We start from the raw sequence: 137,541 nt of genomic DNA, 5'->3' as shown, positions 1-137,541 counted from the left end.
TCCAGTACTTAAGACAGTTACTGGTACATTTTTAAAAACCCAATAAATATTTGATGAATGAATAAATTAATCCATGTAATTACCCTAAAAAGTGCTGACCTACCCTAGCTGGTGTGTCTAGATTGGTTGGAGTATCATGCCGTGAACCAAAAGGTGGCCAGTTTCATTCCAAGTCAGGGCACATACAAGAATCAACCAATGGCCGAAGCCGGTTTGGCTCAGTGGTAGAGCGTCGGGCTGCGGAGTTAAAGGTCCCAGGTTCGATTCCAGTCAAGGGCATGTACATTGGTTGCGGGCACATCCCCAGTAGGGGGTGTGCAAGAAGCAGCTGGTCGATGTTTCTCGTCGACGTTTTTAGCTCTCTATCTCTCTCCCTTCCTCTCTGTAAAAAAAGAAAAAAGAAAAAAAGAATAATCCAATGGTCCTAGCTGGTTTGGTTCAGTGAATAGAGCATTGGCCTGTGAACTGGGGTCCTGGAAAAAGGCACATGCCTGGGTTGTGAGCTCGATCCCCAGTGAGGAGTGTGCAGAAGGCAGCTGATCAATGATTCTCTTTCATCATTGATGTTTCTATTTCTCTCTCTCTCTCCCTTCCTCTCTGAAATCAATAAAAAAAACCCCTATTTTTAAAAAGAATCAACCGCCAAAACCGGTTTGGCTCAGTGGATAGAGCATCAGCCTGTGGACCGAAATGTCCCAGGTTCGATTCCAGTTAAGGGCATGTACCTTGGTTGTGGGCACATCCCCAGTAGGGGGTGTGCAGGAGGCAGCTGATCGGTGTTTATCTCTCATTGATGTTTCTGACTATCTCCCTTCCTCTCTGTAAAAAATTAATAAAATATATATTTTTAAAAAGAATCAACCAATAAATGCATAAAAAAGTGGAACAACAAATTGATCTCAATTTCTCTGAAAAAAAAAATTAAGCTTGGAGCATAGCGGGTGGGAGGGTCTGAGATACATCTCAGAAATTCTTATGATAAAGGAAACAGTTGAGATTTGTATCCAAGCTCCACAGTTCCTTCATCCTTAACTGGCAAACTTCTAGAGAGTAGGAAGGGGTAGTGGTTCCCATGCATTCATCTAGAAACACTAAGACAAAAATCATTTTTCTCAGGGAGCAGGCAAAGCGCTGAGGGAAGAGGCCTGTTACTTACATGACACAAAGCCCTTACGAAGTCCTTCATGAGGTGCCCTAATTCCCTTATTATGTTACAATATTATCGCATTGGGTATAACCAACATTACTGGTGAGTGTTCAGAATCTTACTGTTCAACAGCACAAAATTTTCCATTTCAGTAAGATTTAAAAGGTCAATTTTTCTGTCGTTTGGAATAACAAATGTGAGACTGCTAAAAACATATATAGGAAAAACAGCTTCACGAAGCTCAGAACCAAAAACTAAGGGGTGAGGAAACTCTCTCTTTTATGGGAATTTTTTTTTCTTTCTTTTTTTCTTTTCTTTTTTTCTTTCATTTTTATGGGAATTTTTAATATGATACTGGTGATAGTGTGAGAAAATTTGATTTTTATAGGGATAGAAATTAGACTAAAATTGTTATTACTGAAAGCCAGTGTCACTATCTAATATATACTGTATATTTATTTAAGAGAAGAAAAGTATTACTTTTGTGTAAATTTCTAATCTGTAGTATAAAACAAATTATATAAGTGAAAAAAAATCATGATTTCTCTAAGGTCATTCATTAAGTAAGGGCATGACTGACCCAAATGCCCTCCATCCTAGTCCTAGACTGAAGCCCCTTGAACTCATGATACCCAGTCTCCCAATTCTTGGCGGTCTTTTCTTTGAGGGTGGAGGTCATCCTGAATGAAGGCAGAAAATGGGACAGGATGGTCTTACATTTCTTGCCTTCTGTTTTCCAAGGCTGAGGCCATTTTGTTCAGAGCACGTGACAAAGCAAGATTACATTGTTTTGGATTATTTTTGTTTATATTAAGAACTATTCAAGATATGTTGTTCTTTAAGGTTCTCCTTGTCTTGCAGAGCTGGGAAGCACAGCTGGAAAAGTCCTAAACATGAGGAATGTGCCAGCAGAGGACTGGAGGGGATGAAGGGCAGCCTGTGAGCACAATCCATCTCTAGTACCTGCCTCCAGTGAAGGGCAGGGAGGGCTGGGGTCTGTGTGGGGAGTCACACAGGGGAAGTCTCTCAGGGCAGGTGGGGAGGATGCTCTGGGAGTTAGTAGGAGCCATGCTGACCAGAGGAGCATCATTTAAAACTTTTCTTACAAAAATACTCAAACAGACACAAAGGTAGAGAGCAGAGTTCTGTGAGCCTTCATATACTTACTTCAACAAAGTTGATTTTGTCACTTTGTTCCTTCTACTCCTTTCGTTCTGTCATTTTTTATTTGCCAAAATACTTAAAATTAAATGTCATTCCACTACATACTTTCATATGCATCTCTAGAAAATAAGAACCTTTTTCTTTTTTTTTTTTACATGACCCCCAAAGCCATTTTCACATCTAACAAAATCAGCACTGATTCCTTGGCATCATAAATACCGTCCATCATTAACTGTCCTCAACTGCCTGGCAATGTCTTTTTACATCTGGGTTGTTCAAATCAGGAACCAAATAAGGTCCTCATATTCCATGTGGCATTTGTCTTGTAATGTCACCTCTCCTCTCCTTCCCCCAGTCGACTGGTTGAAGAAACTGGGTCAGATACCCTTTAGAATGTCCTCCATTCTGGATGTGTCTTCTTACTTCCTCATTGTGTCATTTAATTTGTTCTTCTATCCCTAGTATTTCCTGTCAAATGGAGTTTTGATTAAAATCATGTTCAGTGTTTTGTTTGGCAAGAATCCTTCATAGAGAGAGCTGAATACTTCAGGCTGCACTACATCATGGGTGTGTGGTTGTGGCCCTTTTAGTAATGCTAAGATTCACTGAGGGCTCAGGTGGTGACAGCTTGATTTCTCCATTGTAAATTTCTCCATCAACCATCATACTTGGCTTTATCCATTGAAGATTCTTGCTTTAATCAATTATTTCATAAGGGTTACAAATGCTGATTTTTTTTCTGATTCCATATTCCTTCCATATTAGCTGACATTCTTCCATAAATAAGAAGTTTTCACCACCACTTACAGTTATTGGGTTACCCTAAAATACAGTTTATACAGGAAAGGCAGCATAAATGACTAATTCTTTTTCTATTTAATTGCCAATTTTCAGAAAAAGAAGTTGGGAGAAGCATCATTTTTTAAAAATTTCAGCTTAGAGCTGAATAGGGATAGATGGGGCACCTGTGTCTAACCCTCATTCACTTCAGGAGTGTGTGGGGGACAGACAGATACTAGAGAGCTTGGTGTCCTGGCCCTTGCACAGCAATGAGGTGGGCATGTGACTGACTTGGCAGCTGCAGGATAGAGAGAGAGAAAAAAGAAAGAGAGGTAGGAAGTGAAGAAACAGCTAGACACAGAACACAGGAAGAGAGATAAAGACAGAAAAGGAAACAGAAATGAGAGATCACAAGTGAAATGCACCCAGAAGCAGAATAGGACAGAAAAGCAGAGCAATTCAAGGTGGATTGAAAGACCAAGGAAGAAAATAGACATGAAGACAAAGATTGAGACAAGAAAGGAGAAAGAAAGGACATACATGTTAAGTAGATTTAAAATTAAAAGGGTAAATAGAGGGAGGAAGAATTAGAGCACTAGAAAAGTAGGGAAAACACATATCAAGACATATGTTAGGTCGAAACCGATTTGGCTCAGTGGATAGAGCGTTGGTCTGCAGACTGGAAGGTCCCGGGTTCGATTCCGGTCAAAGGCATGTACCTTGGTTTCGGGCACATCCCCAGTAAGGTGTGTGCAAGAGGCAGCTGATCGATGGCTCTTTCTCATCGATGTTTCTAACTCTCTATCCCTCTCTCTTCCTCTCTGTGAAAAATCAATTATATATATATATATATATGAAGACATACCTTAGGTGAAGGCAGAATGACCCAGTGATAGAGAGAAAGAAGGAAGCAGAAATGGAGAGAGCAACATGGAAAGTCAGAAGGAAAGATAAATGAAGGATAAAGAGAGATAAAAGGGGGGGGGGGACCCACAAAGGGTTCCAGAGAAGGAGTCTGAGAAGAGAAGATTGAAATGTGGAGGCTCAAGAACTCTCAGCTTAGGGTCCAATCCCAGGCAGATACCCAGACTCTCACTTCCAGCTTCCTCAGGGTACTTTCTTCAACCTCCCAGTAGGACTCCCCAGGGACAGGGGACTCAGAACTGGCCATGTCCTGATTCAAGGGTTCCCAGCTTCCCTCACCCCATGCCAGAGCGCAGAGATGTTGCAGATGGGATTAATCCTGGAAGATTGAGGTCATGAAGCTGGGCTGGCACTCAGAGATTTGCAAGACAGGATAGAGAGCACCAGATTCCTAAAAGCAAAGGACCATGTATGATGTCATGATATCCAAGGGAAGGGAGGAGCCAAAACCCCTCTGTTCAGCCTCCTCTTCTGGTCCGAGAGCCACTGACCCATCACCTTTGCCTGATCAAGATGACAGGTAAGGGGCCCAGAGGCTCTTGGGTCAGTTAGGGATATGGGTGGAGGTTCAAGGGACAGAAAATGGCCTCTGGCAGAGGGTCCCCTACCACCTCTACAAGAAGAATATCTTATTTATGGGAACTCAGAGGAGCCAAGGAGGGTCCCCAGGGGAGGCTGATGAGTGGGGGGAAATGGCTAACTTGCTTACCTTTATAAGCCTTGGAGGAAGCTCTGAGAGCAGTTTCCATTCCAAACGTTGCAGAAGAAGAGTTTCTGGAACCAGCAGGAACATGCCCAGACACTAACTTCAAAGCAGATGCCTGTTCTCACCCCCAGGACTGAGGGGGAGGCCAGGGGCTCTGAGCAGTGTGCCGCCTTTACCTCCTGGGTGTGGAGTCCAGGAGCCCCCTCTTCCTCCACCCGGAGCTTCTGCCTCCTGCCTGAGGAAGCAGCCACAGAAGGGCTCCAGAAGACTGACAGTCTCTTTAGGGGGCAACAGCCCGCCTCCCATCCCTAGACTATCAGACAGTGCCAGCGAGAGGCGCGTTGTCCCCTGAAGCAGCAGCTGCAGTGGCCCATGGAGCCTGGAGGCCCCCAGGCAGGCCCTCTGCCACAGCCACAGTGCTTACTATAGGCCAAACAGCAGCTGGGACAGGCAGACCGACCCTTGGCACCAGGGTAAATGGGGCAAGGTGAGGGATGGCAGTAGGTCAAGTGAGGATCAGAGCATGGGACACAAGTGCTATAGTGACAAGTTGAGGGAGGACAGGCAGGGCAGGAGCAGGTGCAGGGTGGGCCAGGGAGGCTGGGACAGGAGGGGCAGGGAGCTGCGTCAGAGGGACAGGCAGTGCAGCTGCAGGTGGGAGGAGGACAGGCGGGGCAGGGGCAGGCACAGGCAGAGGGAGGACAGGACAGACAAGGAGAGGCAGCTGGTGGGACATGCCCAGAGGGTGCAGGAGGTTGCTGGTGGGTGGCCTTCTTGTTTCTCGGCCCCAAATGTAGGCCCAGAGAGAAGTCCATTCAGCTGCAGGATCTGCCAGGCTGGGAGTTGAGGGAAGGGGGGCAGGGGTAGAGTAGGAGGGGCAGACTGAGGTGGGGATGGGGGTGGTGGTGGGGGGAGGGGTACAGGATTAAACCTAAGACACTACTGATCCTTGTTGATCCTTCAGGGAGCTCAGACCTCTCCAATCAGCCCTCTTCTTGCAGGCCTGCCCAGCACTGCGCCCCTGCGGAGCTCCTCTCCACTGGAAGCCTCTCTCTGCACCAGACCACAGTGTGCCCTTCAAAGCGGGTGGGCATTTGCATGCCTTCAGTACTTGCTCACACTGTTCCTTCAGCTCGGAGTGCCTTTTCTCTTTTCTCCACCAGGCAAGGTCCTATCGTCTCTGAACTCTTCCTTTTCTTTTAATCAAAAAGTCTCCAGGCCTGACACCTGCTAGGGTAAGGATCCCAGCCCATTACTCTCCAGCCCGAATAGAATAGCTGTTTCAGGATCCCAAACTGTCCCCAGAGGGACTAGGGAAGCAGCAGCAGCAGCAGTAGCAGCAGTGCTCTGAGACTGAGCCAGGGATACTGGTAGGAGCTGGCAGCAGAGGGGGATGCCCGGGCTCTGGGTGTTTCCAGAAGGAGCAAGTCCCAGGTGTGGGTGTGGGGATGCCTGGCTGCCTCTGGGAGACTGACAAGCAGCCTGGAAATACAGCTCAGTTTCCTCTTTCATTGAGCTTCCATAAAAGTGAGGGGTGGCGTTGGATGGATATTAAAACCAAACAGGTAGCGCTGGCTGGTGTGGCTCACTCAGCTGGCGTGTTCTCCAGTACACCAGATGGTGGTGGTTCCATTCCTGGTCAGGGCACATGCCCAGGTTTTGGGCTGAATCCCCATTGGGGTGAAGGGGAGTGCAGAAAGCAGCCGATCAGTGATTCTCTCTTATCATCGAGGTTTCTATCTCTCTCCCCCTCTCCCTTCCTCTCTAAAATCAATAAAAACATATTTAAAATAAATAAACAAATGGCTGTTTTTTAAAAAACCAAATAGGTAAACAAACAAATACATTAGCTTATTTCAGAGCATGCAAATGGTGATGAAAAAAGCAGGGTGGCTGAAACCGGTTTGGCTCAGTGGATAGAGCGTCGGCCTGCGGACTGAAGGGTCCCGGATTCAATTCCGGTCAAGGTCATGTACCTTGGTTGCAGGCATATCCCCAGTGGGGGACGTGCAAGAGGCAGCTGATCGATGAGTCTCTCTCATCGATGTTTCTAGCTTTCTCTCTCTCTCCCTTTCTCTCTGTAAAAAATCAATAAAATATATTTTAAAAAGAAAAAGTAAGAAAGAAAGAAAGAAAAAAGCAGGGTGATGTGATAAAAAGTGACTCAGAGAAGTGGATTCATCAGAAGGGGCAGCTAGACAGCTCCCAAATAGTCAGGTATTACAGCCCTTAAGGGTTTGGAAGAGATAAAATCTGTCAAGCCCTGGCCGACCATGGGAGGGCTGCCTGAGGCTGAATGGAACCCAGGAGAGACACAAGTCTAAGGGGATAAGGGTTGCTGGAGATTGCAATCTAAAACCCGATGGTTAGGGAAAGTGCTACTGAGAAATGACATTTTAGCAAAGACCTAAAAGCGAGGGAGCAAGTCATGGAGATCTCTGGTGCAAGAAAACCCCAGAGAGGGGGACAGCAGGTGCAAAGACCAAAGAGGAGTCATAATGGCAGAGGTAGAGAGCAAGGCAGAGGCCATGGGAGTCATGGTAGGGACCTGGATCTTATTCCAAGAAGAAGGGAAAACCAAAGGGTTTTCGGCAAGAAAGTATTCAGGTCTTCTTGACTCTCTGCCTGCCCCTGGTTAGAATGTTCTGCTTCCTGAGAAACTGGTACAGTCATTCTGGGGGAAAGTTTGGCTTTATCTGATAAAGATGAGATTGCCTCTACATACACTTTGACTTTTAGATTTGTAGCCTCAAAAATCCTTTATTTAAATTTTTATTGATTTCTTAGGGAGGAAGGGAGAGGGAGAGAGAGAAACAGTGATGTGAGGGAGAAATATATTTTTATTGATTTCAGAGAGGAAGGAAGAGGGAGAGAGAAATAGAAACATCCACTATGAGAGAGAATCATGGATCTCCTGCCTCCTGGGGATGGAGCCCACAACCCGGGCATGTGTCCTTGACCAGAATCGAACCTGGGACCCTTCAGTTCGCAGGCCGATGCTCTATCCACTGAGCCAAACTGGCTAGGGCAAGGGAGAAATATTAATTGGTTGCCTCCTGTATGCACCCATGTTGCTAGGAATTGAACAGGCACCCTCTTGCATGTATTTACTGGGAAACATGTACAAAAATATTTTTAGCAATATTATGATAGCCCAAGTCATGCACCAACAATAGAGTAAAAAAATAAATTGTGCTACTATGGAAAACAGTAAAAATTAAAAATAGAATCACCATATGACCCATCCATCCCACTTCTAGGTATTAATCCAAAGAAATCCAAAACATTAATTAGCAAAGATATATGCACTCCTATTTTCATAACCATAGCCAAGATATAAAAGAAACCTATATGTCCATTGATATATTATTGGATAAAAAAAATTGGTACATATACACAATGGAATATTATTGAGTCATAAAAATTTACCATTTGTGACAACATGGATGGACTCAGAGGGTATTATGCTAAGTGAAATAATCAGAAAGAGAAATATAAATACCATATTATTTTGTTTATATGTGGAATATAAAAACAACATAAACAAACAAACAAAACAGAAACAAACTCATAGATACAGAGAACAAACTGAGGGTTGCCAAATGGGAGCGGGGTTGGGAGACTGGATGAAATTAAGGGATTAAGAAGTACAATTTGGTAGTTACAAAGTGGTCATATGGATGTAAAGTACAGCATAGGAAATATAGTCAATAATATTGTGATAACTATGTATGGGGCTAGGTGGTACTAGACTTTTTTTGGGGATTGCTTCCTAAGTTATATAAATGCCTAATCACTGTGTCGTATACATGAAACTAGTATGTTAAATATCAATTATAATTTAAAAATTAAAAATAATAAGTAAATTGTGATATTCACACAACTGAATATTGCCCAATGATGAAAAAGATCAACTTGGGTATATCTCACAAATAAAATAAAAACAAAAAAGTAATATAATATCATTCCATTTATATAAACCTCAAAAATGGGCCAAGTGGAGCTATCGTGTTTACAGATGCACACATAGGTGCTAAAACTATGAAGAAAAACAAGGAAATAATGATCTCAAAAGTCAAGATGGTGGTTACTTCTTAGAGTACAGAAGGAATTATGGAAGGGACACCTGAGATGTAGGAAATACTCTTTCTTGGGTAGCAGTTGAATAGGTATTTATTTTATTCCACTGTTCATAATATATTTATATACTCTTTCAGAAGGAGAAAATAAAAGTACCTCTTCTTTTTCTACTGCACGCCACCTCATTCAAATCATTCATGTTGAAGTTAGACAGTCCTAGTCCCTTTCCAATATTTCCTTTTTAAAATATGTATATTTTTTATTGATTTCAGAGAGGAAGAGAGAGACAGAAACATCAATGATGAGAGAGAATCAATTGCTTCTGCACAGCCCACACCGGGGGTCGAGCCTGCTACCTGGGCATTGAACCATGATCTCCTGGTTCATGGGTCAACAATCAACCACCTAGCCACACTGCTCAGACACCTTTTCTGTATTTCTGGCACCTCTCATTGCCTGATAGCCAGCAGATGCTCGATAACTAGTTGCTGAATGGGATTAAATTGAACTTCCCCAAGTCTCTCATTCCACATAGAGGTGAGCAGCTGCAGAAGAGGAGGAATACTTCCCGCCCTGGCGTGGCTCAGTGGTGAGCACCAACCTATGAACCAGGAAGTCACGGTTTGATTCCCAATCAGGGCACATGCCTGAGCTGTGGGCTTGATCCCCAGTAGGGGGCATGCAGGAGGCAGCTGATCAGTGATCCTCATCATTCATGTTTCTATCTCTCTCTCTTCCTCTCTCTGAAATAAATAAAAACATATTAAAAAAAAAAAAAAAAGAGGAGAAAGCCAGCTGTGTTGAAGAGGATCCCTAAGATCTGGGTTCTCATCATAGCTCTGCCACTTCCTAGTTGTGTGATATTGGGTAAGTCATTTAATCTCTCTGGTTCTCAGCTCCCTCTTCTGTGAAATGAATATGATGTGAAATGGGTATGATAACTGCTAACTCTCTGGACTTCGGCGTGGATTAAGTGAGTATTGCATATGCCTAGCATAATGTCTGGAACATTTAGGTGCTCAGCAAAGGATAGCTTCCCAATGCCCTCCTCCCAGCATCTTTTCTTCAAAGGAGTCCACTAGAAAGGGTCAGCCAAACGTCAAAGATGGTACCAGAGTGTGGCCCACATCCTTGGGCCCCTTGGGATTAAGGTGGAGACGGAGTCTGGTCAAGAGCTAGCAGATAGAGAGAGCTGATTGAAGCTGAACAGATCCCGGGCCGTTGGTGGGAGCTGGCAAGGTTAGTGGGACAGGGTCTGGGAATTTCCATCTAGGGGAAGTCCCAGGTGTAGGTGAAGGGGTGCCAAATTGGCCTCACCCAACACACTGGCCCCAGGGGATGTGGGCACAAGGAGGAAAGTGGGTCAGAGCAAGGCTGGAACTTAACCCCATTGGTCCCATGACCTCTTTACCAGTTATGGAGGAGGCACAGCCCCAGAGAAGCCTGCTCCCTCCTCCTTTTCTTCAGAAAGGAAGTACATGGGAATGTTGGGGTGTGAGCATGAGGCACTGGAAGCCCCCCAATGGAGAGAGGAGAGGTAGCCTTCTAACGCCCAGATGGAGGTTCTGTACAAAACAGACTCTTCAACCCACCCACATGGTGACTGGCAGACACCTGGAGCACTCACCTCACATGCACTCCAGGCAACTGTGGAGGCAGACATGCTCCTCCTCCCAGGGGTAAGACAGGTCAGGGCTGGATGGAGAGGTGGGAGGGTGCATGGGAGAACAGCTCAGATGAGCTTCGGTGAGACTCCAACTGCGCAAACACAGGCATTCTCACCCTGAGGGCTTTGCCAGCAACTCAGGGTCTTGTTTTCTGTGTATAATCTTAGGTCTAAGCCTGTGGATTCCTCTTCCCTATCTGAGCCTCTGCTTCCTTTTCTGAAGGAGGAGATGAAAGAATGGATGGAATCATTCCAGGGCAGGGTGTTCCAGGGTCCTGCTTGGCCATTAAGAGGTGCTTTGGCCATCCCTCGTTTGTAGCATATCTAAAGCGAGGTGGGCAGAGGAATGGAGGGACCCTCTTCTTTCTGGGGGAGCAGGATGGCTGGGAGCCAGGATTCCAGTTCCAGGGCCTTTGCACATACTTTTCTGCCCACGCTCCCTTCTCTTCACTCTACGCCTCACTCTTTCCTAGAAACCTTTCCTAATTTCCTTGGCTGGAGACAAACCCTGCTCCTATCCATTCTCATGTACCTTATGCCTCTCCACACTGGTTATCACTTACAATTTTGCAAATTGTTTGGTTAGTGTCTGACTCCTCCCCCAGACTAGGGGTTTACAGGGGCCTAGTACAGTGCGTGGTATACACTGGATGCTTAATAAAGACTTGTTGAATTCATAAAAAGTGCGAGTTTAGGGAAGAAATTTCTAGAATTGTTTAGGCTAGTTTTAAATTTTTGTGTTTAAAAAAAATCAAAGCTTTATTCTGTGTGGGATCTGGGCAGCACAAAGGCTGGTAAGGGCCATCCACACACAAACTCATTCACCAGGACAGCCAAGAAACTGGCAAGCAGATTAGGCCTGGTACAAGGGGTGGGACTGAGTAAGTGCAGGGGTAACATCACAAATATAGAAATATCAATGATGAGAGAGAATCAACTGCCTCCTGCACAGCCCACACCCAGGATCAAACCTGCAACCCAGGCATGTGCCCTGACCTGGAATCGAACCGTGACCTCCTGGTTCATATGTCAACACTCAACCACCTAGCCACACCGGCCCGACAGTGGCACAGAGCAGGCCTAGGGGAGGAGGTGGGAGAGGAGGGAGGGAAGGGAAAGTAGAAGACGTGTTGTACAAAACATGTTTGCAACACACTCTCCCCGAGTGCCCTGGTCTCCAAGCCCCAGTGGCACTTCCATGCCTTAATGATGTCCTTGGGGGTTGTGAGAGAGCTCCCCCACCCTCCCGCAGACATCTGCTAGCCACCTCTGAGCATGGCATAGGACATCCTCCCAGCTCCATACTGGGCATGGGGAAACTACCTGTTCAGTGTCCTGATGCTGCTAAGGAGGGGGTGAGGGTGAAAATGTGGGCTGGGGCAATAATAGCAAAGGCAGGGCAGGTGGGACAGCTGTCTGGATCCTTTCCCTCTTACCATCTCTCCTTCTGGTTTTTGGGATGAGGGGCAAAGGAAACCCGGTTCTAGGGCCCCCAAGATACCATTTCTCTAAATTGCCAGGGTGACCAAGTAGAGCCACCACAAACAGAACAAAGCCTAGAAGTAGGGATGACCCAAGGGAAAGAGAAATAAGGGGAGCTCTCTCCCCCAGTTTCCAGAGTGGGCTGCCTCTTCCCACTCCTCCTTCCGGAATCCCTGGATAAGAAGACTGGCTCCATTGCAAGAGAGAGGAATCTGAACCCACCACAGTGCCCTTCTTCCTCGTTCCCTAATCCTGTCTAGAGTTTTTGGTTTGACTTCCAAACGCTTACAGCCACCAAACATCCCAGTCTCTGGGTCGTGGGGCGGAACAGGGCGGAGTTGTGGCAATCCCGAGGGGCGGGGTCACCATAGGGCGGGTCTTGTTGGGCATCGCCCCCTGGCTGTGGTCCTTGGCTGGGGACCCAGGAGGCTGTCAGAAGGGTGGAGTCACAGTTACCAAGATGGACAAACACTCAGCAGAGACAAGGACTGGGGCAGACTGACAAACCAGGGCAAAGAGGAGAGTAAGGACATGGAATTCCAGACCTCCTCTCCCTGTCCAGGCTACTCCAAGTATTCAGCTTCCCTGTCCCCATCTGCTGCCCCAATTGCACAGCCTCAGAGCTATTGGGCCTCTAAGAAGCAGAAGTGGAAGTTGAGAGAGGGGAGACCCGCAGGGAGAGCGTCACAGGGTGGCGCCTGGTTCTGTGTCAGGATGCCAAGCCAGGGGCCCAGGAGGGAGTGGTGCCCTTGCCCAAGTTCATGAGGACAGGAGACTCATTCACTGTAAACCAAGTACAGATGTGGCGGGAGGGGGCGGGGGAATCAGGGCCACATTCACAAACCACAGCTGGAACTGCCCTCTTTCCCCCAGCCTCACCTCCTAGGCTGGAGGGGTTAATTCTGCAGCCTGCAGCCTCCTGGCAAGATCCCAGCGCTGGTGGGACCCCAGCCCACCCAGCCAGGGTGCCTAAGTCCCTGACACCCACTCCTCCCCACTGCCAGGAGCTTCTCCCAGGGTAACCAAGCACAGTCAACAGCAGCCAGGCCACCTGGGGACGGGACCCTGGAGGCCCTATTCCCAGACCCTCCCACCTCTGGGGTGAAAGGGAGGGCCTTGTCTGCACCCCCACTGACGTAGCCTGTTCTCCAGAGATAACCACAGTATGCCCCTTCTTGTCCTCTCTTTTTCATCTGCTCCGGGCCTCTCCCGGGAGGAGAAAAGCTGGCCCCGAGGGTGGCAGCGAGGACGGAGCGGAGTAATTCCGGTACGGAAAATGTGACGTGACCAAGAGCCCATGTCCCCAGCCGTGGCCACTCCGGGGTGGTTGTTGGAAAGGTCCTTTGGGTGCATGTCTCCCGACTGGCCCCGCCCCCTGCTACTGTTCTCCTTCTGCACGTTCTCACTCTCACCCTTAGTCCTTGTGGGAGGGCTTGGGGTTCACGCACAGAGACTGGGCTTGAGGTCCCCTCTTTTCTCTCGCTCTGTCTGTCCTCAGGAGAATGGACACGGATCTTCTGGGCTCCCTGCCACTCTTAGAGTTTGGTGGTCATGATGAGGTCAGAATGTCTCCATCAGTCTCCATCAGACACTGACACACACACACACACACACACACACACACACACACACACAGTCAACCATGCTCGTGGCGGTTCTACCAGGCAGGCAGGCAGGCGCTGGTTAAGGCAGACACACACGCCCTCTGCTCGGGCTTTCTCCCTCACACCCAGCCCCAGGCTCCGCCCCCTCCCAGCGCAGTTCCTCCTGCCTTCCTCCCCAGCCTCTCCCTCTCCAGACCCAAGCCTCAAGGTGGGGACTGGCAGCCCCCAGTCCCCGAGCTCACTGAGAGCTGGACGAGAGGGAGGAGGTCTTCGAGTCCGGGGCTCGGCACTGTCCCCCAGTCCCACTCATTCAATCTGTTTGCTCCTGGGTCCAAAGGACCCCTGGGGGAGGAGGGGAGGAGAGAGGGCGCTCTGGCCTGCAGGAGAAGGCGACGCAACGGGCAGAGCCTGGCATCTGCTCCGGCAGGCTCCTGCCCCATCACTCCGCCCTGGGCGCGCGGGGACACAGCGCCCACTGCCTCCCCTGGGGAGGTACCAGAGCCTGAACCACAGCCCGGCCAGAAAGCTCAGCCAGTGCCCCCGGATGGCTGGCAGGCAGGGGAAAGTGCCCGAGAGAGAGGGTGGCATCGTGGGCCCAGGGCACCGATCTCCTCTGCCAGCCTTGCCCGGCCTCCCGGGGATGGCCCTGGAAGTTCCGCAGATGGGAGGGGCAGAGACCCAGGCGTCCGGGCCGCCTCGCCCAGCCCCCTCCCCTCCCGCCCCCTCCGCCCCCCAGCCCCAGGGCACCGCGGAGGGAGCTGGGCAGGGGCAGGCGGCAGGGGAGGGAGGAGCGAGGGCGGGAGGGGGAGGAGGGAGCCAGGCTGGGAGCGGGGGGGTGGGGAGGGAGAAAAAGAAAGAAAATATTTTCCGTGTCCCCGCCTGCAGAGTCAGTGTGCGGTTTGGGAGAAAATGTGTCGGATATTTTGGGGCGGTCACGTGGGCGGGCGGGCTCCGAGAGGCCCCGGGACAGTCCCAGCCTAGAGCCGGTGCCCCCCCACCCCCCACCCCGAATGCCCCCCGCTACTGGGAGCCTCTGACGCCGCGACGCTCCAAACCCGCGACCGACCGCCCGACGCCGCCGCCGGGACCTCGGGGCTCCGCGGCCTCCCTTCCTCCCCTCCCTGCCCTTCCAGGTGAGTCAGCCCCGGGAGCAGGCTCGCCGCCCGGACGCCGGGCTCCTCCGGGGAGGTGGGCCGGGGGCGGGGGCGCCGCGGAGCGCTGCGGGCTCCGTCCCTGCCGGGGCCGGCCAGGCTGTCAGAAGGGCTTGAGGGGGGCGCCCTGCCCCGACCCGGGGGTCAGTCCTGAGGTGGGCAGGGAATGGGTAAGGTTTGAGACAAGCTGCGGCTGGGCTGGGCTTTTGGCCCCTGCACTCGGTGAGTAGCTGGGGAGCCTGGGAGAAGTCTTCAGTCAGCCGGGGCTGCCAGCCTAGTTTTGTGCTCGGAGTGGGAGGGGAGTCAGAGTTCAAGACCACCGCCTGCCCTCCCTGAGGCTTCCCCAGGGAGGCTGAGGGGTGGATTTTGGGTCCAAATGGGTCCAGGCTGCTCCTTCCCCAGCGGAATGGCACTGCTGGGGCATCAGCAGGGCAAGGGAAGGGTGGGTCCCCACAGGAATGGTCCTGGCACTCCGGGCCCGGAGTTTGGAGACTACAAGTGGATGGGGTCTGTGGAGCTTCCCGGAATCAACATTCAGGATTCCCTTTCTCATCTCCGCAGCCGGAGGTGTGGGTCTTGGCTCTGCCAGCTAAGGAGAGGGGCTTCTGGGGCGTCTTCGTGAGGGGAGCCCACAGGGAACAAAGGGAGCACGGGAAGACGGGACGGGACGGGAGTCTGAGTGGGAGCCGCACTGACGCTGCCTCTCTGTCTTCAGCAGTGACAGCCCGGGCCCCTCCACCTGACCCAGCATGTAAGAGGGAATTTCTGCAGGTGGCCAGAGGGTAAGAGTGCGCATGGTCGTATGTGTGTGTGGAGAAACGGGGGAGCCTGGAGGGAGGCTACAGGGCGAAAAGCGGAGATGACCGTGCCCCTTCAGGGCCCGTATCCAGGCGGCTGCAATCCCAGTCCTCCAGTCCGAGGCTCCAGCCTTCACTGTCACTGCTCAGATGCTGAGCTGGGGTTGAGGACCACAGTCAGTGTCCCGATCCTTAAGGCAAGAAGAGGGAGGACAGGGGAGGGGGCAGAGGGTGGGGTGCTTGGAGCTTGGGTACCCCAATCAGGCACGCTCACATACAGATACACAGACACACACACACACACACACACACACACACACACACACACACACAGTAGCTTACAGCTTGGTAGGCAGCTCAGGGCACACCCCCCCACCAGGCACACCCCCACCCCTGGCTCAGAAAGCCACCTAACTGGCACCTCCAGTTCCCCCCTCTGCCCCACCCTGTCCATGCCCTCCGTGCCCACACACATTCCACTGGCATTGCCTGCCTGCCTCCTGGGCACTGCCCCTCCCTCGGGCCAGTGAGGTGGAGGGAGGGCACCTGGGGATGAGAGGTGGAGACTCAAGGGTCTGGACTCCCCCAAGGGTGGCACAAAGCCAGGGAAACCCAGCCCACTGCTGCCTCCCGGGGAGCAGGCGGGGGGGGGGGGGGGGGCAGGCTAGAGCAGAGGATGCCTGGGTTCTCCGCCCAGCAGGCTGGGGATGGGGTCATGGAAAAAGGTGGTCGTGTTTATACAGAGGGGAGGGGGGCAGCGGGTGGAGAGCAGCCGACAAGAGCAGCTTTGTTCCAGGCTCTGGAGCTGGTAGGGCAGCAGGGAGACGCTCCCCCCCCCTCCATCCGGCAGCCCCCTTCATCCATGCCCTCCCCTCAGCTCCACCTCAGCTCTAAGAGAGGCAGCTTTGTACCGGCCCCTCTCCCCAGGCAGCCCCACCTCTGTCTGAGGTGGCACTTGGGGAGGAGAGAAGCTGTCTCCCCCTTCCCCAGGTCCCCCGAAGAACCAAGCATCTGGGGCCCTCGCTGAGGATTTCCTTTTACTCATTGGACCACCTTCTTCCATTCCTTGGTCCCTTACTCCACCCCGGACTTAAGACCCTCCCCTGCCCTTCCCAGCCATGGCACAGAAACCAAGACTCAGAAATGGGATGCTTCACTCTCCCCTTCTTGTCTCCGCTCAACCCTCACGTCCCTTCTAGGAGGCAAAATGGAGGGAAGGTCAGGTAGAGCCGGGCTGTCCTTCACTCCTCATAGCTTCATTCCTCAGTAAGGACCAGGAGTCAGAGGCATCTCCGGATGCCCCGCCCCTTCACTCACACACACACACACACACACACACACACACACAGGCCTCCAGCCCCACCCTCAGGTCTCTGTTTACCATCTATAGGGAGAAGCAGACCGGGAGGCCTGGAGCACAGAGTGTGTCCATGTCCCCAAAGTCAGTCTGAGTGAAGAAGATGGGGGGGGGGGGGAAGGGGGGGCTCTAGTAGCTTCTCACCCTTGGCATTAGAGAGGTTAATCCACCTGGAATGTGGCCCAGCCTGTTGAGCTATGGCCCAGGGGCCTCAGGGCCCCCCCCCCCCCCCCAGACTCCTGGTTCTACCTGGGCTCAACCAGGGATGAGGATTTCTGGGAATAGGGGAAGGAAGAAGAGAGGGGCCCTGGGGGCCCAGAGCTGGGCCTTGGAGAGCCTGGGAAGATACTGGGCTGAAGAGACCGAAACTGCTGGGGACATGGGCGGTGCCCCGTGAGGGGCAGGCGCTGCTTCAAGCTCTGGGACTGAGTGAAGGGTGGTGGTGTTGGGGTCTGAGTTCCTGTTACCTTCATGACAATTTGAAGGCTGAGGGAGATGAGAGATAGGAAACAAAGAAAAAAAAGAATGTAAGAAAGAAAAGATAGTGACCTTAGGAGAAAAGAGATGCCGAAATATTCACCACCTACCTCTGGGCCTGCCTGCCCTGTGGTTTCTGTGTTTCACTTTCTCTTGGTCCTTCCCCACCTTCCTCCCCTCAGTCCATTATGGGGCTGGCTGGTCGAGGAGGTCCCTTTCCTTCCTCAGCACCTAGCTCCCTAGAGAGGTGGGCTGTTTGGTTGGCCCTGGAAAAGCCAGCCTGTCCCTTGTCAGAGGATCAGGAGAGGCACTACCTGCCTGGCCTCAGGATTCCCATTTCTTCTCTCCCTTCTCCTACCTCCTGTGGTCTCAGGTTTAAAATCTCAGGGAAGGGGCTGAAACCCGTTTGGCTCAGTGGTAGAGCATCGGTCTGCGGACTGAAAGGTCCCAGGTTTGATTCCGGTCAAGGGCATGTACCTTGGTTGTGGGCACATCCCCGGGAGGAGGTGTGCAAGAGGCAGCTGGTCGATGTTTCTCTCTCATCGACAAAAAATAAAATAAAATAAAAATCAATAAAATATATATTTAAAAAAAACACACACAAAAAACCTTCTTTTAAAAAAAAATCTCAGGGAAGGGTGCAGGCTACATCTGAGGAGGAGAGGATGCAGGCAAGGCTTTCTGGATGCAGAGGGCTCAGAGAAGAGGGAGAAAAGGAGATGGAGAAGCAAAATAAGCTGAGAACCAGGAAAGGAGCTCTCTGGCGTCATACCTGGCCCTCAGTGGGGCTTCTCTCAGCATCTGTGGATTTGAAGGAGAGGGTGCAAGAACGGTTAGGGAGTGGAGGATAATTGGAGACAGAAAGAACTGGGTGGGGAAACTGGAAGAGGGAGTATTGAGGAAGATAGGGAAGAAAACACTGATTAAAAGAGAGCTATGAAGGAAAAGAAGTTGCAAAGAAAAATAACATGAGACACATATAGCATTTAGTATATGTGCTATATTATGCTAAACACTTTACATATATTACATTGTTTAATCCTCACAACCTTATGAAATGGGCCCTGTTTTTATTCCCAATCGACAAATGAGGAAACTGAGGTATATATAGAGAGTAAAGTGACGCATCCAAGGTCCGCAGCTCAAGCTAGCAAGCCGTGGGGGTCAATTCCAGGCTGCCTGGCTCCAGGGGGTACAGGGCCCCAAAGTCACAATAGAGTTGTTTTCTTTCTCCAGGATGGTAGAGAGTGAGTCTTGGCTGTACCACTTACAGCCATGTGAACTTAAGCCAGCCACCTAACCTCAGTTTTCTCATCTGTGAAATGGGAATCATAGGGTTGATGTGAGGGTTCAATTAAGTGTCTCGTCCAATTGTGGTGCTTAATGGTCACTTCTCAGCCTAGGAGTCTTCTCAGCCCGGAGCCCTAAGACTCTCTCACTCACCTTGGAAACTCAATTTATCCTTTCCAGCAGAGTTTCTCTGAGCCTTCCTAAGCATCTGCCCTGCCTCCTCCCTGGGACCTGAGCCAGGACAGTACAGAACCTAGCAGAACAGAGGGGAGAGACTTCAACTGAGAGGGACGTGGGCTTGGAACATCAGAGCGATCATTCTCTCAGCCCTCCTTTTCTTCTCTTTCTCCCTAGGACTCTCGGAGACCCAGCGGCAGGCCAGGAAGGGCGGCACGGAGCCTCCCCGGCCATTCCGGCAGTGGGCATGGGCGGGGGCTGTGGCTGACGACCTCCCCCGCCCGCTGCAGACCCCAGGGGACTCAGCCTCCCACATTGCCGCCGCCATGGCCACCAATAAGGAACGACTCTTTGCCGCTGGCGCCCTGGGGCCTGGATCTGGCTACCCTGGGGCTGGTTTCCCCTTTGCCTTCCCAGGGGCGCTCAGGGGGTCTCCACCTTTTGAGATGCTGAGCCCTAGCTTCCGGGGCCTGGGCCAGCCTGACCTCCCCAAGGAGATGGCCTCTCTGTGTGAGTCTCATGGTACCGGGGACGAGGGAACTTGGGAACAGAAGGACGTTTGGAGGGTGGGTGATACAGAAAACTGGCATCCGAATTAGGAAGGCAGGCAGGGATAGGGGTTTGATCTAATGGGATAGCTGACGGGGGTGGCTCTGAGGGGGTTTGGGTATGGAACAAATGGAAGTGTTTGCAAATGGGAGTCCTTCTGCCCGAACAGTATGGGAAAGTAGCAGGCCTAAATTTTTTTTTTTTTTTTGGGGGGGTCTAACATTACATCCTGAGAGAATCAACTAGCAGGGGAGAACAACAGCCAAGGGGGTTTCTGCTAAAGTTTGAAGCTACTACCAGCATGTCATGGGGGAGGTGAGGAGCCAGGCTGGGAAATAGAGGAGTCTGGGATGGTAGTCATCTGACCCTGTGATCAAGAGATGGAATTGTTCTGAATCAGGGAAGGCTGCAAAAAGAGGAATGGACTCTGGTGCCAAATGCCCGAAGATGTGTGGGGTCAGGGAACCCTCCTGTTGGTCCTGGAAAGGGTAGACATCATCACGAACCAGGTGCTTCTTCCCCAGAAGCAATCCAGGGTGGTGGGGGTGCTCCAGAAGCACGTGGGTTCTGGACTCCTCCCCCTCTAGGTCTGGCTTAGTGCCCACAGGCTGTGCAGATCCCTGCTTGTCCCTCAGGCTTGCCCTCTTTGGGTTAAGCTTCTGAGTGCTGACAGCTGGAAAGCCTTAGGCCTCTCCTTTTTCCTCTGGAGCCCCCTCCTCCCGCCTAATAGCTGTTCTTCCTGGCCAGGTCATGATAGGAGTGAGTGCCCATAAGCTGCCCAGCTGGGATGCTGAACTTGGTGGGTGAAGGGGTCAGCGTGTGTGCTGCGTAGAGAAGGCCTCACCTGGGAAGGAGAGACAGGGAGAGGAGCAGTTCCAGAGAGACAGAAACAGAGACAAGAGGAAAAGACAAAAAGATAAAGACATCTTTTATAGCTCCGCAAGCTTGGGAAGAGAGAGACAGAGAGAGAGGTGGGAGGGGAGGGGCTGTGCCTTCAGGAGGGGCAATTGGAGGGTTGTGTGTCTGTGTAAAGGGGTGACTAGACAGGGCTGGCAGCTCTACTGGAAAGAGTGTGCTCATCTGGAGAAGGTGTGTGTGTGTGTGTGTGTGTGTGTGTGTGTGTGCGCGCGCGCGCGCACACGCGCGTGAAGACCATATGTAGTTGTGTGTGCACAGCATGTCCCTCAGACTCTGCTCAGATACAGAATTCCAATGTGTGCAACAAAGAGTCAGTGTGAGGAGTGAGGCGGGATTTAATAGGGCTGCTGACGGTGTGTCTGGTGTTTGGTGAGGCCTGCTGGTGGTAAGTCTGCAGTCCGACAGGGGTTATTTGGGTGGCGTGCAGGTGAATAAGAGAGCACAAAGCTCCCCTTTTTGAAAACCTCAGCTGGGCTTCCTCTACCTCATTTACAGCCCATGAATCTGTCCCGGGGCCTGGGGAGGTGGGAAGGAACACCCTTCCCACATGAATGTACTTCTTATAGAGAACCGTATAGCTCAGTCCCTTGGGATTTGATTTTCCCAGGTTCTGGGAGAGGCAGCTAAAGCAGCAGGAATAAGGAGGGAGAGGAGAAATAGGTTGGCAGTGGGGAGAGTGCTGAGAGTCATAGCCAGTCCCCAGTGAAGTTCTCCTTATGGCCCTGTGGCCTGGATACATTGAGATCAAGGTCAAGGTTCAAAGTGAGGTCAAGGTAGGGGAAAGAGTCACGTTGGGCTCTATCCCCAAAGGCTGCCCCAAGGAGGGGGACTGAAAGGAGAAATCCAAGGGAGGAGCCAGAAGCAGGGCAGGTATCTGGGGAGGGTGTGGCTGGCAGCAGGGGACAGGCCTGGGCAGAGAGACAGCGGTGGGGTGGGGAGGAGGTGAAAGTTTGGGTTCAGACAACTTGCCTGGGAGTGGAGCAGGCAGCACGGAGAGTAAATGAGAGGGTGGCAGAGGTGAGGAGATTCTGGAATCTGGGAGATCTCCCACAGTGGGAGATCAGCCGAAGTGTGAAAGAGTGTGGTCTGTCGTTTCTCTGACCCTTCGTCCGTCCGTCCATCCGTCTATCCGTCCATCTGTCCCTTTTTGGCTGGGGCCATCGAATGGAGAGGGATTAGAGGCCAAAGCCTGATGCCAAAGTTACACTCATGTGCGCTGGTGTCTTTCTCCTCGCTCTCTGCCTGTTAGTCTATGGGAGGGAGGGTCGTCCATGGAGGAGTCTGGGACTCCTCCCTGGGGCTCCTAGATCCTATGCTGAGTCCCTAACGCCTGACAGGCATCTTGTTGATAGGGGGAGTCTTGTTCCACCTCTTGGGGTTCTCCAGAGGCCTGAGTGGGTGAGGCAGCACCTTAGAACCCTGTGGTGCAGGAGGAGAGAGGGACGGGAAGGGGAGCGTGTGCTGCCAAGGCAAGCACAGGCCTGTGTGCACGGGAACGCAGAGGCCGGTGTGCTTGCTCACAGATGTGCACGAAACCCTGCTGCCTGTGTCCCCACCGGCGTGCTGCACGTTAGCTTGAGCGAGACTGCAGGGAACAGAGTGTGACAGGAAGGAAGGGGAGCTGTGCCTTCTCCCTCCTCTTGAGGTGACGCCTGTGGTTCTGAAGGCCCAGCCCTGTCTGTCCTTTGAATTTGGTGACAATATCCCTGGGGCAAGGGGCTTGCTGTACCACAGTAAGTTAGATGGAGAAACGGAGGGCAGGTTGACACAGGAAGAAATGGAGTTCTACTTCAAATAAACTGAAAAAGAGACTCCCAGACCTAAGCAAGATGAGAGAGAACCACGCAGGCCAGAAGGCACAGACAGAGAGAGAACCCAGACGCTGGGAGTGGCGAGGAGAAAAAGCAGGCGGGTAAGGGTGGCAAGCAGGAGGCAGGGAGGCCTCCTCCAGGAAAAAAACCCCCGACCGCCTCCTTCCCCTCCCCTCCCAGTCTCCTGCTCAGGCCCGGGCTCCAGCTCCAGCTCCAGGCCGACACAAACGGGGCTTTGATTGCAACAGGAAACCTCTCTGGCGGGGGGAGCTGGGCAAGCCGCTGCTGGGGCCTCGGCTGCACCCCCCTCTCCTGGCCCCCTCCCCAGGCCCAGCCCCCATCCTGCCAGCGCTCCTCACATCCCCGCTCTGGGCTGCGTCCCTCCTTCACACCTCCGTCGCCTTTTAGCTGGGACTCCTAAATTAGGACTTACCCTTGGGGCTGGGACTTCTTTGCTTTGAGATGCCACCCCTTCCGTTCTTTTTGAGGAAAGGTTTTGGAAGAAAAGGCGAATTTAGCACGAGAAGTTTAGAACCGGCTATCTTCAAGCCCCTCCAGAAGGTGGCAGGAGGGGGGGGGGGAAGAGGGGTGTATGAGGAATTAGCGGTCCCTCCCTCCACAGGCCCTTGCTGGCTAAACTCATACTTGCCAGAGTGGTAGAGGCCCTGAGGGGTGACCATGCAAGACTCAAGCGCTGATGGCCTGGTTGGTGGGGGAGGGGTGCCCCCTCTTTGCCTCTGGGGCCTTGCCTTTGTGGGGCTCTAGCTGGGAGGAGTGCCCCACTGTGGTGGTGGGGATCACAGGGGAGGGGGTGAGTCAGGCAGCAGCCCCCCTCATACTCCCACCAGGCTGGTGGAGAACATCTGTTTCCCATGAAATGCTAGAAGGCTAATGGGTCTAATTGCTGCAATAAGGGCTGGGGAGACTTTGGGGAAAAGAGGGGGCACTAGATTCCCCCATGCTCTTACCTTCTCTCCAAGGCCACACTAAGACTATCTAGAATGGGGGGTTGGGGTTGATGGGACGGGTGGGTCTGACACCCTAATGCCTTGGTCCCTCTAAAGAGCCCCTCTCCCTGCCATGCCTGGGAAGCACACACGGATGGGGTGATGATGTGGAGTGGGGTGCATCTGGTGAAGAGCAAGAGGGGCTATTCAGGACTCATGACTTCCTGGAGCCCTCCCCCCACTCCTCCTGTGCCCCACTCTCGCCCTCCTCCCTGTGGCCTGGCCACTTCTGGTTCTAATTACCAACCAGGCAGGCCTGACTTAATTGGGACCTTTCAGATTTTGGAGGGGGAAGGGTGGGTGGGTGGTTGGGTGGGGACTGACAGCCTGGAGTTGGGACTAATCAGAGCTCTTTCCCCTTGTTTTTGAGGTCTTCTTCATTCTGCACTTCATTGTTTTTGTGTTTGCCACTGGCCAGATGCTGGTTCAGAAATCGGTCGCTCCCTTTTTTTAGTTTTCGGTGCGGGGATGGCTGGGTTAGAAATGGGGCATTTGGGGTTGGGGGCTACGTTGGGTTGGAAAGAGCCCTGCAAAGCCTCTTCATCCCTGCTTCAAGCCCCCCAGTCGGCCCTGCCACCTAGCGCTCCCCATCCATCCGCAACCCAGGCCCTCCCCCTTCTGTCCCGCAGCAGCTCGGCCCCTCCTCCGCGCCGTCTCCCCTCGCCTCTCTGGTCCCCCTTCCTGCCCTTTATTCTTACAAACTGGCGCCCCACTCCGGCAGCACCCCAGTGCGACCCCCCACCCCCGCCCCCCCAACCCAGCACAAGAGATTCTTAGAAAAGTGCGCCCCGCCCTGGCCCAGCCGCAGCCGCCAGGCGGGGAAGGGGTCGGGCCAGGCGCCGCTCCCGCTTCCCCGGCGCTCCCGGCGCGCGGCGCTGACAGAGCCGGCCGGGCCGGCTGGCCGGGCGGGCGGGCGCGGGCGGGGCGCGGCGGAGGGGGCGGTTTCCGGGAGTCGCCGCGGCTGGCGCTGTCCCGGGGCCAGGGTTCCCATTCGGCCCGTCCGGGAGAGGGCAAGCTCTTGACGTGGCCAAGTCCCCGCCTCCTCACCCTCTGCTCGGCCGAGCGAGGGCGCTCGGTGCCCGGCGGGGGCCACCGAGGGGACGGGGAGGCGGCCCTGGGAGAGCCGTGGCGCCGAGGGGAGAGGGGGGGCTGTGGCCCATGGCGGGGGTATTGAATGGCTATGACAACAGTTAATGGCCAGACTCGTGCTTCCTGCCAAGAGTGGCACTGGGCATTTTGGGGCCGTTGGCACACGAGAAACTCCGAGGCCGGGGCGGGGGGTGGTGGTACTCAGGAGGGCACTTTGGTCGAGCGCCGCTGGCGCCGTAGGAACAGTTTGGGGTAGCTTCGTGCTCTAACAGTAAAGCTGGGGTCGAGGACGAGGCATGAGAGAGGCAGTGGCGGCGCCTAAGGAGTGTCCTGGCGGGATGGGGTTTCGGGGACTGGGAGGGAAGCACAGCCCGGGCGAGGAGGGGTGGACTCCGGCGGCGCTGGAGGGGGCGGGGGATTCCGCCGCGGCGCAGGCGGCTGCCTGGGCGGGGCGGGGCGGGGCCGGGTCAGGAGGAGGTGAGCGCGCCCGGCCACCCGCCCCGAGGGGGGTTCCCGGAGAGTTCACGGCGGGAGCGCGCTCCGGCCCTCCGACCGGGGGCGGGGAGGACGGGAAGGAAGGAGGCGGCCGCGCGGGCTGAGCCGCAGGAATGCGCTGTTGGGGCGCGAGCGCGCGCGCGCGCAGGCGAGGGCGGAGCCAGGCCTGGGAACCAGGGGGTGGAGGTGGTGCAGGTCCCCGGGCTCCGCGGAATTGCCGGGCGCCGGGGACCTCCATGTTCCCGATTTCCCAGTCACTCTTGACACTCCTGCCTGTATTGACTTCTGTGGAAAAAGGAGTGTTGGGGGAGGGGAAAACGAAAGGAACTGCGTAAGTTTGGTTCCTCCACTCCTTCCCCCCCACCCCACGACCGGGGCACGCGCCTAAATGCAAAGGCGTGCAAAGCCTCCCCGTGTAGAGAACGCTTGCAAGCCAGGTGTGCTTGCTCCGACGTGTGTGCAACCGTGATCTTCTGTACCGGCAGATATGAATGTGCACTATTGCATATTTGCAAAATCGCGGTGCCTGCCAAGATAAACGCGTGCACAGCTGTATGTCTAAGCAAGCGAGGGCGCCGCGGTGCGAGCGTGTTTATTATATGCGTGTGCGCTCCACTCTCAGTTCTGCTCATCTCAGTGCCCGGCCCCCTTCGCTCTCCAAGCCCCACCTCCCACCCCTCCAGGCTCCGCTTTTACAAAAGGTCTCCCCAGTGCTAGCCGCCCGGACGCTCAGAGGGAGCCGGACCGCTGCTCCAGCGGCAGCCTCGGCTTCGCGCCCCGCCCAGTCCCTTTCCCCAGCCGGGGATCCCCCTCCTCCCCGCCCACCCCATACCCCCCATGCAGCCCGGCGCCCTATGCTAGCCCTCCCCCTCCCCCCCTCCAGGAGCTGGGCGCCGCTGGGGGAGGAGGGGGAATCGGCTGCTGCGAGTCCTCGGTGTTCCTATCACCCAGCTTCCCTCCTCCAAGCCGGGTCGCGATGTACGACTGCCTGGAAACGTTCGCCCCGGGTCCGCGACGGCTGTACGGGGCTGTCGGGCCCGGGGCCGGCTTGCTGCGCAGAGCCGCGGGCAGCTCCTGCTTCGCCGGACTCGAGTCTTTTGCCTGGCCGCAGCCCGCCAGCCTGCAATGTAGGTACCCGAGCCCCGGGGGTTGGGGTTGGGGTTTGGGGTGGGGTTCAGGAGAGGGAGCGGCTGACGCTTTCCATGTGTAAAAGGTGGAACCGGGGTGCCAGCGGAGACGCTGAGACAGGGGTGGGTGTGCGGGAGAGAGATGCACTGGCCCTTTAAACGCGGGGGCCCCGGCGGCTCCGTTGGGTGTGTGCTGTGTATTTGAATGTGCGTGGTCCTGGTGGTGGGTGTTCAGCCGGGACCTGTGGCTGATGTCACTCCAGAGTTCCCGGGGACAGGCAGTCCTGTGCCCGCAGGTCCGTGGCTCTGGAGGGCTGTGTCACTCGGGGCCGTGGGTAGCGTTTGTAAAGTCCATGTGGGAAGTTGGGAGGGTTAAAAAAAATGATTTGCAGAGCGTGTGAATCTATCTCCAAAGCGTGCAGCTCCTGGCCTGGGGGTGTGGGTGCGGGAGTCTCCACGCAGCGTCGCCCCCGCCGGCGCTGGCAGGTCCGCGCGGCCCGGTCCGGGGATGTGTGTGGCGTGAGAGCGGGAGGGCGTGTGCCCGGCGTGGCCGCGAGGGCGGCGTTGGAAAGCGCTGTGTGCGAGGGTGCATCCTGTGTGCTCGGCGCAGGGTGGAAGGGGTGGTGCACGCCGCCCGGCGAGGGCAGGCTGGGCTCTGGCGCTCCCCTCCCCCCTTTCAAAAAGACATGTTTGGAAATGTGTATAGGGTTGTATGCAGAGAGATGTGGGTTTTTTTTCTTCCTTTGGCTCCAACACACACAACTTCAGTAGGAAGCTAAAAGTTTAAAGCAAAGTCTGTGTATGGAAGTGGGGGAGTGGGGGCTGGACTGGAGGTGGCAAAGGCCGAAGTGGGGGTGGGGGGGTGGAGTGCGACTCCTGGGTCCCCAAATACCCATTTTCCTTCCCTGTGAAATGGGAGATGCCAGGCCTGGGGCCCTGGAACCCCCTTCCAGAGCGGTAATAAAAAGCTGGGGACTGAGAGGCAGTAAAAATGAAGTCCAGATGAGAGGCGGCTTTGAAGCCTGGGCCCAAGTGCCTGGCGGGGGTGGGGTGTGGGGAGGAGCCGGGAGGGGAGCCTGGAACCCCCTCCCCCAAATGTACCAGGGCCCGGGGCCGCGCTCGGAGCCGGTGCGGGCGCTGGGGGACCGGGCTCGGGGGCGCGCCGGGGAGGGGAGGGGCGGCGGCGGGCGCTGGGGGAGTGCGCCCGCGGGGTCACCGAGCCCCCGCCAGCACGCCTCGCTCCTTGGCACTCCGCGGCGCTGTTTACGAGTTCGCCTTTTTTTTTTTTTTTTTTTTTTTTTTTTTTTGGTCTTTTGGTTTCAGGGCAGAGCTGCTCAGATTTAACAACCGGGAGACTGGAAGAGGGAGGTGGCAAACAGGAGGCTGCACTTTGGGTGGGGAGGGGCAAGCATGAAAAGTGTGGCATTTAAAGGGCGCGGAGAAAGCATGACACTATGGCTTTGCACCAAATCCTCGCGAATCCTTTAGGATGCAGACTTGGGATGTGTTGGGAGGGGTGCTGAGGTGGAGAAAAATCTAGGGAAGGGTTTTTGTGGAGGCTGGGCAGGAGCCCCGGTTTTTTTTTGTTTTTTTTTTCCCCCAGGCCCACGGAGGCCCCTTACATCTGGCTGGCAGTATGTTTTTGCATTTCAATTTGGACCAGTAATGTTGGCCCCTAGGATCTCGGTGGGCTTCGTGCCCGCTCCATACACTTTCAGAGAGAAAGTCATTTAGACCTGGACGTCCTAACCAGGGAAGGAAAGAGGTCCTCGGAGGGGAGGGCGCGTGGTTTGTTTGTGCATGTTTGGCAGCTCCAGGGTCCTGGTGCTGCGTTGGCAGGCCCGGGTGTTTGTCTGGTAGCAGAGCTTCTCCCTCGCAGATGTGGAGCGGGGCCCTGGGAGCTGTGTGTCCGCTTTATGGCTTGTACGCCCACCTCCACCACAGGGTGGCTGGGGCCAGTGTGCCCTAATGCCGCCTGTGCTCTGTGCCAGGGCCCAGTGTGGTGTAGGAGCCCGTTGGTCCGAGGCCGGCGTCAGTGCCCCCTGTGCTGCTGAAGTGTGAGTGTGAGTGTCTCCAAGGAGGGATGTGGCAGATTGTGAGTCCTGGCTTCTCAGCCCTGGGCCTCGCAGCTGGGAGCGTTTACAGCCGGTTATAAAGAGTTTGTTTGAAGCTCCGCTCAGCCTGGCCAGGAATTTCCTCAATTTCAGCAATTTGGGCTTTAAAAGGAGAAAAACCCAGAGCCCACTCCCCCCCTCCCCAGCGGGGGCCCCAGCCTAGCCCCGGAGCTGCATCCCACCCCGATGGTGGGGCTCTGGCGGCTGGGAGGGGATTTGAGCAGAGTGGACACAATTCACTTTCCCGAGCTGCTCGCCCACGTTAGGTTTAGGGGGTGTTCTGTGCCAGAGGGGTGCCGAGAAGGGTTGACAGTGCCACATAGACCGGAAAAGCTGCCCCTGGGTGTCTCCCCGTAGCCCCCACCCTTATAATTGGCTGGCACTGCCCCGTGCCAGTCTGACCACACCCAGGCCCTTTCACAAGAGAGGAAATGAGGCAGCCTCTGCGGGCTGGGAGGGTGTCAGCAGTCAGCACCCCTCCACACAGCGGCCTGCGGCGGCACCGGTACCCACCGAGGACCTCAGAGGGGTCCTGACCGGCATTCCAGCCCAGCCCACATCTCTCAGCCCAGCCTCTCCTGGAGCCTCCCGCCCCCCAATCTGAATAGACTCCAGCCATCCGTTTCCCTCCCCTCCTCTCTCTCCTTTCTCTTTGGATTCTTATGTTAATGGAGTGTCTGTGTGTTGGGGGGCGGAAGGGCTGCCCTCCTGCGGGGTGGGCGGAGCTACCCAGACCAGCATCCTGGGCTTTCCTTTTGCCCCTCGGGGGCCAGGTGGGCTGCATCGGGTTAGAAGAAGGAAGATGTTCATGAGGTGGGTGCATGGGCTACTCCTTAGGGAGGGTCTTAGGATTTCCTGGCCCTCCCGCTTTGGGCAACAAGTCCTACAGGTTGAATAACTTGCAGATTTTTCCAGTCTCTAAATATCAACCACCCCCCCCAAAAAAAAGAAAATAAAAGAAAAAGGCTTACTTAGCAGCCTGCTGAACAGAGGGTGTTCTCCCCACACTCTGGGTGGAATGGGCTGAGACCCCTTTTGTGCTGGGATTGGGTATCGGTAGGGAAGTTTAGGAGTGAAAACATAGGCTCAGAGAGGATCCAGCTATAGCTCCCCTCCCCCATCGGCCCTGTTTACCCAGTGTCACCTGACTTCTTTAGTTTGCTACATTCCCAGCAGCTTCTAGACCTGAGAATCTAAGCAAATACCTCAGTCTCTCCTTCCAGCCTCTGACTCTCAGCCAGGCCTCTCAGAGCTTGTCAGAAGACAGAGCACCCTGGCTCCACACTGTCCACAGGTGGTACACAGGGCAGTGCGGCCTGGGCTGGCCACTTCCCTCTGCTGGCCTCCGCTCCTTCAGGTGTAAACTAAGGTCACTGCACAGCCTCTAACCTACTTCCCTACAACCCGTGTCCCGTTTGCTCCTCGGTCTCAGTGGTTTCTGGTGAGAAAGACATTGGCAATTATAGTGGGTAGTATGAGAGGGGAAAAGCTGAAGGATTATCTACCTTGTACTACTTGAAAGGAAATTAAGCCCTATTCTACCTGCTGAGTATCCTAACAGGTCATTTAGCCAGGTGCTGCTGTGGGTGACGTGATTGCCTATCACCCCCAGAGCTGTGGCCTGGTGAGAGGTAGATTACCTGAGAAGCATCCATTGATGGGACAGGGAGTGACTGAGGAGTTCAGAGCCATGGGCCATAACCCCCCACCTACCCACTTTATAGCCAGGGAAACAGAGGCCCATAGAAGCTAACTTCCAGAATGGCCTTGGCCTGGAATTTAGAGGATTGAACAGTGTTATGTAAGTGTCTGGCTGGCACTGTGGGGGGAGAGGGCCGGGTTGGGGGAGGTGCAGTGATAGTGGTTATTTGGGGTTTCTGGAAGTGTTTACTAGGGGGCTGTACATAGTTGTTGGGACTTGGAATGGGTTTGTGTGCATGAACCCCTGGAGGCCTGAGGGGTTCCCTCCCAATCCTCACATACTACTTCCCCCCCCAGCGGTGGAGACGCAGAGCACTAGCTCTGAGGAGATGGTGCCCAGCTCACCCTCGCCCCCTCCACCTCCTCGGGTCTACAAGCCGTGCTTCGTGTGCAATGACAAGTCCTCTGGCTACCACTATGGGGTCAGCTCTTGTGAAGGCTGCAAGGTGTGTCCGCGGTGGGGGCGTGGGGGGGCACTCATTGGGTGGACACATGACCTGGTGAGATCAGAGACCAGGGACCAGAGCAGAGGGGTGACACACTGTGGGTGAGGGGGCTGCTTTGCGCGGAGGTGGTACACAGAGTGGGTCGGTCAGGCCTGGGGTACCCTACAAGGCCTATGAGAGGCTGGTGCTCCCGGCATCCTGCTTCACATCCCCCACCCCCGACTCCAGGGCTTCTTCCGACGCAGCATCCAGAAGAACATGGTGTACACATGTCACCGCGACAAAAACTGTATCATCAACAAGGTGACCCGGAACCGCTGCCAGTACTGTCGGCTACAGAAGTGCTTTGAAGTGGGCATGTCCAAGGAAGGTAGGCCCCAAGCCCCAAGCCCCAGCCCGGCCTGGGCAGGAGCGCTCCTGACCTAGCCTGTGTTTGCTGCGCTCTTTCTACTTCCCGGACATCTGAGATCAGCTTGCCCTGGGGTGTTGCCTCCTTCCTAGCCAGTTCTGTTTGATTAGCGGCATTCACCCAGGAAAAGCCCTGCCCATCCTCCCCTCTCTGAGCCTAATTAACCCTCGAGTAAACGGGGGCCGTCCTCTCACATTCTCCTGTTACATGGAGGGGTGAGGGGGGTTTGCCAGTCCCCTTCCCTGCTCCTAGGACTGAGCCTGAGGTGGATCTGGGGTGCCCCCCCCTGCGCCATTGTGCTGCCAAGGCTATAAGTGGATATCCTGCCGCCTGCATATCCTGCCCCCCACCTCAGCTCCTGCAGGGTGACAGGAAGGGCAGGATGGAGCTGAATGGCCTGGGGAGGGAGCAGGAGCTGTAAGCCCTGGGTGGGGCTGGGGAGAGCCAGCCTGGAAGTGGGAGCTAATGTGGGAGCCAGGGTACCTGAGGCGCTGACTTAGGGTCCCAGGGTGAATAGATGTTCACGACGAGGATGGAGCACATTAAATTGGGGTGAAAGGGGATATCCAGAGGGAGGTTCTGAGGGCCCTGACCCTCTCCTTGCACCTCTGCCCCCAAGCTGTGCGGAATGACCGGAACAAGAAAAAGAAAGAGGTGAAGGAAGAAAGCTCCCTTGACAGCTATGAGCTGAGCCCCCAGTTGGAAGAGCTCATCACCAAGGTCAGCAAAGCCCATCAGGAGACCTTCCCTTCGCTCTGCCAGCTGGGAAAATACACCACGGTGAGAAGTGGGCAGGCACTGCTGGTTCTGGGGCATGGGCAGGGGTGTGTCATGGTCTGGCGCTGAGAATGCGGAGGGGAGAGCTTGAGGTATTGGCAGAAGGAAAACAGCTTAGCCTGCATCCTCACCTGCCCGCCCTGCAGAACTCCAGCGCAGACCACCGGGTGCAGCTGGACCTGGGGCTGTGGGACAAGTTCAGCGAGCTGGCCACCAAGTGCATCATCAAGATTGTGGAGTTTGCCAAGCGGCTGCCCGGGTTCACAGGGCTCAGCATTGCGGATCAGATCACTCTGCTCAAGGCTGCCTGCCTGGACATCCTGGTAAGCTGTGACCCTGTGGCCTGTCTCCCACCACAGCCGGACCCACACAGGAGACCGAGGAGCTGCTCCACACCAAGATTTTTATTATTTCTCCTTCCTGCATCCAGTCTGGGATTCCCCAAATCTCTATTTTTCTTTTTTCTTTTTAAAATATATTTTATTGATTTTTCACAGAGAGGAAGGGAGAGGGAGAGAGCGCTAGAAACATCGATGAGAGAGAAACATTGACCAACTGCCTCCTGCACACACCCCCACTGGGGATGTGCCTGCAACCAATGTACATGCCCTTGACCGGAATCGAACCCGGGACCCTTCAGTCCGCAGACCGACGCTCTATCCACTGAACCAAACTAATTTTGGCTCTCTATTTTTCTTTTTAATCCTCATGCGAGGATATATTTTTCATTGATTTTCAGAGAGAGTGGGAGGGAGGGAGAGAGAGAACGAACATGGATGTGTGAGAGACACATCAAATTGGGTTGCCTCCCTCACACGCCCTGACTGGGAGGAGATCAAACCTGCAATCCAGGTTCATGTCCTTGACTGGGAATTGAACCATTAACCCTTTGGTTCCTGGGCTGACTACTGAGATCCAGGGATCCCCAGATCTCCTCTCAACACCACCCTTTTTAGCTTAACCCTGTCCCTAAGGCTGACTCTACCCTCCTTTTGACATCTCCCCCCTCCACAAGCTTCAGATCCTACACACCTCCCTGCCTTCCCCCACAGGCCTGATTCAGACTGCCCTCATTTTGGACCTAACCACCCCACTTTCCACGTGTACCTCATTCCCTCTTTGCCCTACGCCCACATGTGCCCATCTCCAGAGATGGCATTAACCCTCCCCTCGCCCACCTCTAGATGCTTCGGATCTGCACAAGGTACACCCCAGAGCAGGACACCATGACCTTCTCTGACGGGCTGACCCTGAACCGGACTCAGATGCACAACGCTGGCTTCGGACCCCTCACTGACCTCGTCTTTGCCTTTGCTGGGCAGCTCCTGCCACTGGAGATGGATGACACAGAGACCGGGCTGCTCAGTGCCATCTGCCTCATCTGCGGAGGTGTGGGGGCGCCCCCTGGTGTTTTTTTTGGGTTCCTTTCCCCCACACCTCACACCTGATCTCCCTGATCTCTCACTAGGCCGGAAACCTTGGTCTGTGCCCTTGGGGTTGTTGTATTTGGTCTCATCCACAGACTTCTTAGATCCAGGGCCAGCTTCCTGAGCTTGGACACTGGACAAAAAGGGCAGAGCTAGGGGAAGCTGGAGAGACCCCAGATACCGGAGCTGAGAGAGGGGTCTGGGCAGGAGTGATTTATCAGAGCAAGCCTCTTACTACAGGGGAGAAGGTAGAGCCTGGAGCAGGGGAGATGGCCTGGATGGGGCTTGGGGATAATAGGCAAAGGGCTGATGGGACAAAATTTGAGGCTTGGAGGCCCATGAGGCATTGCCAGTTGAGGATCAGCCACTTGTTGCTGTCCTCCCCACCTCTTCCCTTCTGCTCTGTGCTTGTCCTCCTAGACCGCATGGACCTGGAGGAACCTGAGAAAGTGGAAAAGCTACAGGAGCCACTGCTGGAAGCCCTGAGGCTCTATGCCCGCCGGCGGCGGCCCAGCCAGCCCTACATGTTCCCAAGGATGCTCATGAAAATCACTGACCTCCGGGGCATCAGCACCAAGGGTTAGTCCCAGTGACCCCCCTCCCTCCCCAGGTCCACCAGGTGGACAACAGAGGCAAGACCGGGGTAGGTGAGAACCAGGGCCTACAGTGGAATGCAGGTCTGCCACATGCTGGCGGGAGAGACTTGGGGCAAATTCCTTTACTCGGTGTGCCTTGTTCTCCTGTTTGTAAACTGGACTCGACGTACGCCTCCCTCATAAGTGACTGTGAGGTCTAAATGAATGAATACACAACGGCCTCCGAACTGGGCTGAATGGGAAAATCCATTCCTCAGTGGCAGTAGCCACGTGGCTGCATGTATTATACTATACTGGATGGAGCAGATGTTCCATCATCACTGTGAGTTCCGTTGGACAGTGCTGGTTTAGAAGGATGCCTGGCAGATATAGTAAGCGTTTGCTAAATAATAAGCCTTATTATATGTTGTTAAAAACAGGTGTAGGAATAACAGGTGGGCTGTGGACGTTGGAGGGTGGGGCTCCTGGGGAATGGGGCTGGAGGTTGGTCACGGTGTGATCTTTGAGGAGACAGCCTAAAAGAACAGGATGAATGGGCAACAGCTTGGCAGAGAAAACAGGCAGAGACTCGGGCCGGAGCACTGAATTAGGGAGAGGGTGAGGGTGAGAGTGCCACCAGAGGGGAGTCAGAGGGTAGCTAAGAAAGGTGGCCGCGAGGGGCATGTGCCATCGTCCCCTGAAACCCTTCGCCCCTCCGTTGCAGGAGCAGAAAGAGCCATCACTCTGAAGATGGAGATCCCAGGGCCGATGCCGCCCCTGATTCGAGAGATGCTGGAGAACCCTGAGATGTTTGAGGACGACTCCTCGCAGACCGGCCCCCACCCCAAGGCCTCTAGCAAGGATGAGGTTGCAGGGGGCCAGGGCAAAGGGGGCCGCAGCCCTCAGCCTGACCAGGGCCCCTGACTTCCCCTGCCACGGGGGTCGGGCCTCCAGGCAGCAGACTGACCATCTCCCAGACACCACCAGTGCCTGGGGGAGGACCTGCTCTGCCTTCTCCCCGCCCCTTCCAATGAGCTCCTTGTTTTTGCCAAAGTTTCCAGGCGGGTACCAAGTTTGTGTTCGTTCCCTTCCTGCTCGAACGGGCTCCCTTTCCCGTCTTGGGAGCCTGCCCTGCTCCCTCCGGGAGAGAGGGCAGGGGGCGAGCCTGGGTTTGGACTCTTAAAATCTCAACACTGCCCTAGGACACCAGGGTCCCATCTCCTCGGGGCAGGGGCAGGGCCCTGCCGTTCCACAGCCCCTTCCTCTGCCCGGTGCTTAGGCCCCTGGGGGCAAACAGGAACACTAGAGACCAAAAGAGGGCGTGGGGGAGGCTGAGCCACCCTCTCGCCCTTACCCTCGCCCTTGGTGCCTAATGCTGCGTAAGTGCACCCGCCGGTGCATGCTGCCCTCTATGCCCCACCCTCGTGCCAGGCCCTGCGTTCCTGTCGGGGTCCAGAGGGTGAAAGCTACAGATGCAGGCCCGTTCTGCACCTCTTTGCTTGGGCCCAGAGTTTACCTTTGTGCCCTCTGTTCTAAGCCCCTCCCCAGTCCTGTCATGTGCCTTGGGCTCTCCCTGCCCCCCATCTCAGCCATGGGGCAGGGACCCTCCTACACTACAGAGGGCCAGGGACCCCTCTGCCCCTAGTGCCTTCCTCCCTGACCCCCCGAGCAGCTTGGCCCAGGGAGAGGGGGGTGGGTGCTGCTTAGCTGATCCCACCCTGCCCCAGAGGAAGCCTCTATTTATTTATTAGCTTTTGTTTACACCCTGGAATCGACCCCTTCCTCTAGGGGTCTTGGGAGGGGGAGCCCAGGACCCCTGAGACTCTTCCCTTCTTCCTCCAATCCCCAGTTTGTATTTAGCTGCCAAATAAGATTCCACTGGCTCCTCTTTTTCCTGGGGGGTCAGGGTGCTGTCCCTTCCCCTCTGTTTACATCTCCCCTCCGCCCCGCTGTATCGCATATTGCTGAGTTTTCTATTTTTGCAAAATAAAGTGATAGAAACTCATGAGCTGTGGCTCCCTTGGGGAGGGGTGGGTGGGGGAAAGGACCAGCTGACCCGAGTGGGTGGGTGAAGAGGGAGAGCTCCTCATCTGCTGGATTTTGCGGCTTTCGCAGGGGAACCAAGGACATAGAAGGTAATGTGCCTGGAAGGGAGGGGAGGGGGAGAAAGGCAGCCTTCAGGGCCCGCCCTGAGTTTCTGGGCCTCTACAACCACCCGGGGGGATTCTTAGATTCTTCCCATTCTGGGAAGGCAGGAATGGGCCTCAAAGGTCTTTACGCCGTCCCCACCCATGGTTATATACTCTGAGTGGCCGGGTGATTATGATCTCTGAATGCACAATAATCTGGCCACTCCGTGTATATCCCATATAATAAAAGGCTAATATGCAAATTGTCCAGGAGTTCGACCAGCAGGCAGACTGGCCAACTGTCCATGTCCCCCCTCTCTTCCCCCCTCCCCCCCGGGCCAGGCTGGCTGGACCCCACCCATGCACGAATTCATGCACCAGGCCTCTAATGTATATATACACATTGTGAGTGGCCAGATTATTATGGATTCAGAGATCATAATAACCTGGCCACTCAGTGTATATGTGTATCTCTGCTCTTCTCTGGGAAGGGGGTTCATTGAAGTTTCATTTGGTTCTCATGAGGGTCTCTGGCCCCAGAAGAACAGACCCAAGGCCTATATCTAAGTTAGTGTTTGTTTATACCAACCCCTCACTCCATGAGCTCTCCCACCCTTTGTGACCACTCTCAAGAGCCACTCTCTATCTCTTCTGACCCCATTCTTCACCCCAGGGCCCCTCTCAGCTTCCATGACCCCACTGCTATCTTCTGCCCTAATCCCTCTCCTTGCCCCTATCTGCCCCACTGCCTTTGGCCTCTGCCTCTGCACCCTGTGCTCCCTCAGCGTCACCTCTCTGCACCCATGGCCCACCTTCTTCCCTGGGAAGGTAGTGCCTTGCCTACCTTGTTCCTGGCTGTCTTCACCAATGACCTGTGTGTGTGGAGGGAGGTTGAGGATGTGGGAACAGGGGAAGAGAGAATGCTGGGGAAAAGCAGAAGAAGAAAGTGAAAGAAGCTCTAGAGAGGAAACCACAGAGCCTGTGGGGGTAGGAGAGGTTGTTGCCATGGTAACCTCTGGCTGTGGGGGAAGGGTAAAAGGTCCCATAGTCTGAGGCCAGTTGAAACCCACCCAAAGAAGGAGCCCCTTCTCCCCAGTTGCTTCTCCCAGCAGCTGCACTCCTACAATCCGTCTGCCGTCTACTGAGCACCTGCTATGAGGTGGGCACTTTGCCAGGTGCTGTGGCTTCAGTGAGTCTTGTCCCAAAGGAGTGCTCCTGATACAGGAGGCAGACCTGTGAACACAGACCTCGCCTCTGTTCCTTCTCAAGGCTCCCTCTGGTCAAGTGTGGGCCGGGGCGAGTATTTCCACAACCCTGTCTTTCTATAGGCTTCATTCTTAAAAACAATTAAAAAAATTGATTTCAGAGAGGAAGGGGGTGGAAGAGAGAAACATCAATAATGAGAATCACTGATCAGCTGCCTTCATGCCCCCCACAGGGGTTTGAGCCAGCAACCCTCAATCAACCAGGAACTGAACCTGGTTCATAGGTGGATGCTCAACCACAGGGCCACACTGGCCAGACCATAGGCTTCATTCTTGCTCTTGCTCCAGCTGCCATTCCTGCTCAGGATGCTTCTCCTAGGAGGCCCTTCCACCCCTTTCCAGGCTCCACTACTGTCTGGGCTCCTTGGCCCAGTTGCATTTTCTGAGCCTGGCCCTGTGCCTCTCTCTCAACTTCCCAGCTGCCTGGGCCTTGAATTTCTCAAAGCCTCTCCACTTTTCACCTCATTACTTCTCATTCATGGATGCTCTCCTCAAGCCCTTAGTATGTGCCAGGTTCTCTTCTAAACAATTGATAGGAATTAATCACATTTCATTCTCAACAACCAACCCTATGAGTTCTACTTGACAAATGAGGAAATAGCTACAGGAAGAGTCAATAACTTACCTGGGGCAGTTTGGCTCCAGAGCTGGTAGAGTCAAGCACCCACTAGGATACAGTGGGCACAGGGTTTTCAAAATGAACCACAGTCACCAATGTCCCCCTCTCTACAGTACTCACTGCCTCCATATTCCTCCTATCACGTTCCTGTACATACAAGGGAGTGAAGAGATCATCAACCCTGGAGGCAATCCCAGCTCAGCCAGTTACTAGCAACGGGACCTTGGACAGTTTTCATTTTTTACCTCTAAGCCTCTACATCTGGGGGGATACTCACACCTATGTCATGAGGCTCCTGTGAGGATCAGGATACACCCAGCCCCTATTAGGTGATCTAACAGATCCCTAGATCATCACCTCTCTTGACCCAGTTCTACCCCATCTGCTCCACTTTCTAGATCAGTCACCCCCACCGCCCCAGAGTCTTCCCCACCCCGGGGCGTGTCACTTCCTCCTCTGCAGCCTCCCCGAGCAGTACACAAAGGCTGCCGCTGCCCTGGAGGAAAGGCTGCCCTCTCGCACCTGTGAGTACCAGGGCACCAGCCCTCCCGCCTCTGGACTAGTCCAAGCCCTACCTGGTTCCCTCATCCCTGGAAGAGGTTCTGACCTGAAGGCTCCCAGGATTCACTGGAACTTGAGCAAGGCTCTGAACTCCTTTCTGCATTCCTAAGATCCCCTGTCTTGTTCCCTCCTCCCTTCCACAAGCCCTCCTTCTCCCTACCTCTCTCTCTGGCATCAGTTTCCCCAGAATGGGGCTGGAGGGAGGAACAGGTGAGGGGATGTGTGAGTGCTACCGTTTGAGTGCCCACTATGTGCCAAGGATTACGTCAGGTAGGTTCTCCCAATAGTACTCCCTGCTGCTTCATGCGCTCATGGTGGGGGGTGAGAGGGTGTAGGGGGTGCTCAGCTCAGGCCCCCTCTGGGCACCTGGCCACAGATCCCACACTCCTGGGCGACTGTGGCCCAGTGGCTCGGTTCTCTTTCCTCCTGGTGACTCCGAGGGGACAGCACAGAGCTCTGCCTGACTTGGGAAGACCAGGATGGATTGGGGCACTGCTGTTTCTCAGCTGCTCAGGGAACAGGAGGGTGTGTACTGGAGTCAGAACTGAGTCCAGGAAAATGAGACAACCATGGAGGGAGAGAAGGGAGACTAAAGAAGACCCCTGCCCCCATGGGAAGAGAAAGGGGGTTAGGTAGGATCCACTGGGGCTGCTTGGGGGGAGGGCACTCATTTCCACACTGATGATGCCTGGTTGGAAGGAAAGCAAGCACCTGTCTCAGTCCCTCTGGTGCGCTGTGTGGCCTTGGGTAAGTCACTTACCACTCTGCGATTCGGGTTTCCACTTGTATAAAGAGGGGGGTGAAGTAGAAGCTTCTACCATCCTATGGTTAGGATCAGAGAGAAAAAGGAGCAAAACCAAAAATCTGTGAAGAAGGGGAGAAGAGAAAAGCAGCGGAAATGTAATAAAATTTTGGAAGAGGAACGGGAGAGTGAGGCAGACCAAGAGAAGTGGCAGATCACCTATCCATAAGGAGGGGAGAACGAGGAGGAGGGGGACTTAGGAGAAGGGGATTGGAGTGGGCTGTCCAGGGAGTCTTTGGACCCTTTAGGGGAGGTGAGTTGGGCTTGAGGTTTCTGGGGTTGTCCTCTCCGGGAACCAGTGTACCATGGAGGCCCCGCCTATGAGAGATGACTCAAAAGTGGGCTTTGTACTGCAGCATCTCCAGTCTACCTGACCACATGCGTGCAGAGCAAGCAAGGCTGAGGTTACACTGGGCTGGCCTCTCTCCGGAGGGTGGAGCCTCTGTTACACAGACATTCTACGCCTGAGGTCACAGGTGGAGAGGAGCAGGCCAGGGTGGTCAATGGTTCAGCACCCCACCCTTCCCCACACTCTGCAGAGCATCAGAATGTGAGTCTAGGTCCAGGCTGAGGAGGAGGCAGAGGCTTCATGGCAAAGAGTTAGCTGGCCTTCCTCAGAGACCACGGGTGGGGATGTAAACTGGCACATTCTTTTTTTTTTTTTTTTTTTTTTAATATATATATTTTATTGATTTTTTACAGAGAGGAAGGGAGAGTGATAAGAGAGCTAGAAACATCAATGACAGGGAAACATCAATCCACTGCCTCTGCACACTCCCCATTGGGGATGTGCCCACAGCCAAGGTACATGCCTTTGCCCGGAATCAAACCTGGGACCTTTCAGTCCGCAGGCAAACGCTCTATCCACTGAGCCAAACCGGTTTCGGCAACTGGCACATTCTTTAAGGCACTTGTGTTGGCAATACTCAGCAATATTACAAATGACACCTATTTATTGACCTTAGAAATTCTCTTCCAGGGATTTATCCCACAAATTCCCTTGCACACATGTGAAATGAACATATATGAATTTTCATTGCAGTACTACTTACAATAGTGAACAATTAGAAGCAATTAAAAAAACCATCATAAGAGACTAACTACAATATGACATCTATGCAATGAAAAAGTATGTGCCTGTAAAAATAAACAAGGAACTTCTTTATTTTCTTGGGTAGCAGGATCTCTAAGAAAAGTAGTTAAAGGAGAGAAAAAAAAAAGTAAGATGCAAAACCGTGTATCCTATCATTTGATTCTACCATTTGTAGAGTCTATATATACAGAATGTCCCCAAGGAATGTACACATACTTTAAGAGCTGGTAGCTGAATTATGAAAATGAAATGTACTTTTTAATAAACATTGCCTTTATAATTAGTCAGTGTGTATACATTTTTGGGGACACCCTACGTATGTTTACATTAGTTTGTATATGCATTAAACAATCTCTAGAAAGATTATAAGCAACAAATGATAATAATAAATGATAGTTATTTATTTAAAGTGGGTGTGGAAGCGGGTGGATAGGGGACAGGACTGGGAGATTTCCCAGTGTCTTATTTAACTTTGATCTTTTTTGTGGTGGTAAAATACAGATAAAACCTATCATTTTAACCAAATACATTTTTAAGTGTATGATTCAGTGGCATTAAGTACATTCACAATGATGTGCAATCATGAACACTATTTACTTCCAGAACTTTTTCTTTACCTCAAAAGAAAACTGTCTATGAAGCAGTCACTCCCCATCCTTCCCTCCTCCCCAACTCCTGGGAACCACTAATCTACTTTTCCTTTTTAAAATATTTGTATTGATTTCGGAGAAGGGAGAGGGAGAAAGAGCTAGAAACATCAATGATGAGAGGGAACCATTGACCAGCTGCCTCCTGCACGCACCCCACTGGAGATTGAGCCCACAACCCGCATGTGCCCCGGCCTGGTTCATAGGTCGATGCTCAGCCATTGAGTATGCCGGCTGGACATACTCAGGCTATTTCACATAAGTGGAATCACACATTACGTGGTCTCTTGTGACTGATTTTATCCACTCGGCATAATGTTTTCTAGGTTCATTAGTGTTGCAGCAGGGTCAGTACTTCATTCCTCTTTATGGCCAAATAATATTTCATTGTAGGGGTATACCTGTTTTGTTTACCTGTTCATTAGTTGATAGATGAACCCCACCCTCTGCCCTTACCCCCCGCCCTGCCACTGTCCTTATCCATCAGTGTACAATTTTTGTCCAGACTCTTCCCGAACCCTCATACCCCTTTCCCCCTGAGAATTGTCAGTCCACTCCCTTTTTATGCCCCATTCTATTATATTCACCAGTTTATTCTGTTCATAAGATTTTTAATTCACTTGATTTTTAGATTCACTTGTTGATAGATATGTACTTGTTGTTCATAATTTTTATCTTTACCCTTTTCTTCTTCTTCCTCTTCTTAAAGAATACTTTTCAGCATTTCTTTTTTTTTTTTTTTTTTTTTTTTTTTTTAAATATATTTTATTAATTTTTTACAGAGAGGAAGAGAGAGGGATAGAGAGTTAGAAACATCGATGAGAGAGAATCATCGATCAGCTGCCTCTTGCACACCCCCTACTGGGAATGTGCCCACAACCAAGGTACATGCCCTTGACCGGAATCGAACCCGGGACCTTTGAGTCCGCAGGCCGACGCTCTATCCACTGAGCCAAACCGGTTTCGGCACTTTTCAGCATTTCATATAATACTGGTTTGGCAGTGATTAAGTTTAGCTTTTTCTTGTCTGTGAAGCTCTTTATCTGACCTTCAATTCTGAATGACAGCTTTGCTGGGTAATCTTGGTTGTAGGTTCTTGCTATACATTACTCTGAATATTTCTTGCTACTCCCCTCTTGCCTGCATAGTTTCTGTTGAGAAATCAGCTGACAGTCATATGGGTAATCCCTTGTAGGTAACTAACTGTTTTTCTCTTGCTGCTTTTAATATTCTCTCTTTATCTTTTGCATTTTAATTATGATGTGTCTTGATGTGGTCCTTTTTGGATTCTTTTTTGTTTGAGGTTCTCTGCACTTCCTGTACTTGTAAGTCTATTTCTTTCACCAGGTGAGGGAAGTTTTTTGTCATTATTTCTTCAAATAGGTTTTCAGTATCTTGCTCTCTCTCTCTTCTTCTGGAAACCCAATAATTCAGATGTTGGTACACTTGAAGTTGTCCCAGAGGCTTCTTACACTATCTTTATATTTTTTAATTCTTTTTTTCCCCCGTTGGGTGTTTTTGTTTGTTTGTTTGTTTGTTTTTGCTTCTTTGTATTTCAAATATTTGACTTGATTCTTGCAATCCTCTAGTCTACTGTTGGATGTCTGTATATTATTTTTTTTTTATTTCAGTCAGTGTATGCTTAATTTCTAGTTGGTCCTTTTTCATATCCTTGAGGATCTTGCTAAATTTATTGGCCTTTTCTAGAAAATTCTTGAAAAAACCTTATTGTGGTTTTGAACTCTATATCCAGTGATTTGCTTTCCTCCACTTCTTTCATTTGTGACCTGTTTATCTCCATATTTTGGCTGCTTCTCTGTGTTGATAGAGTGACTTTGTGTGCTAGGTGTCCTATAGGGCCCAGTGGCTCAGCCTCCCCAGTTACCTGAGGTGGACACTCTTGGTGCACTCCTTGTGGACTGTGTGCACAGTCTTGTTGTAGGTAAGCCTTGATTGCTGTTGGTACACTGGGAGAAATTGACCTCCAGGCCAACTGACTGTGAGATCAGCTGTGTCTACGATGGGATAACTTCTGTGCTGGAGACACTTATGAGGCAAGACTTGCTTCAGTGGGACTTTGGTGCTCACTGAGTCTGCCCCCTGGGTGTGTCCCTTATGGATTTGAGGAGTTGTAATCTAGATGGTCCCACTCTGACCTCTGGGTACACTGGCTCTTGGATTTCCAATGATGTGCTAATTTAATCTCTGCCTGAGGCCACCCAGCAGGAGCTATGGAGAGATGTGCAGATTCCTCTTCTTTGTATGGGTTTTGAAGGTGCCCAGATGAGGCCCAGCTGTGAAGAAATGCAAGCTGATATGGGCCCTTAGGCCTTCTTTTGGGTGTTCTGGGTCTCTATGACTCAGCTGTAGTTTGTTAGGTAAGTTTAGAATTCAAAGGAACAGGCTATTCATATACAAAAGCCTTTGCGCTCTGTTTGGATGAAGCAAAGTTTCAGGGCAGAGCAAACAGCCATGGCTTCCCATCAGCTCTGCCCTAGAGGCCCTGGGTCTCAGTGTCCTGGGTAATCGCTGCAAGCACCACTGAGAGAAAGCCGCCCTCAAGTTTCCCTGTGGCCAGACTTCTCCCAGTTTCTCCCAGTATGAGCCTGTCCTTATGTCAGCACTACACTGACCTAAGGGAAGGGTGAGTCCTCCGACTTTGTTCTTTTTCAAGATTGTCTTGGCTATTCATGCAATTCCATAAGAATTTTAGAATTAGCTTTTCTGTTTATGTAGAAAAAGAAAAAAGAAGGCCAATGGGATTTTTTAAAAACATATATTTTTATTGATTTCAGAGAGGAAGGGAGAGGGAGAGAGAAATATCAAGGATGAGAGAGAATCATTGATTAGCTGTCTCCTACTGGGTATTGAGCCAGCAACCCGGGCATGTGCCATTGCAGGAATGGAACCCAGGACTCTTCAGTCTGCAGGCTGACATTCAATCTACCGAGACAAACTGGCTAGAGATTTTTATTTTTATTTTTTATTTTTATTTTTTAAATATATTTTATTGATTCTGTACAGAGAGGAAGGGAGAGAGACAGAGAGTTAGAAACATCGATGAGAGAGAGTCATCGATCAGCTGCCTCTTGCACACCCCCCACTGGGGATATGCCCGCAACCAAGGTACATGCCCTTGACCGGAATTGAACCCGGGACCCTTAAGTCCCCAAGCCGATGCTCTATCCATTGAGCCAAACCGGTCTCGGCTATTTTTTATTTTTGAAGCATGGTAATGGGTTGCCCATTCAAAATTTTCATTAATATGTTTTTTAAAATCAGAAATTTATCTGGTATTCCCTAGAGGTCATTCTAGAAATTACCCTGCCTTCAGGCTCTCTCTATCTCGCTCTCTCTCTTTTTCTTTCTTTCTTAAATATCTTTATTGAATTGGAGAAGGGAGTTGGAGAGAGAGCTAGAAACATCAATGATGAGAGAGCGTATATTCCCTATTGGGGATTGAGCCCGCTATTGGGGCATGTGCCCTGACTTCTGGTTCATAGGTCTATGTTCAACCACTGAGCCATGCTGGCCAGGCTTTCAGGCTTTTTCTCCACTAGGTTTCCTTTGTGCAAAGCATAGAAATATTTTATCACTCCTTGCCCTTCCTTCCTGTGCTATCCCAGACCTCCAGAAAGTTCTTATGATCTAATCTTTATTCCTCTCGCTACCATGTTCAACAAATACAGCTAACCTTAGTGCCTTACACATATTCCCTCATTTGCTCCAGCTTTATTTCTTATCATTCCACTCCCTGACTCCCCGCCCGCCCCCCTATTTACAGCCTCTTGCACTTGTCCCTTATATAGAATCCAAGATTATAAAAGCTATAAGAGCTATCAGATTATTCAACACCCTCACTTTACAGATGTGGAATGAGGCCCAGAGAGCAAGTCTGACCTGCCACACAGCCAATGAGTGACTGAGGCAGGACCAGAAGCTGGTCTGCTTCCCCCTTTTGGTTCTATTTCCACTATGACTTGGAATTTTGGTGAACAGACCTGTATGTAGACCTTAGTGCCTTTAGGCCAAGTCCCCAAACTAGCCATTTTGCCCACCCTGGCCTCTTTTAAAAAAATATGTTTTATTGATTTTTTACAGAGAGGAAGGGAGAGGGATAGAGAGCTAGAAAAATTGATAAGAGAGAAACATCGACCAGTTGACTCCCTGCACATCCCTCACTGGGGATGCGCCGGCAACCAAGGTACATGTCCTTGACCTGAATCGGACCTGGGACCCTTCAGTCCGCAGGCCGACACTCTATCCACTGAGCCAAACCAGTTTCGGCTATAAATATATTTTTTTTATTGATTTCAGAGAGGGAAGGAGAGAGAGAGAAAATCAGTGATGAGAATCATTGATTGGCTGCCTCTTTCATGCCCCCCTAATGGGTATCTAGCCTGCAACCCGGGCATATGCCCTTGACTAGAATCAACCCTGGGACCCTTCAGTCTGCAGGCTGACATTCTATTCACTGAGCCAAACTGGCTAGGGCCCACCTTGGTCTCTTGAAGTCTGCACACAGGAGAGATGGGTCATGACCTAGTACTTGCTTCTTCTTGCCATTTTGAAGAAACTGCTGAATCCACACAGGGAAGTGAAACTATGAGGGGAGATAAATAGTTGGGGTAGAGCTCTGAGAGTGACAACCACAGGCGAAGTTTAGAGGACTGAGAACTTAGGGTGGTCCTCCCTAATGACTGACATGTCTCCCTTTATATCCAATTTCAGATCATGGTGGCTTTGTCAATGGTTCTTGTTTTCCTGCTGATTCTGAGCACTAGTAAGAGTGAATTGGACGTGAAGATCTCATCCCCAGGGGAGGCCACAGAATGGGGTGATCCTGATCTGTCCCTGCCGGGATCCTGCCAGCCAGCCCCATCCTGCAAGAAGTGCATCCTCTCACATCCAAGCTGTGCATGGTGCAAGCAACTGGTAAAAATGCGCCTGTGGCCTTTGAGCCATGTATAGGTGTATGTGCAGCCTGGATATGTGTGGGCACGTGTGACTTTTCTGGGTGCACTCTGCAGTCCTGTATGTGATTGAGTCTGTGCACATAGGACTTTTGTGTGTGGTTGCGTGTGCATGCATAAACACACATGCAAGATTCCTGTGCATGCAAGTTTATATCTCTATTGTATGTGTGTGTGTATATATGAATAATATATATATACTGAGTGGCCAGATTATTATGATCTCTGAATGCATAATCATCTGGCCACTCACTGTATATCCTATATAATAAAAGGCTAATATGTAAATTGTCACCTTGGTCAGGAGTTCAACCAGCAGGCAGGCCAGCCAACTGCCCATGTCCCCTCCCCCTGGCCAGGCTGGCAGGACCCCATCCATGCATGAATTAATGCACTGGGCCTCTAATACACACACACACACACACACACACACACACACACACACGGAGTGGTCAGATTATTATGCATTCAGAGATCATAACACACACACACACGGACAAGACTTGTGACTATGAATTTGGAGGAAGTATATTCTAATGGGACTCATGCTTGTGTACAGGTAGAGGGACCTACTGTGCATATACACATGTGAGAAAGTGTCAGCTGCCATAACAAAATATCATTGGCTGGCTGGCTTAAACAACAGGAATTTACTTCTCACAGCTCTGGAGGCTGTAAAGTCCAAGGCTTAGCTGCCAGCAGATTTGGTTTCTGGTGAGAGCTCTCTTCCTGGCTTTCAGATGTGCTGCAGATCAAGCTCTTGATTCTTCTTATAAGGGCACTAATCCCATCATGAGTGTTCTACTCTCATAACCTCATCTAACCCTAATTTCTTCCCAGAGGCCCTATCTCAAATACTATTACAATGGGGGATAATCCATGGCAGAAAGTGTATGATTGGGTCTCTGAATTGGTGTTAGGGATTGGGTCTCTGAGTTGGTGTTAGGGATTGGGTCTCTGAGTTGGTGTTAGGGTGCCAGAGACGTGTTCCTAGGTATGTATTAGCCTGTGACTGGGGAAGTAGATGAGAAGGAGTTGGAAACCTTGGGTTTGGGTGAAATGTGTGAGTGAATTACCTCAGTGGCCAAAAAGTATGCTGGGGCGTGGGTGTCTCTCTGGCTGGTCAAATAAGGCTGTTCTCTGTGTGTTTTATATATATATATATATATATATATATATATATATATATATATATATATGTGTGTGTGTGTGTGTGTGTGTGTGTGTGTGTGTGTGTGTGTGTGTATTTATTGATTTAAGAAAAGAAGGGAGAGGGAGAGAGAGACAGAAACATCAATGATGAGAAAGAATCATTGATTGGCTGCCTCCTGCATGCCCCACACAGTGGGGATCAAGCCCACAACCCAGGTATGTGCCCTGACTGGGAATTGAACTGTGACCTCCTGGTTCGTAGGTCTATGCTCAACCACTGAGCCGCACCTGGGCTAGGCTGTTCTTTGTTTATGCCTTAAAGAGGCAGGGCTCATGGAGTAGCAGAGCATGAGGGGTGCCTGAGACAGGGGTGAGGCAGAACGCTCACAGAAAAATGGAGAGTTAGATGAGATGAGAATTGAAGGCAAACTCACTAGGAGACAGAGCTACAGAGGCTGAGCAGGCCCGGGAGAAAGGAACACAATGAATCTGAGGTGACCGGAAGACTCAGTCTGCAGGTGGCAGAGAGCAGAGGTGCCAGGTGGGGGCTCTTGAGACAGTGGGGTATGCCTGCCTCCTCCAATCCTCAGACCAGAGACTGGCACCCCGGCCAGCTGAGAAGCCACTTTAACCATTTCCTTCCTCTGTGGCTTCCCAGCCAGTCCCAGGGGCACCAGACATATTGGGGCAATGGGGTCTTCTCTTCTGCCCTTATCCTTTCCCCTTCCTGGTACTGTGAGTCCCCGCCTGATCCCCTTCCCATTCCGTCTGAGCAAGCAGGACAGGCTGGATTGGCAGGCAGGGCTCCTCCTTTTCTGGTGGAAGTGAGGCCCCAGAGATTCTGAACAGGAAGTCTGCGGCCCGGCGGGAGGGGAAGGGTAGGTGGCTGGGGAAGGGGGGAGTCGAGATAAGGGAGGAAGTGGGCTCTGACAAGGAAGAAAGGCCCGGGGTTCAAGGACGGCTGTGGAAGGAAGCGGAGGGGAGGGAATCAGAGGGGCTCAAGGAGTGGACTGAGAGAGGAGGGGTTAGAAGTGGCTGTAGTTCAGGCTGGGAGCAGGCCTAGGGATGATGGGGTGGGGGTGAGGGTGGATTAAGGTCCTGACCCATCTACCCTTTCGGTACAGAACTTCACAGCGTCCGGGGAGGCGGAGGAGCGGCGCTGCGCCTCGCGGGAGGAGCTGCTGGCTCGGGGCTGCCCCCCAGGGGAGCTGGAGGAGCCCCGCGGCCAGCAGGAGGTGCTGCAGGACCAGCCGCTCAGCCAGGGCTCCCGAGGCGGCGAGGGGGCCATTCAGCTGGCGCCGCAGCGGGTGCGGGTCACGCTGCGCCCCGGTGAGTGAGCTGGGGCCGGGCAGGGGCACAGGTCCGGGTGGATCTGACCGTGCCCCGCTGACCCCCACTGCCCTGTCCCCAGGGGAGCCCCAGCAGCTGCAGGTCCGCTTCCTCCGCGCCGAGGGGTACCCTGTGGACCTGTACTACCTGATGGACCTGAGCTACTCCATGAAGGACGACCTGGAGTTCGTGCGCCAGCTAGGGCACGCGCTGCTGGTGCGGCTGCAGGAGGTCACCCAGTCTGTGCGCATCGGTGAGCGCGGCGCGGCCCCAACCGCTGCCCTGGCCTCTGCCAACGTCCTGGACACACACGGGCCCCTCCTGCCCTCTTCCCGTTTTAACAGGCCATCTGTCATCTCCCCGCAAAGACATCCATCTTCTAGGTCAGAGCTGGAGGGGATTTAAGAGACTCCAGTAGCACCATTCATTTCACAGGAAGTGTGACTGAGGCTGAGTCTGGAGACTGTGCAGGCAGCTCCCAGGGCTCAGGCAGTGCCCCAGACCTGCCAACTCAGCTACTGCCCTGACGCCTCTGGCTCAGCCCTGGGTCTCTAAATGCCATTGTCCCTGGTTGCACATCTGTACTCTCCTCTTCTCTGTTCTCCATCTCCTCCTCCTTTTTTTTTTTTTTTTAATATATATATATATATATATATATGTAATTTTTTATTTTTTTATTTTTTTTAAATTTTTTACAGAGAGTAAGGGAGAGGGATAGAGAGTTAGAAACATCCAGGAAAGAGAAACATCGATCAGCTGCCTCCTGAACACCCCCTACTGGAGATGTGCTCGCAACCACAACACATGTCCTTGACGGGAATCAAACCTGGGACCCTTCAGTCCACAGGCAGACGCTCCATCCACTGGGTTAAACCAGTCAGACCCATCTCCTCCTTTGCCTCATGCTGCTGCACCTTACACTCTACCTTCCTGCTCAGCTTACAGGAAACCCTTGCCTGACCCCACATTGTGTCCTCTTCATCCCCTTCCCCCCTTCCCTGAGCTGTTGGATTCAGCCTTTTGCCCTGCCAGGTACTGGGTCCCTGCCCTTCAGGAACACTGGCTCCTCTAGGATGCCCCCACCCCACGGACTCCTCCCTTCCTGTCCTCAGCAGGGGCCCTCCCCTCCTGCTGCTGCTGTCCGGACCCTGGCTCAGCTTCCATCCTCCCCCTCCCCCTAGGCTTCGGCTCCTTTGTGGACAAAACGGTCCTGCCCTTCGTGAGCACAGTGCCCTCCAAGCTTCGCCATCCCTGCCCCACCCGCCTGGAGCGCTGCCAGCCCCCCTTCAGCTTTCATCACGTGCTGTCCCTGACGGGGGACGCCAAGGCCTTCGAGCGGGAGGTGGGGCGCCAGAGTGTGTCTGGCAACCTGGACTCACCAGAAGGTGGCTTCGATGCCATTCTACAGGCTGCACTCTGCCAGGTGAGAAGGTGGGGAGGGGGAAGGGTCTGAAACTGAAGGGCTGTTTGGGGCCAAGACTGCCGCCTGTGGTTGTGCAGTGCACAGTTCCACAGGGTAGGTAGCATTTGTATCATCGTCGCTGTAGCTGGCACATTTATTTTGACCATTTCCTAGCAAACTGTAGTAAAATAACTTGAGGAAGAGGCATGTTTTCTAACTCACAAGAATGCTTCCACTAGCAGCAACCCTGCCTTAGGGCCTAGAGAAAAGCAGCAGGGAGTTGGGGGCAGGGGTATAGACAAACTGACTCAGAACGAGGCTGGCCAAATCCTTGGCTCCCATTGCTGGCTGGGGTGGCTCAAGGACCATGCCCGGGTGCACAGCCTACACCCCCTACCCCACCCTAGGAGCAGATTGGCTGGAGAAATGTGTCTCGGCTGCTGGTGTTCACTTCAGATGACACGTTCCACACAGCTGGGGATGGAAAGTTGGGTGGCATTTTCATGCCCAGTGATGGGCACTGCCACTTGGACAGCAATGGCCTCTACAGTCGAAGCCCAGAGTTTGTGAGTCCATCTCAGACCCATGTCCCTCCCTGTCTGAGCCCCACCTCCTCTCTTCCCAGGACCCTATCCCCCCAGCTTCATTCTCCTCGCTGGTAACCACCCGCTGTTTTCCCCAGCAGCTCCACCCGCACTGCTCAGACACTGCTCAGACCCCCGAGCCCCTCCCTCCCTCGCCAGGCCCCAGGGCTCCTCTAGCTGGTGGAACCCCAGTCCCTGGATTTCCCGGGCTGAGGGGACCCGGAGTGTCTGGAGGACCTGCGGTGCTCACCTTGTCCCCATTCCCTGCTCCAGGACTACCCCTCCGTGGGCCAGGTAGCCCAGGCTCTCTCTGCAGCAAACATCCAGCCCATTTTTGCTGTCACCAGTGCCACACTGCCCGTCTACCAGGTGAGAGCTGTCCCGATGGCAGGCCCTGCCACCGTGGGCCTTCCTCAAGTCTCTCAAAGACCCATTCTTCTCTCCCCCATATGCCCTCCTTCCAGACCCCCAGAGGCCCATTTCTCTGGAGTTGTGACCCACCATTTCCCTCAACTCCTCATAATTTAGGAGCTGAGTAAGCTGATCCCTAAGTCCGCAGTGGGGGAGCTGAGTGAGAACTCCAGCAACGTGGTACAGCTCATCATGGACGCTTATAATGTGAGGAGCTGAAGGGGGCGGGAAACGGAGAGGGCAGACAGAACTAAGAGGGAATAATTGCTTTTTGGGTAACCCACCATAGCTCCTATCTGCTGCTTGCATAGGGTTGTCTTAATAGTTCATTCAGTCACCTAGTCTTACATTCATAAATCTTAAGTGCCTGATTTGTTAGAGAATGGAGCCCAGCTCTGAGCAAGGAAGAAAATACATGCCAAGCACCCTCCTAAGGGCACATACTTAGACTGCTATCCCATTTAACCTCACAAAACCTGCTGCTTGGTAACTATTACCATCCCCATTTATAGAGGGAATACAGACACAAGGAGGCTAAGTGACTTACCCAAGATCAAAGATAGAGGGGCTGGGATTTGTCCTCTGGTCAGCCTGTACATAAATATTGTCTTATCCGGAGCCTGCTTTCATTAAGCTTATAAACAACTCAGATATTCCTCACAGGAAACATAGTTTTACAAGTAGAAGGAACCATGAAAATTCTTGTTTCTTGGTTTAGGTCTTATCTCTGTAACTAGACTGTAGGCTTCTTGATGATAGGAACCACTTCCTAAAACCACAGTGAGAAAACCTGAGGTAGAATCAAATTTTCCAGGACAGCCAAAACCGGTTTGGCTCAATGGATAGAGCGTCAGCTTGGGGACTGAAGGGACACGGGTTCGATTCCGGTTGAGGGCATGTACCTTGGTTGCGGGCATATCCCCAGTAGGGGGTGTGCAGGAGGCAGCTGATCGATGACTCTTTCTCATTGATGTTTCTAACTCTCTCCCTTTTTCTCTGTACAAAATCAATAAAAAAAAAAATTAAAAAAAAATTTCCAGGACAAAGTCTGGGAGAATTGCCCTTTAGACCTTGTATGTACACAGGTTATATGTCCTGATTTGGGATTTGAAAACACAGCTGCTGCATGTTTACGGTGCCTGGCCAGCCCGAGCCCCAGCAAGCCCTGGCTGCAGCTGCACTGAAATGCTATTAGAGGCCCTGGATCCCCCTGTACTCCCCTCGAAGTTCTCACAGGTCCCCTCCTCCAGAAATGCCTCAGAGTAGGCAGAATGGAAGGAGCCTTCAGGTGGGCTGAGGGCGGGCTCTGGCAGAATTTGGAATGGCTGGAGAGGGCATGAGGTGGGGTCAGAGTCCACCTTCATGTGGTTACTCATTCTCTCCCTACAGAGTCTGTCATCCACTGTGACCCTCGAACACTCTCCACTCCCTCCGGGGATCCACATCTCTTACCAATCTCAGTGTGGGGGTCATGAGAAGAGGGCTGGTGAGCCTGGGGACCGGGGCCAGTGCAACCATGTCAGAATCAACCAGACGGTGAGAGCCACTTGGAATAGGTAGAAGGGGCCCTGGCCAGGCAGCTCAGTTGGTTAGAGCATTGACTCTGATATGCCAAGGTTATAGGTTCGATCTCTGGTCAGGGCACATACAAGAAATCAACCAGTGAATGTATGAATAAGTGGAGTAACAAACCAATGTTTCTCTCTCTCCCTTCTCTCTAAAATCAATTTTGAAAAATAGGCAGAATGAAGGAAGTGGAGGTGGGAATGGGGAATTGAGGCATGCAGGAAAAGATGGGGGCATGCACAGAGAACAATGCAAGAACTTGAGGTAGCTCTCCATCCAGCCTTTCTGAAGGGGTTTAGTGATTAGCTTCAAACATGTTGCTAGGAGGTGGGTGTTAGCATTGACTCTGTCCCTTAATTTACTAAGGAATAGGATTCTGGATGATCAATAGGTTTGGGGGGGTGTGCCCATGTGTACAGGAGTGCACATATGAGTATAGTCTTATTTCCACCTATTCTGCCCGCAGGTAAATTTTTTGGTTACTTTCCAAGCTACCCGGTGTCTCTCAGAGCCCCATCTCCTGAGGTTCCGAGCTCTTGGCTTCTCAGAGGAGCTGACTGTGGAGTTGCACACACTGTGTGATTGCAACTGCAATGACACCCAGCTCCAAGCGCCCCACTGCAGTGACGGCCATGGGCACCTACAATGCGGGGTGTGCAGGTGAGGGCCCCTAGCTTCCCTCCACCTATGTAGCTCTCCACAAATACAGCCCTTGTATTCCTCCTCCTTTGCCTTCCATTCTTCCACTGGCTTCTCTAGGCAAGTTTTTCCTATAAATCCCTAGACTGCACCCCGATTTTTATCTCCTGAAGCTTCCCCGACATGCTGAGACCTCCCCCTCACCAGGACGCACTCTGCTCTTCCACTCCTTGGTACCTGACTATATTCCACATCCCTTCAGCCACCATCTACCTCAACTCTTGTGAGACCTTAGGTTTAGAGCCGTGGTCAGCAAACTGCAGCTCAAGAGCCACATGCGGCTCTTTGGCCTCTTGAGTGTGGCTTTTCCCCAAAATACCACGGCCTGGGCGAGTCTATTTTGAAGAGGTGGCATTAGAAGAAGTTTAAGTTTAAAACATTTGGCTCTCAAAAGAAATTTCAAACGTTGTACTGTTGATATTTGGCTCGTTGACTAATGAGTTTGCCGACCACTGGTTTAGAGTATCCTGGGAAAGACAGGTAAAGGGATGGCCGAACTCTCGGACCCACCGTTCTCTCCCTCTCTTTCGCCTCCCAGCTGTAACCCAGGTCGCCTCGGTCGACTCTGTGAGTGCTCTGAGGCTGAGCTGTCCTCCCCAGATCTGGAATCTGGGTGCCGGGGCCCCAATGGGACAGGGCCCCTGTGCAGTGGGAAAGGACGATGCCAGTGTGGACGCTGCAGCTGCACTGGACAGAGCTCTGGGCGCCTGTGCGAGTGTGATGATGCCAGCTGTGAGCGACATGAGGGCATCCTCTGTGGAGGTACCTGGGGACCTTTGGGAGAAGGGAAGGTTCAGAGTGGCTCTCCCAAGGGTATTGAGGCTCTGGGACCTTCCAGGCACTAAGGGATTCTGGTGTAGGAGTTGGGGTACACTTTTGGCATACCGAGAGGGGACTGGATGCACAGGAACAGGCCAGGTCTGGGCTGTGATGTCCATTGTGTGTGGGGAATATGTTTGTCACCCTGTGCGTGATTGTGCTCCAGGCTTTGGCCTCTGCCAATGTGGCGTGTGTCACTGTCACGCCAATCGCACGGGCAGAGCGTGTGAGTGCAGTGGGGACACGGATGGCTGTGTCAGTCCCGAGGGAAGCTTCTGCAGTGGGCATGGACATTGCAAATGCAACCGCTGCCAGTGCTTGGACGGCTACTTCGGTGCCCTATGTGATCAGTGCCCAGGCTGCAAGACGCCATGCGAGAGACACAGGTAAGGCCTCAGGCCTTGCATTTGGGGCCCCTGCCTGCTTCCCTCCATGTGGTGTGGGTGATAAATGCCCCATAAGTACCTTACTGGTGTCTATTGGACAGGGACTGTGCAGAGTGTGGGGCCTTTGGGACCGGTCTCCTGGCCACCAACTGCAGCATGGCTTGTGCCCATACCAACGTGACTCTGGCTTTGGCCCCTGTGCTGGATGATGGCTGGTGCAAAGAGAGGACCCTGGACAACCAGCTGTTCTTCTTCCTGGTGGAGGAGGAAACCGGAGGCAGGGTCATGCTGAGAGTGAGACCCCAAGAGAGTAAGTGGACAGGGATGCCTTGACATGCCAAACGGAGCCATGGAGTTTGATGGGTAGGACCTCAGAAATCAGGTTGGGAGGTAAAGACGGAGAAACCAGACTAGGGATTGAAGCAGAGCTGAGAATCCAGGCAAAACTGGACATAATGGGTCAAGTGGAGAAGGCTAAAAAACTGGGCACTGAACATAAACCTGCTGAGTTCCCTGCTTTCAATGGCAGGGAAGGCTGGGGAGGTCGGATGGGGCTGCACACTGGGCAGCTGTTGCTCTGTCTCTGTGTGCCACCGGCTCAGAAGTCTTTCTGTTTCACCCCCCCAGAGGGAGCAGACCATACCCAGGCCATCGTGCTAGGCTGTGTGGGGGGCATTGTGGCAGTAGGACTGGGGCTGGTCCTGGCCTACCGGCTCTCAGTGGAAATCTATGACCGCCGAGAATACATTCGCTTTGAGAAGGAGCGGCAGCAGCTCAGCTGGAAGCAGGTGAGGCTGCCTCCCAGTCCACTGGGCTGGTTTTCACTTGCTTTCCTCGGTTAGGTCCTCTGCCTCAGCTTTCTCATTCCACACTTAGCCCTGACTCCTCCCCCCCAGGCACCACCCCCATCGTCTAGGCTAGGGGTGTCGAACTCAATCAAGAGAAGGGGCCAAAATCTAAAATCCAGCCTAAATCGCGGGCCGAATGGTTTACTGAACAGTCATAAACTGTCATTGTGATGGAAACGCAGCGGAGTGCAGTGATGACAGCGCGGTGCGGGCCACATTGCAAGGCCTGGCAGGACGGATTTGGCCCGCGGGCCTTGTGTTTGACACATGTGGTCTAGGCCTTTGTGGCCTGTCCACAGGCTTTTAAGGTCCCGCTAAGTTCTAGATTGGGGTTTAGGATCAGCTAAACGAAAAGTCCTGGGACTTTTCCTCACTATTTCCAACTTCTTCCTCCAGGACAGAAATCCTCTCTACAAAAGCGCCATCACGACCACCATCAACCCCCGCTTCCAAGCTCCAGAAAGCCCTCCTCTCTGACGAGGGTAGGGCTACTCACTCCAGGGTTCTCCTTGCTGGGAGGATGGGGGGAACTGGGGCTATGGGTCTATCAGGCAGCAGCCTGCTGGGCGACTAATGGCCACCTACTTCGACGACACCCAAGAGGGCCGGCCTCCTGCTGCAACCTTGCTTCCCTACCCCTCAGGAGTGGGGGTCACCCCATCCACAAATACAATAAAGAATCTTCAGATTACAGATCACGTTAACAAACACTGTGTCCCCTGACCAGTTTGGCTCAGTGAATAGAGCGTTAGCCTGCGGACTCAAGGGTCCTGGGTTCGATTCCAATGGGGGGCATGTACCTTGGTTGTGGGCACATCCTCAGTGAGGGTGTGCAGGAGGCAGCTGATTGATGTTTCTCTCTCATCGATGTTTCTAACTACCTTTCCCTCTCCCTTCCTCTCTGTAAAAAAAAAAAATCAATGAAATATATTAAAAAAACAACACAACACTGTGTATGCTGGCATCTACCCTCATTTTCTTGTTCTGCAGGGTTTTCTCTCTTAATCAGAATGGATAAAAGCCTAAGCAACCTAACAGCCGGTTGACGGGTCGCTATGACTCACACTGATACTCGGGACAGACGCGAATGCACAGCATTGGGCTTCAGACCTGTGGGATCAGCCAATATCCCCCGAGGGGTCCCGGATTGTGAGGGGGCAAAGGCCAGGCCGAGGGACCCCGCCAGCGCACGAATCCATGCACTGGGCCTCTAGTATACATATTGATACCTTGGTTTCAATTCTACTTGTTGCTTGCCTGTGGAGAAGGGGAGTTTTAAGGTGGCAGTTTAAAGGGTATATTGAAATTGTAGGATGGTAATATGGGGGAATATCACGTTGGTCCCAGTGAAAAAAACTCCCCACAGGATATTCCTTTCAAAGATGAGATAGTATGTAAAAAAGCCCCGTTTTGTTTTTATTTAAATATCCTAAATATATCACGAAGGAACATACACTGCACTTTAATGGTAAAAAGATACAAGTTTATAACATCTTATAAAAACTACCATTTAAAAGTGATCTTGTTCATCTGATAACCCCCCCTCCCCCAATAGCAAAATAAGTATATTAAAAAAAAGAGAAAGAGGGTGGGTGGTGAGGAAGGGTAGGAGGGATTAAGAGAAAAGCCCCAGAGCTTCAGTGGAGGCAGAGTCTGAGGAGAGGGTTAGAAGTCGTGGAGGGACTCTGCGTCTCTTAACCCTCCCATGTCAAGCCATGGGGCACAGTCAGTAGCTAAGTGATGACAAGAGGCTGTTGGGGTGGACGGGAAAGCCTTGAGGTGCTGGGCAGGGCAGGGCTGGCAGGGCCTGGTATGGCAGTTCCCCCAGGAACTGGGGCTCCTCTTCCCCGGGTCCAATTCCAGATCCTGGTCTCCGAGAGCCTGCCCTGTCACCCTTTCCCTTCAGTCCACGCACACCTGAGGCATCTTTCCAGTGCTAGACCCCCTCCCACACACAGAGGGTGCGGTGTTGGGCCCAGGAGCCTTTGCGGCAGTCTCAGTCTATGGTTTCCCTGGGGTGTAAGTGGGCTCCTGGCCCCCCTGGGCGCTGAATCACTCCTTTCACCTCTATGCTTCCCTCTCCTATCCATCCATGGCCCCAGAACATCAGCACCTGGACAACCCAGCTGAGCACTTGCTCCTGGGTCTCCCCCACACCCAGGCGTTGGCAGGAGTGGTTATGGTACGGCTCTACATATCCACTTCGTTTCCCCCCCTCCCCTCACCCCCCTCAGGCAGGAAGCTGAGGCCTGCTGGGGGCCAGGGCACTTCCTGACCTAAACACACATTCACACACATAGGGGCATGGGCCACTCACGTGCTTCTCTCCACACCTGCCCGTCCACCCCAACCCCCAGCCCAGTGAGCGGCCGGAGGGAGGCCTCCCATCTCCTAAAGCGCTCTCGGGAGGACGGTTTTCTGAATGTACGCTCCTTCCCAGAACATATTCCCAGAGGCGAACAACAGACACATTCCAGCTGGAGCAGAGCACTCTCCCGGAAGGGGCTGGCTCACATGCAGAAAAATGCCCTAACCGGGACCACAGGGCGGGTTCTGACACAACCCCTGCGAGTGGCAGCCTAAACCACTGGCAGCAAGCACGTTCCCCAAGGTCTCCCCGAAGGATCTCAGACGCTCTCAGGAAAAACCTAAAAGGGTCATGCCCCTCTCCTCTTTCCCTGAAATGCTCACACCTCAGAGGCACGGAGGACTGTCCCACGGCTCCCTGCTCTCTTCCAGGACAGGTAGCAGCCAGGAGCATGGTGCTGCTGTTCCCTACACTTTCTGGGAAAGAAATCACATTTCCTAGAAGCCACATGATCTCCACTGACAGCTTGGTCAGGTTTATCAAGTCTCCATGATCGCTCCTCACTCCACAGAACGCCGGGCACAAACCCCAGGACCTTCCCTAAGGATCCTTTCCTCAGCAGGAAGAGGGGTTTATTTCACTTTAGAAAACCCATGTTCACAAGCCCCTGGCATACAAGAGAAACATCTACACCCTACTCTGTTCAGCCAATCTAAAAACAAAAACAAAGCAAAACCTCTACAACAAGGCCCTCCTGTTCCCTAAGATGAGTTCCTCAGGTCCTGCCGGAACCTTACACACCCTCAGGTCTGGGGCGGGGAGGCTGTGTCTTGCTCACCCTCCCCTGAGCAGAGGCCAGAGAAAGGTTTGGCTCAATAATATGCCATCTCCAAGCACACACACACTCACACGCACACGGTGCACACACATACACCCCCGATCATTTTTTTGAGGGTGGATAGGATGATGGTGTTGGGAGCAGAGAGAAGCAAAGAATATGGTGAAGAATAAAACCCACATTAGGTTTCATCCTGTCCTTTCTCTGCAGCTCTTCTGATCCCCAGTTCTCTGTTGGGTAGGGACGGCCATCAAGAAGGAAGCTGAGATCTTGTACTTTGGGACGAAAGGCCAGATCCCTATCTCCTCTACCTGAATACAGTGATAGGACTTGGGCAGAGAGAACAGCTCACACTGCTCAACAATCAGGTCGGGGGACACCCAATTCCTGTTTCCAGAACAGCTGTTACTCAACTTAGGACTAGTCTTGGGTGGTTCTAAAGAGGGCACAAGGAGGAAGAACTACTTTGATATCCATGACTCCCCGCTCAACACCCGTTTGGCTTAGGAATCAATGGCGGCGAGGTAGCCACAAACTATTTCCAAGGTCGACTGCCCAGAGAGAGAAGGAAAGGGCTTCATGAGCCACTGTCACCCAAGTTTCCTCCAAAAGGCACTTAGGCTGACCCCATTAGGTACCAGTGTGGCACGGTTCATCACTACATCCGTGGGCACAGCTCTTACTCTTCCCCAGAGGATATAACAGGTACCTGTCCACTCTTCTCGGATCCAGCCCTCGTCTGCTCCTCCTACTGTTCCTCCTTTTGTCCCTACAGTGTATAAGGAAGCCAAAGTAAGCTCAGCTGCCATCCCTGATCCCATTCTCCTTCAAACAGGAGGTGAGGTGCAGGGCTGTGGAACACTGAGGATCAGCTGCAACTAGAAACTCAATCCAGGAGGGCTGGACCACACATCGTCCCTGTGGCCACGGTTCCATGCCTCCAGATTACCTGTATCCACAGTGTACCTGCTGCAATTGCTTTTGGATTAAAAAAGAAGAACAGGACAAACAAATAAACAAATCCCTCTCCCAATCTTTTTCATTTCAGCTGCCAGTTGGAGTCCAAGGTTTTGGGAGCCACATTTCAGTCTTGGTCCTGTACCTTGAGTCCCCCCACGTATGACGTCAGCCAAAGGTCCAGGGACTAGCTTTCCTGCCCAGGAATGCTGTAGGAACTTCCCCGAGATACTCATAGTGTGTCTCAGATTATTTACAGAGCGGAGGCTCCGGGGCTGCTGTCCCCTGAGGCACTCTTCCGGTCTCCTAGGTCCGCTCCTCCAGGAGGGGCCAGGCACACACGGGGTGGTGGTGGGACATTCTTCGGTAGATTCTTCTCAGCACTCCCACCACCCAGGGCCCCTTGCGCCTATAGAGAAAACTGCCCGTCGGAAGTCTTGGACTGGCACCCTTGGCACATCCGTTTGTGTCTGAGTAATCGATCTGTCCGAGAAAAACACTGAGAAGAAAGGGAGGGGTAAGTGCCGGAGGAGAAACGCGGGTACCTGTTGGTTAGACCCGTCTTCCCCACACAGGAGGCACACAACCAATTCTATGTTGCCCCAGGACGTACACAGATGGCATGAATGCATAGTGGTTAAGAACAAATAAGCTGAGGACTGTGAATTGTGGCTCTGCCACTAAGTAGCTGTGTGACTCTGGGCAAGTTACCGGACAGTATTCAATCTGTACGCCCATCTGAAAAATGGGGCTAAAAGTGCCTTCTCAGACTGTGGCTCCTTTATTCATCAAATTTTTTTTTTCCTTTCTATTTTTTTATTTATTAAATTATTATCTGTGTATATATTTTAATGTTGCCTCCCCCCCCCCCCTTATTCATCAAATTTTTATTGAGTCTCTGCCTCATGGAGCTTTCATTCTCGAGTTCTGAAGATTCAATATAAGTGCATGGAGCAAAGCTTGAGACATAGTAAAGCATACAGGAGGTGTTATCATTTCTTATCTCCTGTTCTTTGTTTTGATCCTGGCTCTTACATTCTCATCAGATCAGATACTGATTCTCAGTGCAGAGATTATATTTCTTCCTCCAGTTCTGAAGTTTGACTGAATTCTGACTCTGCCTTGATCTGCTGTGTCCTTGGGAAGCTTAACCTCTTTCAATCTCAGTTTTCCCACATGTGAAATGAGGACAACACATTATGGAATGAATGTAAAATAATCTATGTCAAGGATGCTCTCATAGTGCCTGGTATAGATTAAGACCTTAAGAAATGTTTTATTATTATAATAATTTTTTATTATAATTACTAGAGGCCTGGTGCATGAAATTTGTGCACAGGGCGAGGGGAGGGGAGGGTTGTCCCTCAGCCCAGCATGCACCCTCTCCAATCTGGGACCCCTAGAGGGATGTCTGACAGCCCTTTTAGACCCGATCCCACTGGCAGTCAGACATCCCTCTCACAATCCAGAACTGCTCACCTGCCTGCCTTCCTGATTGCCCCTAATCGCTTCTGCCCGCCAGCCTGATCACACCCTAACCACTCCCATGCCAGCCTGAATGATGTCTAACTGCTCCCCTGCCAGCCTGTTTGTCCCCAACTTCCCTCCTTTGCCGGCCTGGTCACTCCTAACTGCCCTCCCCTGCAGGGTTGATTGCCTCCACATGCCCTCCCTTGCAGGCCTGGTGCCTCCCAACTGTCCTCCCATGCTGGCTATTTTGTGGTAGCCATCTTGTGTCCACATGGGGGCAAGATTTTTGACCTTATGGGGACAGCTAATTTGTGTTGGAGTGATGGTCAATCTGCATATTACTCTTTTATTAGATAGGAAAGAGGCCTGGTGCATGGGTGGGAGCCAGCTGGTTTGCCCTGAAGAGTGTCCCGGATCAGGGTGTAGGTTCCCTTGGGGTGTGGGGCGGCCTGAGCGAGGGGCTTGTGGTGGTTTGCAGGCCAGCCACACCCCCTGGCAACCCAAGTGGAGGCCCTGGAATCTGGAATTTATTTACCTTCTAAATTGAAACTTTGTAGCCTGGAACGGAGCCAAGCCTCCTGTTTGCTCTGTGGCTGGCAGCCATTTATGTTTGGATTTGTTTACCTTCTATAATTGAAACTTTGTAGCCTTGAGTGGAGGCCTAGACCGGCAAGGGCAGGCAGAAAGCTTGGCTTCCTCCATTGCCTGGGAAACCCAAGCCTCCCTCCTGCTCTTTGTGGCTGCAGCCATCTTGGTTGGGTTTATTTGCATACTTGCTTTGATTGGCTGGTGAGTGTGGCTTGTAGGTACAGCAGAATGGTTAGTTTGCATATTGCTCTTTTATTAGGTAGGATTCTAATGGCCCCTTGCCTAATCAGAGAAACACACCTCACCCTGAGGTACTGACTTGATCATGGCCCTTTGTTGGGCTGGGAGTGGGGGCCGGCCAGGTTCTTTGGAAGGAAAAGTTTCTGTGGAAGGTAGATGGATGACATGTGAGCTTACCTGATGACACCGTTCACACTGGTAGGGCTTTTCACCACTGTGCACACGCTTGTGACGCTCTAAGTGGTACTTCTGAATGAAGCGCATATCACATACATCACACTCAAATGGCTTCTCACCTGGCCCAGGTGGAGAGAGAAGTTAATATCAGGAGGTATACATGGCAGGGACCTCGTTCTAGGTATTTTCCCAGAAATTTTAACTTTTAGCAATCTGCAGACACCGAATGGGGAAGGGTCCACAAAGCTATTGGTCTCAGTGACACTGGATATGGTGCCATGCAATCTCTATCACATTCATTTACTTTTCCCCTTTACTTCTAATACCCTTTAAAACAAACCCAACAAAAATAACATAAAATAAATCTAATAATACACACACACACACACACACACACACACACCAAACTACTGACTATTCTCCCCTCCTTGAATATGAGCAAAATACTTACCGGTATGAATAAGGATGTGCCTCTTGAGGTGGTAACTGCTCCGAAAGGCTCCAAAACAGTGTTCACAAACAAAATTTTTGGGAATCTTTACTTGAAAAGAACCATTTTGTTCCACTACTACAACCTGTGGGCAACAATCAGGCATGTCATGAGGCTACCTCTCTGTCCCCTTGTTGCTCCCATTCTACTCAGGGTCTATTTCCAGCTGCTGGACAAAGTGACCCCTCTGATGCTGTCATCTCCCATATCCCTTAGAGTTCAGAGATCCTCCAAGCAAGAAGAGGGGGAGGGGGAGGCCTAAGCTGCCTGCCTTGTCAAACTCAATATATATACATTTAAATCCTCACCTGAGGATATTCTTCCATTGATTTTTAGACAGAGAGGGAGAGAGAAGTCAAGACAGAGAGAAATACAATGTGAAAGAAACACACTGATTAGTTGCCTCCTGTATGAGTCCTAACCAAGGCCCAGGCTAGGAAGGAGTCTGCAACTGAGGTATGAGCCCTTGACTGGAATAGAACCTGGGATCCTTCGGTGCGCAGGCCACTGCTCTATCTGCTGAGCCAAACGAGCTAGGCAAATTCAATATTTGTAATGGGACTTGAGGTGCAGTCTGCCTGTCCTTTTGACACAGGATCTCATGCTTCTCTGACCTTCCTTCCCTTACCATGGATACTCTGCAGAAGGTAGATGTGAACTACCAGGGTGAACTACTAGGGTGACACACTCATTGGCTATGAGGGACCAAAACATCTAGGAAAAGCTCCAAGTTGAGCCACAGACAAAAGATCACCCCATTACCAAACTACCAGTTTGTGGATAACCCCATTACCTGCCTTTTTAACAGTCTTTTTTGAATGAGAGGACTCAGCCAAGCTGTCATGGTCTTTGCGGCTCCTGGACTTATCGCTGTCTTTTCGGTGGCCCTTCGAATACAAATAAAATCTAGACTCACAGTCCATCTCAGAACCCAAGACAGGAGACCAAATGCTACTTTTAGGCAACTTGTAAATGAGAGTAAACCACCTGCCCAAAGGTTAAGAGAAAGTACTCATCCATTTCTTCCCCAAGTACGCTGGTCTTAAGGGGATGTAGGTATAGAAAAGACCCTCCTTTGTTCTCTAAAATACCCATACTCATTCATTCCCCAGTGGGATCCCATTATTCCACTTCCCTAAACAGAAGCACCGAGGAATTAAAGCTTGGCATCTCCTGGCAGAGAGCTCGGGCCACCCGACCCCCAGGTGCCACAATGGCTTCCAGCTCCGTACCTGACTGGAGTACCTCAGCACATCAGAGCTACCTGTCCGCTCTCCGTTCTCGGCCTGCTTGCTGGCCATCTGGCTCAGCATCATCTTCTTGCTGGCTGGAGTGGGAACCAAACTCACACCTGCTAGGCCTTCACAAGCCAGGAGACTTGCCTAAGTTGAAAGGAGATGAGGTGTCAGGTCACCTGGCAGGGCAAAAACAGGCTGCCACTCTCTACAGAACTACCTTTTACTCCTACGAACAAACTGCTTCTCTCTAAGGAATGCCCCTCCTCACTGCAAAACCCTGCTTCCTTCAAGAGTCCTCCCCGGCTCATCTCACCTGGAATTACTTATTTTGTCATCCATCATTTAGACATAATAATCAAGTATTATTGACACTTTTATCATTAGCACTGCGCTAGGTACAAAGCAGTATGTGCTACATATTACTCTGAAGTGTTTCTGGGCCTTGGAAGTGGCCATAAGAGTCTGTCGTGCTGAACCACTGAAATGCGAGATTTCTAGAGGAACTTCCTCCTCCTCTCAATAGCACTCAGCCTCACAGACCCCACTGGCGCCAAATATATATCCTATCAGGTTCCACAAATGTTTATCGATAAAATTAGGTTATTTCTCTCTTTAGATTTTTAAATCCCTTAAGTGTACCAATTATATCAGACATAAAAATTAAACCATTTGGAAGGATTTGGGAGTTGAATATACAATTTCTGTTCACACACTACCAGGCCATTTATGTGTGCGCATACCCATATTTTTTTTCACATTCCTTGCTCGACGTATAGATTTTAAAATTACATAAGCAAGGAATGTTTAAGGAAATGTCCTCTTTTCACTGTTACATTCTTTAAATTGACTGTTTAGCCAGCACTAGAGACTATACTTTTCTTACTGAAGAAACTTTTAAGTAGTAGTTGGTCAGCAAACTTCCACAAGTGTGACTTATAAAGAGATTCCTTTTAGATGATCAGTATATCCTGGAACCCCTTCTTTCACCTTCAAAGAGTTTGGACTAAAGGATCTGGAGGTAAAAAAACAAACAAACAAATACGCAACAACTTAGCCTTGCTGTTTGCATCATATAATCTTGGGCAAATTACTTCACCTCTATTAAGCCTAAGTTTCCTTAAGTGCAAAATATTCATCATAGCATCTGCCTTCGCAGGGTTAAGAATTAAACTAGGATGTAAAACGCTCAGCCATGCCCCGTGCAAAGTTAGTGAAAGGCAGTCTTCTCAGAACAAGAGTGAACATGATGCTGTGAAGGGGGTTGCAAACAGACAAAGGAAGAAACTCAAGGGCTCCTACTCTGTGTGGAGAGGAGGCGGCTATGCATGCAGCCGGAGGAAAGCCAATTACACTGCAATCAGACTGTCATCCGGGTGAGACTGGTAGGGGAGGGTCCCTGGAAGAAAACTGAGAGAGGCTATAGAGGTTCCCTGCACATAGCTTTCCTCCCCAGACGAAGGAAATATACCAACAATAGACTATCAGGTCATCCTCTCTCTCCAATCCATCCTGTGTCCTCACAATGATAATTACCTTCTAACTACAGTGATGTCACTCCGCTCTTTAACATTCTTCAGAGTTCCCAGTCTTTACAGAATAAAGTCTAATTTCTTAGCAAGGCATAAAAGACACTCTGCTTAATTCTCCAGGAAACAACTCCCTCACCCCAATTTTTCCATCCATTACTCTCTATTCTACACCCCTCCCCCCTTCCCCATTTAAACCCTTTCCTCAACTAGCAAACTATCTGTAGCACCCCCAACCTCATCACATCATCCCATACCTCTACGTCTCTGCCCATGAAGTTCTCCTTGTCTGAATGCCCTGTTCTGATTATTTAGCAAAATCCTATGCATCCTTCAAGATTCATCTTCTTTTTCCATCCGGCAGAGGATGTATCCTTCTCTCTTCTGCAGTACACGTATCTCAATTATTGCACATTCCTTCAGTCAACAGATTCACGGATTCTCTACTATTAGCCACTATGCAAGGCAGTGTGAACATAAAGATATATAAGGGACTGTCTCTCAGTCTTTCCCCCCCCCCTCCCCAACACACCTAGCCTAGAAGCTTGCTGGGGACTGAGACATCTTATTCATTTTTGTATCCCCATCCCCGGCACAATGCCTTGCATCTAACAAGAGCTCAATAAATTCCCATTGAAAACAAAACAAAGGAAGCATTCACACCACTGTTTACTCCCTCGTGCCCCTCAGCAGCACTTAAATGTACCAAGTGTAAACTGAGTACCTGTTGCTTTACAAAGGTCCCATCAGTGCCTGAGATGCAGTATAGCCTACCTCCTTCATTTGACTGGAAACTCCCTGAAGGCAGGGGCTGTGGCCTGTCTCCTTTCCTTCCTCTAGATCTCCCCCTGGTGCTTAATACAGAGCTTGGCTCACTGGGTTGGTCAATGTGTTGACTAAGGCAGCGTTTAAGAGTGAAACTGCGAACGCGCTTCCCAGTTATCTTGAAGGTGGAGGATTCTAGAGCTTTTTACCTGAGCCATGCCGATTTCTCAATGCAACCCCAAAGTTCTGGGTTTTCTTGATCCACCTTTTCCTCAAGACACAGTTGTTTGAAGAACTGTCACCAAACCACTGTAACATCAACTCCTTCATGTCCGTTTAGTCCTGCTGCCATACTGAACTGCCTTTGTCGTCAAATAAAACTCAGTGTCCTCCAAACGGAAGATAGATGTTTCAAGAATTCCTGGGTTCTGCCGGGCTCCTGCCTATTGTCTGAGGGGGAAAAAAGTGTGCCAGTTTCGATTTTCCAACTGAATTTTCTCGATGAAGTTCGCGATCTGTTTCAGAAACCTGAAACTAGAAAGAGAGATGGGGCTGTTAGGTGCATCATCACCCTCAGGCTATACAACCTGTAGTGACCTGAACTTTGTGTGTGCGCGCGCCGGAGTTATCTTTCTAGGTCGAGAAGAAACTGGTCTCCTGGCGAAGGGGGGAGGGGACAATCAAGAAGAGCCCAAGGAACTGGGGTCTCTGGTGGAGGAACCGCCACGGGCCAAACGCTTGCATTTTCGGTCTTAGGAAGGGAAGAAGGGAGCTGAGGCCCCTCAGGGGCTTTTGTGCAGAGAGGGCCATCCGCGAAGCTCTATGAAGGTGGCCAGACCGCGGTGGAGAGAAACTCAGGGGCTATCACTGGGCACTTGGATCGGAGGCAGAGACCAGACTGGCGGTGTGCGTGCAGAAACTCATTGCGGAGGTGGAAGGCAGGCATGCGAGGACTCGCGCGACGCTCCCCACTCCCGCCCTCCCTCCAGCCAGCCAGCCAGCCAGCCAGCCGGGGAGCCTGGAGACGGGATAGAGACGCCGAGCGCCGAGGAGCGTGCAAGGTGCGTGCTCGCGCCCGCCTTCCCTCCACGCGAGCCCCCCTTTCTTGCATCGGTAGCGCCGCGGGCGGGCGCGTGGGCGGGGGGCGGTGCGCGGCCTCCTCCACTCCCCGGGGAGCCCCCTCCCTCCCCTCTCCGCGCGCCCCTCCTTCTCTTCCCCTCCCCCCTCCCGCGCAGCGCCCCACGGCCTGCGAGCTGCCGAAGCGCCACCGCTCGCTCGGACGACGCCGGGCTCCCCGGGGCGCGCTCCTACCTGCCGGGCGCGGCCTCCAGCCGGGTCCCCCCCGGCGCGACGCCCGCTACGGGCCCAGCACCCCGTGCCAGCCCCGTGGCCGCCGCTGCCCCCGCCGGGACCGAGGCAAGTTTACAAACACCAACCCGGGGCCTGCTTCCCCGGAAGCACTTTCCCCTCCCCCTCGTCCTCTCCGCTACACGGCGGTTCCACTTCCGGGCTCGGGCGCCCGGGCGGGGTCGGCTAGCGGAGGGGTGAGGCCGGGGACGCGCGGGCACTAGCTGGGGAGGGAGTGGGCGGCGCCTCCGCACAGAGAGGAGGCCGGCGGTGCGGCGCATGCGCCATGGGGAGGGCGAGGCCCGTGCGGCCATCTTGACTGAGGGCAGGAGCAGAGGCCCTGACATGACTTTTCGCTGGGTGCTTTTGGAAAGGTTTTGCTAAAGTCTCCTCAAAAACAGCGCCGGCGCTCCACCTACGTTCTTCGTAGACGTCCTCTCAGTCGCTTTTGAGCCTCGTGCCCCCAAATAGATCCAGAATAGTTCGTACCCCACCTTTTCCCACCTAACTCGGTCGAGGTTGTCGTTACTTGATTTAGTTGGGAGAGGAATTAAGTTATATAAATGTATGTGTTTTAGAGAAAGGAAGCGGGAGAGAGGAACACCGGTGGGCTGCCTCTCACATATATGGCTCCACCGGAATCCAACAGCCACCTAAGCATGTGCCCAAACCGGGAATCGAACTCGCCACCCTTTGGTGTGCGGGATGATGCTCCAACCAATTGGGCCACACCGGCCAGGGCGAGCCAGCTTTCTCTGCACACGCCTGATGTGTACACTCAACTCCAATCTGAAAATGGGAGCCCCAGCGGTGCATCCTGGGCCAGGCATCCCTGGCCAGGCTGGTGACCTTATACCGCTTCCCCCTTTAAAAAAAAAAATAAATGAATAAAATAAAATTTAAAATTTTATATATATATATATATATATTTCATTATTAATTTTTTACAGAGAGGAGGGGAGAGGGGTCGAGAATCAGAAACATCCATAAGAGAGAAACATCGACTAGCTGCCTCCTGCACACCTCCTACCGTGGATATGCCCGTAACCAAGGTACATGCCCTTGACCGGAATCGAACCTGAGACCCTTCAGTCCGCAGACCGATGCTCTATCCACTGAGCTAAACTGGTTTCGGCTCCCAGCCACTTTTTGCACATAGGTTTCATTTCCTTAAGCAGTCCGTTAGTTGAGCCACTGACAGCAAGTTTTTTTGCTCTTAGGATCATAAAATGGAGAGAGAAACTGTCAGCAATAAGTTTTTTCAAGTCAGCTCATTTATTTTAAAATTTAATTTATGCAACAAAAGAATAAAAGCCAAAAATAAAAAATGTGTACTTTTCCTCTCTTACTATCCCATGCGCCTGAAGGTAGTCATTTTTGTCAATTTGGTATATGTACTTCCAGGCTTTTTCTGCTTATACAAAAAAGATAATTTTTCATTTAGAATATTTTTTTGAGCACCTACAGTGTGCCATTCAGTATATTTTAGACATCTAAGTGAGTTCACATCTTAAAAAAAAAAAAAAAAATATATATATATATATATATATACACACACACACACACACACACACACACACATATATAGTAGGAGCCCATTGCAGGAAGATTCCTGCAAGCAGCCACCCCACCCACGCTTTCCCTCTGGCAGCCGCCTTGCTTTCCACTTTTCCTCCCTCTTCCTTTTATGCTGTCTTCAGTCTTCACTCCTCCCTCCCTCAGTATATGCAAATTAACTGCCATATTTGTTGGGTTAATTTGCATACTTTCTCTGATTGGCTGTGGGCTTAGTGAAGGTATGGTCAATTAGCATTTTTCTCTTTTATTAGTGTAGATATATATTGTTGTTGATCTCAGAGAGGAAGGGAGAGAGAGAGCAAGAGAGAAATATCAATGATGAGAGAAAATTATCAGTTGGCTGCCTCCTGCACACCCCATTGGGAATTGAGCCCAAAACCCAACTGGGAATGAGCCGTGACCTTGTGGTTCATAGTCAGTACGTCAACTACTGAACCATACCAGTCAGGCTCAGTTTAGAATTGTTGCATAATATTCCAACTTATGTTTGTACTTCAGTTGCATTAGATATATTTGTAGAAAGGATATGTGCATTTTAAATTTTAACAAATTCAGTGAAATTGCATTTCAAAAATTTGTAAGAATTTGTGCATTCATTCAGAGCCATGTGTGAATACCTCCATTTCCTACAACCTTGGCAATACTAGTTGCTATGAATTTTTTATACAGTTGCTAATTCGATAGGTGAAAAATAGTAATTTCATTGTTTTAATTTGTCATTAATAGTGAAATTGAGCATCTCTTGTTTTTTTTAAAAAAATATTTTTATTGATTTCAGAGAGGGAGAAGAGAGAGAGACAGAAATATTAGTGATAAGAGAAAATCATTCATCAGCTGCCTTCTGCATCACTCCACTGGGGATTGAGTCCACAACCTGACATGTGCCCTGACCGGGAATTGACCTGGTTCATAGATGGATGTTCAACCACTGAGCAACATCGGCCAGGGTACCCACCTATTCCCCCCCCCCCCATTTACTTTAATTTTAATTTAAATTACTTATTGTTTGAAGTATTACATGAGTCTCCCTTTCCCCCCATTGACCTCTCCGTGGCCACTCCCATCCCCCAGCACATACCCTCACCGCCCTATTGTCTATGTCCATTGGTTATGCTCATATGCATGCATACGAGTCCTGTGGTTGATCTCTTAACCTCTTACCGCCTGCCTTCCTTCATAGGTTGGACTGTCTGTTTTATGCTTTGATGTCTCTGGTTCTATTTTTGTTCATCAGTTTACTTGTTTATTATATTCCATAAATGAATGAAATCATATGATATTTATCTTTCTCTTACTGACTTATTTTGCTTAGCATAAGAGCATCTCTTGTTTTTTCTTTTTTCTTTTTTCTTTCTTTTTCTTTTTTTTTGATATGTACTCTCATAATTTTAATAATCTTTTAGGTAAATCCTATGACAATTATACTAACAAGTTTCCTCACACACACACCCCCCTTCCCACCACCCCTATGTTCAGCTTGTCCATATTCCCGTCACCCTTTCCTCTGCTATTGTCACTGGCATCTCTGCTTGTACTTGAAAGTAAAAAGCAACCCTAGATTACAGCAAACTCAATGACCCTGCTCCATAGCCTGGCTATGGAAAGAGGAAAAGCATGAAGGGACCATCATGGGCTCAGTTCAGGTACTATTAGAAGCCCAGCTTGAGTTTTTTAAAAAATATATATTTTACTGATTTTTTACAGAGAGAAAGGGAGAGAAATAGAGAGCTAGAAACATCGATGAAAGAGAAACATCGACCAGCTGCCTCTTGCACACTCCCTACTGGGGATGTGCCCACAACCAAGGTACATGTCCCTGACCGGAATCGAACCCGGGGCCTTTCAGTCCACAGACCGATGCTCTACCACTGAGCCAAACCGGTTTCGGCCCAGCTTGAGTTTTAAAAGCAGGGTTTTGGACATGTTCCCGGCAGATAAATCTTCACTGGCTTGGAGAACAGGAAAGACTATTTTACAAACACCGCTGTGTTCGAATTTCTAGAGGCTAACCAGGCCAAGAAGACGTCCCTGCAGTGCCTCACCACACACTCATTGCTGCAGTATTCATTGTCCCAGTCCTTACTCGCAACGGGAGGGTTCTCACAACCAGACCTCACATAGCGAGGCTGGGGCGAGATTGTCACTGGAGACCCACTCACCAATTCAACATCCATTTGAGAAGGAGACTCAACCTCAGGAACTACATCTGTGATCATCTCACAGATTGTATCAGTAGAGGTCTCCTCCACTGTATGGGCCTCAGGGCTTGTGTTCATAGGCCGCTCAGGACTACTTTCCACAGTTGGTGGGACTAAGGTGGTCTGCATTTTCAGAGTGGGTCCAGGCACAGTCTTGATCTGCAGAGGAGGTGGCTGTTGCTGTAAACTGATTCGAGCTTTCTGAGGTGGAGGCTGTTGCATGGCCTGGAGTGGGGGAGGCTGCTGCAGAATGGTCACTTGCTGCTGAGTGGGGGGCTGAGGCATCTGTTGTAATGGAGGAGGTTGTAGTCGGGGTGGAGGCAGTTGCGTAGAAGCAGCAGCTGCTGCTGCTGCCTGCAACATTGACCGAGTAACAATCTGGGCTTGTTGACGGGACTGTATAGTAGCTGTGCTGCTTTGGCCTAGTTGGATCCCCCTGGAGGTCACCACTGTGGCTGGAATAACAGTAACCATCCCTCCTTGGGACGTGGTAATAGATGAGGGCAACACCTGTTTAGTAATAATCAACTTGGTGATATTAGGCTGACCTCCAGCCCCAGAAGTTGCTTGATTGGCCACATAAGATGAAAGAGTGGAGTTAACAACAATGGGAGGAGACAGGGTAGGGGGCTCTGTTGAGGCTGGTGCTGGAGATGCTGGGTCAACAGTAGCAACAGGAGGTGGAGAAGGAGTCTGTGATGGTGGCACTGGATCCAGCTCCACTGACACTCTTGATTGTCTTTATAAGCAGCCAGAGCTTTTAGATACTCTTTCTTGGCAGCCTCAGTTTTCGTCTTATATACCTGTTTTTGCTCCTCTCCAAGACTGTCCCACATGGAGGCCACAATTTTTGAAACTTCTCCAAAAGTGGCATTGGGATTCTGTCCCTTGATGGCAGCCTGTGTATCACGAAAGAATAAGGCATATGCTGAAACTGGTTTCTGAGGTTCATTTGGATCTTTCTTTTTCCTCTTCTTTGGGGTCTTCTGCTTTTTCCCTGCTTCCACAACTGTCTTCTGGCTGAGAAGTTGCCTCCGGAAATCCTCAACACCATCCTCATGAAGTGAATTAGTAGGTGAAGGGGTGGTTGAAAGAAGATCCTCTGGTGACTGGGCAGGTGGCAGAAAGGTACCACCCCCTAAGCTTAAACCAAATTGAGAACTCAGTTCTGACTGATCAATGTTGGTCAACTGGTTATGCCCCATCAAGCCAGACGTCATGTCTGTCATTGGTACATCAATTGTAACAGGTGGGTTGGCGCTATACTGAGTTCCTATAGAATGGTCCAAATCCATGGTCAAGCCCCGCCCTGCTCCATCAAGCCATGAGTCATGCCCACAGGCACGTCCAATGTCTGGACCCCATGTTGGGCTGAAAAGCTGCCATCCTGAGAGGAGGATGGGTCTGCCAGATCATCAAAGTGGCCAACCACATCTGAGACAGCCAGTGTCGTCAGATCAGAATCCAAGGAGATAGGTGGGATTTCAAACTCCTCATCACCAAGGCTTGGTGTATGGAATGTCTCGGCCCCTGACAGGAAGGGGTGTGAGGGCCCTGTGATTGTCAGGTAATTGTTGTTTCGTTGTTTCCTCCGGGAAACTCCATCTTCACATACAACGGTTCCCGCAGCCTCAGTCCCCGCATCGTCCCCACCACCCCCACGGCCCCGCGGCTGCCGTCACTTCCGCGAGGACGCATCACTCGCCGCCGATTCTTTCTTTTTCTTTTTACCATTTTCATTGTTTCACTGCCTGTTCATCTTTTACCCCTTAAGAAAAGGAAATCATTTCTCTATTTCCTATGGACTGGTAGAAATCTTCTCTATGTTATATTAACTTTTTATTTATCAGATGCATTTAAAATATTTTCTGTTGGATTTTCATTTATCTTTCAACTTTTTTTTTCAGAGCAAAAGTTATGCTTTATGGAAAATATTTGAAACATTCCTATATAGACACAAAACAAGAATGTTTACTAGCAAAACAATTATCCTACTAGAGCTCCTGGCCACTCAAAATCTCATTATTTTCATATATTCACCTACAAAGAGGCTTAAGTGACAAAATAGTAAAACTAGTGAGTTTAGTAGCATGGCCAGATGTAAGATTAACAAATTATATAGCAACAGTAACCAACCATAAAAATATCATAATCTCATTTACAATAAAATTTTTGACATTTCTAGAAATAAATTTAACAGGAAACTTCAAGTCATGAAGTATTTTAAAAAACCACACTGTTTTAGAGAAAGACAAAAAGGACTAAGGGTTTGATTAAATGGAAAGTTTTACCATGTCCATTAGTAGGAAGACTTAATATCTCATAGATACCTAGGTTTTTGTTAAATGTTAAGTTAAATTCCAATTAAAACAGTACTTTTCATGGAACATAAACTTATTTTGTTTTGTGTTTTTCTTAATCCTCATCTGAGGATATTTTTTCCATTGATCTTTAGACAGAGAGAGAGGAAGAGAGAGAGAGACAGAGAGAGAGACAGAGACATCAACTGGTTGCCTTCCAAACGGGATCAAACCTGCAACCAAGGTATGTGCTCTTGACTAGGAATTGAACCCAAGACCTTTCAGTCCGCAGGCTGACACTCTAACCACTGAGAAAACTGTCCAGGGCTAAACTTATTTTAAAATTTACATGGAGAGCAATTATTGCAAGGAGAGGAAAAACCATTTTGGAATATACTGAGTGGGGGGAAAATAAAGTCATCAGTGATCTGTAGCCAATTTAATGATGTCTTTCTTTACACAGACTTATAAAAAGTTTTTACCTAGTCAAATCTGCCTGTGGCTTTGGTTTTTTTTATGACATGCTACCTCAAGATGATAAAAATATTTCCTTGTGTTTCCTGCTGGTGTTCTTATACTTGTATATTTTTAGTTTATATCTTTGTGCCAGTTGTAGTTTATATTTGTGTATGGTGAGAGGTAGTTAGAAATGGCATACTTAAAAGGGACCAATAATGTGTGGCATAGGTACTAGCCTAGAAGTCAGAAATGAGCAATCTAGGCTTGCTCCCATATTACCTTGTAATCTTAGACAAGTTAATTCTGTCTGGCCCAAGAAACCTCATCTTGAAAATGAGGATAGATAAATAAATAAATAAAAATACAGACATACCTTTTCAGACTAATTTCTAGCACTACTGTGAGGAAATAATGAGATTATAGATGAGTAGGTTTTGAGAAGAAAAGAAATACTTTGCAAGTCTTCTAAGTTCTCATTAATATAGATTTTTTAATTTATGCAAATCAAATGTTAGTGGAATGAAGTATTATTTTTCTGTACTTGAAAATTATTGACTCACCAAATGTTTATTGAATGCCTTTGTGCAAGACCTTGGGGGGGAAGGGAAGGGAGAGTAGGGAAGATGAAAACTAACCTTTTTTTTTTTTTTTTTTTTTTGAGTGCCTATTTTGTATTTGGTGCTTTTTAAGTTTATTTCAGAGAGGAGAAGGGGAGGGGGAGAGAGAGAGAAAGAGAAAGAGAAACATCAATGATGAGAGAGAATCACTGATTGGCTGCCTCCTGCCTGTACCCCACTGGCCTGAAGCCTGGACATGTGCCCTGACTGGATATTGAACGTGTGACCTCTGGCCTAGCTGTATTTGGTGCTTTTCTTTTTTAAAAAAATATCTTTTTAGTTGATTTCAGAGAGGAGGGAAGAGGGAGAGAGAGATAGAAACATCAATGCTGAGAGAGAATCATTGATCAGCTGCCTCCTGCACGCCCCCAACTGGGGAGCAAACGCACAATCCAAGCATGTGCCCTTGTCTGGAATTGAATCCGAAACCTTCAGTCTGCAGGCTGACACTCTATCCACGGAGCCAAACCATCTAGGGCTTTGGTGCTTTTCTTAAAGAAAGATAAGAATTAGTCCTGTCCCTCACAATGAATACTTAAAGAGAATAGACACCTTCTTATGAATGTGGGTGTTGAGTCAGTGGATACCATGGTATCAGTGTTTTCATTTTCTAACCAGCCTGGCTGAACTGCTTTAAGAGGCCCCTTCCCTAATCCATTTGCCCACAGGCAGGCCCCCTCCTGTGTTACCTTCCCAGACTTCCTTGGTATACATTCCTCCATTATTTATTCAAATGTATGGTAATGAATACCGATGAGTGTTTTCCTGCACCGGCTCTCAATAGCTTTAAGGAGAGCCTAAGTGTTTTTTCCTGTTTGAAGGCTGCTCTGGGCCAGTTGAGCAGAGTCCATTAGCCCTGCCTATCCTTCACAAGCTTAGTATCATTTTACCTGCCAGCCTCCGTTCTGGCCTGTTAGCTGACAACTAGCAAATGTTTGCTGAACTCGCTAAACCCAGCCCTCTCTCTGAGAGCCAGCTGGGCTCTGCGATAGAAATGAGCAGTATGTGGCTACCTTTGTCACTCAGATCTTCTGGATGGTAGTAGGTCGAGGAATTGGGAAACCACATGATGTACTAGGGTCATTCCTTGAGCCTGGAGCTTTGTGTATTTTGGAATTCTTATTGCCCCTTAATTCCTTCTTAATTTTTTGTTGTTGTTTAAAAATAACCTTTAATTATGTAAGTAATTCAAATTATCATATAAAATTATAAAAATATAGAAGTATATAAGAAAATAAAAATTATAATTCCAATACCAAAAAATAACCACAGTTAATATTTTGAAGACTTTCCCCCTCTTTTCTAGTCTTTTTGTAGAGAGAGTGACTGATGGTAGATATGGGGTTTCTTTTTAAAAAATATATATTTTATTGATTTTTTTACAGAGAGGAAGGGAGGGAGATAGAGAGTTAGAAACATCGATAGAGAGAAACATTGACCAGCTGCCTCTTGCACACCTCCTACTGGGGATGTGCCCACAACCAAGGTACATGCCCTTGACTGGAATCGAACCTTGGACCCTTCAGTCCGCATGCCGATGCTCTATCCACTGAGCCAAACCAGTTAGGGCGATATGGGGTTTCTTTTGGGGATGATGAAAATGGTCTGAAATTAAATAATGTAATCAATGCACAATAAATGTGAATAAATTTTTCAAAACCACTTAATTGTACTCTTTAAAAGGGTGAACTTTATGAGCTTTTATTTTTTTTAATGTTTGTAGATACATGCACACAGTGTTGTCTTTCTGAACTGAAAATTACAATATTTTTGCTCCTTTATTGCTGTATGTTTCAGCATATGCTTCTAAGAATAAGAATGTTCTCTTAGCCCTAGCTGGTTTGGCTCAGTGGATAGAGCACTGGCCCGCAGATGAAGGGTCTCAGGTCCTGTTCTTTCCAAGGGCACATACCTCAGTTGCAGGCTTCATCCTGACCCTGGTCAGGGCACATGTGGGAGGCAACCAATCAGTCTCTCTCTCTCTCTCTGTCTCTCTACTCTTTCTAAAAATTAGTGGGAAAATATCTTTGGGTAAGGATTAACAAACAAACAAAAGAATGTTCTCTTAGCCCTGGCCTGTGTGGCTCAGTTGGTTGGGTGTCGTCTCATGCACCAAAAGGTTGCTGGTTTGATTCCAGATCAGGGCACATGCCTGTGTTGTGACCTTGATACCCAGTAGGGAGTGTGCAGGAGGCAGCTAATCTCCTGCTCTGACATCGATGTTTCTCTCTCCACTTCCCTCTCTCCTTCTCCCTCTGTCTAAAAATCACTAAAAACACATATTTTTTTAAAAACAATGTTCTCTTATATAACCACAATGCAATGACTAAACTCAGGAAGTTGAGTGCCGATCAAAGGCATTCATAGTCAGACTCCACCAGTTGTTCAATAATGTTGCTCATAGCAGGTGTGTTCTTCCTTATCCGAGAGCTGATCTGAGATGACACTTTCCTTTTGTCTATAGTGTCTCTAGTTTCCTTTAGTCTAGAAAAGTCTCTCAGTCTTTCTTTGATTTTCATGAAATTGACATTTTTGAAGAGTACAGACGAGTTATTTTGTAGAATGACCATCCATGTTACATAAGGGATGTTGAGTGTTTTTCAGTGCCTTAGGAGGCCCGTCATGTCATTCTGTCCCATTATTTGTGATGTTAGCATTGATCACTTGTGTAAGGTGGTGCCCACCAGGTTTCTCCTCTGTAAAGTTACTATTTTCCTTCCAAAAAGTGTTTAAAGAAAGAATATTACAAAATAGCCCAGAGGAAAAAAAAGTGAAGTTTTATCCAGGTTTTAGTGTTATTCTGATGTTTTTAAGTAAGAGAGGAAGATGTGAATTTGAAGATTAAACAAACAAACAAACAAACAAACAGATCAGTCAAGCCCTAACCGGTTTGGCTTAGAGCGTCGGCCTGTGGACTGAAAGGTCCCAGGTTTGATTCCGGACAAGGGCATGTACCTTGGTTGCTGGCACATCCCTAGGAGAGGGTGTGCTGGAGACAGCTGATCCATGTTTCTCTCTCATCGATGTTTCGAGCTCTCTACCCCTCTCCCTTTCTCTCTGTAAAAAAATCAATAAAATCTTGAGATAGAGCATGTTTACCATAAGCATCCTGAAGTATACGATAACTTTCAGCAGTACTTTTCTTCAAAATAAAAGTAAGGAATTAAAACGTCCACAAATGCTCTTGTTTTTGGCATGAAATTCAACATTTTTAAGTGTAAAAATATGATGTTAACACCTTCAGCAAATTTGACATATGAAGTTTTGAAGCTTGTTGTCAATAGTTTTAATAGTTTTACTTTAGTTGAACTTCAATATTAGTCAGTTTTGCTGTGGTAAAAAATATTCAAGATGCTGCATCCTCTCTACATGTGCCCTGACTGGGACTGGGAATCAAACCCTCAACCTTCAGCTCTAACCACTGAGCACCGGCCAAGGCTAACCCTTCCTTTAGTAGTGTCATTCTCACCTCCTGCTGTAACCGACATTCCTAAGTCCAGACCTCCCTGTTGCAGTTTCTCTAGGAAACAAACCTCCTGCTTCTTTGGAACTAGGGGGAGGAGAGTTGCCTGACTGAAGGGGCAAGGGGAGAAGAGTGAAGGCCTCAATGTTCCTTATATATTATAAATGTTCATCTAATTTCCATGTTTTTAGCTGTGCCCTCCCTCCTGCCTTCCCAGATAGCTGGAAACCTCGGTGTGAGCGAACACATTGATTGGCTGCCTCCCACAGGCGCCCCAACAGGGACCAGGGATGAACCTGCAACCCAGATATGTGCCCTTTATCCCACAACCCTTCCACTCCTCTGTGCGTAGGCCGAGGCCCTAGGCACCGAGCAACACCAGCCAGGGGGTGTTTATAATTCCTGAGCCTCTTTGGGCCCCAGCCCCAAGAATCAGATAGTTTTCTATTGGCTCAGCCTTCTGCAGGTACAGTGGTTTTGACTTTATGCCCCTTGCTAAGCCACTTACCACTTTTCATCTGCTTTCCATCTTCTGCCATTATTGACATGTCTTACCACTTGTCTCTCTTCTCATTTGCTTTATTCTTCTGACGTTAAAATTCCACTGATGCAATTTTAGTGGGGTTTCAGGAAGGAGGAGTGGTAAACCTATGCTTTTTTATCTGCTGTGTTTAACTGGAATGAGCACAGACCATGAGTCTATAGCAATACCAATTTGAATGGTTAGGTGGTTTTCACTAGCAGAATCCAGCCGTCCTGGTGCATTTGGTAAGAGAAGGACTGGCCAAGTCGGAGAAAGATACTGTAAATATCGTATGATCTCACTCATATGTGGGATATAATGATCAACATAATTTGATGAACAAGAATAGATCCAGAGACAAATGGCCGGGCAGAGGGTTAGAGAGCAACCAAAGGACTTGTATGCATGCAGATTAGCATAACCAATGGGCACAGACACTGGGGCGGTGGGGTGGGAATGGCTGGGGGCAGGGTTCAAGTGGGGGAGGGGGGGAGAAGGAGACATGTAAAACTTTAGACAAGAAATAAATAAATTAATTAAAAAATACAAAGAGAAGGACTGGCCAGTTGGATTGGAGTTTTGCCAGGTGGGTTTGGTGGAAGGACAGTGGGGCTGGGAGTTGAGGATTTTGGACCAAGAAGGGTCGAAATGATGGACTGTACAATCTAGGTTGTAGAAATGAAGGAAAATAAGATAAGAAGGAGTGATGGTTACAGTAGTTTATGGACTAGAGATCCCATAAAGTCAGAAAAACACTTGTGACTCGTGAAAAAAATCAACATCTCAGCCAGGGGCTAAAATACTGTTCCGATTCGTGTTTTTTTTTTTTTTTCTTTATCATTCTATATTGTGGGATAATACCTTCTTGCTTTTAAAAAGAAAAACTCTTGGCAGGAGGGGCTCCTCCCCCTCTCAGGAATCCAGGACAGGATTCTGTTTGGGGAACGGGTAGTGATGCCTCCCCTTCCTGTTCACACCTGGAGGAAACAGGAGTGTTTAGCGTTTTCACCTCCAGATTTCCTTTCTGAGAGGTGACTTGACATGGAATGGACAAAGAAGGTGCCAGGTAGACTGAGTGTGGTCTTCTCTGCAGGTCCTCTCTTTAGGCCTTCCTCCAGCCAGGTGTCTCTCTTCCTCACTAGTCATTCCCTCCTGGCAAACCCCTCACAACCTGTTCTCCACCCCGGCAGAGACAGGAAAGTCTTGCCTGGCCTGCTTGCCACATCCAAGGACCTAAGCTCCTGTGAACACCAGCAGGGCCTTGGAGAATCTCTCTTTAAACCCTTATTTTATGGAAACTCTGTCCTGAGGTATCGTCACTCCTGGCCGAACGGCCTTCACACTGCAGCCAAGTCAGTGCCCAAGGGAGCCACACACATGGCCGTCGAGCATGATGGTTAGGAGCAGGGACTTCTGAGCCCAACGCACCTGAGTTCGAACCCAGCTGGGCCACATACCAGCTGCTTGATCTGAACAAGTTAAATACATAGGGTCTCTGAAAGCTCAGTTTCCTCATCTTCAGCTGTAGGTAATAAACTTACCCCAAACAGTTGTGAAGATTAGAATAATACATGTTGAGTACAGAGTGTGGTGAGTACTGCCTTCATTGGTACCTATTTTTTAAAAAAATAAATCTTTATTGTTCATATTGTTACAAAAGTTTCTCATTTTTTCCCCCCTCCACCAGGTTCCCACCCCACCCTCTGCCCTTTCCCCACTCCCCATTGTCCTCATCCATAGGTGCACAGTTTATGTTTAGTCTCTTCCCACACCCCCCACTCCTCTTTTCCCCCGAGAATCATCAGTCCACTCCCCTTCCATACTTCTGATTCTATTATATTCAACAGTTAATATTGTTCATCAGGTTTTTAATTCCCTTGGTTTTTAGATTCACTTATTGATAGTTACATATTTATTGTTCATAATTTTTATCTTTATTTTCTTCCTCTTCCTTCAGCAATTCATAAAATTCTGGTTTGGCGGTGATGAACTCCTTTAGCTTTTTTTTATTTGTGAAGCTCTTTATCTGGCCTTCGATTCTGAGTGATAGCTTTGCTGGGTAGATTATGTTTGGCTGTAGGTTCTTGTTATTCATCACCTTGAATATTTCTTGCCATTCCGGTCTGGCCTGCATGGTTTCTGTTGAGAAATCAGATGACAATCGTATGGGTGCTCCTTTATAGGTAACTACCTGCTTTTCTCTTGCTGCTTTTAATATTCTCTCTTTGTCTTTTGCTCTTGGAATTTTAATTATGATGTGTCTTGGTGTGGTCCTCTTTGGATTCCTTTTGTTTGGAGTTCTGTGCGCTTCCTGGACTTGTAGGTCTATTTCTTTCACCAGGAGGGGGAAGTTTTCTGTCACTATTTCTTTCAATATGTTTTCAATATCTTGCTCTCTCTCATCTTCTGGGACCCCCATAATTCTGATGTTGGTTCGCTTGAAGTTGTCCCAGAGGTTTCTTATACTATCTTCAACTTTCTGGATTCTCTTGTCTTCTTGCTTCTGTGGAGGAGTGTCCTCTGGTTCTTTGCGTTCCAAATCTTTGACTTGATTCTTGCGATCTTCCATTCTGTTTTTAGGACTCTGTATAATATTTTTTTATTTCGAACAATGTGTCCATTATTTCTAGTTGATCCCTTTTCATATCCTCATAGGTCTCATTTATTTTATTGGCCTTTTCTAGGAAATTCTTGAAAAAACTTATAAGCGTAGTTTAGAACTCTATATCCAGTTGCTTTTTTTCCTCCATTTCTTTCATTTGTGATCTGTTTCCTTGTCTCGACATTTTTGCTGCTTCTCTGAGTTGGTAGGGTGGCTTTGTGTGTTAAGGTATCCTATATGGTTCAGTGGGTCAGCCTCCCAGTTATCTGAGGTGGACACTCTTGGTGTACCCCTTTGTGGACAGTGTGGACAGTCTTTTGTATCAGATCTAGTAATAATTAATGTCGTTTTTCAACATGCGTTTAAAATCTTGCTTGGTGTTGACTTGTATTGACATAACCTTCAAACACGTGGTATCTACAGAACGTGTGAAGTGCAATTAACAAGTTTTGCTTGAAAAAGTTTGTGTTTGGTTTGGTTTTTGTTGCAAAACTAGGGCTAAGAAGATGGCGGATGAAGAGCATATTCGGCACTGCATGCTTTACGAGTTCCAATTAGGAAGAAAAGCAAGTGAGGCTGCAAAAAACATCTGTAGTGCTCTTGGTCAAGATGCAGTTAGCGCCAGAAAATGCCAGCGTTGGTTTGAGAAATTTCGCGAGGGAAATTTTTCGTTAGATGACAAGAGTGGTTGAGGCCGTGTGTCCAATTTTGATCAAGAAGCTCTTCAAGCTCTTTTGGTGCAAAATCCTCAAATTACCCAACAAGAGCTTGCGACAACTTTAAATTGTTCACAGAAAACAATTTCCAATCAATTGCATGCACTTGGCAAAGTCCAAAAGTTTGGAAAATGGGTTCCTCATGAGTTGACCGACAACAACCGTAATCAAAGAGTCACAATTTGCAGTTCGCTCCTCTCCCGTCAAAACCGTTTGCCGTTTTTAGAGCAAATTTTTACCGTAGAAGAACAAAGCGTGCTGTATGTTAATTTGAAAAGGCGGCCTCAATGGTTGGACAAAAATGAGCCTCTGAGCCCACGCCAAAACCTGACTTGCATGCGAAAAAAGTGATGTTGTGTGTTTGGTGGAATTTTAAAGGAATTCTTCATTATGAACTTTTACCATCTAACCAAACCATTACAAGTGCAGTGTATAGTGCCCAATTGGAAAGGTTAGCCCAAGCTTTAAGAGAAAAAGAACCCGCGCTGATTAATCGGAAAGGCGTAATTCTTCACCACGATAACGCACGACCTCATACTGCAAGAATTACTGCTGAAAAACGGCGCCAGTTGGAATGGGAAGTTCTCCCTCAACCTGCATATTCTCCTGATATTGCCCCTTCCGATTACCATTTGTTTCGTTCTTTGCAAAACTTTCTTCTTGGAAAAAAATTTAATAATGAAGAATGCCTCAAAAATGCATTGACCGAATTTTTTGCATCAAAATCACAAGAATTTTACAACAGAGGGATTAAAATGCTTCCTGAGCATTGGGCACAAGTAGTAGAAAACAACAGCAACTATATTGTTGATTAAATTTTGTTGTATTGTTTAAATAAATTCGATTTAAAAATGTATTAGAAAACGACATTAATTATTACTAGACCTAATAGTAAAGTCTTAATTTTTGTTGGTTTCACTGGGAGGAACTGTCCTCCAGGCCAATTGGCTGTGAGGATCAGCAGTGTCTATTGCTGGTAGAGAGCCTTATTCAAAAGCCTCTGTGCTCAGCTTGGATGGGGTGGAGTTTCAGGGTGGAGCCTACAGCCTTGGCTTCCTGTCAGCTCCTCCCTATGAGGTTCCTGAGTCTCAGTGTTCCGCAGTGTCCTTTGGTACTCTCTGCAAGCACCTCTGAGAGAAAGGTGCCCTCGAGTTTCGCCCACTACCGGACAGTCTAGTCTCTCCCCCAATGATCCCAGAACTGGGGTTCAGTGCAGTTGGAAGTGGGGTTCAGTGCAGTCCAGAGCTTTTATCTCCTTCCCGCTAAGGAACGCCAACCAGGCACTCAACTGCCCCTCCTCTCCGGCTCCATTCTCTCCCCACAGGCACACCTTGTCTCCGTACCTTAGGCTTTTACGGCTCCTCTGATTTTCCTTCTGGTTTTCTCTTTCCTTTTAGTTGTAGAATTTCCAGTCAGTCAACTTTCCTGTAGTTCTGGGTAATGTCTACTTTATATTTTAGTTGTATTTTTTGAAATTGTTGTATGAGGCTGCAGTTAGGCGTTTACCTATGCTGCCATCTTGGTTTCCTCCCATTGGTACCCATTTTTGTTGTTGTTAATCCTCACCCAAGGATATTTTTTCCATTGATTTTTAGAGATAGTGGAAGGAAGGGAGGGAGAGAGAGAGAGATTGATGTGAGAGAGACACATTGATTGGTTGCTTCCTGCACACGCCCAGAGTGGGTACTATGAGCCAGGGGTTGAACCTGCTACCCAGTGACATGCCCTTGTCTAGGAATGGAACCAGCGACCCTTGGTGCATGAGCCAACGCTCTAACCAGCGAGCAACACCAGCCCGAGCAATTACCTATTTTTATTAGCCTCTCTCCCTTTAGCCTGTCAACCTAAATACCCCATCATGGGAGCTAGAGTGAGCACTGAGGAAGGGTTGACTCTTATTCTCAATCATTTTAAACAACTTCTTTATTTGCCCCAACGTCGATCAACTGAAGAGAAGTTTAAGGGCAGGACCATCAAGGTCCCCTGGGCCTTTGTTTTCAACCAGTGTGGCTGTTGCCAGTGGGCTTACATCAGAGCAGCCCGCTTTGAGGGAGGTTCTTCCCTCTCCACATTTTCTTGATCCTCTTGCCCCTTCATTCAGGGGTGTCCCAGGCCTTAGTGTTGGCCCCCCTTTCCCTGGCTCTCTCTCTGGATGGAGCTGGTCCCAAGGCTTCAGCTGACTGACATCCAACTGACTCTCAAATTTGCTTTCCATTCTAGCATCTCATCAGAGCTCTGGGCCTGCCCTGTAGCCCCAGGACACCTCCAGGTGGATGAGTATTTCCCAGAAACAGGCATTTCACGTTCCACCCAGCTTCCCCTCTCTGCACCCCAGTTTCTTTCAGGGGGATGGTTATTTTTCCAGTCACCCAGGCTTGAAACCCAGGGTTATCTTTGACTCTTCTTTCTCTTCCAAAGTACAATAGATTCCATAAGTGTTGTTTTTCTTATTTTTATTGATCTGTTACAGAGAAAAAGGGATAGAGAAACATCAATGAGAGAGAAACATCAATCAGCTGCCTCCTGCTCACCTCTTATTGGGGATGTGCCCACAACCACGGTACATACCCTTGACTGGAATGGAATCTGGGACCTTTCAGTCCACAGGCTCTATCCACTGAGCCAAACTGGTTAGGGCAATTCCGTAGTGTTGAATTCAGTGTAATCAGTGCAGCTTGACACGGAATCTTTCAGTGGCTTCCTGTTTTCTGCAGGATAAGATTTAGATTCCTTGGCCTGGCTGGCACTCCAGGCTCCCTGTAATCTTGTGCAGCTGTGCTCCTGTATGACTCCTGCAGACCCTTCCTCCAGCCAGCTGGGCCCTTTCCCCAACCTTAGAGCAAGCCACACTCCTTCCTGATGCAAGCTCATGGCCTTCCTCCCCTACCCCTGCATGCCTCTCTTCCTCCTTTCCGTCAGCCTCATTTCTCCTGCCCGCTTCCAAGATTCAGCTCCAGTCCCGCTCCGATCCTCCCAACCTTCAGCCTTCTCTTTTCCTGAGTAATGCTTGGGGTCAGCACCCAGCCATGCCCGTTGCGTGTACATCTGTGCCTTCCCCCTGGGACAGGGAGGCTTTCTCAGGGCCCAGCGCCCCGTCATGAACACAGCTGGTGTTCACTTCAAACAGCCCCTCCCTGTTATCGAGCACTCTCGGCCCGCATGGCACAGGGTTACACTTGTTTAACCAAATGCTTCCTCAATGTAACCTCCTTTCCTTCCTGCTCAGGGAGAGGGCTTTAGAAACGGGGACAGTTCTGAAAAGACTGTGGGGGCTGGGATGCGGAGATTGGCCTCTGAGGCCTGCCTAAGCCATCGTACCACCGCTGGTCTCTCCCAGGCTCCCGTCCCACTGTGGTCTCCCCTCCCCTCGCTCTTGTCTCCCTGCCAAACATATCCCAGAAGCCCTATCCTGGGACCTTTGGTTCAGGTGGAAAGCCACTCTTTCGGCTGGCTCTCTGCTCCTCTGAACCCTGATGTGAATGTGGTGTGTGTTTTTTGCCTTTTATCTCATTTCCTCCTCCTTCACGTCAGCTAATGATTATTCAGAGGACTTAACCTAGTGTCCTTATCTGTGTCCATTTTCTTTAGGGCAAGGTCACAGAGTGATGTCATGGTCATGTGACTGCTGCCTGTACTCATTCCCTCTGCTTCCCTGGTATTAACAGTCTGAAACGCAAATTGTGCAACCTGCCTCCAGCTCACCGGCACGGAGACCTGAGCAGAAAAGTAAGCCTCTTGTTGCGTTAGGCGGGCCGTGGCCACGAGATTTCACCTCATCTGTGCTCACTGCCTTCTTTCCTCTCACCTGTTTCTCCTGGCTTCTCCCTGGTGCTATCATTTGTTCTTGTCTACACAGTGACGGCCAGGACCGAGCTGCAGGACTGGGGCCTGAGGCGCACTAAGGGATTGGGGTTCTTGGTTCATACGCAGGCTGAGGAGGCAATAACTCCTGCTCTGCTCACAGATTTTGTCCCGATGGCTGACTCTACTCCACTCCTCTCCCCGGACTGGGACCCCGCGGCCGCAGAAGCCTTGCTTCGGGACGTGTTTGGGATTGTTGTGGATGAAGTCGTTTGGAAAGGGACCAGTGCCTCTGAGAAGGTGGGTCCTTTCTCCCTGTTCTGTCTGTCCACCAACCTGGCTCAGAACTGTGCTCCTCCAAGAAGACTTTTCCACAGACTTCTCCCACCGTGTGCCTCAGGGATTATATACTGGGTCTTACTGTGCTTATTTCCCCTTGATCATGTGCTGCTTTAAAAATACCCCTGACGTGTTGCTTTAAGTGCATGTTGGTGGTGTCTCGTGTAGACTGAGAAGTGGTCTGGGCAGCAGTCAGTGGAGTGTCTGAGGGCCCCCGCGTCTCCCCCCAGGTCTGTGAGTGGAAGGAGCCGGAGGAGCTGAGGCAGCTGCTGGACTTGGAGCTGCGGAGCCAGGGGGAGTCGAAGGAGCAGATCCTGGCGCGGTGCCGGGCTGTGATCCGCTACAGCGTGAAGACCTGTGGGTCCTGGGTTCTGGGAGGGGAGAGTGCCAGCGTCTGGAGTTTGTACCCGGCTCGACGCTGAGCTCCTGTCCCCTTTCCAGGTCACCCTCACTTCTTCAACCAGCTCTTCTCAGGCTTGGATCCCCATGCTCTGGCCGGGCGTATTGTCACCGAGAGCCTCAACACCAGCCAGTGAGACATGCCAAGGCCCCTTCCACCACCCCTCAGAGGACATGGGTTTGCACAAGCCATGCCGAGGGGGAGGGGAAGAAAATGATTTTCCCCATCTCTGTTCTGCTGGCAGGGTCTTCCCCTTTTTGCCCTGCAGGCTCCCTTTCTCTAAGCTTTCTCCTGCCTCTTGACCCTCGTTTGTTCTCATTTAAAAAAAATTTTTTTTAATTGGTTTTTAGAGAAGGAAAAAGTGAGGGAGAGGAACATTGATTTGTTCCATTTATTCATGTATCCATTGGTTGACTTTTTTTGTTGTTATTGTCAGTCTTCACCTGAGGATATTTTTTCCACTGATTTAAAAAAATATATATATTTTATTGATTTTTTACAGAGAGGAAGGGAGAGAGAGAGAGAGAGAGCCAGAAACATCGATGAGAGAGAAACATCGACCAGCTGCCTCCCGCACACACCCTCACCCGGGATGTGCCCGCAACCAACGTACATGCCCCTGACGGGAATCGAACCCGGGACCTTTCAGTCCACGAAGCTCTACTGCTGAGCCAAACCAGTTTCGGCTCCACTGATTTTTTTTTTTTTTTAGAAAGAGTGGAAGAAAGGGAGGGAGAGAGAAAAAGAGAGAGGGAGAGAAAAGCATCGATGTGAGAAAGACATATTGATTGACTGCCTCCTGTACCCACCCTGACTAGTACATGCTCTTGACTGGGAATTGAACCCCCCAACACTCTAACCACTGAGCAACATTGGCCAGAGCCATTGGCTGATTCTTGTATGTGCCTGACTGGGAATCAAATTTACAGCCTTGGTGCGTTGGATGACGCTCTAATCAGCTGAGCTACCCCACCAGGCCTGCTCGCATTCTTGCTTCCTTGGTTCTTTGTCACCAACTCCTTCCTCTCTTTGGGCCCTTCGCCTTTCTCATTGTCCCTTCTCCTGGCAGGTACACGTATGAAATCGCCCCCGTGTTTGTCCTCATGGAAGAAGAGGTGCTGACAAAGCTCCGGGCGCTGGTGGGCTGGAGCTCTGGGGACGGGGTCTTCTGCCCTGGTATGTGAGAAGGAGGGGTGTCTTCCTTTGGCCTTTTAAAGGGTTCTTCCTTCCCCACGTTCCCTGCTCTAATCTGGCAGGGCTTAGAGCTCTTTGTTTCCTCTCCAGCTGGGCTCTGGCCAAACCAGACAGAGGCTGCCCAATACCCTGCCTCCCCGTTTGCCAAACAGTCCGTGGGATCGATGCTCCTGTGCCTGCTCACCCCGGGTGGCAGGTGTCCGGGAGACAGGCCAGGCTGTGTAGGGGGGAGTCAGGGGACCTAGATCCCTGGGCTGTTCTGGGCCCTCATGGCATTGGTAGAGACCTGGGAGCCAATCCTTCATGTTTGTTTTTTTTATCAGTTCTTCTGGGTAGAGAGGTCAAAAGGGGCAAGCTTCAGTTTTTTGTTTGTTTGTTTGTTTTGTTTTTTAATATATTTTATTGATTTTTTACAGAGAGAAAGGGAGAGGGATAGAGAGTTAGAAACATCGATGAGAGAGAGTCATCGATCAGCTGCCTCTTGCACACCCCCTGCTGGGGATATGCCCGAAATCAAGGTACATGCCCTTGACCGGAATTGAACCAGGGACCCTTCAGTCCCCAAGCCGACGCTCTATCCATTGAGCCAAACCGGTTTCTGCAAGCTCCAGTTTTGACCCACTGTCTGTCCCTCTCGTCACCACCATCCCTTCTCCCCGTGACAGGCGGCTCTATCTCCAACATGTATGCCGTGAACCTGGCCCGCTATCAGCGCTATCCCGACTGCAAGCAGAGGGGCGTCCGGGCACTGCCGCCCCTGGCCCTCTTCACAACGAAGGAGGTGGGGAGGAGGCACAGGCCTACCCTAGGCTCCCGATTCTAACCTCTAGCCAGTCAGGTTCTCTGCCTGCCCAGACCCATCTCTTCCAAGGGCAGCCTGCCCCCACGTACGTGTGCTTCCTTCGAATCAGGGGGCTCCCATGCACCTTGCCTTCAGTTGTGGGGGAGGGGATGGAAAGGGACAACTAGTGAGGTGGACACAGTCCACACCCTTTCCACCCAGAGGGTGGTCCTTGGCCCAGCAGCATCAGCATCACGGGGGCGTTTGTGAGAAATGCAGACTCTCAGGCCTCACCCCAGACATATTGTATCTGACTCTGCCTTTAATCAAAGTCCCTGGCGATTTGAAGGCTCCTGAATGCTTGAGAAGCCCAGGTCTACAGGATCTCACCTATTACAACTTACACTTGACCTTTACTAGTCTCTCTCCCCTCCCCATCCTCTCTGCCCTCTCACCCCAGCCTGGCACACTCTCTGTCTTTCTCCACAGTGTCACTACTCCTTCAAAAAAGGAGCTGCTTTCCTGGGACTTGGCACCGACAGTGTCCGAGTGGTCGAGGCAGATGAGAGGTGACAGTCCTGTCCTTGTGGCCCTGCCCGGCTCGGTGCAGCATGCCTTCCTGCTGTCAGAAGCTCTGGCCGCAGGCCACACTTCTGGTGGACTTCTCTTCACTCTCTGCTTCTACACAACAGTTGCTTCTGTCTCTCAGTGCTCAAGTCTCCTGCCCTATGCCCTGAGATGTCTTAGGGAAAATATCAACATTGTGGCCTCTGTATTGCTAACCCCACATTACCCTACTCTCAACACTTCCTAGCCTAGAGTCCAATTACTCCTTTACCCACTCCGTATTCTTTTCCAGAGGGAAGATGATCCCTGAGGATCTGGAGAGGCAGATCAGTCTGGCCGAAGCTGAGGTGAGTGAGCAAGGGGCACAGGGGTGTGATGTAGGTGGAGCTGGGGTGTGTTTTTTTCTTGGATTCTTTAAAAAAAAAATATATATATATATATATTTTTTTAATTGATTTTTTACAGAGGAAGGGAGAGGGATATATCCGAGAGCTAGAAACATCGATGAGAAAGAAACATCAACGAGCTGCCTCCTGCACAACCCCCCACCAGGGATGTGCCCGTAACCAATGTACATGCCTTTGACGGGTATCGAACCTGGGACCTTTCAGTCCGCAGACCGACACTCTATCCACTGAGCCAAACTGGTTTCGGCTCTTGGAGGGTTCTTTGGGCTCTCCCTACTCAAGGCATCCCTTATCCCTCTTCTTGATCTCTGTGCCTGCCTCCTCTGTGGGTTGAAATGGTCTGAGGGGAGCCTGAGGGCCACGGACACTCTGTGGTCCTCTCAGGAACTCTGCCGAGACCCGCAGGCAGGACTGGACCCCAAGAGGCAGGAGCAGGACTGAGTGACTGAGTGGAATTCCAAGGTGGCACCACAGAGAGGGTGTTGGCAGCCTGAAGTATAGTGTGGAAGGTTTCTGTACAGAGAGAACCTTGGGAAGGTGTGTGGGCCAGTGAGGAGTGCAGACTGAGCAGTGCGAAATGTGGAGGCCTCCACACGGGGCGGGGGAGAGGGAGGGTGGAGAAGGGACTATTGATCCGCTGCAGCCATCTTGGAGGGCATTTTGGCACTGTACCAGTACGTGTATACATTTTAAATGTATCTGTCCACTGATTCAGAGTCCCACTGCTAGGATCTATTCTATAAATCATCATCCCAGTATTTAGAATTCTGTGCACTGGAGCTAAGAATAAAATTTTTTAAAGTTTAATGTTCTTCAGTAGATAAATTATGATACCATATCTGTGTGTCTTGGTTTCTTCCTTTGTAAAATGGGTATAATGTAGAAGTTATCACAGATCATTGTAAGGATTAAGTGAATTAATATATGTAAAGCATTTAGAGCCCATGAAGTACTATACATATTGACTACCATATTGTTTTTATTATTATTGGAACATATATATAAAATACTAACATCAAAATACCTCCACCATACATTTAAGTGTGTGTATATATAAAGTTTATATAGCAAATTGCAGTAAAGGAAGGACAGTGTGATGAGCTTATTGTTATTGGGAACAACATGAATTTATTGACATACGGATGTTACCTCCAGTAGCAGTATGAGCAACAATTAGAACAGGAGAGTAGGCCCTGGCCTAGTAGCTCAGTTGGTTGGCGCGCCATCCTGATATCCCGAGGTTTGGGGTTCAATTACCAGTCAAGACACACAAGAATAAACCATTGAATGTATAAATAAGTGGAACAACAAATTTGTTTCCCTGCCCCTCTCTCTCTATCTCTCTAAAATCAATTTAAAAAAAAATAGAACAGTGGGATATCACTTTTTAAAAAAATATATATTTTATTGATTTTTTACAGAGAGGAAGGGAGAGAGATAGAGTAGAAAGTTAGAAACATCGACGAGAGTCATCGATCAGCTGCCTCTTGCACGCCCCCTACTGGGGATGTGCCTGCAACCAAGGTACATGCCCTTGACCGGAATCGAACCCGTGACCTTTCAGTCCTCAGGCCGACGCTCTATCCACTGAGAGAAACTGGTTTCGGCGGGGTATCACTTTTAATGTATAAATTTCTTTGGGTAATAGCCTTTTATTTTTTATTTACTTATTTATTTTTAACATATTTTAATTGATTTCAGAGAGGAAGGGAAAGGGAGAAAGAGATAGAAACATCAGTGATGAGAGAATCATTGTTTGGATGCGTCCTCCACAGTCCCCTACCGGGGATTGAGCCCAAACCCGGGCATGTGTCCTGACCGGGAATCGAACCATGACCTCCTGGTCCATAGGTCAACGCTCAACCACTGTGCCATGCCGGCCAGGCCTGGGTAATAGCTTTTTAAAAAAATATTTTTTTATTAAGTTCAGAGAGGAAGGGAGGGGGAGAGAGAGAGAGAGAAACATCAATGATGGGAGAGAATCATTGATTGGCTGCCTCCATATGCCTCCCACTGAGGATTGAGCTGGCAACCCAGTCATTCCTGACTGGGTATCGAACCATGACTTCCTGGTTCATAGGTCACTGTTCAGCCACTGAGCCATGCTGGTCAGGTGGCAATAGCTTTCTTTATTAAGATAGAATTACATTCGCATGCCATATAATTTACTCACGGTACAATTCAGTGGTTTTCAACATACTTACAGAGTTGTGCAACTATCACTACAATAAATATTAGAATATTTTCATCACTCTCAAAAGAAACCCCATATCTTCTGGCCATCAATCGCCAATATTCCCATACTTCCTTCCCATTAGGAAATCACAAATCTATATGGTATCTCTGTGATTTAACTATTCTGAATTTTTCATAGAAATGGAATCATCCTATACAGGGTTTTTGTAATGGACTTCTTTTGCTTAGCATGTTTTCAAGGTTCATTCATATTGTAGCATGTATCAGTTCTTCTTTCTTATTGCTAAACTAGAGGCCTAGTGCATGATAATTCATGCACTGGAGGGGGGGCCCGGCCTGCCCCCTCTTACAATCCAAGAGACCCCAGGTGTGGGAGGTGACCCCATCAGGGGAAGGCTATGCCCCATCACACCTCTGCTGCTGCCACTGCCAGCAGCGCAAATCTCTGCTGGCTCTGGTTACCTTAGCTTCCAGTAGCCCTGGGCAGCTGGAGTGCTGAGGGCGGGTCCGGCTACAACACGTGCCTGCCATTCCCCCTCCCCTCAGTGGGGCTGGTAAAAGGACTGGGGGACTCCAAGGGGGCTGAGAGATCTGGGTGCTGCCATCATGTGGCTATGGGTGCTGCCATCTTTGTGATGACTTGGCTGTCAATTTGCAACATCCCATTCTATAGATATACCATACTTTATCAATTTCTTAGTTGATGAACATTTGGGTTATTTCCAGTTTGGGCTGTTATAAGTAGTCCTGTTCTAAACATTTGTGTATACGTTTTTATGTGAATATTCTCTCCATCCCCCCCCATGCCCCCCCCTCCCCCCCGTTATATACCTGGTAGTGGAATGGCTAAGTCATGTGGTAATTCTATATTTAACCTTTGAGGAACCACCAGACTGTTTTTCAAAGTGACTGCTCCAGGGTGTGATCCCACCAGCAGTGCATATAAGGGCTCCAGTTTCTCCACATCCTCACTGACACCTGTTACTTCCCTTTTTTTTTTTTAAATATATTTTTTATTGATATTTTACAGAGAGGAGGAAGGAAGAGAGATAGAGAGCTAGAAACGTCAATGAGAGAGAAACATTGACCAGCTGCCTCTTGCAAACCCCCTACCGGGGATGTGCCTGCAACCAATGTACATGCCCTTGACTGGAATCGAACCTGGGACCTTTCAGTTCTCAGACCAACTCTCTACCCACTGAGCCAAACCGGTTTCGGCTGTTACTTCCCTTTTTGATTGTAGCTATCTTAGTGGGTGTGAAGTGATATCTTGCTGTGGTTTTATTAGTATTTCCATTGTGACTAATGATGTTGAGCATCCTGTCATGTGCTTATTTTTTTCCACTCTAGATATAAATCTCTTATCAGATATATGATTTGCAAATATCTTCTTCCAGTCTCTACGTTGTCTTTTCACATTCTTGATGGTGTCCTTTGAAGCACAAAAGTTTTATATTTGATGAGGTCCAATTTATTTTTTCTTTGGTTGCTTGTTTTTGTTTTGTTTTTTAATTGATTTCAGGGAGGAAGGGAGAGGGAAATAGATAAAAACATCAATGAGGAGAGAGAATCACTGACTGGCTGCCTCCTGCACAATTGGGGATCAAGCCCGAAACCTGGGAGTAAATCCTGACTGGGAATCAAACTGTGACTTCCTGGTTCATAGATCATAGGTCAACACTCAACCACTGAGCCACTGCAGCCGGGCTATAATTGACTTTTTAATATTGCTCTTGTTCCCTGCAAACTTGCTGGACTCATTTATTAATTCTGATATGTTTTGTTGTTGTTAATCCTCATTTGAGGATATTTTTTCCATTGATTTTTAGAGAGTGAAAGGGAGGGAGGGAAAGGGGGGAGAGACCGAAAGACTTGATCGGAAATCAAACAGGCAGTCCTTTTGGTGCATGGCCCTATGTTCTCACCACCAAGCCACACTGGCTAGGGCTAATTCTAATAGTTGTTTTAGTGGATTCCTTAGGATTTTATATAGTATCATGTTATCTGTAAACAGATTTTTTTTTTTCCTTTTCAATCTGGATGCCTCTTATTTTCTTTTCTTTCTAAGTGCCCTGCTAGAACCTCAGTACCATGTTGAATAAAAGTGAGGAGAGTGGTTATCCTTGTCTTGTTTCTGTTCTTTGGGTGAAAGCTTTTAGTCTTTCACCATTGAGTATGATGTTAGCAGTGGGCTTTTGTTTTTGTTTGTATTTTCTTTGAGAGAGAGAAAGAGAGAGAGAGAGAGAGAGAGAGAGAGAGAGAGAGAGAGAGAGAGAGAGAGAGAGGTGGATGTGAGAGAAGCATTGACCAGTTGCCTCCTGTATCCTGTATCACTAAGGATCGGACCCACCACCTAGATACGTGCCTGGCCAGGTGGTTCTGTAGCTGCCTTTATCAGGTTGAGGAAGTTCCCTTCAATTCCTAGGTTGTTGAGTGTTTTTATCATGAAGGAGTGTTGGAATTTTCTGTTTTTCTGTTTCTATTGAGATGATCAATAGACCACATTGAGATGTGTTTTCCCCCTTTGCCTACTGATAGGGTGTATTACTTTAATGGAGTTTTGGGTATTAATCCAAGCTTGCACTCCTGGAACAAATCCCATTTTGTCATGATGTATTGTTCCATTTATGTTGTTGATTTCAGTTTGCTAGTGTCTTTTGGGTTTTATCTCTATATTCATAAGATATATTATCTGCAGTTTTCTTTCCTCGTGATGCTTTGTCTGTTTGAATTATCAGGTTAATACTGGCCTCATAGGATGAATCAGGAGTGTTTCCTTCTCTCTCTCTCTCTCTCTCTCTCTCTCTCTCTCTCTCTCTCTCTCTCTCTCTCTCTCTAGAAGTCAGTGAAGAACTGGTATCGCTTCTTTTTCAAATGTTTGGTAGAATTGATAAGTGAAGCTGTTTGGGCCTGGGCGCTTTTTTTTTTTTTTTTTTTTAACTTTCATGCAATTTCTTAAAAAAAAAAAAAAAAAGATATTGATTTCAGAGAGGAAGGGAGAGGGAGAGAGAGAAAGAAACATCAGTGATGAGAGAGAATCATAGGTCGGCTGTCTCCTGCCCGCCCCACACTGGGGATTGCCCCACAACTCGGGCGTGTGCCCTGGCTGGGAATCGAACCGTGACCTCCTGGTTCATAGGTAGATGCTCAACCGCTGAGCCATATCTGCCGGGTTCAATTTCTTTATAAACTTTTGCATTACTAGAAAATTTAGAATATCATTTGACCTTCCAGTAAGGCATTAACGTTTTTTGAAAGAGGAAGAATGTTGGAGCTAGACCACCAGGCAGAGCTAGGCTTGGGTTCCATCTCTGGAGCCTCAGTGTGGAGTTTGGGGTATTATTAACCTCCCACCCACACCCCTGAATCTCAGTGTCCTCACCTGCAAATTAAAGGGGACGTAGTACCGTGTAAGGTTGAAATGACCCAGGTCAGGCATGCAGAGAGCTCAGAGCTGGGCTCTAGCAACCAGGCTCTGGGCTGCTCTTTGGGTGCACAGCCCCCCTCTCGCTCCGATTTCTGCATTAGGGTGCTGTGCCGTTCCTGGTCGTTGCCACCTCTGGGACTACTGTTCTGGGGGCCTTCGACCCCCTGGAAGCAATTGCCGACTTGTGCCAGCGTCGCGGACTGTGGCTGCACGTGGACGTGAGTAGGACGTAGGCCTGAGGGTGGGGTGGGCTGCGCTGAGGACAAGCCCTTGCTGTTCCTTCTGCTACACAGGCCGCCTGGGGTGGAAGCGTCCTGCTGTCACAGACGCATAGACATCTTCTGGATGGGATCCAGAGGTGCCCACAGCCCCTGTGCCCGGAGTCCCACTGTTTAAATGCTTGTTCCGTAGAATAGTCACGGTCCAGGGAGCTTTATGGCAGTGGGGAAGCAGGTTGTTGTTGGTGGTGGTGGTGGGGGGGGTTTGGAGAGATGGTCGATTGGGGCTGGAGCTCAGGTGGCAGATATGGCTGCTGGGCGGGGTGAGACTGAAGCTCCTTTTACTGAGAGGTCTGGGAAGGGAAGGGAAGGGAAGGGAAGGGAAGGGAGCCTGGCTGGGCAGCTTGAGGAAGAGCCGGCTGACCCACCCTTGCTGTGCCCACCCCAGGGCTGACTCGGTGGCCTGGAACCCCCACAAGCTCCTCGTAGCAGGCCTGCAGTGCTCAGCTCTTCTCCTCCGTGACACCACGGTAAGCCTTCCCCCACCCCTGGCCTGGTCCCTTCTCACCTTAGACCTTGGCTCCTTTTCCATCCACCCTTAGAGGGGGTCCTGGCCTTGCTGTGTTCTAACTACCACTCCATCTGAAGCTGGGTGTCTGCGACCTCCCTGACTCCCGGTAGTGGGTTCTCTCCCCCCCACGGCCTGTCTTCAGGCAGAGGAAACGTTTCCAGCTTGAAGCTGTCGTTGAAGGGATCCGGGCTGAGTTTGGGAAGGACTCTGGGTGTCAGGAGAAAACCCAGAGCAAGGGGCCTGGGTCAGCCGGCAGCTATCCCATCAGGATACGTCGGCAGTGTACCTGGACCCCTGTGCTGGGAGCTCAGTGCCGCCTGGTCCAGGGGGAGGAATGGGCAGACGGAGCTAAGAAAGCACCAGAGGAAACCTGAGTGGAGAGCGTGGGGTCTGACAGTCTCCAACCCCCCACCCACAGAACCTGCTCAAGCGCTGCCACGGGTCGCAGGCCAGCTACCTCTTCCAGCAGGACAAGTTCTACGACGTGGCCCTGGACACGGGAGACAAGGTGGTGCAGTGCGGCCGCCGTGTGGACTGTCTGAAGCTGTGGCTCATGTGGAAGGCACAGGGCGGGCAGGGGCTGGAGCGGCGTGTCAACCAGGCCTTCGCCCTTGCCCGGTAGGAGTGGCGGGTGGCTCCGGTTCTCCTCCCCACGTCCCTTCCCCAAAGCCTGTTGCTGCTGTCAGTGCCTCCAGTCATTCTCTGGGTCTCTCTTTTCTCCCCTTCCCCCCCTCCTCCTGTGACTGCTCGCTCTCCCTTTGAAGATACCTGGTGGAGGAGATGAAGAAGCGGGAAGGATTTGAGTTGGTCATGGAGGTAAGACCAATCCTGTTCTCTTGGTTCCTGCGTCCTTGTAGCCTGTCCCCCACACAAAGCCCTGCTGGACGCACAGGAGCAGTGGAGAGGGGGACACTTTCACCGCTCACACCCTTCTCTTCCAGCCGGAGTTTGTCAACGTGTGTTTCTGGTTTGTGCCTCCCAGCCTGCGGGGCAAGCAGGAGAGTCTGGATTACAGCGAAAGGCTGGCTAAGGTAGGCTTTCTCCTCCCCGGGGCTCTGGCTAACCTAGTTGAGCAAATGCATGCAGCTGGTGTGTTTCTGCCCCCTGCCGGCTGTGGGTGGCGTGGCAGGTCCCTTGGCTGGTTTCCTGCTCCTGAGCTGGGGACATGAACTGGAAAACGCCAACTTGTCCTCATTTCTCGGGGATGTGGGTGGAGAATCGGGAATGTTTCTGGGAAGTAAGCAGAACACAGAGAGGACATTACAGGATGAATGTACATACACCCCTGTGCTGGGAGTTCAGATGCAGGACAGTGAGGCAGAAAGAGCTTGACTCATTGGTACTGGGAGAAAACAACAAGGAAGGCCAGTCCAGACCTGCCTCCTGGAGGTGAGGAGATATGTCCTCGGTCCCTAGGATAGGCTGTGGTAGGTGCTGCAGATGACCTGAAAGGATAAGATCGTTCTTGCCCTGAAGGAGTAATGTTAGGAAAACAAGAGTTACCTATTTGAAACCAGCGTGCCAAGGAAATCTTGTAAACATGCATGTCAGATCACAGAGTACAGAGCAAAAATATTACAGGAATTCAGAGGGGGAGGAGATGTTCAGAATGACAGAAGCTTGAAGTTTGACTAAAACCACGTTGGGAGTGAGGGAAAAGTTAGGATTTGACAAACAAGGTGACAACCTGTAAATACGTGAGGTAAGGAGCAAAGCAGATGGTAGAGAAGGACAAGCAGGTTGGACATGGTGGACAAGGTAAGCCGGGGCCCTGGTCAGGATCACAGCGGTGAGTGCTGCCTCAGGAAGGTGGCCGGGGTGGAGAGAAATGCATCTTGGGTAACTCGCCGGCCAGGAAGTTACTGGCCCAACCCTCACCTGACCCCAGGCTGCAGCTAGACACTCGTGTATCCTTCCACAGGTGGCCCCGGTCCTCAAGGAGCGCATGGTGAAGGAGGGCTCCATGATGATCAGCTACCAGCCCCACGGGACCCGGGGCAACTTTTTCCGCCTGATCGTGGCCAACCCGGCCCTGACCCAGGCCGACATGGACTTCCTCCTCAATGAGCTGGAACGGCTTGGCCAGGACCTCTGAGTCTCCTCTTCTCCGCCGGCCTTCGCACCTCCTTCCCCCCGCTGGCTCTGTAGTCCCTCCCTGTGTTCTCAGGACCCATCTTTTTAGGAAACAGCAGCCTGTTTATGTCCTTTGGCCTACTAACTCTCCTATTCAATATCTGACATTAGGAGAATGTTTAATGAACTGTAGTATATTCCTATGATGGAATGTTAGGCTGCTTTTAGAATTACGTTTACAAAAAGGGTGTTTAGTGATACGAGAAAAATAATTTTAATATAATGTTGAAAAATCTGGGTATAGTACTTTATATATAATAATAGCTGAGCTATATTAAAACATACATAGAAAAATATTAATAGTTTTACCTCAAATGATATTATAGGAAATTTAAAAATTCTTACTCTGGTCAGTATGAGTTGGTTGGGCATTGTCCCATGCACCAAAAGGTTGCCGGTTTGATTCCTGGTAGGGGGTGTGCAGGAGGCAGCCGATTGATGTTATGCTCTCACGTGAATGTTCCTCTCTCTCCCTCTCTAAAAAGTAAAAATAAATTTAACTTTTTATGCCTTTTGTGCTCCCTCCTTTTGTCATACAATGAATATGCATTACTTTTACAATAGAAAAATGATAAAGTTAAAATTTCAATTATATTATTATGGTATGATTAGGAGTTTGTTACCTTTCTTGCAAGTAATGGAGAATGCAAATTAATTTTTTTTTAAAGGCAGTGAAAGATCCCAAAAAATCTTTAGTGGGAGGGGAAAGACCAAAAGTGGAGTCACTCTAAAGTTAATTGTACTTTAGTGACATTGAAGCAAAATGGCACTGATTGTATCTTGAGACCAGAGCCTTATCCACTTACACTTAAAAATTCTCACCAACTTGGCTGGTGTAGCTCAATAGTTGAGCATCAACCTATGATTGGATTCCCGGTCAGGGCACATGCCCGGGTTGTGGGTTTGATCCCCAGGCAGGCAATGATTCTCTCTCATCATTGATGTTTTTTATCTCTGAAATCAATAAAAATATATTTTTTAAAATTCTTGCCAATAAAAAAAATTTCTTCTGTAATTTAAACAGAAACCAAAAAGAAAAACACACCCAAGAAACCAAGTTAAAAAACAGCAACCAAACCACTGTTACATCTCCTGTTGTTGCTACCGTCCTACATAAAAATACTCATTTTACACTTACCATTCCGGGCTGATGTTGCTCAGTCACTTTTTGGGAAAGGCGTTTAGTCACACAAGTTACTAACGACAAGTGGCAAGTCTACCAGAACTTTCTGTTATTTCCAATTCCTAAAAATAACATTTATGAAAACAATAACATAGTCATGTAAAAGTCATCCAAAGTTATTTTCAAAGGCAAGTAGAAACTGTCCAAACCATAGCAAAAGAACATCCAAGTTGCAGGCACAATTCTCTTGACCATTTGCGGGGGTCGGTAGGGAAACATTTCTATTAATTAATAATTCCCCGTAAACTTGTTATTGTTACAAATGGTATTTTAATATCTTCCAAATAATAAAATCATTTTGAGAATGTTAATAATTTGAACTCCCAGCTCTAATCTTAAAGAGATCTATGTTTGGTTAGGCTCAGTGGATAGAGCATCGGCCTGTGAACCCAAGGGTCCCGGGTCCGATTCTGGTCACGGACACTTACCTCGGTTGCAGGCTCCTCCCGGCCCAGGCCCTGGTCAGTACAGGAGGCAACCAATCGATGTGTTTCTCTCACATTGATGTTTCTGTCTTTCCCTCTCTCTTCCACTCTTTCTAAAATCAATGGAAATATATTCGTGGGTGAAGATTAAAAAGAAAAGTCTATATATACACAAAATGTCTTAAATATAGTTTTTTTTAAAAAGCAAACGAAAAAAAAAATTCTTATTTTCAACTCAAAGCAAAGCCAGAAAGCAAAAATAAAAAGCAAATCTTCAAATTCCTTGAATCATCTCCATTTGGTAAATATTTTTAAGAGAAGGAAGGTCAGAAAGACCGGACATAAAATCAGCTAATCACCTATTTTTCTCCAGCTTTATAAAATTGATGCTTCTTTTTCTCTGTTCCCAAAATTCACCCTCGGAATCTGTGAATGTGATGTTACAGTCCCTCTCCTGCTCCCTGTCTCCCATGGACATTCACTGAGCTCCTGCTCCGTGTAGTTCTTTGCTCTTCCTCCAAAGAGCTTAAGGCTTAAGCAGTCATTCATCCTCAAGCTTGGCACATCCTTGCTCAGGGGCCTTGGTGCCTGATGTCCATCCCCTTCTGCCCCGGTGTTCACTCATCTACATGGTTTGCTCCCTCGTTGCCTTTAGTTTTTGTTCTGACATCACATCCTGAATGAAACCTCCCTTGAATATTCTACTTAAAATACATTTTCACCCTCTATCTTTGCACTCACTAATTCCCTCACTTGTCCTGTTTTTCCCCACGGCCTGGATGCGCATCTGGCATACTCTATATTTCAGTTATTTTCTGTCTCACCCAACTAAAATGTAAGCTCTGGGAGCAGAGATGTTGTATCACTGGCTCCTAACATGGAGCCCAGTCCTTCCTGGTGGATGAAGGTGAGTGAACGCTTAATGAATCCCAGGTTCTGTTGTTGACTTGCTCTCAGTCACACAACTTTAAAGTGTTGGGGTCAAAGCCAAGCTCGGACTACCTTCCTCCGGCTGGTCACCATGGACCTAGCCTGCTCCTGTTGACAGGTGTATGTTATTCATTGGTGTGAGTGTTAGGGGCAGTTTATTAATCATATTCTGTGGGTTTACTGCTTACGGGAAGGATGAAGCAGCTTTACCCAACCATCTTGCCCTTGGCCTGGGGAAGCTGTATTTCCGTCACACAGGAAACAGGTCATTGGGAATATCTGGGCTGGTTGCAATGTTGAAGTGTTGTGTGTGTGTTTGTTTTTTGTTTCGTTTTGTTTTTAAAGCGGTCACAGTGTTCAAGAGGCTAGCCTTCCCGCCTGTCTAACAAGAAAGACGGTGCCGCACAGGGAAGCAGCCCAGCAGGTGGAGGTGAGGAGCTGGGCGGGGCCCCTGTGCTGGGGCAGCTCTCAGGAAGTGGATGAAAGGGAGTGAGCAACAGTAAGTCAGAATTTGACCGGATACTTCTTCTTGTGAACCCTCGGTCCTCATTTGGCTATTCGTCTTCTGCTCTGTACCTTTAAAAAGCCTTTTTATTTTGAAACTTATAAAAAATTGCAAGGATAGCTGCAGAGAACTTCCATACTCTTTACATATATTGATAGATTTTCACGTTTTGACAAACTTTATCTTGACATTTGTGCTATAATATATTTTTTCTGAACCATTTGAGTCGATTGCATACATTATGCCCCTTTATTTCTTAATGCTCTAGTGTGTATTACCTAAGAACAAGAATACTATCTTAAATAACAACAGCACAATGGCCAAATTCAGGAAATTTAACACAGACACTACACTTTAAAGTCCATATCCTAAAATTTGTCAATTGTCTCAATAATGCCCTTCCTAGCATTTCCCCCTTCAGTTCCAGATCCCAGCAGAGAATCATGCATTGCATTTTGTTGCCATGTCTTGTCTCCTTAAAATAATTAAAATAATTAAATAATTTAAATAATTTATCAGCTATTCTTTGTCATTAGTGGTATTGCCACTTAAAAAAAAATACAGGTCCCCAAGAAACTAGAAACACCAATCAGAAAGGATATATGCACCCGTATGTTCATAGCGGCACAATCTACATTAGCTAGGATTTGGAAACAGCCAAGGTGCCCGTCAGCGGATGATTGGATCAAAAAAACTATGGTACAGCCAAAACCGGTTTGGCTCAGTGGTAGAGCATCGGTCTGCGGACTGAAGGGTCCCAGGTTCGATTCCAGTCAAGGGCATGTACATCGGTTGTGGGCACATCCCCGGTAGGGGGTGTGCAAGAGGCAGCTGGTCGATGTCTCTCTCTCATCAACGTTCCTAGTTCTCTATCTCCTTCCCTTCCTCTCTGTGAAAAATCAATAAAATATATTAAAAATAAATAAATAAAAATAAAAAAACTATGGTACATCTATACAATGGAACACTATGCTGCCATAAAAAAGAAGGGATTCTCATCATTTGCAGCAACCTAGATGGAACTGGAGAACATCATGCTGAGTGAAATAAGCCAGTCAATGAAAGAGAAACACCACATGACCTCACTCATTTATGGATAATGAACATTATAAACTGACGAACAAAAAGATAGATATAGAGACAGTAAAGCAACAAGCAGACTGTCAAATTACAGCAGGGAGGGTAGGGAGATCTGGGGGAGATAAGAGATCAACCTAAGGACTTGTATGCATGCATATAAGTACAACCAATGGACACAAAACTCTGGGGAGGGAGGGTATGTATGGGGGGGGGCAATGGTAAGATATGTACACAGATTATTATTAGCTCTATCTACTAAGCTAAACCGGTCTGTGTACATATTTAATAAAAAAAAATAGGGGGGAAAATAAAAAATATATTTAAAAAATACAGGTCAGTTATTTCATAGAATGTTCATCAGTTTGCTTTTTCCTGATGTTTCCTCATGACTAGATTCAAGGGACGCATTCTGAGCTGTAATCTGACATGAATCGTGTTTGTCCTTTTCAGAGAAGCACATCAAAGGCCCACAGTGTCCATCTGATCCTTATTGGTGATGTAATTTTGATGAAGGTCAACATTGGTCAAGATGTTGTCTGGTTTCTCTGAAATATAGTTACTATTTCGCCCTTTGCAACGAATAAACAATCTGTGAGAAGATATTTCGAGATTATGCAAATATCCTGCTCCTCTTCATACTTTCTCTACCTAGATTTAGCATCCACTCATGAAACTTGCCCAAGCGAACTTTTTTTTTTTTAAATAAATATATTTTATTGATTTTTCACAGAGAGGAAGGGAGAAGGATGGAGAGCTAGAAACATTGATGAGAGAGAAACATCGACCAGCTGCCTCCTGCACATTCCCCACCGGGGATGTGCGCGCAACCAATGTACATGCCCTTGACCAGAATCGAACCTGGGTCCTTCCAGTCCTCAGACCGACGCTCTATCCACTAAGCTAAACCGCTCTCGGCCCAAGCGAACTTTTATCATAATGGTTCCTAAGTGGCAATTGTCTAAATCCACTAATCCCTCCAATTTTATTATTTGACATTTGGCTATAATGAAGAGCCCTCTCTTCTATTTATTCATTCATTCCTCCATTGATTATTGATATGTTTTATTCAAAAAGTTATAACACATTTCTATCTTTACTTATTTTAATGCTCAAATTGTTCTAGTTTTGACCATAGGAAGCCCCTTTAATCTAGCTTCCATCCATATCATTTTGACATGACTTAAAAAATAATTTAAAAAAAATATATATATATATATGTATGTATATATATTATTGATTTCAGAGAAGGAGGGAGAGGGAGAGAGAGAGAGAAACATCTATGATGAGAGAGAATCATTGACTGGCTGCCTCCTGCAAGCCCCCTACAGGGGATCAAGCCTGCAACCCCAGCATGTGCCCTGACCGGGATCCAACTGTGGCCTCCTGGTTCATGATGGGTTGACGCTCAACCACTGGGGGAAATAATAATAGTAATAGTAATAGTAATAATAGTAATAATAATAATAATAATAATAATAATAATTTTTAAGCACCGCCTTTCTTTTTGGCACAACAAAAATGCATCAGGACGCTCAACCACTGAGCCACGCTGGCGGGCTAACCAGAAATCTTTTGGTGTAAGGGACAACACTCCAATCAACTGGGCCATCTGGCCAGGGCAGGGCAAACATCTCCTTCCAGAAGTTTGGCCATGAGGGGAAGCTGAGAGGTGGGATGAAGAAGTTGGGTGAAGAGAGGGAAAGTTAAAGGGGGACACACTAGAGAAGCATACCAGATGCTGATGGGAGCGATTTGGAAGAGAGGAAATAGTGGGGGGTGGGGGTGGGAGGGTGGCTTTTAAAGGGGCTAAGCGTTTAAGAAGGTGAGAGGACAGAAAGTGGCCTTTGATGTGAAGAGGTCTAACTAATTCCTCCAGGTGACAAGAGGAGAACTGAGAGGTATGTGTGTTAGGGGGTGATTTGTAGACTTGGAGATGGATGGTGGAGGAGAAAGGAGAAGTGAAGTAGTTTTTTGGAGAGTGAGACAGGAGGGTAGCAGGATCGTTGGACATGGCTGAAACGCCCATTTGAGGTCTGTGTTCCCGAACGGTGGAGTGTGTGTTCTCTATGGGAGGGGACCTCCGAAGAGCAGAGCAAGGGAGGAGCGATCTGGAAGGGCAGAGCTCCAAAGAGCGGAGTGTGAAATGCTATGGACACCACAGACCAGTGGTCGCGCCGATGAGAAAGGGTCCCACGGGGAGCATTTCCTCAGCCCACTGAGATTTTGCTTCCCACAAATTGTTAGTTTGGCTCAAATGAACTCATAAAAATTAAAACACACACACTAACAAACAAGAAAGGGGAGTGGGTGTTATATGGGGCAGGACAGGCAAGCTTTTTGTAGAGAAAACTGGACAAAACCAAAGGGGTGAAAGGTAGGTGTCTGAAGCAGGAGGGTGGGTGAGTTGAGGCCACAGAAGAGGCAGGAGTGAAGAAACCGGACAGGAAGACAAGGTGGCTCCTGGCCAAGGAGGAGAGCCCAGCTATGAAGAGGGGTACCCCCCGAGCAGTCCCTGCCTTGCACACACACACCCATTTCAGGCATTTTCCACCTCACATCCCCACTGGTCCCAGCGGGTCCTAGAGGGAGGTCTGGGCAGTCCCTCTGCTGCCCTGTGGGTGCAAGGGTACAACAAGGGTACTGCAGGTGAAAGGGGTCTTGAGCATGTGCAAAGGAGTCTAGTCTGACTCATCTCTACTGGAGCTCCACCTAAGAGCATCCTGCTCTGGGCACCTTTGGCTTCTGGCAGTGCCCTCTTCTCAGACCGGGATCAGGGAAGCAAAGCGTGCATGAAGGCTTTGGTGGAGGAAGGGGCCTGGGAAGAGCCCAGTTCTGCATAAGCCTCAGTACAATGAACAAGTTGAAGACTCCAATGTAAAATGAGGAGCTGATAGCTTCCTGACGTGAGATTAATTTCCTGAACTTGAGAAAGGTACCATATACTTTCAAAGAAGGAGGAGGGCTTGGGTAGGTGTATTCTAATGTCTGGTTCCTAGATCACAGCATCTGCAGCCTTTGGGAACTGTTAGCAATGCGGATTCTCAGGCCCCGCCCTGGCCCTAATGAATCAGAAACTCCTGGGGTGAGGTTCAGTCATCTATATGAGCCTGGCCTGCACGTGATTCTCATGAACACTCAAGTTTGGGAACCACTGTTCTTTTTCATTTTATTTCCATTTAAATATATTTTTATTGATTTCTGAGAGGAAGGGAGAGGGAGAGAGAGATAAGCATCAGTGATGGGTGAGAATCATAGATTGGCCATCTCCTGCATGTCCCTTACTGGGGATCAAGCCACAACCTGGAATAGAACCATGACCTCCTGCTTCCTAGGTTGATGCTCAACCAGTGGGTCACACCTGCTGGGTGAGAACCACCGTTCTAAAGGAATTTCCACTCGAAACCTCTGCCTCTCCTTAGCCACATTGCTGCTGGGTCAGCAGTCAGGATGTGCAAGTGAAGGCACAAACTGGGAGTTGGTAAGGAAAGGCCTGGGATGGAGACCTGGGAGGGAGCGTCCTCCTTCTCACCACACAGGAGCTTGGAGGCCAGCTTTGGCGAGCTCCTGAGCAGAGGTCAGGACCACGGCGATCCTGGAAGAGCGTGACTCAGAGGGCCGTGGCTCTGCAGGCATGAGGCCATTGCAGATTTCCCGGCCTACCAGACACCGCAGAACAGAAACACTGAAGAGGTAGATGGCAACTTAAAAAATATCAGGACATCTAAAGAAATTCAAGTGGTATACCAAAAAAATATTTTCTAGAACTAAATCGCTGTTTCAACAACAAAAATATCGGTATACGTATTGAAAGAGAGAAGTCTGGTTACAGCCGAGACTCAAATTAGTGGCTTGGAAGAACACATGGAAAAAATATTTCAAAGCACAGGGCAAACAGTGAGGAAAATATGAGGCTTGGAGAATAGGTCCAGTCATCCTAACCGTCAAATATATTAGTTCCAAAAGAAAGAAAAGGCATCGATGGAGGAGAGGCAGTGATTTAAAAATAGAGAAATATGTTGCTGACCTGAAGAAGGATCTCAGTTTGCAGACTGAAAGGCCACAGGAAGATGCAAAAAGAAAAAAATATATACCTAAGCATGAAACTCCTGAGTTCCAGATTAAAGAAAAAAAATTTTTTTTTAATTTGTAGACAGAAAGAGCAAGTTATCTAAAAGGGAAAAGAATCAGGCTGGCACAGGATTTTTCATCTGCAACACCGAAAGCTAAAAGTGGGAGCACTGCCGAAGCCGGTTTGGCTCAGTGGTAGAGCGTTGGTCTGAGGACTGAAAGGTCCCAGGTTCAATTCCGGGCAAGGGCATGTACATTGGTTGCGGGCACATCCCCAGTAGGGGGTGTGCAAGAGGCAGCTGGTTGATGTTTCTCTCTCATCGACATTTCTAGGTCTCTATCCCTCTCTCTTCCTCTCTGTAAAAAATCAATAAAATATATTTAAAAATAAAAAATACAGTAAAAGTGGGAGCACTGAGAGAAAAGAATGGCTGCCCAGCAACCTCACACCCAGCTGAGGCAGCATTTGCCTGCCAGTGCAAAAGAAAGATATTTGAAAACATAAAGGATTCTCATATCTCACCTGATGAAAACACTCAAGAAAAATGTGGCTAGAGAGCAGAGAAATCAAGATAGAGAAAGATGAAGAGGAGAAAACAAGCATTGAAAAAGAAACCTGGCAAAATATTATACTGTTGCCCTGGCCAGCATGGTTCAATGGGTAGAACATCCGCCTGCACACTGGAGGGTCTTGGGTTTGATTCTGGTCAAGGGCACATACTCCACTCCTGGCCGGGGTGTGTAGGGGAGGCAACCAATTGATGTGTCTCTCTCACATTGATGTTTCTCATTCTCTCTCTCCCTCTCTCTCTCTCTCTCTCTTTCTCTCTCTCTCTCTCTTTATTTCTTTCTTTCTCTCTCTCTTTCTCTCTCTCGCCTTTCCCCTTCCTTCCACTCTCTCAAAATCAATGTAAAAATATATATTCACTCCTTGGATGAGGATGTTCACGGGGATGGATACATGTCTAATTACTGTATATCTATTGATAGAACCATAAGTACTCTACTATTTCAGCAAAACCTAGAAATTAGAAGCAGAGTGAGAGGTACGATCTCTCTTATTGAAGTGAAAGTGGAAGAAAATAAAACATCTTAGTGAAAGAAGTAAATGGCATATTTTCTGATCATAGTAAAGAACTATATTTTTATTTATTAGTGCTGGAAAGGAAGGTAACTATCGAGGGAATGAAAAAATACAGCAGAGTTTCCAAAATGACAGGGAATGGATGAATAACCCCAAGTAACGTTGATGCTGTGATTTAGGAATCATCCATTAGAATACATCAAAACAGCAAAAACATGGAATGATTAACGGGCAAACAATAAAATAGAAGAGATGATCATATTATAGGATATAACTAATTAGAAGAAGTCATAGCCCCAGCTGGTTTGGCTCATGGAGAGAGCGACAGCCTGCAGACCAAAGGGTCCTGGGTTCGATTTTGGTCAAGGGCACGTACCTCAGTTGCGAGCTCCACCTGGCCTGGGCCCTAGTTGGGGCTCATGCAGGAGGCAACCAATCAATGTATTTCTCTCACATTGATATTTCTCTCTGTCTTTCCCTCTCTCTTCCACTCTCTCTAAAAATCAATGGAAAAACATTCTCAGGTGAAGATTTAAAAACAAACAATACAAACAAACAAACAAATATAAAAGAAGTCATAAAGAGAAGGAACAAAGAACAGTATAAAAAACAATGGAAAGACAATAGATGTAATTCATATCAATAATCATATTAAATGGAAATGGTCAAAACATCCTTATTAAAATGCAAGTATTATCACATGGAATAAAAAAGCTAGACCCACTGGCCCATTAGCTTGGTTAGAGTGTGGTGCTAAAAAAAAGCAAGACCCAACTATATTCTGCTTATAAGAAACTCATCTTAAATATAAAGACAGCCTAGCCAGTTCAGCTCAATGAATAGAGTGTCAACCTGTAGACTGAAGGGACCCAGGTTCAATTCCCGTCAAGGGTATGTACCTCAATTGCAGGTTCAATCCCTGGACCTGATTGGGGCACATGCTGGAGGCAACCTATTTATATGTCTCTCTCATATCTTTCTTTCTTTCTGTGTCTCCCCCTCCCTTCCACTTTCTCTGGAAATCAATGGAAAAATATCCTTGGGTAAAGGGAAAAAAAAAAAAAAAAAATATATATATATATATATATATATATATATATATATACACACACACACACACACACACACATATATATATACATATATATATATATATATATATATATATATATATATATATATATATATATATATATATATATATATATAAAGGCAGTGACCATGACTACCAAAATGACCATTTGACTTGTCACCATGAGGTGCTAGCATAGATGCATAGACAGGTAAAGTCTATGAGGGAACTAAGAATGAACAAGACAAATGCTTGCTTTCATGGAGCTCACAGTGTAAGAAGTTAGGTCTGGGATGAGAATTCAAAATTGCCACCACACAGACCTGAGGTACCGCTTCTCAGAGTGCCCAGAGATACACCCAGTAGCATACTGGGGGCGTGACGAAAGGGCCGGCGCCAATGTGAAGTCGGACTATTCTGGATTTCCCAGAGGAGCCAATGGCTGCCTAGGAGGCGGAGCTTTTGACGCTGGCTGGCATAAAAATGGGGGCTGAGGAGAGGTTTAAAGGGCAACAGCTGTTTGGTGTAAGGTGTAAGAAAACAGTTCAGTTTTTTAATCACCAGTTTGACAGTATAGTGCATATGGCTGGCTATCAGTCCAGATATAGAGGTTATGTATTTTTGTCTCTTCCTCCTGCTGAAAAAGCCCCCGCCCCCCATCTAAGCAATCCTGTCCTATATAATCTACCTATACTAATAAAAGGGTAATATGCTAATTAGATTGGATCGACCAGCCATCTTTCGAACATCTGACTTCCTTTTGGACAAAGCCATGGTGGTGGGGGCCACGGCAGAGGCAGTTAGAGGCGATCAGGCCAGCAGAGGAGAGCAGTTGGGGTTGATATCAGGCTTACAGGGGCGGGCAGTTGGGGATGACCAGGCCTGCAGGGGAGGGCAGTTGGGGATGACAAGGCCTGCAGGGGAGGGCAGTTGGGGGTGACCTGGCCTGCAGGGGAGGGCAGTTGGGGGCATTAGGCAGTCCACCTGCCTAATGCCCCCAGGTGAGTGGTTAGGAGTCAGTGGTCCTGGATTGCAGGAGGGATGTCTGACTATGGGATCAGGCCTAAACCAGCAGTCAGACATCCCCCAAGGGTTTCCGGATTGGAGAGGAAGCAGGCTGGTCTGAGAGACACACTCCCACCCCAGGGGGCCTCTCGAAATGATATAACCACCTCAGGAAACAATTTGGCAGTTTTTTCCAAAGTTAAACATTCACTCCCCTGACCAGTGTAGCTTAGTTGGTTAAGCATTGTGCCATCCAGAGGTCTCTGGTTCCATTTCTGGTCAGGATATACGCCCAGGTTGTAGGCTTGATCACCAGTAGGGGGAGTACAAGAGGCAGTCAATCAATGTTTCTAATCAACGTTTTTCTCTCTCTCTCTCTAAAAGAAAGAAAAATCAATAAAAACATATATATTTTTAAAAATAAACATACAGCCGAAACTGGTTTGGCTCACTGGTAGAGAGTTGACCTGCGGACTGAAAGGTCCTGGGTTCGATTCCAGACAAGGGCATCTACAGAGTCCTAAAAACAGAATGGAAGATCGCAAGAATCAAGTCAAAGATTTGGAACATTAAGAGCCAGAAGATACTCCTCCACAGAAGCAAGAAGACAAGAGAATCCAGAAAGTTGAAGATAATGTAAGAAACTTCTGAGACAACTTCAAGTGAACCAACATCAGAATTATGGGGGTCCCAGAAGAAGAGAGAGAGCAAGATACTGGAAAACATACTGAAAGAAATAGTGACAGAAAACTTCCTCCACTTGGTGAAAGAATTAGATCTATAAGTCCAGGAAGCGCACAGAACCCCAAACAAAAGGAATCCAAAGAGGACCACACCAAGACACATCATAATTAAAATTCCAAGAGCAAAAAACAAAGAGAGAATATTAAAAGCAGCAAGAGAGAAATAGGTAGTTACCTATAAAGGAGCACCCATACGATTGTCAGCTGATTTCTCAACAGAAACCATGCAGGCCAGATGAGAATGGCAAGAAATATTCAAGGTGATAAATAGCAAGAACCTACAGCCAAAAATAATATACCCAGCAAAGCTATCACTCAGAATCGAAGGCCAGATAAAGAGCTTCACTAATAAAAAATAAAAAGCTAAAGGAATTCATCACCGCCAAACCAGAATTAAATGAATTGCTGAAGGGGGTTCTTTCAAAAGAAAAAGAAAATAAAGATAAAAATTATGAACATCAAATACGTAACTATCAACAAGTGAATCTAAAAACCAAGGGAATTTTTAAAAATCTGATGAACAATATTAACTGGTGAATATAATAGAATCAGAGGTATGGAAGGGGAGTGAACTGACGATTCTCGGGGAAAGGGGAAGTAGGGGGTGTGGGAAGAGACTGAACCCAAACTGTGCACCTATGGATGAGGACAATGGGGGGTGGGGAAAGGGCAGAGGGTGGGGTGGGAACCTGGTGGAGAGGAGCAATGGAAGGAGAAAAAAAATGAGGAACATTTGTAATAATATGAACAATAGAGCTGGAACCGGTTTGGCTCAGTGGATAGAGCGTTGGCCTGCGGACCGAAAGGTCCCGGGTTTGATTCCGGCCAAGGGCATGTACCTTGGTTGCGGGCACATCCCCTGTGGGGGGTGTGCAAGAGGTGGCCGGTCGGTGTTTCTCTCTCATCAACTTTTCTAACTCTCTGTCCCTCTCAATTCTCTCTGTATAAAATCAATAAAATATATTTTTTTTAAAATTAAAAAATGAACAATAGAGATTTATTATTTAAAAAAATCAATCAATAAGTATTTTTAAAATATATTTTATTGATTTTTTTACAGAGAGGAAAGGAGAGGGAGAGAGAGTTAATGAGAGTTAACATCAATGAGATAGAAGCTGGGAATGTGCATGCAGCCAAGGTACATGCCCTTGACCGGAATGAAACCTGGGACCTTTCAGTCCGAAGGCCGACGCTCTATCCACTTAGCCAAACCAGTTAGGGCAATAATAAATTTTTTTAAATTTAAAAAAACACTATGACATTGGTTTAAAAATAATCTGTGGATATACTACAGAATCCGTTAGTAGATGCCAATATATGTGAGAACTATTTTTAGATAAAAAAACGTCTCCAAGTTTGCAAAGCTTAAAATGCCTAAGCAAGCAATGGACCCAGGTCTAGCTAACTCTTAAAATCCTTTATTTTTATTATTTCCTTTTTTGAGTAGGTAATACTCAAAATACCATTTTGTATGTTACAAAATACAAAAGGGTGAAAACTTTTCCCGTCCACATTTCCTGTTTCCTCTATGTCCTGTGTCTCTCTGTGGAGACAAACAATGGAGCAGGGCTCTTGTCTGTCCTTCCAAGAATATGCAAATTAGCATATAAATCAAAAGATGCCATTAAGAAAATAAACAACCAAGGAACAAGCTACAAAAAATATTTATACTACATATATCTGATAAAGGATTCATAACCTGAATATATAAACATATAATTCCAGAAATCAACAACAGAAAGACAACTCAAATTTTTTAAATAGGCAAAAGGCTTAAATAGATTCTTTATATAAGATGATACATTAATGGTCAATAAGCACATGAAAGTGTTCAATGCCATTGATTATTGGGAAAATGCAAATTAAAATCGTACTCCACTAAAATAAAAACAGATTAGCAAAAGCAATCATTGGTGGAGTCCTGTGGATCCAACTAATACTCTCATACATTGCTGGTGGGAGTGTAAATGATACAACCACACTGGAAAAAAGTTGTACAACTTGTTAGAAAGTGAAGCATACATCACTTCCATGACTGGCTTCTTGGTATTTTCCCAAAAGAAATGGAAAAATTTACACACAAAACATTTGTGCATGAATCTTCTCAACAGCCTTATTAGTAATAACCCCAAACTGGAAGCAATCCAAATTTCCATCACCAGGTAAATAAATAAATGACTTGTGGTATTTTAATAAGTAGAATACTACTGAGCAATAGAAGGTACAAACAGTTGATAGGTGCAAAACATAGATTAATCTTAAAAACATATCCAGTGAAACAAGCCATTCATAATGGAGCATATACTGTAGAGTTCTATATATATATACAGTTTCATATATATATATATATATATATATATATATATATGAAACTGTAAAACAAGCAAAACTAATACATGAGAGTAAAAAATCAGAAAGTGGTTGCCTCTTGTTGAGGGGTTGACTATACATGGATGTAAGAGAACCTTCTGGGGACATGGGAAATTTAAAAAATATTATTTACCCTTACCCTAGGATATACGTGTATATATATTTACTTATCATTGATGTTAGAAAGAGAGGAGAAAGAAACATCAGTCAGTTCCCTCTACCCTGACCTGGGATGGAACCTGTAACCTTACAGTGGAACCAGCCATCTGAACCACACCAGCCAGGGCAAGTTTGTTTTTAATAAAAAAAATGTTTGTTGTTGATTTCAGAGAGGAAGAGAGAGAGAGAAATATCAATAATGAAAGAGAATCATTGATCAGTTGCCTCCTGAACATCCCCCACTGTAGATCAACCCACAACCCGGGCATGTGCCCTGACTGGGAATCGAACCGTGACCTCCTGGTTCATAAGTTGACCACTGAGCCAAGGCAAGTTTTGATGATTACATGGGAGTATACAAAATTCATTAAATGAAACAGTTAAGATCTATACATTTTATTGTGTAAAAAAAGGGAGAAATTAAGAGATGGAGAAGGGATCTACAGATTAAAAGAAACGTACTAATTGCAAGGTATGAATTATGATTCAAACAGTCAAACTAAAAAATATGAGAAAATTGGAAATTTGAACACTTATTGCTTATTTGATGAGATAAAGAACTTGCTGCATTTTAAAGACATTATATTTAAAAATAAAACTTGGAAAATGGCAAAATTATATAAATGAATAATAGATTAGGGGTTCTCAGGTTCTAAGAAGGAGCAAGGTAGGAGGGATGTGGGCAGGTATGGGTTAAAAAGAGCAACACCAGGGACCCCTTGTGGTGGAAATGTTCTGTGTAATGATTAAATTGTCAGTATCCTAGTTGTGATATTGAATACAATTGTGTACAGTTTTGCAATATGTTTACATGGAGGGAAGTAAGTAAAGGGTCCACAGGATTTCTCTGTATTATTTTTTACAAGTGCATGTGAATCTATATTTCAAAATAAAAAGCTTATCCCATATATCGATAATAAAAGGCTAACATGCAAATCAACTGAACAGTGGAATGACACGTCACTATAATGCTCACTGACCACCAGGGGGCAGATGCTCAATGCAGGAGCTGCCCAGGTGGTCAGTGTGCTCACACAGGGGGAGTGCTGCTCAGCCAGAAGCTGAGCTCAGGGCGGGCAAGCACAGCTCCCACATCCACAGCAGCGCTAAGGATATTTACCTGCCCCTTAGGCCTGCTCCCCACGAGTTAAACCATGTGGAAATGAGAGCTGAAGAAGGAGTCAAGGTGGAAGAGGCAGCAAAGCCAGGTTTCAGGGAGAGGGGAGTGGTATAGAGAAGGTAAGGCAGGATGTCACCCAAGACCCTCAGCCCCTCCTGCCACAAAGTCCTGCTTCTGCACACACAATTCTTCAATAATGCCTATCAAAAGTGGGCCTTCAGCAAATGATGAATGAATGAATAAACAAATGAATAAAAAGAAACATATAGTTTATTATTGTACTAGAGGCCCATTGCACAATATTTGAGCAAGAGTAGGCCCCTGGCTTCATTCCTAGTCGCCGGGGAGCCCCCAAGTCCCGGCTCCTGAACCGCCTGGAGCTAGAAAGTCCTCGCTTCTGTCTGGAGTATCACTCCAGTAGCTCCTTCCACCACCTCCCTTCCCCTTTTAGCAGGCTTCACACAGGCCTGCATATGCAAATTAACCTCCATCTTTGTTGGGTTAATTTGCATGCTCACTCTGATTGGCTGTGGGCATAGCAAAGGTACAGTCAGTTAACATTTTTCTCTTTTATTAGTGTAGGTTGGAAGTACAAAAACAGAATCAAACCCTTCTCAGACCTCGATGGTCCCAGGTCTCTGTAAGTCACCCCACATTTACCAAATATGTGAGTCTCCTCAGGTCTGGACAGTCATGGGATGGGAGGGGGCCCTGGGCCCAGTCTATGGGGATGGGGGCTCGAGAGCCACTGCCATCCAGCTGTGTACAGGCCCACAGATCTGAGTCTGGAATTCCTGGGGTCATGCATGCAAGGCCCCCTTGCCGCCGAGCTAGGTCTTGGAGTGCAGAGAAGACCCCAGGCTGTGCAGGCAGAGAAGAACTTGCTGGTGCCATCAGGACACTGAGGGTGTCTTGATCTCTAGGTATGGCAGGTCCAGGATCGAGGTGTCACCAGCCCCCAGAAAGTTGTCTGTGCCAGAGAAAGGTGAGTTGTGAATGAGGTCCCTCCCAGTGCACCCAAGGCATGGGAGCTCATCACCCCCAAATCAGGCCTTGGCCCCTGATCATAGCTGTTGAATTGGGCAAAAATTGGGGGTTAGCTATTGGGAAGGAGAGGCACGTACTCCTGAATGGGGAGTTAGGTATCATGGTTCCTTACCTGGGCCAGGGGGCAGTGCCGCCGTGCATACCACTCCTGGCAGTACAGGCTGACCTGGATGCCCTGGCCCAGAAAGAGCATGGTCCACATTAGCACATTCCACGCTGGGCCTGTGTGCCGGTCATGCATCATGAAGTTCATCGGTCCTGAGGTAGGAGAAAAGATGGTCACCCCAGCTCCAGATACCTGTGCCTTGTGTCCCTGGCTGCTCTTCCAGCCCAGGGCACTGGGGAGAGATGGAACAGGAACATCCCATTGGAAAAGGTCTTGAACCCAGCTCCAGAAAAACCCATGGAGGTCTCAAGTGGCTCATGTAAAACCAGGATTCCTCACTTTACCCTTCAATATCCTGGATCTCAACCACAACAAAAATGATCCTGACTCTCATACTGAACCTCCTAACCTCCACCAGTTTTCTCCCCTTTGTCTCCCTCTATGTGTGTCCTGCTCAGATGCTCCTCTCCAGTCAGACATCTTCTTTCTCATTCCCCAGGATGCCCCCTTGCTGACATCAGATGCTGCCTTCACCCCTGCTCCCAAGTCTCTCCTCACTCCAACTCTCACACACAACTCTCAGGCCTCCTCCCAGAGGGTATGCATGTCCCCTTCTGTCTTGGGGGTGTGGCCTTCCCCATCAGCCTGGACTCTCCAGGCGCCGGAGCACGAGCCTCCTCCCTCCGGATGAATTCCCCTCCAGTGGCACACAGAAGCAAGCTCACCTCCAATGACAAGGAACAGTATCATCATGACAGGGTAGAAGAAGCCCAGGACAAAGCAGAAGATATACTCATGGACGACTGAAGAGACCAGGAACACGCCCAGCATGGCTGCCCGTCGGGCCTGGCCACCAAGGAGCTGGCAGGGATAGGGGGAGGAATGTGGAGTGATTCTCCTTAGGATCTCTTCACAAAGAGCACGCTCCCCACCCCCGTTTAAGAAAGCCAGGAGGGTATATGGTGCAATGGAAAGAATATAGGATTTGGGGTCAGAAGGGCTGACATGTCTTATTTAAGAGCATTTTATTAACCCATTTGGGCCTTAGATTCGATTTTTGAAAGGGGGTGATATAATACTTCTCAGGGTTATTGTGCAGATTAAATGTATGTAACAGCTCTTGGTAACTGAAAGTTGATATATGCATGTTCCTTAGGTGGGAGGAAATGCCCTGTGGAGGGGGTGGAATTAAGGACAGGGAAGGAAGGAAGGAAGGAAAGAAGGAAGGAAGGAAAGAAGGAAGGAAGGAAGGAAGTTAGATCCCATGATGAAATTTCTGCCCATTGGATTGGGTAGAATGGGGCAGATGGATGTCAAGAGATCCTTAGGTTGGACGGTGCAGAGAGAGGAAAAAGAGGATGGTCCAGAGAGGATCCATTAAGTTGGGGGCTGAGGGTTTTGCAGAGCCCATACCCACAGCCCATCTTGGTACACATAGCTGTACAGCCAGTCATGGACCACCACGTTCCAAGTGCGGTAGTAGTTGGAGAAGGACGTGGAGTTCCACCAGTCCTGGGGGAGGGGAGGGGTCAGAGTGGGAGAAGGAGGTAAGCAGCAGGGCCCTGTTTCTTCCCAGGCCCCAGCTTCTCACTCCTCCCCTGTCCCCCATCTCAATGCCCTTCCACAAGAGCTGACCCGGGCCGAACAGAGACAGCAGCACTGTCCCTGCTGCCTCATCAGGACCTGGGGCCCTGCCCTCCCTGGCACTCTTCCTGTTTCTGGAACTCCTCTCCACCCACACAAGAGCAGTTAGCCCTGGCTAGTTAGGAGGTGGAAGGGTGGCATTTCACCACACCCAGAAGGGCACATTTCTCATTGTGGGAGATTGCAGCTGAGGTGACACCCAACATTGCTACCATCCTCCCCAGATCTCTCCCTATCGCTCCCTGCCCCTAGCTCCCAAGTGGTCCAGGTCCAGGCCACACCCGGTAGAACATCCTGTCTCCAAATCGTAGCATCTCTGCGAAGGCGTTGAGCCAGCAGTGGAGGAAGGCGAAGAAGATGAGCAGCAGCATGAAGATGCCTGGGGAGTGGGGACAAGGGGCTGCAGGTTAAACTGGCCCAGCTGGGACCCCCAGGAAGATCTGAGGAGCCCTTGCACAGCAATTAGGGCCTCAATCCTACCCATCATTTATTAGTCATTTACTAATTCAGGCATTTATTAATTCATCCATTTGCTCATCCATATCAGAGATTGGGGATATGAGATGATTCTGAAAACCCCTGGCCATTGAGAGCAATGAGGGGGGGGGGGAGATAGAGAGGGGGGGGGGGAGAGAGAGAGAGAGAGAGAGAGAGAGAGAGAGAGAGAGAGAGAGAGAGATTGAGAGAGAAGAAGAAGGAGGAGGAGGAGGAGGAGGAGGAGGAGGAGGAGGAGAAGAGAGAAGAGAGACATGTCCAATCACCCATCAAGGTCAAATGTATCGGGAGTAAGCATGGTGGCATTGATGTGCTTGGGAGTGCAAATCACAGGGCAAGTCATGGAAATTGATGGTTAAAAAAGGGAAGGCCTCTCATATGGACCTCCAAGAAGGAACTGGATTTCACAACTGGAAAGTAGTGAAAGGGCACTCCACGCTGAGGGACAGTATAAGCCAAGGCCTGGAGGCATGAAAGTAAGTGGCCGGGGTTATGGTGGAATGCCATGCACAGGGAGGGCCTTGAATGCCGGGCCAAGGTTCAACTCTTATCTGGAGATCCCAGCCACAGGGAGTCAGTCACTGGAGCTTTTGAAGCAGGATCAGAAATGATTACTCCTTAGGATGGAAATCATCTGGGCAGGAATGTCCTCAGGGGCAGAGGGGAGAGGAAAGGTTCAGGTGGGAGGGACACAGGCCGGGAGGCTGATGTGGAACGGGGGAGTAGATGGTAATCTGAAGGGAGACCCTGACAATGAAGAGTGGTGGGAGGGGACGAAGCGAAGGGAGACTCAGAAGGAGGTGTTGAAACTGACAGGTCAAGAGCAAGGGGAATGAGCAGTTCCCGGCTAAGCTTTCCCAAGACACAGCCTTCTCTAATCCCGCGTCAGGGGGCATACCTGGCAATGTGGCGTGCATGACCGAGAGCACCAGGGCGCGGGTGCTGAAGGGCTCCCGGCTCATGTTGGCAAAGATGGGAACACAGAGGCGGCCCATGATGAAACAGGCATAGAGGACGCAGCCCAGGGCCTGCAGAGGGGGTGGTGGGCACCTAAATTTGAGGGGGGGGGCACTGGTAGCTGCCCCCTCACTCTGGGATTGTAATCTGGCCCAGCATCTTCCTTCTCTTCCCTCTGACCTCCTCCCCAAGTCTTCTCCACCCCACCCCCAGAAATATCCCCTCAGCTACCACAAGTCACAGGCAGTCCACCTTCTACCCCATCTTCTGACCTGAGCAAAGTTCTTGGCCACATAATTCCACCTGATGTTGGGTGTCCTGCAGCAGCAATGAGGGTTATATGTTTCTTGTTCTCTGGTCAGACTGGAACCCAGGTTCTGGGGCCCTCTCTCCATAGCCCCTTAATAGCTCAGGGAGGTGGGGCACTAGAACAGTTTGCACCTTCCATAGCAGAGATGGCAAATGGATTTTTAGCCTGCCTGTCAACTGAGGTGACCAATCATCTGGAGTTTGCTGTGGACTGAGAGACTTCCCGGGACCTAGGATTTTCAGTGCTAAAACAGGGACAATCCTGGGCAAACCAGGACAGTTGATCACCCTTGTGTCACCATGGGCTGGGTGAGGAGAAGGGGTAGTCTACCTGCCGCTTCTTTCTCATCTCTGTGAAGGGGCAGCTTCCTGAAGAAGTGTCTGGGGTGAGGCCAGGGACTTCAGGGAGAGGGGAGGAGGAAGGCAAGGTCCCTCATGGCTTAGGCATTTGGGGAAGGGTGCAGGTCTTACCTGGGGTAAGTCTCCCTGTAGATAAGTGTGGGGCAGAAGAGGAAATAGAGGTAGCTGGAGAAACTGGGGGCCCGGACCCCGTCACCTGGGGAGGAGTGAGAAGGGTTCATCAGTGAAGGGAAAAGGGAGAGAGGGCGGAGGTGTGGGAGGGTGGGGCTAGGGTACGGAGAGATGGCTAGGACGGAGGTTCAGGGGCTGGTTGAGAGGCTGGATATTGGGTCTAAGGTGGGGTGGGGGAGGTGAAGCTGGGCAGGAGCTGAACCTCTCTTTTATTTCCATTCCAGGCGCCCATTTTCTGGCGCAGGACCTGCTCTGGCTGAAGCTTTATTTGGCACCAAGAAGTTCCACTCTCCATTCTCCCTCTCTCTCCAGGCTGGGCCTGGGAATGGAAGAGCACTGGACGTCCTGGGCCACAGGGGGCCGTCTCTCCGAGTGGGGCCCGAGAATGCCGAATGTCTAAGGCCCAGAGCCCAGCTGGAGGGCAGAGCTGTGCCCAGGGCAAGGTGGGCTTAAGGAGGTCAGAGCTTTTATGAGGGTCCTGCCGCTGCTGGCTGTATCCAGTCAGCCAAGAGGACGGCCCTCACAGCAGCACCAGCCGAAGGCCTTACCTCCTTTGGCACGAAGGATCCCAGGCACAGCCTCTCTCAGGAAGGAGTAGCTTTTCATCAGAAATCTGACCTGAGATGGAGTGGAAGGAAGGTTAAATTGGTGCGTGACTTTCAGCGCATCACAATCTCTGTGTCCTCTCCTTTGAGGGAGGGAGGGAGGGAGGGAGGGAGGGAGAGAGGGAGGGAGAGAGGGATGGAGGGAGGGAGGGGGAGGGAGGAGGGAGGGAGGGAGGGAGGGAGGGAGGGAGAGAGGAGAGGGGGGAGGGAGGGAGGGAGGGACGAAGGAGGGGGGAGAGAGGGAGGGAGGGAGGAGGGAGGGAGGGAGGGAGGGAGGAAGGAGGAAGGGGAGGGAGGAGGGAGGGAGAGGAGGGAGGAGGGAGGGAGGGTGGAGGGAGAGAGGGAGGGAGGGAGAGAGAGGAGGAGAGGGAGGAGGGAGGGGAGAGGAGAGGGAGGGAGGGAGGAGGGAGGGAGGGAGGGAGAGGAGGGAGAGGAGGAGAGAGGGAGAGAGGGAGGGGGAGGGAGGGAGGGAGGGAGGAGAGGAGGGAGGGAGGAGGGAGGAGAGGGGGGAGGAGGAGGGAGGGAGGGAGGAGGGGGAGGGAGAGAGAGAGGAGAGAGAAGCAGGCACTTGGTAAAATGTGTGTTCAGAGCACATACTTTATCTTTTTTCGGATTACCTTATTGCTGGGATGACTCAAGGGTAAAGGAGCACAGAAAAGGCAAAGGCAGACTTTCACTGATGAACCCCAGTAACTCTCTGAGGAGTTAGACTATATTTGTCTAGTCAGATCCATTCATTTACATTTCTTTGGAGCCTGCTGATATGCTCAAATCCCTCAGGACAAACTCCGCCCCTAGTAACCAGCACCACCCCACTGTTAAGAGTAGTGTCTACCCTCATCTGGTCTCCACCGCCTTTTGGGGCTCCCCCTCTCCCCTCCCTCCCGCCTCATCACCTGCTCAAAGACCAGGACACAGCTGGAGGCTGGCGGGAGCTGATACTTCACAGCCACGTGGACCGGGAGTATGCCGAGCACTGCGGTGTGAGCGGCCAGCAGCACGCAGCCCAGGCCCGCCCCCAGCGCCCAGACCCCGCTAGCCTGGGGCCTCGCCCACAGCCAGAGGGCCTGGTAGGGCGCCAGCAGAGTGGACAGGAACATGGGGGTCCATGTCATCAGAGCCAAGGGCAGCTGTCCGAAGCTGAAGATCAATAGGTCAAACTCCAGCATCAGCCTTGGAGTGGGGAAGGAGAGACAAATAGACAGATGTGCAGCCCATACTTTCTCCCTCCCTCTGCAGCCAGAGCTCTTGGAAGGTAAACTGAGGCATCTTGCAAAGCTTGTGAGCTCCTCATCTCTGAAAGGGTTCAGGAGGGCACTCTGTTGCCTAGGACTTCTCGTGCAGGGCGCTGCCTGAGGAGGCTGTTGGGAAGTGAGTTTGCTTCCAAATTGCTGTTAGAGCAGCTGTGGATATTAGGGGTTGCAGAAGGGCTGGTACTTTGCATGCTAAGTAGGACAGGAGGCATTTAGTGTTTAGCTTTGTTTCAATCTTAGAAGTGCAGGTTGTTGAGTGTTTTGTTTGCTTAGACTGAGTATACAGTTTTAACGATGACAAATTGAAATAACCTACATATTCATTAGGAAAGGACTGAATGAACAAAGCCATGTGTCTTCAGACTCCGTAATCATTCAAAACAATGGAAAGATCTGACATGGAAAGATCTCTAAACCAGGTTGTTAGGGAGTGAAATCAAAACAATAGATATGGCCGAAACCGGTTTGGCTCAGTGGATAGAGCGTCTGCCTGTGGACTGAAAGGTCCCAGGTTCGATTCCGAACGAGGGCATGTACCTTGGTTGCGGGCACATCCCCGGTGGGGGGTGTGCAAGAGGCAGCTGATCAATGATTCTCTCTCATCGATATTTCTAACTCTCTATCCCTCTCTCTTCCTCTCTGTAAAAAATCAATAAAATATATATTTTTAAAAAACAATACATATAGTGTCTTATTTATGTAAATGCCTACTAAATACATCTCTTTGGTTCTTATACACATACTAGAGGCCTAGTGCATAAAATTCATGCACAGGAGATGGGTTTTCCTGTCAGCCCAGCCTGCACCCTCTCCAATCTGGGGGATGTCCGACTGCTCCTGGGGATCGGGCCTTAAACCGGCAGTTGGACATCCCTCTCACAATCCTGGACCACTGGCTCCTAATTGCTCACCTACCTGCCTGCCTGGTCATCCCTAACTGCCCGCTCCCTGCCGGCCTGATTGCCCCTAACTGCCTCCCCTGCCAACCTGGTCACCCATGCAGCCTGCTTGTTCAGTCATTTAGTCATCCCTCACTAACGCCCCTGCCAGCCTGGTTGTAGGTAGACATCTTGTGAGGGTGTGAAGGTTAATTTGCATATCACCTCTTTATTATATAGAATGGGTGGAAACCATTCTGGAGGGAAACTCTCAAAACTATTGAAAAAGGCCGGAACCGGTTTGGCTCAGTGGATAGAACGTCAGCCTGCAGACTGAAAGGTCCCGGGTTAGATTCCGGACAAGGGCATGTACCTGGTTGCGGGCACATCCCCAGTAGGGGGTGTGCAAGAGGCAGCTGATTGATGTTTCTCTCTCATCGATGTTTCTGACTCTCTATCCCTCTCTCTTCCTCTCTGTGAATAAATCAATAAAATATATTAAAAAAAAAATAAAATAAAATAAAGACTTCTTGACCAAGGACCCGTGCTTTAAAAAAACAAACAAACTGTTGAAAAAGTTACTTCTGGGAAGCGGTCTGGGATTGGGGGGAGGAAGGTTGTCAAGAAGGACTGTAACTTTACAAGTATTTGAATATTTTACTGAGATTTGATACTTACATATTTAGCAACAATTTACCAAAAGGAAGCGCTGTTGCTGAACTTGCAGGTCCTTGGCCCTTTTCCTTTTATTGCTTCCTAAGCCCTACTTAGTGGGGAATAGGGGGGAGCCTGCAAATACAGACCCCCGGAGTGTACAGTCTTCTGAAGCTCATCCCCCAGAGTGTGTGGGGGTGGTCTCTGGGGGAAACAACCCACCAAGGCACGTGTGTGGCTGTCTGTCTTCCCACAAGGTCGGGGTGCCTCATAGACAGGGATGGGGTCTGCCCCTCATCTCCCTGGCCCCCAGGGCCAGTCCTTAGAAGATGCTCACAGGAGGTTACTTGAACTGAACAACTCTGACTTGGAAAGAGAGGGGAGGGGAAGTGTGTATGTGTGCATACACATATATGTACTAGTATGTCTGCCTCAAGACAAGGCTCCATTGAGAAGTATATGAGTGGCTGATCCTGGGAGGACAGACAGAGGGCCATCCAAGGCTGTGGAAGGAAGAAGCTCAGAGTGTGTTTTAGGTGGGAATATTGTTGGAAGCAACACTGATGCGTATGCAATATCAAAGGCGAACCTGTGCCCTCTCAGGCCAATAGTTGGTGGAACCCGGGGGACCCAAGGGGTCTGATCTGATCTGTGTGCCTATCCCGGGAGGAGAGGGGCCTACCTGCCCTCGTCAATGAGGTCGATGGCCACGGTGCTGATAATGAAGACGCACAGGCCTGCGATGAACATGTGGTAGATGGTCCGGAAGTGCTGCACCTCCATCAGTTCACTGGAGAGAGAAGACCCCGGATGTCAGTGCGGAAGGGTCCTCTAGGTCATGGAGACTGGCTCAGGCCCTGGGCACATGTGAGGATGGAGCCTACTGATTGGAAATGCTAAGGGCTGGGATGTGACTAGGACAACTGCTCACAGCCCTTTCCTGCCCAGACACCTCCTGTCCTGGGCAGTTACACACAGGGCACGTGGGAACACTGAACCTTAAAACCCTTTCCAGGTCCTCTCCCAAACCACCTAGAGCCTGGGGGTGAGAACTGAGGTATCCTGGACCGTTAACCAAAGCACCCTCCGCGCCCCCCCCCCCCCCCCCCCCCCCCGCCCCATCCTCTCCCTTAACTTACTCCAGCAGGGACTTGCGGTTGATAAAAACTTTTCCTTTCTTCAGGGATGGCTTCTGGATACTGAATTGAGAGAGTTGTTCTGGGTCAGGACCCAAAGGAGGAAGGCAGTGTGCCTTGCAGAAGATCAATACTTGGGAGCCAAGAATAATAGTAGCAGATGGTCAAAGCTGGGGCCAGAGGCCAGGATCAGGCAGAAGGTCAGGGCCAGGGCAGAGCATGGCTAGAGGTGGAGGTCAGAGCCAGGAAGGCAGAGGCAATAAAGGGAGAAGGGGGAAGGTTGGGTTGAGGGTCACACCTGCACTGGCAAAGGGTGCGTGAGATGATGTTTATGGCTTGTAATCTCACAGTGGCGGAGCCTGCTCCAGCCATTCATCAGCCCTAGCTCCTCAGACTCTTACTTGTTCAGGGAATCTGGAGGAATAGTGGGCAGAGGTCTGCCTTGTGGTGGGTAGGATTGCACGGCCTCGGACATGGCGCGATCCAGCAGCTCCTGCAGCTGGCTCTGTGCTTGCTCCAGCAGCTGCGCCTTCACAGCCTATGGACAAAGCAGGGCCCACTGTCCCTCCAACCAGTTTGCCATCCTCTCATTCACTCAGCATTTCCTGAGCTCTCTATGCACACAAGTGCTAGGGAGAGACAACATGGTTCCCGCCCTCAAGTTCCCCAATAATTTCTCTCCCTCGTGCTTCCCAGGGCCGCAGTGACGATCAAGGGGAAACAGCAGTAGGGACATTTCCAGTCCCAACTGCTTTGTCACCTGGGACTTGACTCTCTTCTCCCTGACCCCAGCCTTCCCTCTCCTGACCTCTAGGCCCACAAACAGACTGACTGACTGCCTGACTTTTGGCTCCTGCCCTGATGACCTGTGTTTCAAACCCCTTCATCTTAACCCTTAGCTCTTATCTCATTTGAGGGTTTTGAACCAAAGAACAAATTGTCTTTATCACCAAACTGGTCCTCTCCCCTATCGCCCTATCGCTCATCTTGGCCTCTGACCTCTGAGGTCCCTCACCTCCATATGTTGAGTCCATTGCACCAAGTCAGGGCCTCCAAGCGCCTCAGCATTTCCTAAAAGGAGGGGTCAAAGGGCACACCCAAAGGGGAGGAGTTAGAATTCTGCTGCCCGGTGTGAGCCCAGAGGCATCCTCCGCCAGGAAGTACTTTCTGGGTGCTCAGCTTCCTCCCAGCCCCGCAAGCAGAAGTTTTCTAGAATCATGGGTGGGGCGGTCAGAAGAGGAAGTCATTTTGTCCGGGGGTGAGGAGGCCCTTGGTAAGCCGGGAGCCTGATGACAGCACAGGGTACTCGGAACAGGAAGCCTCTCTGTTTACCCTCTGAGGTTAGAGAGTCAGAAAGACCAGGCAAGGCCACAGCCCTGAAGGGCCCTTCCCTGTTCCAGTCTCCCAGCTGGGTGGTTAGGGGCAGAGGCCAGAGTCTGCCTCCCCAGGACAACAGGAGGGGGTTCAGGGAGAGAGGAGGAGCCCCCTCTCAACAGGGTAACCTCCCGCCCACCTCACCCCCCTGAGCTGTCTGCACGCCCAGAGCGTGGCTCACCTCCGCCGGAGGGTCGGTCCTCCTGCTCTCTTCTCGACCCTGCCCTCCTCCGAGAGCGGGCCGCCCTGGGCTCCATGGGGTCAGTCTTGACTGGGCAGCTGGTGGCCTCTGCCATGTTCCTTCCTTCCCTTCACGGCCCGCCAACCCGCGGAGCTCCCATCTCTCAGCTCCGAGACAGCTCCAAAGACTAAAGTCCTCTCAGAAGGAGGGGGCCTCCAGGAGCAGGACAGGTTATCTGATCCGGAGGGCAGTGCTTCCCAGCTACAGGCTCTGCTGGCTGTCGCGGGGATGGACTGGATGCAACCCCGCAACAGCCAACCACCCCCCAGATGCCCAGCTTGGAGCAAGTGCACTCTCCCTCCCACAGGAGTAGTGACTAGGCATGTGGTGGGAAGGGGGACTTTGCCTCTCTGGGGCTTATCACCTAGCATGGCTCACCTTCCAGCTGGCTGAAGGTCGGGGCGGAGTCAGAAACTCTTCAGTTATAGGTACACTCAGCTCCCTTAGACCGTGAGATAAGGTGTATGAAAGGACCTTGTCAGTGAAAGCATTGTATGCAGGTGATTAATGTGCTGATGGCGTAGACACCTGTGACGATTGTGGAGCTGTGGCCCCTCTGGGAAGTGCTAGGTGCCAGTGTCCCTGAATGTCAGCGTGACCCTACAACTGCTTGGGTTAGCAGGTAGGCAAAGTAGACACTTACTAGCACCTGAGGAATGCCGGGCATTGTCACATGCGGAAGAACTAGATTTAAATCCTCCCTTTATCATTTCCTGGCTGTGCCATTTCAGGCTAAGTGACCCAAATTTCTTAAGCCCCAGTTTCCTCCTCTGGAAAAACGGGGGCAAAAGTCCCTTCCTCACAAAATTGCTATAAGCACAAAAAGAGGTAATCCAGGTAGAAGCATATGGTCCAGGGCCCAGCTCCTGAGGGGAGCCCAATGAATAATAATCTCATTTCCTGTTTAGTAGGATGTAAACAGAAGGGTAAGTGCTTTGAAGTTCCTCTTTGTTAGGTTCCTGCTGGGGATTAACTATTAATTCTTCCTCTCCCCTGTGTCCAAAGATCACAACTTCATACCAAGGCCCGGGCTCAGTTTCTCCCCATCTCTGTCTCCGCCCCCCGACTCCCTGGTGGGTCATTGGGTGTGGCTTTGGGGCTTGAAGCCTCTGCCAATGGCTGCCTCCTTCATTCCAAGAGCAGCGGGAAGGACCCAAGCTACTGGAGGGCTGTAAAGGGGAGTGGTGGAGGGGAGAGAAGGCTCAGGAGCTTCAGACATGTGAGCGTGGACCCAGAAACATAGACCAGAGACCCCCCAAACAGCTTTATTAACGCTCCAAACCAACACCAACAGTTTTTCCATGTGTGATGTCTCAGGGATAAGGGGACAATGGGGCAGGGCCTGGAGGGGGAGTGTGGGACCTAGTTACTCATGATGACAAATGGTCCAGGATGACAGCCCCAGGCTCCTGCCGGTGGCCCTGGGGACCCCACCCAGCCTTAGCCACTGCCTCCTGCGGAGCAGGGGGCACCGCCATTGCTGTCCCCGGATGCTGGCAGGGGCTGGCCCATCCGGTCCACACACCAGCAGGGCCCTCGGCGCTGGCCCTGGGAGGAGCGGCACTGGGGAGAGAGGCATACAGATCAGAGGTGAGGCCAGGCTCCAGCAGAAGAGGTGGGAGGGGTCCTGTGGGTTGGGGATGGGCTATGGACTCCTGAGTCTGAATATGTAGGAGCGGCTAAGAGTTCTCAGGATGTGAGTCCTGCTGGGTTCCCTTCCCTCTCTTCTCTTCTTCTCCACCCACAAAACCGTGCCTGTTGTTCTAGGCCAGAACAGTGGTTCTCAAAGTGTGGCTCCCAAACCAACAGCATCAGCATGACTAGGGGATGGGAGTTAGAGATGCAGATTCTCAGGCTTTGCTGGTGGGTGGGGCTCAGCCACCTATGTAGTCACAGCCCTCTGGGTGACCCTGATGAGCCTCACATTTGTGTGCCTCTGAGTGAGGCCCTCCGTGGGCAGTCTAACTCCTTTGTTATGTGTGTGGTTGGTTCTTCTGTTTGTGTGGGCTCTGAAGTTGCGAGATCCTTAAAGGCAGGGACAGTGTCTTACTTAGGCAACGGGATAAGCCCCCTCCCGCCCCTGGACGGAGCCTTGTACCGACAGACCCAGAGGGAGAGCGGCCTCACCTGCCGCTTCCGGTAGAAGCCCCGGTGGTCACAGTTAGGCACGTAGAGCGTGTGAGACCCCCGGAAGATTTCGATCTGGAGTTGCCGTAGCACCGAGTCCAGATGTTTGCGGCACGGGCCCTGGGAGAAGAGGGAGCAACAGCTTAGGACCAGCTGAGAGCTCCCCGGCACGGTCCCTGGGCCCCACCAGCCAGACTCCCAGGGCTAACGTGGGAGACCTCTCTGAGCCCCAGGACGCAGCCTAACGTGGACATCCTCAGGGCTCCCCACCCCTCCTGCTCCCTGCCAGCCCCACACGCACCATCTCAGAGTCTTGGACACCCCCAGGATTGGGCCTGGCCGGAGTGGTAGAGGTCCCCGGGTTCCTTTGCTGGTTTCTACGGCTCGTGTCCTGTTGGCGAGTGGTCCCCACGTGGGGCTTGCTCTCCTTAGGATTCTCCCCTGCAGCCAAAAGAAGAGGGGGAAAGAAAAGGCCAGAAATCAGCCAGATGTCAAAGACTGGCACCAGCCGAAACCGGCTTGGCTCAGTGGATAGAGTGTCGACCTTTGGACTGAAAGGTCCCGGGTTCGATTCCAGTCAAGGGCATGTAACTTGGTTGTGGGCACATCCCCAGTAGGGGGTGTGCAGGAGGCAGCTGATCAACGATTCTCTCTCATCGATGTTTCTAACTCTCTGTCCCTCTCTTTCTCTCTGTAAAAAAAATCAATAAAATATATTTTTTTAATTATTTCTAAAAACACACACAAAGACTGGCGCCATGTGTGGGGAAAAGAGAGGGAGGGGCTTTTGGATCAGGAGAGGTGAAGGGGGGTTAGAATCTGGCTCCACCCTGACCTTCTCCCGCCTCAGCTTCTTCCCCTGGCAAATGGTATTATTACATTTCCTGACCAGGCTTAGGAGGGAGGAACACTTTGGAAAGCAAAAATCATGAACAAATACAATAGTTGCCCTTATCTGTGGTTTCAGTTTCTGTGGTTTGCGTTACCTGCAGTCAACCACAGACTGAAAATATTAAATAAAAAATACCAGAAATAAACAATTCCAAAGTTTTAAATTATGAATAGTGTGATGACATTTCTCGCCCTCTTGCTCCTTCCCGCCCGGGATGTGAATCAGCCAACTGTCCAGTGTCTCTACGCTGTATATGCTCCCCATTCGTTAGTCACTGATTAGCCATTTCTGTTATCAGATCGACAGTCATGTTATGTCAGCCCTTGTGTTCAAAACCCTTATTTTACTTATTTAATGGCCCCAAAGTGCAAGAGTAGTGATGCTGGCAACTCAGATATGCCAAAGGAGCCAAAAAATGCCACCTTTAAGTGAAAAGATGAAAGTTCTCAACTGAAAAAGAGAATAAAAATCGTACGCTGGCCCACCTATGGGAGCTCTGTGGTTAAGTGTCAACCTATGAACTAGGAGGTCCCGGTTAGATTCCAGGTCAGGGCACATGCCTGGCTTTCAGCTCAATCCCCAGCAGGGGGCGTGCAGGAGGCAGCTGATGACCGATTTTTTTCTCATTGTTGATGTTTCTATCTCTTTCTCCCCCTCCCTTCCTCTCTGAAATCAATAGAAAAATATTTTAAAAAATCTTATACCGAGGTTGCTAAGATCTACAATAAAACAAATTTCTTCCCATGAAATTGTGCAGAAGGAATAAGAAATCCATGCTAACCTGGCCAGTGTGGCTCAGTTGGTTGAGTATCATCCCACGCACCACGAAGTTAAGGCACATGCCTGACTTGTATGCTCACTCCCCAGTAGAGAGCATGCAGGAGGCAGCCAATGGATATTTCTCTCTCATCGATGTTTCTATCTTTCTCCCTCTCATTTCCTTTCTCTCAAAAAAAAAAAAAATCAATGAAAACACATTTTGCAGAAAACACATTTTGCAAAAAACACAGAGAAAATCCTGCTAGTTTTGCTGTCACACCTCAAACTAGAGAAGTTATGACCACAGTAAGTGCTTAGTTAAGAGGGAGAAGACATTAAATTTGTCTGTAAAAGACAGGAACAGAAAGCGTGTTCCAACTGACGGCAACGTGTTGTGACAAATAACAGCGAGCCTATACGAAGACTTAAGTAAGGGGTCCCCTGAAACAAGGGACAGCAAGACATTTATTGCAAATAAGAGATGGTTACACAGATTCAGGAATAGTTTTGGACTGAAAAAATATTAAAAACGATTGGAGAGGCTGCATCTGCTGGTGTAGATCTGCTGCCACGTTTCTGGCGAAGCCGAAGGCGTTGGTTAGGGTTTGGTATTAACCTCGGTTTCAGTCACCCACTGGGGGTCTTGGAACGGATGCTCCAGTGGATAAGGGGGACTATTGCATATTGAGAGGCCTTGGGTTTGGGGTGAAAGATCTGACTGTTCCATCAGAGGCCAGCAGGGGGTGCACTAAACCAGGGAGATGGGGCAGGAAAGCAATGGATGTGGGAGAGGTCAGAGGCAACCAAGTGGAATGTGCGTCCCTGCTGTGACCCTCTGTGACCCAGCCCACCTCTTCCAAGCTGTGATGTGGTTACTTTTGGGACAGTAGGGGCCTCACTCTTCTGGTCCCCTGCTGCTCAGCCCAGCTCAACCCTAGGGTCCCAGGAACACGTGAGGTTCATCAACCTAGACCGGCAGAGGGCAGGTTGCAAAAGTGCGGGAATGAGGGGCTTCCAACAGGCGGTCGCTTCTGGCTCTGGGGAAGTTTCACATACGGTGTCTGGGGGGTCTGGGGTGAGCTCACGGGATGGAACAAGATGAAGAAATAAGTCAGGGCATCAGGACGAAAGGAAGGCAGGAAGGGGAGCAGGAATTGCTTGGATTCCACCCAGCTGAAAAATTATTGTGATCCCTGAAGAGACTACTCTCTCCGTGCCCAAAGCAAGCTCTGCTTAAGTGCCAGCCCCCAAACATAGAGAGAGCCCTCATCTGCTTCACTTACAACTGGAGTCACTCCATCTGCGGTCCCGAACCTGACACCCCTTCCTCCACACTCGACCCTCACTTCCTCCATCTAACACCCCCTCATGACTTGCTCGAACTGCCTCCTCTGACCCACCCGTTCTAGGAGGACCTCTAGCAGCCTGCACGCGTGCATCTGGGATTGAAAGCAGCTCCCCGTTAATTTCCCAGACCTTCCCAGGGAAGAAACCAGGAACGCAGGTGCCCCTGGGTGTATTTCCCGCCCTCCCCATTTCCCCATTTCCCTACTGCCCCCCTCCTCACACCCCTTCTTTCAGGTTCTGACTCACTTCTGTCCTGCCCACCCACTAAGTCCTCTATTCTCCACTCTGGAGTAGGGTGGGGTGGCAGCTTTAAATCATAACCCTGATTTGATAGGTTCCTTTTTTCCCCCACCTCCAGTCTCCACCACCATGACTCCAACACCTACTCCCGGACCCCGTGATGGTCTAAAACAATTCTGGATGGAGGGCATCTTCTACTCTCAGCCTCATGTTCAGGGGCTTTGGACACCCCGACATGAAAAGGAGAGGGGGGGACATTTCTCAGCGTGTGCAGGATTTGGGAGTCTGGCGTTCCATTCCCTCCTTTTTCCAAGTGGAAAGCTGAGAACACCTGGGTCCCTTCTCCAACTTGGGGGCCTAGGACTGAAGGAGCTGGGCCACTGTGGCAAGGCCCTAAACCCCTCCACCTCTCCATCTCTTTCCCTTCAAGAGAAAGTGATAAAAGGGTAAAAAAATAAAATAAAAAAGTTGAGAGCTCAGACACCTCCCGGCCCTAGCTGCGCCCCAGCTTTCCAGCTGCCTCCCGCACTCCCCCTTTCCCCCTCTAACGTGCCCCCAGGGTTGGGGTGGGGGAGAGAAGCGTCAGTGGCAGGACCCAGAGGCTTGCAGCGCTGCCTGCGCCCACCTCCCCAGGACCCTCCTGCGGAGAAGCGGGTCTCCGCGGGCGGGACGGGCGCCGACTCACCCGTGGGCGCGCGCGCGGGGCGGCAGCGGCCCCGGCCGGTCAGCAGCGCCCGCAGCGGGGCCGGGTCTCCCTCCGGCGGCTGGCACTGCAGTCCGGGGGCGCAGTTGGGGGTGTAGACCCCGCACTGCTGCCCCTCCCTCCGGAGGCAGCCCCCGGCCTCCGCACATGCCTCCGCGGGCCGCCCCGCGCCCTCCTCCGCAGCGCAGCCCCCCGGGCAGCCCGCTGGCGCCCCCTGCCCGCAGCCCGGGCACCGGGCCAGGGCGCCTGACGGGCGGGCGGCGAGCAGCAGCGTCAGCAGCAGCGGCGGCAGCAGCCTGCGCGGGGTCATGGTCGGGATGCTGGCCCCGTGCTCTCCTCCCAGAGCCGTCGTGGCGCAGCTGCTGCCTGCGGCCGCCCCTCCGTCTTAAATAGCCGAGGGTCAGGGGCCGGGCCGTTTAAGGGCCAGGTGAAGGGGGGCAAAGCGGGGAGGAGGCAGAGGCTTTCCCTAAACTGGGTGGGACTGGAGAGGCTCCCCCGCCCCACCTGGTCCTCCCCGCTCTTCTCCCCGGCGCCCTTCCCAACTTCTGTTTACTCCCCCAATTGCTCTGGTGCTTCGTGCTTTGTTCCCGGGAATCTGGCCCAGAATGTGCAAGAGGGACTGTTGGCTCGGGGGACCGGGGGACGGACCGGGAGGGGTAAAAGGAGGAGAGGCCGGCCGCTGGGAAGAAGGGAGAACCTGAAACCCGGTTAGCGTGTGGGTGCACGGGAAGCGGGGGACCGGAGGCTCCGTGGTCTGGGAGTGGAGGGAGAAGGGATGGGCCTGGGGGTCCTCAGAGGGATAGGGGGAATGGAAAGAGAAGGAGTAAGCACCGGCTGCTGATGGGAGGAAGCAGATCGTGGGCGAAGAGGCAGAGCAACTGTGGGAAGGGGCAAGAGAAACTCTCCCCCTGAAATGCAATTGCGGGGGGAAACGTGTCAGGGGCCAGGCCTGGGCTAAGGTGATGGTGAGGGGGTGGGGGAGGCACACCTTAAACAAAATCCCAATAATGTGGTGGGGCCAAGGGAGACTGGAACGGTTACAGAGGGGCAAGTGTGCAGGGTGAGGACTGGCTGAACACCTGGGAGGTGGGGGCGGGACTGGCCATTTGAAATTATGGAGTGGGGGGGAGGGGGGAGGCAAACGTCATAGGAGCCCATACTCTGAGTGCTCTTGGGAACACTGGTCAGAAAGGTGGACAACCCCCCCACCACCACCACCACCCTCCCTCCCCTCATTCAAGGCAGCGCGTCCTCCATTCCCCTACTTTTCCAGAACCTGTCCCCCACTGCATCTCCACCCCCTGTCCACCAGTGGGTTACGTGGACTCATCAGGCAGAGCTAGGCCCAGGGCGTCTCCCTACGCATCACTGCCCTTCCCCAGGCTCCGCCCACCCCCAGCACTCCTAGCCCAGCCTTCCTTCCTAGAGGGAGGAAGAGGGGCCGTTTCCTTCAGCAACCCACACCCTCCTGGCTTGGGATTACGCAACAGCCGACTCATTCTTTCCTAAAACAAGGGCTCTGGGCAGTGACTAAACTTCAGTTCTGGGCCTCCAAGCAAGAATGCCAGGGCTTCCTGAACTTTTAGGAAAATATAAAATAAAAGAACCTCACTCTCAGCACTGCCCTCCAGGCCTACCCTGGGTCCCTAGAACCCCCATTTGGGGAGTAGGGTCTTCCGGCAGCCCTGAGACACCGAGGCAGATTGGACAGGTGTGGAGGGGGGACACGCTTGGGGGGTGGAGGAGGCAGCTCTCCTCCACTCTGCAGAGGCTCTGTGACCTCCTGGCCCAGGTCCTGACCCCAGGGTGTAGAGCTTTGTCTCGTCCCCAAACCTGTATCCCTCCATTTTGCCCTGTACATGGCTCTGGCAAGGGCTTTCCTCTTGGGCTCCAGCTTCCTGCTCCTGAATAAGACAGAAAGGCCCGTGGGAAGCTGGGATGGGGACCAGATGGCTGTGCTCCCCGAAGGCTCCCAGTGGCTTTTGTTTTGTTTTGTTTTTTAATTGTTTGGGCTCCTCCTCTGTGAGTTATATTGCAGAAGAGCCCAATACTCCAGCCTCTCTCACACACCACTCTCTTCTCAATAGTCCCTTCTTAAACTCCCCCTTACCCCCTGCCACATCTCTGCCATCACCACCACCCATAGAGATTTCCCTGTTTAATGCTCCCACCTGCCCAGCTTGGTCCTCCCTGCAGTCTAAACTGGGTTGCACAATCCAGTATCACACACACACACACACACACACACACCTCAGCATTGCACTTCCCCTCTCCCCTGCCTTCCAGCATGGAAGCCCAGAGCTGTGTGCTGTCAGAGCTGGGGTCTGACCAAGCTCTCTCTTGCAGACCGAGACTCAAGAATTTGCTTCTCTTACCGTTGGGAACCCCTCCACCTCAGCATCCAGAGCAGAAATCTGAAGCCCATCGGGGGCACTCAGGAGAGCATGTGAGCCAAGGTGCAAACCACTGAGAATCTGCTGGCCTCCCTGTGAGAGGAGTTTGCTAACAGCTTCTGCCAGCGCTGCAAAGAGGCCCAGAGTGTGTTCAGGGTTCAATAGGAAAGGGAAACCTGGCCCCAGATAAATCAAAGAGGGCTCCCTGGAGAACAGGCGTTTACAACAGAGTTTGGGAGAAGAAATAAATATGGTTGATGACAAAACCAGTTTGGCTCAGTGGATAGAGTGTCGGCCTGGGAACTGAAGGGTCCCAGGTTCGATTCCGGTCAAGGGCACGTACCTTGGTTGCGGGCACATTCCCAGTAGGAGGTGTGCAGGAGGCAGCTGATCTATGTTTCTCTCTCATCAAAGTTTCTAACTCTCTATCCCTCTCTCTTCCTCTCTGTAAAAAATCAAGAAAATATATTTTAAAATAAAAATAAAAATAAATATGGTTGAAGAGAGTGGAAGGTCTCTCAGGTAGGACACTCTTTGTGTAACAGGTATGGGGGTGAAGTGTAGATATGTGTATATACTGTACATGGCTCAGCATACATACTTATTTACCTAACTCTGTTCACTAAGAAGGCCTAAAAGCAATGGCATCCCAATAGCAGTGAGTGCTCCTAGAATCTAGATCTTGGTTTCCAAATATCATTCTCCAATAAAAAGGAACAGAAGCCCTTCCAGAAACAGCTGATTCTAGGCTGGAGGCAGGGAAAAACAAGATAAGCTGGAGCACCTTTTTTAATATATGAATATTTTATTTATTTTTTTACAGAGAGGAAGGGAGAAGGATAAAGAGTTAGAAACATTGATGAGAGAGAAACATCGATCAGCTGCCTCCTGCACATCCCCTACTGGGGACTTGGCCACAACCAACGTACATGCCCTTGACCAGAATCGAACCTGGGACCTTTCAGTCCGCAGGCTGACGCTCTATCCACTGAGCTAAACCAGTTTCAGCATGGAGCATCTTATAGAATCAGAAAGTAAGGCAGCAATCAAAAGGATGGAAGCATATCAAAGAGGTATAAGAACCAATCTGAAAGAGCTCCCAGTGTTTAATGCTGAATAAAAAAAGTGTGCAATAAAAGAAACGGTATTAGATTAAATAAGGTATAAATAAATATACATGAATGCACACTTATTGTGAGGGCTGCTGTAACCAAGTACTGTAAATTATAATGTTTCAGTTTGGGAGACCAGATTCCAAAATCAAAGTGCTGGCAGGGCCATGCTCCTTCTGAGACTCCAGGTGGAAGCCTTTCTTGTCTTCCCCCAGCTTCTGGGGGCCACCACCAGTCCTTGGCCACGCCCTGGGCTGAGGACATAGGAATAAGTAAGACTTGGCCCTGCTTCCAACAAGATCACAGGCTAGTAGAGAAGTCATATGAACTGTTGATAACAACAACAATAATAACTAACACTATCTAATGCTTTCTATATGCAAGAACTATGCTAAGTACTTTACATTTAATCCTCACTATAAATTTATAAGCTATGTAATTTTATTTTTCCTGTTCTTCTTCCCGTAGGAGAGCACTGAAGCTTGAAAGAGAGAAGTGATGGAGGAGGGTTTGGAACCTAGATTTCATTTGAACCTCTATGACCTGCCTCACTGTCACCATGCCCCTCCTAATCGTTCTGAGGGGAATTTTGGAATTTAGTACAGTCTGCTGGGAAAATCTATTTCTAAAATGCCTTTTCATGGGCTGTTACTCTCAAGGGCTTTTATTTTTAATTTAAAAAAAATCCTCACCTGAGGATATTCTTTCCATTACTTTTCAGAAAGAGTGGAAGGAAGGGGTGGGAGAGAGAAAGCGAGAGAGAGAGAGAGAGAGAGAGAGAGAGAGAGAGAGAGAGAGAGAGAGAGAGAGAGAGAGAGAGAGAGAGAGAGAGAGAGAGAATATGAACGTGAGAGAGACCGGGGATAGGGGATAGGGTGGGGAGTGAACCTGAAACCCAGGTATGTACCCTTGACTAGGAATCAAACCCTTAACCCTTCAGTTTGCAGGGCAATGTCCTAACCACTGAGCAATGCCACTCAGAGCTCAAGGGTTTTTAAATATGTTCATTTAGACTGGGGAAAGCGCCATTCCACGAAGAATTCTATTGTTACATTCTGAACCTTCTTAATATGTCGTGATAGCCAGCATAGCCACCCGAATATTAGGCATCAGAAGGAAGAATATGGGAAGTAACCAGAAAACATTTCCAAGAGTCCTAATGGAACTTTCCGCTTGCCATTATTTCAAACTCAGCACATCTGGAATCATACTTCTCATATGCCACCACAAACCATTCTCTGGCTTTCCTACTTTTTTTAAATTGTCTTAAGTTTTACATATGTCTCCTTTCCCCCCAATTGACTCCCTGCTTTCCTATTTTTGCCACTGGTCCTATCACTCTCCCAATTTTCCAGTCATCCTTCACTCTTTTATCTTTTCCTATGAAATTAGCTATTCCTGTTGGTCAGTCCTTCCTAATGTTTGCCTCATCTGCTCTTAAAGTGGTTTCATTTCTATAACTATCTGACGGTTTGGTTCTAATTGTCTTCACCTGTGCCGTGGTGATAGTTTCCTATGGGCTGCCAATTTCAGACACCATCTATTTTGTACCCTGACAATTCTTTCTGAAATGGAAGTAGAATATATAATTCATCTGCTCAGAAACTTACAATGACTCCTATTAACTCCAGTATCAAGTCCAAATCCTTGGTTTTAAATCCTCCAGTTCTAGAACCCCTATTATTACCTGACAAAAATCTCCTACCCCTTAACCAAATATGCTCTTTGAATCCAGACATCTGGACTTTTGCTCACAATCACATTCTTAACCTTTCCCTTCTTCTCTAACTGTGCATTCTCTAATTTTTATAGTCAAGTTGTGGGTGTAATTGCATGTCGGTTCACCTAATCTTAAGGAGCTCACAGTCTCTAGAGAAAACAGACAAGCAAATCAACAATGACACTATCCTATCTAATAAGAGAGTAATATGTAAATTGAACATCACTCCAAAATATAAGATGGCTGCCCCCATGTGGACACAAGTTGGCTGCCACAAGATGGCCAGCAGGGGAGGGCAGTTGGTAGGCACCAGGCCTGCAAGGGAGGGCAGTTGGGGACAATCAAGCCTGCAGGGGAGGGCAGTTAGGGGTTACCGGACCTGCAGGGAAGGGTAGTTGGGGGGGACCCAGGCCTGCAAGGGAGAGCAATTGGGGAGGGGGAGGGGGACCAGGCCTACAGGGGAGGGCAGTTAGGGGTAATTGGTCTGGCGAGGGAGCAATTAGGCATCAATTAGGCTGGCAGGGGAGTGGTTAAGGGGTGATCAGACTGACATGCAAACAGCTATTAGGAGCAACCAGGCAGGTAGGCAGGCAAGCAGTTGGAAGCCAGCAGTCCTGGATTGTGAGAGGGATGTCTGACAGCCAATTAATTTGGTTAAATTAAAAAAACCGGCAGTTGTACATCCCTCAAGGGGTCCCAGATTGGAGAGGATGCAGGCTGGGCTGAGGGACACCCCCGCCCACACACGAATTTCCTGAACCAGGCCTCTAGTCTATATATATAAAAGCCTAATATGCATTGTCCCCTCAGGAAATAAACGGGGAGACCGGGAGTTCACTCGCTTGCTCGCTCGCCATGATGTATGCTGACCACCAGGGGGTGCCACAGAATGAAGGAAGGCCCCGGCCGGCAGCTGTAAGGCCCTGTTGGGTCTTGATTGCTGGCCAGGCCTAGAGACCCTACCTGTGTATGAATTTCATGCACTGGGCCTCTAGTGTAAGGATAAGAAGGATCAAAGGCCAAGTGAATATAGAGGTAGAAGAATTTAAGTTTGCCTGAAAGAATCAAAAAAGGCTTCACAGAGGAGGTGATGTTTTGGTTGATTATTAACAGGAGTATAAGTTTGTGAGGGAGGGGACTAGGGGAAGGGTCTAAGTAGAGGCAGCAGCACCTGTCTTTAACAAACACATGGCTGTTTATCATTTGTCTCTTCTTAACACCTCTCCCCCTCTGTAAAAATGGAAGTTGCAATACTTATTTTGCAGAATTGTTATGAGTATTAGAGATAATTCATGTAACATACATGGTAGGCACTCATTTTTTTTTTTTATTTTTTTTTGTAATGAATGAATGAAGTGTCTAATTCAGTTCCTGGCACACACCAACGTACTCAGTATTTGTTGAATGAATGATCCTATTCTGGCTCAAACTTGTTGTGTCCACAGCTGAAAGTCTGTGCTTTGAAAGGGCTCATTGGGGAGAAACCAAGATGGCAGCATAGGTAAACGCCTAACTGCAGCCTCACACAACAATTTCAAAAAATACAACAAAAATATAAAGTGGACTTTACCCAGAACTACAGGAAAGTTGACTGACTGGAAATTCGACAACTAGAAGGAAAGAGAAAACCAGAAGGAAAATCGGATGAGCTGTAAAAACCTAAGGTACGGAGACATGTTGTGCGCGGAGAGGACGGAGCCGGAGAGGAGGGGCGGCTGAGTGCCTGGTTGGCATTCCCTAGTGGGAAGGAGATAAAAACTCCAGACTGTGCTGAACCCTAGTTCCAATTGCACTGAACCCCAGTTTTGGGCAAGACCCTGGGGTCCCAGGCTCACACAGAGGGATTCTAGGCTGTAAGGCGGAAACTCAGGGGAACGGCGAAAGGCAGAGCCCTGGAGTCACGCACATTGCATGCAGAGGACTGACTGTTGACTGTGCTGCTGGATTGCCCTAGTGGGAAGGAGACAAAAGCTCCGGATTGCGCTGAACCCCACTTCCAACTGCACTGAACCCCAGTTCCGGGCTCATTGAGGGAGAGATTAGACTGTCTGGTAGTGGGCGAAAGGGCTAATTGGACTAGAAAAGATCCAGAGAAAGGCTATGACTCAGCAAGGTGGGACACCAGCCTTTGAGAATTAAACAAACAGATGAGGGCTCTCCAATCTGAAGAGGAGGCAGAAATATCCAGCTTCAACTCAAGTTCAATAAATGCTTATTTATTTTTTGCATAATTCTCGCAATGTTTCATTATGACATCCAGATAAGAAGACATATTCAGAGAAGTTAAATACCTTGCTAAAGCCCACAC

General features: G+C 49.6%; 8 protein-coding genes across 33 annotated transcripts; 3 read left to right on the top strand and 5 right to left on the bottom strand.

Annotated features, from left to right (window-relative positions):
- Positions 1–4,707: 4,707 nt before the first annotated feature.
- LOC123653067 (guanine nucleotide-binding protein subunit gamma 4) lies at positions 4,708–6,367 on the bottom strand. Its single transcript, XM_045587426.1, has one exon. It carries the CDS (start codon positions 5,534–5,536, stop codon positions 5,030–5,032), a length of 507 nt encoding a protein of 168 aa, XP_045443382.1. The 5' UTR covers positions 5,537–6,367; the 3' UTR covers positions 4,708–5,029.
- Positions 6,368–14,376: 8,009 nt separating this feature from the next.
- On the top strand, positions 14,377–35,252 carry RARG (retinoic acid receptor gamma). Of its 7 annotated transcripts, none has more exons than XM_036457932.1 (10): positions 14,377–14,686; positions 15,420–15,486; positions 18,980–19,312; positions 29,911–30,059; positions 30,288–30,429; positions 31,088–31,248; positions 31,392–31,568; positions 32,430–32,634; positions 33,093–33,251; positions 33,972–35,252. In XM_036457932.1, exons 3-10 carry the CDS (start codon positions 19,129–19,131, stop codon positions 34,169–34,171), a joined length of 1,377 nt encoding a protein of 458 aa, XP_036313825.1. In that variant the 5' UTR covers positions 14,377–14,686; positions 15,420–15,486; positions 18,980–19,128; the 3' UTR covers positions 34,172–35,252. The 7 variants fall into 7 exon arrangements, with proteins under 7 accessions (XP_036313825.1, XP_036313829.1, XP_036313827.1 ...); XM_036457933.1 differs by lacking the exon at positions 14,377–14,686 and adding an exon at positions 14,753–14,926; XM_036457936.2 differs by lacking the exon at positions 33,093–33,251 and having other exon boundaries at positions 14,422–14,686.
- Positions 35,253–37,556: 2,304 nt separating this feature from the next.
- Positions 37,557–65,583, top strand: ITGB7 (integrin subunit beta 7). 12 transcript variants are annotated; one of them, XM_036457919.2, is made up of 16 exons: positions 37,560–37,784; positions 45,095–45,298; positions 47,613–47,817; positions 47,900–48,070; positions 48,999–49,240; positions 49,627–49,785; positions 50,077–50,172; positions 50,332–50,421; positions 51,604–51,750; positions 52,247–52,440; positions 52,593–52,652; positions 53,018–53,241; positions 53,465–53,684; positions 53,786–53,994; positions 54,312–54,472; positions 62,744–65,583. In XM_036457919.2, the coding sequence occupies exons 2-16, from the start codon at positions 45,098–45,100 to the stop codon at positions 62,834–62,836; spliced, it is 2,472 nt and encodes an 823-aa protein (XP_036313812.1). In that variant the 5' UTR covers positions 37,560–37,784; positions 45,095–45,097; the 3' UTR covers positions 62,837–65,583. The 12 variants fall into 12 exon arrangements, 9 of the variants coding, with proteins under 9 accessions (XP_036313815.1, XP_036313810.1, XP_036313811.1 ...); XM_036457915.2 differs by lacking the exon at positions 62,744–65,583 and adding an exon at positions 54,934–55,240; XM_036457920.2 differs by lacking the exon at positions 62,744–65,583 and adding an exon at positions 54,929–55,240 and having other exon boundaries at positions 37,562–37,784.
- ZNF740 (zinc finger protein 740) lies at positions 55,928–65,480 on the bottom strand. 4 transcript variants are annotated; one of them, XM_036457940.2, is made up of 6 exons: positions 65,339–65,480; positions 62,833–62,982; positions 62,398–62,487; positions 61,562–61,685; positions 61,111–61,229; positions 55,928–59,134 (listed from the first exon to the last, which is right to left on the bottom strand). In XM_036457940.2, exons 1-6 carry the CDS (start codon positions 65,345–65,347, stop codon positions 59,045–59,047), a joined length of 582 nt encoding a protein of 193 aa, XP_036313833.1. In that variant the 5' UTR covers positions 65,348–65,480; the 3' UTR covers positions 55,928–59,044. The 4 variants fall into 4 exon arrangements, with proteins under 4 accessions (XP_036313833.1, XP_036313834.1, XP_036313832.1 ...); XM_036457941.1 differs by lacking the exon at positions 65,339–65,480 and adding an exon at positions 65,139–65,277; XM_036457939.1 differs by lacking the exon at positions 65,339–65,480 and adding an exon at positions 64,622–64,745.
- An 841-nt stretch (positions 65,584–66,424) lies between the features above and the next one.
- CSAD (cysteine sulfinic acid decarboxylase) lies at positions 66,425–107,375 on the top strand. 5 transcript variants are annotated; one of them, XM_045588024.1, is made up of 16 exons: positions 66,425–66,545; positions 84,897–85,033; positions 85,303–85,429; positions 85,514–85,604; positions 86,542–86,648; positions 87,332–87,447; positions 87,937–88,016; positions 88,307–88,361; positions 94,146–94,262; positions 94,338–94,402; positions 94,711–94,792; positions 95,252–95,451; positions 95,598–95,649; positions 95,775–95,864; positions 96,755–96,960; positions 107,346–107,375. In XM_045588024.1, exons 2-15 carry the CDS (start codon positions 84,908–84,910, stop codon positions 96,926–96,928), a joined length of 1,482 nt encoding a protein of 493 aa, XP_045443980.1. In that variant the 5' UTR covers positions 66,425–66,545; positions 84,897–84,907; the 3' UTR covers positions 96,929–96,960; positions 107,346–107,375. The 5 variants fall into 5 exon arrangements, with proteins under 5 accessions (XP_045443980.1, XP_036313817.1, XP_036313819.1 ...); XM_036457924.2 differs by lacking the exon at positions 107,346–107,375 and having other exon boundaries at positions 96,755–97,204; XM_036457926.2 differs by lacking the exons at positions 66,425–66,545; positions 107,346–107,375 and adding an exon at positions 84,521–84,658 and having other exon boundaries at positions 96,755–97,204.
- Positions 69,381–71,959, bottom strand: LOC118730165 (TOX high mobility group box family member 4-like). The gene is given in 5 exon segments (XM_036457929.2): positions 69,381–69,721; positions 69,954–70,974; positions 70,977–71,558; positions 71,561–71,837; positions 71,840–71,959. Coding segments are annotated over 4 exon segments (1,923 nt in total). The 5' UTR covers positions 71,951–71,959; the 3' UTR covers positions 69,381–69,721; positions 69,954–70,021.
- Positions 107,376–113,285: 5,910 nt separating the features above from the next.
- Positions 113,286–124,285, bottom strand: SOAT2 (sterol O-acyltransferase 2). Of its 2 annotated transcripts, XM_036457930.2 has the most exons (15): positions 123,881–124,283; positions 123,341–123,396; positions 122,727–122,863; positions 122,329–122,388; positions 121,872–121,979; positions 119,301–119,577; positions 118,348–118,417; positions 117,740–117,824; positions 117,232–117,277; positions 116,901–117,030; positions 115,789–115,886; positions 115,277–115,375; positions 114,589–114,724; positions 113,870–114,015; positions 113,286–113,680 (listed from the first exon to the last, which is right to left on the bottom strand). In XM_036457930.2, exons 1-15 carry the CDS (start codon positions 123,993–123,995, stop codon positions 113,630–113,632), a joined length of 1,614 nt encoding a protein of 537 aa, XP_036313823.1. In that variant the 5' UTR covers positions 123,996–124,283; the 3' UTR covers positions 113,286–113,629. The 2 variants fall into 2 exon arrangements, with proteins under 2 accessions (XP_036313823.1, XP_036313824.1); XM_036457931.2 differs by lacking the exon at positions 113,286–113,680 and having other exon boundaries at positions 113,983–114,095; positions 123,881–124,285.
- Positions 124,286–125,180: 895 nt separating this feature from the next.
- On the bottom strand, positions 125,181–130,518 carry IGFBP6 (insulin like growth factor binding protein 6). The gene is made up of 4 exons (XM_036457938.2): positions 129,991–130,518; positions 126,369–126,508; positions 126,068–126,187; positions 125,181–125,503 (listed from the first exon to the last, which is right to left on the bottom strand). Exons 1-4 carry the CDS (start codon positions 130,316–130,318, stop codon positions 125,381–125,383), a joined length of 711 nt encoding a protein of 236 aa, XP_036313831.1. The 5' UTR covers positions 130,319–130,518; the 3' UTR covers positions 125,181–125,380.
- Between the last annotated feature and the right edge of the window lie 7,023 nt (positions 130,519–137,541).

This window comes from Pipistrellus kuhlii, unplaced genomic scaffold, assembly GCF_014108245.1.
Source record: "Pipistrellus kuhlii isolate mPipKuh1 unplaced genomic scaffold, mPipKuh1.p scaffold_m20_p_3, whole genome shotgun sequence".
NCBI classification, from domain to species: Eukaryota; Metazoa; Chordata; class Mammalia; order Chiroptera; family Vespertilionidae; genus Pipistrellus; species Pipistrellus kuhlii.
The sequence above is the reverse complement of the archived record's forward strand: the minus strand, read 5'-3'. Positions and strand labels throughout refer to the sequence as shown.

Bases quoted from the DNA above. Each gene is read 5' to 3' on its own strand.
- IGFBP6 (XM_036457938.2), bottom strand. From the start codon at position 130,318: ATGACCCCGCGCAGGCTGCTGCCGCCGCTGCTGCTGACGCTGCTGCTC. The intron at 126,188-126,368 runs GTGCGTGTGGGG...CTCTTCTCCCAG, and splicing joins GTGTCCAAGACTCTGAGATG to GGCCCGTGCCGCAAACATCT. The intron at 125,504-126,067 runs GTGAGGCCGCTC...CTCTCTCCCCAG, and splicing joins GCTTCTACCGGAAGCGGCAG to TGCCGCTCCTCCCAGGGCCA.
- LOC123653067 (XM_045587426.1), bottom strand. From the start codon at position 5,536: ATGGACTTCTCTCTGGGCCTACATTTGGGGCCGAGAAACAAGAAGGCC.
- ZNF740 (XM_036457939.1), bottom strand. The intron at 62,488-62,832 runs GTACGGAGCTGG...TTGTATTCGAAG, and splicing joins TGCTGAGGTACTCCAGTCAG to GGCCACCGAAAAGACAGCGA. The intron at 61,230-61,561 runs GTAAGTATTTTG...CACCTGGGCCAG, and splicing joins GCACATCCTTATTCATACCG to GTGAGAAGCCATTTGAGTGT.
- RARG (XM_036457932.1), top strand. From the start codon at position 19,129: ATGGCCACCAATAAGGAACGACTCTTTGCCGCTGGCGCCCTGGGGCCT. The intron at 30,430-31,087 runs GTAGGCCCCAAG...TCTGCCCCCAAG, and splicing joins AGTGGGCATGTCCAAGGAAG to CTGTGCGGAATGACCGGAAC. The intron at 31,249-31,391 runs GTGAGAAGTGGG...CCCGCCCTGCAG, and splicing joins AGCTGGGAAAATACACCACG to AACTCCAGCGCAGACCACCG.
- SOAT2 (XM_036457930.2), bottom strand. From the start codon at position 123,995: ATGGCAGAGGCCACCAGCTGCCCAGTCAAGACTGACCCCATGGAGCCC. The intron at 122,389-122,726 runs GTAAGAGTCTGA...CTCTCAATTCAG, and splicing joins CCTCCAGATTCCCTGAACAA to TATCCAGAAGCCATCCCTGA. The intron at 113,681-113,869 runs GTAAGGAACCAT...TCTCTGGCACAG, and splicing joins GGCACTGCCCCCTGGCCCAG to ACAACTTTCTGGGGGCTGGT.
- CSAD (XM_045588024.1), top strand. From the start codon at position 84,908: ATGGCTGACTCTACTCCACTCCTCTCCCCGGACTGGGACCCCGCGGCC. The intron at 85,034-85,302 runs GTGGGTCCTTTC...GTCTCCCCCCAG, and splicing joins GGACCAGTGCCTCTGAGAAG to GTCTGTGAGTGGAAGGAGCC. The intron at 94,403-94,710 runs GTGCCCACAGCC...TGCCCACCCCAG, and splicing joins CTTCTGGATGGGATCCAGAG to GGCTGACTCGGTGGCCTGGA.
- ITGB7 (XM_036457915.2), top strand. From the start codon at position 45,098: ATGGTGGCTTTGTCAATGGTTCTTGTTTTCCTGCTGATTCTGAGCACT. The intron at 45,299-47,612 runs GTAAAAATGCGC...CTTTCGGTACAG, and splicing joins GTGCATGGTGCAAGCAACTG to AACTTCACAGCGTCCGGGGA. The intron at 53,995-54,311 runs GTAAGTGGACAG...TCACCCCCCCAG, and splicing joins GAGAGTGAGACCCCAAGAGA to AGGGAGCAGACCATACCCAG.